The sequence below is a fragment of the Danio rerio genome, chromosome 8 (assembly GCF_049306965.1).
Source record: "Danio rerio strain Tuebingen ecotype United States chromosome 8, GRCz12tu, whole genome shotgun sequence".
Taxonomy (NCBI): domain Eukaryota; kingdom Metazoa; phylum Chordata; class Actinopteri; order Cypriniformes; family Danionidae; genus Danio; species Danio rerio.
In genome coordinates, this window is record NC_133183.1 from 47,900,361 (window position 1) to 48,022,256 (window position 121,896).

General features: G+C 37.4%; 2 protein-coding genes across 4 annotated transcripts; one reads left to right on the forward strand and one right to left on the reverse strand.

Annotated features, from left to right (window-relative positions):
• The first annotated feature begins 42,318 nt into the window (after positions 1-42,318).
• Positions 42,319-108,599, forward strand: lzts1 (leucine zipper, putative tumor suppressor 1). 3 transcript variants are annotated; one of them, XM_009304165.4, is made up of 6 exons: positions 42,319-42,467; positions 99,133-99,591; positions 100,310-101,155; positions 101,257-101,445; positions 105,199-105,393; positions 105,473-108,599. In XM_009304165.4, exons 2-6 carry the CDS (start codon positions 99,271-99,273, stop codon positions 106,058-106,060), a joined length of 2,139 nt encoding a protein of 712 aa, XP_009302440.1. In that variant the 5' UTR covers positions 42,319-42,467; positions 99,133-99,270; the 3' UTR covers positions 106,061-108,599. The 3 variants fall into 3 exon arrangements, with proteins under 3 accessions (XP_009302440.1, XP_073767074.1, XP_697750.3); XM_692658.11 differs by lacking the exon at positions 42,319-42,467 and adding an exon at positions 89,383-89,502; XM_073910973.1 differs by lacking the exon at positions 99,133-99,591.
• LOC137496377 (uncharacterized) lies at positions 53,124-76,034 on the reverse strand. Its single transcript, XM_073910985.1, has 3 exons — positions 75,850-76,034; positions 57,691-57,758; positions 53,124-57,559 (listed from the first exon to the last, which is right to left on the reverse strand). Exon 3 carries the CDS (start codon positions 57,517-57,519, stop codon positions 56,881-56,883), a length of 639 nt encoding a protein of 212 aa, XP_073767086.1. The 5' UTR covers positions 57,520-57,559; positions 57,691-57,758; positions 75,850-76,034; the 3' UTR covers positions 53,124-56,880.
• Positions 108,600-121,896: the final 13,297 nt, after the last annotated feature.

Sequence of the window (121,896 nt, forward strand, 5' to 3'; positions counted from 1 at the left end):
TAAAGATACTATAAACACTTTTAAAACTGTGTAAACAGCATTAATTATAGATTATAATTATAGAGCACCTATAGAGGAAACCCACGCCAACATGGGGAGAACATGCAAACTCCACACAGAAACACCAACTGACTCAGCCAGGGCTTGAACCAACAAACTTCTTGCTTTGAGGCGATAGCAATACCCACTGCGCACCATGATTATTTTACAAAAACAATGTTTTGCTATTTTGAGTATAAAGATAACAGAAATATGCACAAATGCACAACTTTTTATCATTTCAAATGATGCCTTTCTATCTGTACGATCAATAGATGATTTAATAAATTTAAAAAAACACTTGCAAATTATGGAGAAACTTTGTTAATTACCTAATTCTCGAACTGAACCGTCAGAAACCACAGAACAACACTGCCTAGTACCTAAACATATTATTAATAAATTAAATATCACACAAATTAAGTTGTCTTCCTACCATAATGTTTTTTTTTTCAGATTATAGACTGAAGTCTTGTAAAAAAAAAAAGAGTTTCTGCAGATATCATAATGTCAAATGTAAGACTTTTTAAGACTACGTCATATCTTTAATATTGTTCAAGATTTTAAAAATAATTATTTTTCATTATTTTATAATTTATTATGATTACAAAGTTGGGTAACGGGTGGGGCAGTGGGTAGCGCTCTCGACTCAAGACAAAAAGGTTGCTGGTTCAAGCCTTGGCAGGGTCAGTTGGCATTTCTGTGTGGAGTTTGCATGTTCTCCCTGTGTTGCGTGGGTTTGCTCAAGATGCTCCGGTTTTCCCCACAGTCTAAACACATGCATTTTAGGTGAATTAGGTAAGCTAAATTGTCTGTTGTTGTAAATGAGAACGGGTTGCAGCTGGAAGGGCATCCGCTGTGTAAAACAATTGCTGGATAAATTGGCGGTTCATTCCGCTGTGGCGACCCCAGCTTAATAAAGGAACTAAGCCAAAAAGAAAATTAATGATTATAAAGTTTTTTAACTATTTATGATTTTTTAAATCAAAGTTTGATGCATCACTCACTTTTGTTTATATCTCGGACAGTTTTACCTATTAAAGTTAAATTTCAATGACAACAGAACATGGGTTACTCTACAATTATTTTTTTTATTCTGGCAAGAATAATAGCAAAAAAAAAAAAAAAACATTTTTTGCCCACTCAACAATTGACACATTATTGTCTGGCTAGTTTCTGTCCTCTACTAATGAGCTGAAAAGGCAATAATGGTCCAACAATCCTGTCCATCATCACCAATAAAGCCTAGAAATTGGGCATCAGTTTACTGTAAGTCGATGGGTTCATATATTATTGTCCAGTTATTAAATACCTAATTTGTTACTTAATTTTTGTTACATTGTTTTAACTTCAAAATGATACATCAGTGTAAAACCTATAAATGGTGGAAAAACATATTCTGTAATCTTAAAACCACCTGGGTCTCCACTTTTGCCATGGCCTCTTTTTTGTTGTAACAAACTTATCCCCCAGGTTTTTCCAAACTTTAACAAAACACTTCCTTTCCATTGCTGTTGCAATTTTTAGCCAAGAATTATTGGTCATCTGGTCATCTCTATGCTGATCACGCATGGTCGGATAGTTAAGATGTCTGTACAGTCGTACTGTTACAGACAAAATCTCTTCAAAGCGATTCAAATTCAACTCAAATCAAGCGCGGCGCCGCGCGAACTGTTCACCCGAAATCATGTCGCGCGCATCCAAAGTGAACCTCCGCAAACACGGCGATTACGTCACATTCGCCGCGCGCACTGAGCTATTGCATGCTGGTATTATTTGTAGTTTTAATACTGCAAATCACAATAGGACTAGTGAAATAAAGAACTACACCACCACGAAACCAAGCAACAACAACAAAATAATTTAAATGAGCATTAGGAGTAGCGATACATGTACATTGGAAAAATAAGACCTGTGCAAACATATTTCAGACCTAGAACAGCGAATTTAAGACTTTTTAAGGCCTAAAATTTAGATGTTTATATTTTAGACATTTTAAGACCCCACGGAAACCCTGTGTAACCCGGATGGCACAGCAGAGGGCAGGTTTCATCCACTTGTTTTTTGCGCTTTTTGGATATGCACATAAAAACGGTTGATGGAAACGCTATAATACGCATATATTTTGAAAATGTGTGTGAATGGACAAACCAGCAGGCTAAGCACATTGTAAAACATCTTAAGTGTTGTTTTGGTCATTCTAAACCGCCTTAACCGTTTCAGTATTATATTATATTAATAATGACCTCCAGAATTGTCAAGAGTTTCTGCACTCCGTGTCTCGCGCCTTCAAACGCCAGCGCGCGTTCACTGCGTGCAGGATTGCCTTCTGATGCGCAAGTCACTTATTAAATGAAGATAATTTATTAACGGAGCTGCTCCTACTGATGCAAATTCTGTTTTTGCTTTTGATATTTGTCGCCAGTTAATCAGAAGATGGCAATTTTGTTCTCTTTGACTTGATGGACAGAAAAGCTGCTTTATTTGCTGTCTTTTATACGATATTCCAGTTTTGAGCATATATTTAATTAGCATTTTAGATGGTAACATAGCTATTCACATCAGCGCATCTATCCCCTTTCTTCCCTATATACCTGTAACTTAAGGTGAACAGCTCCTCCGGGTGTGGCCATGCATTCATCCTCTGCTATTTCTTCCTCATTTCTTCTGTCTTTAATCTCCATATGTCAATTGATAACTTTGTGACTGTATGATGACGGTCACGTAAATCTGCAGTAGCCTGAACTTGTTTTTCGGTTCAAATAATGTACCAGGCTTTTCATTGGTCCGTTAAGATCAGCTTTTTTTATTGGCTACCGAAATGCTGGTCAGTGCGTGGCTGAAATATTAATTTATTTACAGTACTCTGTAACGAATTGTGATTTTAAAAGTAACGAAGTAGATTGCTCAGCTTAATTTGTACTCAAGTACAAGTAAAATTACAGGCTTAAAATTCTACTCATGAAAGTACAATTACACCAAAAATGTACTTAATTACAGTAACGTGAGTAGTTGTAATTCGTTACTCCCACCACTGAATATAAGTAACTTTCTGTAGTAGTAGTTGGTGTAGCACTTGTGATTTATTATTATTGTTGTCAGTTATTACTGTTGTCCTTTCTTTCTTTTTACTCTCATTTTTACTATCATACATTAATAAGCATTGTTGTTACTCCCTACCTCTGACTGGTTTCTTTCTATATGTTTTATCTATATCTGTGACACTTGCTTCATTTATTGACTGTTATTGTTCCTTATGTATGTACTCTGACCTGTCCACCAAGTTACCTTTACATGCATACACACACACACTCACACGCACACACTCACGCACATACCAGTACATGACTATATTGTTGTTGTTTTGTTTTTGTTTCGTTGCTTTGTATTTGTTGACGTTTTCTTGTATTTGTATGATTTTTGCATATTCTAATAAAAAATTCAAAAAAAAAAAAAAACTGGGAGGGATCTTACTGCGGTCAAGCCAGCCGCGGTTCGGAAAAACACAGTCAAGCCAGCCGCGCTTTATATTTCGGTGCGCGCGTATTATTATCATTACGGTAATGTCAGCAGCCACACAGAGAGCGCTCCACAGAGCACCCATTTCGCCCAGAACAGAGAGATAACAACGAAATATAAGTTTATCCCCCTTTCCTCCCACGTATGCTTTATTAAACAATTTATTAGCTTTTTTTTGACTGTTGTTATTTTAAGAAATTGGTTTCTGGGCTTACCTTTAATTTCCTCAAGTTTATCTTTTTGCTTCAAATGATTTTATAGCAGATCAAACGGACAGAATAAATATACGATTTCTAAATACACAGAATGCGTTTCTACTTCTCCTAGCCAACTACAGTACATTGCAAATAAGGTTAAATGCAATTTTATACAACGTGGCTAACCTCAGAAAGTGAAAACAATCAAAGTAGTCCAACAAAACATTATTTGAATTACAAATTTATGTTTATTTCATTTAAAGGGGATTTAAAAGGTTATGCTTCTTTCAGTATATGGGATATGGGGCGTTATTACACTTTAGATGACTGTAAAGACCTTATTTGTTATAAGTAGAATAGAACAACAATAAGATCTGATGCAGGAAGTCAAATACTAAGCATACATGATATGAAGCCTGTTTAACTGCAGCATTTTGGAGAAATGTACCATTAACACACTTTAAAGTGCTATAAAGAAATAAGTAGAAAAAAAACAAAGTTTGGTTCTGATACAGGATGTACATGAATACCTCATGTAAAAGACCTCATTTAGGTGAGCAGAAGAAAACAATGGACAGGACATCCAATATTATATGCATACCTCATAATAACTTACTGCAGCATTTTGGAGAAATGTGCTATTATTGAGCTATAAAGTCTTTAAAGTGCTATAAATACATTGTTTGACATAAGTTAAATAAAAGACTGATCTGGTTTGATTCTGGATGTCCCATGCTATATGCATATATACTACATCTGAATACTTTTTACTTCAGCAATTTGGAAAAAAAATTGCTCATTTAAAATATGTAGAAAAAAACAATAGTCAGGTCTGATACAGGACATCACATTCTAAACTTCAAATAAAGACTTGTTACTGCAGTGTTTTGGAGAAATTGGGTATTAACATTACTCAGTGTTATAAAGACCCAATTTCCAATAAGTAGACAAAAACAATGATCAGTTCCTGTACAGAACATCCCATGCTATATGTGTACTTCATATGAAATCTTTTTACTGCACTGTTTTGGAGAAACGGGCTAATAACCTAATAAAAAGTGCTATAAAGACTACATTTCAATTAAGTAGGAAAAAACAATGGTCAGTTCTTATACAGGACATACCATACTATATCTGTACTACACAAAAAAACTTTTAACTACAGTGTTTTGGAGGAACAGGGTATTAACATATTTTAAAGTGCTATAAAAAACCCAATTCAAATAAGTAGAAATAAACAATGGTCAGTTCTTATACAGGACATCCCATACTATATGTGTACTTCACATTAAATCTTCTTACTGCACTGTTTTAGAGAAATTGTATATTAATATGATTTAAAGTGTTATAAGGACCCTATTTCTAATAAGTAGAAAAATAACAATGGTCAGTTCTTATACAGCACATCCCATACTATGTGTGAACTTCACATGAAAACCTTATTACTGCAGTGTTTTGGAGAAATTGTATATTATTATATTTCAAAGTGTTATAAAGACCCCAATTTAAATAAGTAGAAAAAACAATGGTCAGTTCTTATACAGGACATCCCATACTATATATGTACTTTACATGAAACCTTTTTACTGCAGCATTTTAAAGAGACTGGGTATTAACATAATATAAAATACTATAAAGAACGCATTTTAAATAAGTAGAAAAAAACAATGGTCAGTTCTTACACAGGACATCCCATACTATATATGTACTTCACATGAAACCTTTTTACTGCAGCATTTTAAAGAGATGGGGTATTAACATAATATAAAATACTATAAAGACCGCAATTTAAATAAGTAGAAAAAAACAATGATCAGTTCTTATACAGGACATCCCATACTATATATGTACTTCACATGAAACCTTTTTACTGCAGCATTTTAAAGAGACGGGGTATTAACATAATATAAAATACTATAAAGACCGCATTTTAAATAAGTAGAAAAAAATCTTAAATCTTTAAGATTAAATCTTCTTACTGCACTGTTTTAGAGAAATTGTATATTAATATGATTTAAAGTGTTATAAGGACCCTATTTCTAATAAGTAGAAAAATAACAATGGTCAGTTCTTACACAGGACATCCCATACTATGTGTGGACTTCACATGAAACCTTATTACTGCAGTGTTTTGGAGAAATTGTATAATATTATATTTCAAAGTGTTATAAAGACCCCAATTTAAATAAGTAGAAAAAAACAATGGTCAGTTATTATACACGACATCCCATACTATATCTGTACTTCACATGAAACCTATTTACTGCAGCATTTTAGAGAAATGGGGTATTAACATAATATAAAGTGCTATAAAGACCCCATTTCAAATAAGTATAAAAAAACAATGGTCAGTTTTTGTACAAGACATTCCATATTTTGTGTGTACATCACATGAAACATTCTTACTGCACTGTTTTGGAGAAATGAGGTATTAACATAACATAAAGTTGTATAAAAACCCTATTTCAAATAAGTAGAAAAAAACAATGGTCAGATCTTATACAGGACATGGTAATCTATGTGTGTACTTCACATGAAACCTTTTTACTGCAGCATTTTAAAGAAACGGGATATTAACATAATATAAAGTACTATAAAGACCGCATTTTAAATAAGAAGGAAAAAAAAAAACAATTGTCAGTTGTTATACAGGACATCCCATACTATATGTGTACTTCACATGAAAACTTCTTACTGCAGCATTTTGGAGAAGAGGGGTATTAACATCATAATATAAAGTGATATAAAACCCCCATTTCAAATAAGTAGAAAAAAGAATTGTCAGTTGTTATACAGGACATCCCATACTATATGTGTACTTCACATGAAAACTTCTTACAGCACTGTTTTGGAGAAGCGGGGTATTAACATGATAATATAAAGTGATATAAAAACCCCATTTCAAATGAGTAGAAAAAACAATGGTCAGTTCTTACACAGGACATCCCATACTATGTGTGTACTTCACATGAAACCTTTTTACTGCAGCATTTTGGAGAAACGGGGTATTACATAGAAAAAGTACTATAAATATCCCCTTTCAAATAAGTAGAAAAAAACAATGGTCAGATCTTATACAGGAAATCCTAATCTATGTGTTTACTTCACATAAAAGCTTTTTACTGCAGCATTTTAAAGAAACAGGGTATTAACATAATATAAAGTACTATAAAGAGTTTATTTTAAATAGGTAGAAAAAAACAATGGTCAGTTCTTATACAGGACATTTCATACTATGTGTGTACCTCACATTAAACCTTCTTACTGCACTGTTTTGGAGAAATGGGGTATTAATATGATTTAAAGTGTTATAAGGACCCTATTTCTAATAAGTAGAAAAAAACAATGGTCAGTTCTTATATAGGACATCCCATACTCTATGTGTACTTCACATGAAACCTTTTTACTGCAGAATTTTTCAGACATGGGGTATTAACATAATATAAAGTGCTATAAAGACCCCATTTTTAATAAGTAGAAAAAAATAATGGTCAGTTCTTATACAGGACATCCCATACTATGTGTGAACTTCACATGAAACCTTATTACTGCAGTGTTTTGGAGAAATTGTATATTATTATATTTCAAAGTGTTATAAAGACCCCAATTTAAATAAGTAGAAAAAAACAATGGTCAGTTCTTATACAGGACATCCAATACTATATATGTACTTCACATGAAAGCTTTTTACTGCAGCATTTTAAAGAGACGGGGTATTAACATAATATAAAATACTATAAAGACCGCATTTTAAAAAAAGTAGAAAAAAACAATGGTCAGTTCTTACACAGGACATCCCATACTATATATGTACTTCACATGAAACCTTTTTACTGCAGCATTTTAAAGAGACGGGGTATTAACATAATATAAAATACTATAAAGACCGCATTTTAAATAAGTAGAAAAAAACAATGGTCAGTTCTTACACAGGACATCCCATACTATGTGTGGACTTCACATGAAACCTTATTACTGCAGTGTTTTGGAGAAATTGTTTAATATTATATTTCAAAGTGTTATAAAGACCCCAATTTAAATAAGTAGAAAAAAACAATGGTCAGTTATTATACAGGACATCCCATACTATATCTCTACTTTACATGAAACCTATTTACTGCAGCATTTTAGAGAAATGGGGTATTAACATAAAATAAAGTGCTATAAAGACCCCATTTCAAATAAGTAGAAAAAAACAATGGTCAATTCTTATACAGGACATCCCATACTATATATGTACTTCACATGAAACCTTTTTACTGCAGCATTTTAAAGAGACGGGGTATTAACAAAATATAAAATACTATAAAGACCGCATTTTAAATAAGTAGAAAAAAACAATGGTCAGTTCTTACACAGGACATCCCATACTATGTGTGGACTTCACATGAAACCTTATTACTGCAATGTTTTGGAGAAATTGTATAATATTATATTTCAAAGTGTTATAAAGACCCCAATTTAAATAAGTAGAAAAAAACAATAGTCAGTTAATATACATGACATCCCATACTATATCTGTACTTCACATGAAACCTATTTACTGCAGCATTTTAGAGAAATGGGGTATTAAGATAATATAAAGTGCTATAAAGACCCCATTTCAAATAAGTAGAAAAAAACTATGGTCAGTTTTTGTACAAGACATTCCATATTTTGTGTGTACATCACATGAAACATTCTTACTGCACTGTTTTGGAGAAATGAGGTATTAACATAACATAAAGTTGTATAAAAACCCCATTTCAAATAAGTAGAAAAAAAACAATGGTCAGATCTTATACAGGACATGCTAGTCTATGTGTGTACTTCACATGAAATCTTTTTGCTGCAGCATTTTAAAGAAACAGGATATTAACATGATATAAAGTACTATAAAGACCGCATTTTAAATAAGAAGGAAAAAACATTTGTCAGTTGTTATACAGGACATCCCATACTATATGTGTACCTCACATGAAAACTTCTTACTGCACTGTTTTGGAGAAGCGGGGTATTAACATCATAATATAAAGTGATATAAAAACCCAATTTCAAATAAGTAGAAAAAACAATTGTCAGTTTTTATACAGGACATCCCATACTATATGTGTACTTCACATGAAACCTTTTTACTGCAGCATTTTGGAGAAACAGGGTATTACATAGAAAAAGTACTATAAATACCCCCTTTCAAATAAGTAGAAAAAAACAATGGTCAGATCTTATACAGGACATCCTAATTTATGTGTGTACTTCACATAAAAGCTTTTTACTGCAGCATTTTAAAGAAACAGGGTATTAACATAATATAAAGTACTATAAAGAGTTTATTTTAAATAAGTAGAAAAAAACAATGGTCAGTTCTTATACAGGACATTTCATACTATATGTGCACTTCACATGAAACATTTTTACTGCAGCGTTTTTGGGAAACAGGGTATTAACATATGATAAAGTGCTATAAAGAGCCCATTTTAAATAAGTAGAAAAAAACAATGGTCAGTTCTTATACAGGACATACCATACTATATGTGTACTTCACATGAAACCTTTTTACTGCAGCATTTTGGAGAAAGGGGGTATTAACATGATATAAAGTGCTTTAAAGACCCCATTTCAAATAAGTAGAAAAAGACAATGGTCAGTTCTTATACATGACATACCATACTATATCTGTACTTCACATGAAACCTATTTACTGCAGCGTTTTGGAGAAAGGGGGTATTGACATAATATAAAGTGCTATAAAGACTGCATTTCAAATAAGTAGAAAAAAACAATGGTCAGTTCATATACAGGACATACCATACTATATGTGTACTTCACATGAAACCTTTTTACTGCAGCATTTTGGAGAAAGGGGGTATTAACATAATATTAAGTGCTTTAAAGACCCCATTTCAAATAAGTAGAAAAAGACAATGGTCAGATCTTATACATGACATACCATACTATATATGTACTTCACATGAAACCTTTTTACTGCAGCATTTTGGAGAAACTGGGTATTAAGCCAATATAAAGTGCTATAAAGACCCTATTTCAAATAAGTAGAAAAAAACAATGGTCAGTTCTTATACAGGACATATCATACTATATGTGTACTTTACATGAAACCTTTTTACTGCAGCATTTTGGAGAAAGGGGGTATTAACATGATATAAAGTGCTATAAAGACCCCATTTCTAATAAGAAGAAAAAAACAATAGTCAGTTCTTATACAGGACATCCCATGCTATATATGTACTTCACATGAAACCTTTTTACTGCAACATTTTAAAGAGACAGGGTATTAACAAAATATAAAATACTATAAAGACCGCATTTTAAATAAGTAGAAAAATAACAATGGTCAGTTCTTATACAGCACATCCCATACTATGTGTGAACTTCACATGAAACCTTATTACTGCAGTGTTTTGGAGAAATTGTATATTATTATATTTCAAAGTGTTATAAAGACCCCAATTTAAATAAGTAGAAAAAAACAATGGTCAATTCTTATACAGGACATCCCATACTATATCTGTACTTCACATGAAACTTATTTACTGCAGCATTTTGGAGAATTGGGGTATTAACATAATATAAAGTGCTATAAAGACCCCATTTCAAATAAGTAGAAAAAACAATGGTCAGTTCTTGTACAGGACATTCCATACTATGTGTTTACATCACATTAAACATTCTTACAGCACTGCTTTGGAGAAATGAGGTATTAACATAATATAAAGTGGTATAAAAACCCCATTTCAAATAAGTAGAAAAAAACAATGGTCAGTTCTTATACAGGACATCCCATACTATATATGCACTTCACATGAAACCTTTTTACTGCAGCGTTTTGGAGAAACAGGGTAATAATATATTATAAAGTGCTATAAGGAGCCCATTTCTAATAAGTAGAAAAAAACAATGGTCAGATCTTATACAGGACATTCTAATCTATGTGTGTCACACCTGTTGCAGTGCCCTAGTTTGGACACTTGAGGGCACTAGTTTGTTTTGTAGTTTCACTTCATTTTCCATAATCCTTTGTATTACTGATTGTGTTATGTTACAGCTGTTTTGTGTTTGGTAATTTAGTCCTGTCTTTATAAACCCTCTTGTCCTCTGTTTTAGTTGCCTTAGGATTTTGTTAGCTCCTCACATTTGGTATGTTTGTCTGGTCATCTAGTTTTTGTATTTTGATAATTCTTGGATTCCTGTTTTGTGTTTTTTTTTTTCGTTAGCACTCTTTAGCACTCCTACCCTGTTTTTGTATTTACTCGTTTTTGGATTTTTGCCTGTTCTCTTGTTTGGACTAGATTTTCATCCTGCTTTAGTTCTGTTCAAGTTTGGAAACCTTTGTCTTTTGGAAACCTTAGTCTTTGTTATAATAAATTGCTGCACTTGGATTTTTTGCATTTTGTGATCATTCCCCATTTCGTGACAATGTGTGTACTTCAAATAAAAGCTTTTTACTGCAGCATTTTAAAGAAATGAGGTATTAACATAATATAAAGTACTATAAAGACTTTATTTTAAATAAGTAGAAAAAAACAATGGTCAGGTCTTATACAGGACATTTCATACTATATGTGTACTTCACATTAAACCTTCTTACTGCACTGTTTTGGAGAAATTGTATATTAATATGATTTAAAGTGTTATAAGGACCCTATTTCTAATAAGTAGAAAAAACAATGGTCAGTTCTTATACAGGACATCCTATACTATATCTGTACTTCACATGAAACCTTTTTACTGCACTGTTTTGGAGTAACGGGGTATTAACATAATATAAAGTGATATAAAAACCTAATTTCAAATAAGTAGAAAAAACAATGGTCAGTTCTTTTACATGATATCCTATACCATATGTGTACTTCACAATAAACCATCTTACTGCACTGCTTTGGAGAAATGGGGTATTAATCTAATATAAAGTACTATAAAGACTGCATTTCAAATAAGTAGAAAAAACAGTGGTCAGTTCTTATACAGGACATCCCATGCTATTTATGTACTTCACATGAAACCTTTTTACTGCAGCATTTTAAAGAAACAGGGTATTAACATAATATAAAGTACTATAAAGACCTTATTTCAAATAAATAGAAAAAAAAACAATGGTCAGTTCTTAAACAGGACATCCTAATCTATACGTGTACTTTACATGAAAACTTTTAACTGCAGCATTTTAAAGAAACAGGGGAATTAACATAGTATAAAGTACTATAAGGACCCCATTTTAATTAAGTAGAAAAAAGAATGGTCAATTCTTACATATGACATCCCATACTATATGTGTACTTCACATGAAACCTTTTTACTGCAGCATTTTTCAGAGATGGGGTATTAATATAATTTAAAATACTATAAAGACTGCATTTTAAAAAAGTAGAAAAAAACAATGGTCAGATCTAATACAGGACATCCCGTACTATATGTGTACTTCACATGAAACCTTTTTACTGTACTGTTTTGGGGAAACGGGGTAATAACCTAATATAAAGTGCTATAAAGACCACATTTAAAATAAGTAGAAAAAAACAATGGTCAGTTCTTGTACAGGACATCCCATACTATACCTGTACTTCACATAAAACCTATTTACTGCAGCACTTTGGAGAAATGGGGAATTAACATAATATAAAGTGCTATAAGGACCCCATTTCAAATAAGTAGAAAAAAACAATGGTCAGTTCTTATACAGGACATCTCATACTATACGTGTACTTCACATTAAACCTTCTTACGGCACTGTTTTGGAGTAATGGGGTATTAACATACTATAAAGTGATATAAAAACCTCATTTCAAATAAGTAGAAAAAACAATGGTCAGTTCTTTTACAGGACATCCTATACTTTGTGTACTTAACATGAAACCTTTTTACTGCAGCATTTAAAAAAAATCGGGTATTAACATATTATAAAGTGCTATAAGAACCGCATTTCAAATAAGTAGAAAAAAACATTGGTCAGTTCTAAAACAGGACATGCCATACTATATGCGTCTTCGACATAAAAACTTCTCACTGCACTGTTTAGAAGAAATGGGATATTTGCATAATATAAGGTGATATAAAAACCCAATTTTAAATAAGTAAAAAAGAAAACATTGGTCAGTTCTTATTCAGGACATCCTATACTATATATGTACTTCACATGAAACCTTTTTACTGCAGCATTTTAAAGAAACGGGGTATTAACCTAATATAAAGTGCTATAAAGACCACATTTCAAATAAGTAGAAAAAAATAATGGTTAGTTCTTATACAGGACATCCTATACTTTCTGCACTTGACATGAAACCTTTTTACTGCAGCGTTTTGGAGAAATTGGGTATTAAAATATTATAAAGTGCTATAAAGACCGCATTTCAAATAATTAGAAAAAAAACAGTGGTCAGTTCTTATTCAGGACATCTCATACTATGTGTGTACTTGACCTGAAACCTTTTTACTCCAGTGTTTTGGAAAAATTAGGTATTAACATATTATAAAGTGTTATAAAGACCCCAATTCAAATAAGTTGAAAAAAAAAACAATGTCAGTTCTTATACATGACATCCCATACTATATCTGTACTTAACATGGAACCTTTTTACTGAACAATTGGGTATTATTATAATTCAAAATGTTATAAAGACCCCATTTCTAAAAAGTATAAAAAAAACAATGATTAGTTATTGTATACAGGACTTCCCATACTAAATGTGTACTTCAAATAAAAACCTTATTACAGCAGGGTTTTTGAGAAATGAGGTTTAACATAATTTAAAGTGTTTCAAAGACCCAATTTCTTGTAAGTAGAAGAAAACAATGGTCAGCTCTTATGCAGGACATCCTATATTATAAGCATACTTCACATGAACACTTGTTACTTCAGTTTTTTGGAGAATTGGGACATTATTACTTTTCAGATGGATATAAACACCCAATTTCTAATAAGTACATAAAATCATCAGTTCTTGTACATATGAAGACTTCTTACTGCAGCAAGTTCTATAATGACCCAATTTCTACTAAGTAGAAGAAAACATTGATCAGTCGTACAGGACATGCAATGCTATATGCATATCTCAGACGAAGACTTGTTACTGCATCGTTTTGGAGAATTGGGACATTGTTACCTTTTAGATTGCTACAAACACCTCATTTCTAATAAGTAGAAAAAGAACAGTCATTTCTTTTACAGGACATCACATACTATATGCATACCTCATAGGAAGACTTGTTACTGCAGTGATCTGGATTAATGGGGCGTTATTACTCTTCAGATGACTATAAAGTGTCCATTTCGAATGAGTAGAATAAAATAATGGTCAGTTTTGATACAGGACGAATGTGTCAAGGACAGACAGCACATCACAGTTTTCCACAACTCCAAATGAGTCAGGGATACACAAAATTGCAGTTCCCTTCCTGCTGTGGAACTATATTTATTGACCTCCATAGTAATTGTTTTTTTTTTCTAAAATGGAAGTCAATGGTTACCAGTTTTCAAGTTCATTCTAAATATCTTTTGTGTTCAACCAAAAGAAGGAACTAATAAATGTTTGTAACCATTTGATTGCCAGTGCATAGTGCGTTCATTTTCACTTTTGGGTAAACTATCTCTATGAAATTAACCAAACATATTTGTTTTGTCTTTGTCTTTGTACCCTACATTTGGAGCAGCACCACTCATCATCCCCAATAATATCATTTTGTTGTAATAGTACAATAATAGCTTGAGACAGTTGGGATGATGCCATCAACCTAACTGACCACTGAATTGTCCATTGAAGAACTGACCGTTTTTTTTTTTTTTTTTACTTATTAGAAATGGGATCTTGATAGCCATCTAAAAGGTTATTATGTCCCTTTTCTCTAAAACGCTGCCGTAAGAAGTCTTCATATGAGGTACGCCTTTAGTATAGGACGTCCTTTTTAAGAACAGACCATTGTTTTCTTCTACTTATTAGACATTGGGTCTTTATGACACTTTGAATGTTATTATTCCTCCATTTCTCCAAAATGCTGCAGTGACAAGGTTTCATGTAAAGTATGCATATATTATGGAATGTCATGAATGTGAACTGCCCATTGTTTCTACTTATTAGACATTGGGTATTTAAAGCACTTTATATAATGTTTATGTCCAAATTCTCCAAAACACTGCAGTAACAGGTCTTCATCTGATAAATACATGTAGTATGGGATGTCCTGTACAAGAACTGACCGTTGTTTTTTTCTACTTATTAGAAATTAGGTCTTTATAGTACTTTAAGTTGATACCTATTTCACCAAAATGCCGCAGTAGGATGGTTTCATGTAAATTATGCATACAGTGAGGGACGTCCTGTACAAAAACATAAAGCACTTTATATTATGTTAATGGCCCAATTCTCCAAAAAGTGGCAGTAAGAAGGTTTCATATTAGGTATGCATACAGTATGGGATGTCCTCTACGAGTATTCAGCAATAGGAAGAGCTGAGCATTGTTATTTTTTTCTACTTTTTAGAAAAGGGGTCTTTAAAGCAATTTATAAGTTTAATACCCAATTTCTCGAAAATGGTGCAGTAATAAGTTTTCACATGAAGTATGCATAAAGTATAGGACATCCTGTATGACAACTGACTATTGTTTTTTCTACTTATTAGTAATGAGGTCTTTATAGTACTTCATATTATGTTAATACCCCATTTCTTCAAAATGCTGCAATAAAAAGGTTTCATGTGAAGTACACACATAGTATGGGATGTCCTATATATGAACTGACCATTGTTTTTTCTACTTATTTGAAATGGGGTCTTTATAGCACTTTGTAATATGTTAATACCCTGTTTCTCCAAAACACTGAAGTAAAAAGGCTTTATGTGAAGTACCCATATAGTATGGAATATCCTGTATAAGAACTGACTATTGTTGTCTTCTACTTATTTAAACTGTGGTCTTTATAGCACTTTATAATGGGTTAATACCCCATTTCTCCAAAATGCTGCAGTAAAAAGGTTTCATGTAAAGTATATATATAGTTACATATATAGTATTGGATGTCCTATATAAGAATCAACCATTATTTTTTTCTACTTCTTTAAAATGCGGTCTTTATAGTACTTTATATTATGTTAATACCCCGTTTCTTTAAAATGCTGCAGTAAAATGATTGTATGTGAAGTACACACATAGTATGGGATGTCCTGTATGAGAACTGACAATTGTTTTTTTCTACTTGAAATGCGGTCTTTATAGCACTTTATATTAGATCTATACCCCATTTCCCCAAAGCAGTGCAGTTAGGAGGTTTAGTGTGAAGTACACATATAGTATAGGATGTCCTGTATAAGAATTGACCATTGTTTTTTCTACTTATATGAATAGAGGTTTTTATAGCACTTTATAATAGGTTAATACCCCCGTTTCTTTAAAATGCTGCAGTAAAAAGTTTTCATGTAAAGTACACACATAGATTAGGATGTCCTGTATAAGAACTGACCATTGTTTTTTTCTACTTATTAGAAATGGGCTCCTTATAGCACTTTATAATATATTATTACCCTGTTTCTCCAAAACGCTGCAGTAAAAAGGTTTCATGTGAAGTGCACATAGTATGGGACGTCCTGTTTAAGAACTGACCATTGTTTTTTTCTACTTATTGGAAATGGGCTCTTTATAGCACTATAAAATATGTTAATACCCAGTTTCTTTAAAATGCTGTAGTAAAAAGGTTTTATGTGAAGTAGATATATAGTATGGGATGTCCTGTATAAGAACTGACCATTGTTTTTTTTACTTATTTGAAATGGTTTTTTTTATATCATTTTATATTATTATGTTAATACCCCGCTTCTCCAAAACAGTGCAGTAAGAAGTTTTCATATTAAGTACACATATAGTATGGGATGTCATGTATAAGAACTGACCATTGTTTTTTTCTACTTATTTGAAATGGGGTCTTTATAGCACTTGATATTAGCTTAATACCCCGTTTCTCCAAAACGCTGCAGTAAAAAGGTTTCATGTGAAGTGCACATATAGTATGGGATGTCCAGTTTAAGAACTGACCATTGTTTTTTTCTACTTATTGGAAATGGGCTCTTTATAGCACTTTATAATATGTTAATACCCCGTTTCTCCAAAACGCTGCAGTAAAAAAGATTTCATGTGAAGTGTACATATAGTATGGGATGTCCTGTATAAGAACTGACCATTGTTTTTTTCTACTTATTAGAAATGGGGTTTTGATGTCACTTTATAATAGGTTAATACCCAGTTTCTCCAAAACGCTGCAGTAAAAAGGTTTCATGTGAAGTGCACATAGTATGGGACGTCCTGTTTAAGAACTGACCATTGTTTTTTTCTACTTATTGGAAATGGGCTCTTTATAGCACTATAAAATATGTTAATACCCAGTTTCTTTAAAATGCTGCAGTAAAAAGGTTTTATGTGAAGAGCACATATAGTATGGGATGTCCTGTATAAGAACTGACCATTGTTTTTTTCTACTTATTTGAAAAGGGGTCTTTATAGCACTTGATATTAGCTTATTACCCCGTTTCTTCAAAATGCTGCAGTAAAAAGGTTTCATGTGAAGTACATATGTAGTATGGGATGTCATGTATAAGAACTGACCATTGTCTTTTTCTACTTATTTGAAATGGGGTCTTTATAGCACTTTATATTATGTTAATACCCCCTTTCTCAAAAATGCTGCAGTAAAAAGGTTTCATGTGAAGTACAGATATAGTATGGGACGTCCTGTATAAGAACTGACCATTGTTTTTTTCTACTTATTTGATATGGGGTCTTTATAATGTTTTGAATTACATTAGTAACCTAATACTCCAAAATGCTGCAGTAAAAAAGATTTAATGTGAAGTGCACATATAGTTTGGGATGTCCTGTATAAGAACTGACCATTGTTTTTTTCTACTTATTGGAAATGGGCTCTTTATAGCACTTTATCATATGTTAATACCCTGTTTCCAAAAAACGCTTCAGTAAAAATGTTTCATGTGAAGTGCACATATAGTATGGGATGTCCTGTATAAGAACTGACCATTGTTTTTTTCTACTTATTTGAAATGGGGTCTTTATAGCACTTTATATTATGTTAATACCCCCTTTCTCCAAAATGCTGCTGTAAAAAGTTTTCATGTGAAGTACACATATAGTATAGTATGTCCTGTATAAGAACTGACCATTGTTTTTTTCTACTTATTTGAAATAGGGTCTTTATAGCACTTTATATTGGCTTATTACCCCGTTTCTCCAAAATGCTGCAGTAAAAAGGTTTCATGTGAAGTACATATATAGTATGGTATGGCATGTATAAGAACTGACCATTGTCTTTTTCTACTTAATTGAAATGGGGTCTTTAAAGCACTTTATATTATGTTAATAGCCCCTTTCTCCAAAATGCTGCAGTAAAAAGGTTTCATGTGAAGTACAGATATAGTATGGGACGTCCTGTATAAGAACTGACCATTGTTTTTTTCTACTTATTTGAAATGCGGTCTTTATAGCACTTTATATTATGTTAATACCCCCTTTCTCCAAAACGCTGCAGTAAATAGGTTTCATGTGAAGTAGATATATAGTATGGGATGTCCTGTATAAGAACTGACCATTGTCTTTTTCTACCTATTTGAAATGGGGTCTTTATAGCACTTTATATTATGTTAATACCCCCTTTCTCCAAAATGCTGCAGTAAAAAGGTTTCATGTGAAGTACACATATAGTATGGTATGTCCTGTATAAGAACTGACTATTGTTTTTTTCTACTTATTTGAAATGCGGTCTTTATAGCACTTTATATCAGGTTATTACCCCGTTTCTCCAAAACAGTGCAGTAAAAAGTTTTTATGTGAAGTACACATATAGTATGGGATGTCCTGAATAAGAACTGACCATTGTTTCTTTCTACTTATTGGAAATGGGGTCTTTATAGTACTTTATATTATGTTAATACCCCATTTCTCCAAAACAGTGCAGTAAGAAAGTTTCATGTCAAGTACATAGTATGGGATGTCCTATGTAAGAACTGACCATTGTCTTTTTCTACTTATTAAAAATGGGGTCTTTGTAACACTTTAAATCATATTAATATACAATTTCTCCAAAACAGTGCAGTAAGAAGGTTTAATGTGAAGTACACATATAGTACGGGATGTCCTGTATAAGAACTGTCCATTGTTTATTTCTACTTATTTAAAACGGGGTCCTTATATTACTTTATACTATGTTAATTCCCCCGTGTCTTTAAAATGCTGCAGTAAAAAGCTTTCATGTGAAGTACACACAGAGATAAGGGTGTCGTGTATAAGATCTGACCATTGTTTTTCTCTACTTATTTGAAAGGGGGACTTTATAGTACTTTTTTTCTATGTTAACACCCCGTTTCTCTAAAATGCTGCAGTAAAAAGGTTTCATGTGAAGTACATATTTAGTATGGGATGTCCTGTATAAGAACCGACCATTGTTTTTTTCTACTTATTTGAAGTGGGGTTTTTATATCACTTTGTTGTGTTAATACCTCATTTCTCCAAAACAGTGCAGTAAGAAGGTTTCATGTAATGTACACACATAGTATGGGATGTCCTGTACTAGAACTGACCATTGTTTTTTTCTACTTATTTGAAATGAGGTCTTTATAGCACTTTATATTATTTTAATACCCCATTTCTCCAAAATGCGGCAGTAAAAAAGTTTTATGTGAAGTACAGATATAGTATGGATGTCCTGTATAGGAACTGACCATTGTTTTTTTCTACTTATTTGAATTGGGGTCTTTAGAACACTTTGAAATATATTATATACAATTTCTCCAAAACACTGCAGTAAAAAGGTTTCATGTAAAGTACAGATATAGTATGGGATGTCCTGTATAAGAACTGTCCATTGTTTTTTTCTACCTATTTAAAATGTGGTCTTTATAGTATTTTATATTATGTTAATACCCCGTTTTTTTTTTAAATGCTGCAGTAAAAACGCTTCATGTGAAGTACATATATAGTATGGTATGTCCTGTATAAGAACTGTCCATTGTTTTTTTCTACTTATTAGAAATGGGGTTTTTATATGACTTTATAATAGGTTAATACCCAGTTTCTCCAAAACGCTGCAGTAAAAAAGATTTCATGTGAAGTACACATATAGTATGGGATGTCCTGAATAAGAACTGACCATTGTTTCTTTCTACTTAATCGAAATGGGGTCTTTATAACACTTTATATTATATTAATGTCCCACTTCTCCAGATTGCTGGAGTAAGAAGTGTTTATATGTAGTATGCATATTGTATGTGATGTTCTGTACAGGAACTGATCATTGTTTTTTGTCTATTTATTGAAAATTGGGTCTTCATAACACTTTGAGTAATGTTAATGCCCAATTTCTCCAAAACGCTGCAGTAACAAGTCTTTATATGAGGTTTAGTATGGGATGACCTGTATAAGACCTGACTATTGTTTTTTTTTCTACATCTTTTAAATGAGCAATTTTTTTTCCAAATTGCTGCAGTAAAAAGGATTCATATGTTGTATATATGCATATAGCATGGGACATCTAGTATCAGACCTGATCACTCTTTTATTTAACTTATTCCAAACAATGTATTTATAACACTTTAAAGACTTTATAGCTCATTAATAGCCCATTTCTCCAAAATGCTGCAGTAAGTTATTATGAGGTATGCATATAATATTGGATGTCCTGTCCATAGTTTTCTTCTGTTAACTTAAATGAGGTCTTTCACATGAGGTATTCATGTACATCCTGTATCAGAACCAAACTTTGTTTTTTTTCTACTTATTTCTTTATAGCACTTTAAAGTGTGTTAATGGTACATTTCTCCAAAATGCTGCAGTAAAACAGGCTTCATATGATGTATGCTTAGTATTTGACTTCCTGCATCAGATCTTATTGTTGTTCTATTCTACTTATAACAAATAATAAGGTCTTTACAGTCATCTAAAGTGTAATAATGCCCCATATCCCATATACTGAAAGAAGCATACATTTTTAAATCCCCTTTAAATAAAACCAACATATATTTGTAACTTAAACAATGCTATGTTGGACTACTTCATGATTATTTTCACTTTCTGAGGTTAGGCACGTTGTATAAAATTGCATTCAACCTTATTTGCAATGTACTGTAGTTGGCTAGGAGAAATAAAAACGCATTCTGGGTGTTTAGAAATCGTATATTTATTCTGTCCGTTTGATCTGCTATAAAATCATTTGAAGCAAAAAGATAGACTTGAGGAAATTAAAGGTAAGCCCAGAAACCAATTTCTTAAAATAACAACAGTCAAAAAAAGCTAATAAATTGTTTAATAAAGCATACGTGGGAGGAAAGGGGGATAAACTTATATTTCGTTGTTATCTCTCTGTTCTGGGCGAAATGGGTGCTCTGTGGAGCGCTCTCTGTGTGGCTGCTGACATTACCGTAATGATAATAATACGCGCGCACCAAAATATAAAGCGCGGCTGGCTTGACTGTGTTTTTCCGAACCGCGGCTGGCTTGACCGCAGTGGGATACTATGTAATATATGGAGAACAAAGGAAAACAACGGATGTAAAAGGGTATTTAAGTAAGGCCAGCTCATTAGTGAGACAGAATTTTTCAGACAGAGACGCTACTGGGGGTCTCCTGAAAGTTCTCCTTTGTTGTCGACAATAAAGTATATTCTTCTGATATTCATAACCTCCAGACTGAGTGTGATTGAGCAAGAGAAAAACCAAGAAAACCACTACATGGGGTCAGAAGATGCAATGAGAAGAGTTTGTGTGGGAAGATGTGGAGTGTGCAGTTTCTTGTGAGACCCTCTCTGTTGTAACCGAGTGTCCAGCGGTATGTAAATGTAATGTAGCGTGATGTAAAGTGAACATTTAGCTATGAATGACCAGCACAATTCTGGTTTGCCGGCGTAACATGCTGGTGGAGGGAGTCGCAGTTAAGTGGATCTGGGGGTCTCTTCTTGTGCATGACTTGCTGGTGGATTAGTGGGAGAAGCTTGCTGGACGGCTTCAGTACGGAGCTCAGAACCCAGTCTCTGAACCTGAGTCGTGAGCTCAGAAACTTGCGTGACCAGCGCCTGAATGGCCTGGCTGGTCACCACCATTTGTTTGTCCTGTTGATCCAGTCGGGCTGAATTGTGAGCGAGGAAGTCTTGGATCTTAGAAACACTTGCTGGGTCCATATTGCTCAGTTCGTTCTGTCACGAATTTCAGGGAGACCCAATTGCAAGTAAAAAGAGATTTATTGGACTCAGACAGAAAACAACAGAGAAGGATGATCGCTGGCAGATGACCGGGGAGTGGAGCGAGCAGCAGGAAGATGTCTAATGAAACGAACAGGGAAGCACAGTAGAACAAGTTCAGGGAGCCGTCAACAGATAAGTACAAGAGTCCAAACACAGAGCTCTCCCAGCGACACACCACCAGTAACTCAGCGACAGGAGTCTGACAGGACACAGACAACAGAGGTGAAGACAACGAACTGACAATGTGAGACAGAAATGCTAAACATATATTGGCGCAGTAATGCGCTGCACATGTGGTCCGCTGATTACAGCTGAGCGGTGCTACGCACGGCAAGTGCTGGTGACAGCGTACACGTGACCACCCAGCTGATATGTAAACACAACTGACAGCCACGCGACTCCCTCAAAGACACAGAGACACCCAAACACACACACACGCAGACACATCATAGAAGAACAGACAGATCCACAATCGTGACACCCTGCCCTGCATTTTTTAGAGTGATGAATGAATAACAGCAGGAGGCGTTTGGTTCTTTAAATGTGGTAAAAAAAAACTATATTCTCTCTCTGCTAGCAGTGAATCAGCTGCATCGTAACCCCAGCAGCAGGACATGAACTGAATTTAGCATTGCAAAAGGGCTTTAAATTAGTGGTAGGGAGTATTTCACAGGCTCTAGATCAGCATTTATTTGACCTGATGTGGCCTTCAGCTCAGTTCGTGTCCCCAGAGGTTGGTCAGTATGCGGATGTGGTCAGGAGCAGGGATGTTTTTGTAGAGTATTGAGTAGAGGTGGGCAGGGGTCATATCACTCTCTCTTTCTCTCTCTTCTTTAGAGAGAGAACAGATGGGGAGGAGATGAGACAGTTTGGGTCACTGCCAAATAGCTAATAAAGGAATAATAAAAAAATAAGATATAAATTTACATGAACTTCTTGAAGGTGAACATATGCCTTGATCTAGGTCGTATTGAGCTTTTATATTATAGTATTCGAGATATTACCTTGTGCATGCTGACAAATACAAACCTTTAAACATAAGGACGTGTGCTGCAGATGCAGTGCTCGGCCACTCACAGAAAGGTGACCATTCATTCATTCATTCATTCATTCATTCTTTTTCAGCTTAGTCCCTCTATTAATCAGGGGTCACCACAGCGGAATGAACGACCAACTTATCCAGCATATGTTTTATGCAGTGGATGCGCTTCCAGCTGCCACCCATCACTGGGAAACACCATTCACTCATTCACGCTCATACACTATGGCCAATTTAGCTTATTCAATTCACCTTTCCTACATGTCTTTGGACTGAGGGGGAAACCAGAAAACCGGAGGACACATGCGAACACAGGGAGAACATAAACTCCACATAGAAATGACAGCTGACCCAGCTGGGGCTCAAAACCAGCGACCTTCTTGCTGTAAGGCGATTGTGCTGCCCAATGTGCCACCGTGATGCCAAAAGGTGACCATAGTAAGTCTATTTTCATCTTTTGCATTTTCAACATCAAAATATATATAAAATAAAGGAATTAAGGGTTTTATTATTAAAGAAAACAAATTTCCAAACTACACTCACTGGCCAGTTTATTAGGTACACCTTACTAGTACCAGGTTGGACCCTCTTTTGCCTGATTTTGGTCCATATTGACATGATACGCAGCTGCTGCAGATTTGTTGACTGCAAATCCAAGATGCAAATTTCCTGTTCCACCACATCCCAAAGGTGATCTATTGGATTGAGATTTTTTTGACTGTAGAGGGCATTTGAGTACAGTGAACTCATTGTGTTGAGGTGGAACCTCTGGAATGTTCTGATAGTCCTTGGAGACTCCGGTAAGAGAGTAAAGGGCTCGGAGAGTTTCATCCAAAAATATCTTTGATGAGTCGGTATATTGGTACAGATTAACCGTTGTTGGTATAGGTACAGAGGGGATGTGAGGGTTTACGTATGTGGGTGTGTGTGTGGTCTGGAACATAAAATAGGACAAATTAAGTATCAATAAAATATTACAGGTTTAGCAATTAACTAACAACAGTCAAACATTTACATTCAAATTACAACAGAAAACAATCTTTAAAGAGCCCATATTATGGGTTTTTGAAAATTCCCCTCCATGTAGTGTGTAACACAGCTCTAAGTGAAGTGAAGTATCCAGCTAAGGCTTAAATCTGTAAGAATACAGTGTTTAAAACTGTTGATTCATCTATAAAAGAGTCGAATCATAGTGCTTCAAACGAGTCGCCTTGATACCGACTCATTAGGTGTTTCGCCATGACGTACGAACGAAACAAAGTTTTTCACGTGCACGCGCAAACCCGGGAGATTTCAAACCTGAGGCCCCGCCCTCTGACGCAGTAACCCAGACACACACACACACACACACACCCACAAACACACGCACACCCACAAACACACGCACACAAACATGCCGGTCGATTGAAGTCACACTGCAGATGGATATTATATTGAGTCTCTACCCAAAGATGAAACATCAGCATTATAGCCAAGCAGTTGGAAACTTCTGGAAGCTACATGCTACAAAGAATACTTCATCTGAGTTTGTTAAAGGAAGGATCAGTAAAGAGTAACTGATGGACGTCAGGATGGGTTTCTTCCTACATTTCTCAAGTGTAAGTACGTGCGGTTAAAGTTGTTGCCTCGTTTACTCTAGCTTGCAAATGTATTTAGTTGTGATTTGTTACTTGTAACCGCGAGTACTGTATCAGGTTAACTGGATATATTATCTTATCGCGTGCAAAGTCACGTTAAAAACGCGACGCGTGCTGTTTGTTTATGGAGCTCCGTGCTAGAGTTCTGCTCCCGCGATTTATTCGGAAATGTATTCCCGCGCCGCAGAAATCTGGCGCGGGGAGAGAGAGAGAGAGAGAGAGCGAGAGAGAGAGCGAACGAACGAACGAGCTTTGTGTACTTTGTGCTGTGTGTGTGTTTTGATACAGACAGCTTGGCTGTCTGGACTGTATACTGGGTGATTTTTGGTTGTGTTCTCCGCTCTAGCGGGACCGGGCGCGGCGGGCAGAAAACGGAGCGGGTTCTCAGGCTAAAACCTGGCGGGTGCGGGCTGAAGCGGGAGCGTTGTCATCCGGAGGTGTGTGTGTGTTTTTGTGTGTGTGTGGTATGGCGAGTACACGACTGTCTCCTTCGTTCGGTTATCCGTGGCACTATCCACTCGCCATAGTGTGGCAGCTAAAGTCCACTTCTACACTATCGAGCGTGTATGAACTGTGATTACTTTTTAAATTGCTGATTAGCTATTGGCCATTTCCCTCTCTGACTGAAGGCAGTCGACCAATCGCGACAGACTGTCATCGGTCCAATCAGCGCAGATTAGCTTCGCGCTAAGGAGGGGTTTGGGAACAAATGAATCACTGGACGATTCATACAGGAGTCGCTGGGATAATTAGATAAAAATAAATGCAGATTATAAGACCATGAAAGTGTTTTTTGACCTTGCATGCATATTAGACTGTTGTTGGAGACCCTTACAACCAAGATATGACCTTATTTCATGTATAATATGGGCTCTTTAAATATAGAAATAAATTCACTGTCAAACTGTAGTGTTTAGAAATGACTCAAAATTACACCATGTGTCAAAATATATACATTAATCCAACAAAGAAACATACTATGGCATAAATAGTTTGGACTAGCATATTAGCTTCCCAACACAGATTGACATATAACATAAGATTATGCAAATATATGCATTAAAGGAGAAATATAACATTACAAATATTGTTGCAACATAAGTATTACACATATTTTTGGTGGAAATCAGTAAATAAACTCACTTTCTTGGCATGAACACACACAGGATAGATGGTTGCCTTCTCACCGTGCCTCACAAGTGATTTTTGCCATGTGCTTGCTCTTAAAAGTGAAAGTAGTGAATGTCGGTCAAATTAGAGAGGTGCGTCATCTAGTGTATACTCATAAAAACTGCAACCCCGTTATAGGACTTTCCTACACATTGTCATGTTCAAGAAACCAGTCTGAGATGATTTGCGCTTTATGACATGGCACGGTATCCTGCTTGAAGTAGCCAGCAGAAGATGAGTACACTGTGGTCATAAAGGGATGGACATGGTCAGCAACAATACTCAGGTAGGTTGTGGCATTTACACGATCCAAAGTTAGTACTAATGGGCCCAAAGTGCGCCAATAAAATATCCCCCACATCATTACACTAACACTAGCCTGAACCAGTGATACAAGGCAGGATGGATGCATGCTTTCATGTTGTTGACACCAAATTCTGACCCTACCATCCGAATGTCACAGCAGAAACTGAGACTCAGACCAGGCAATGTTTTTCCAATCATGTATTGTCCAATTTTGGTGAGCGTGTGTAGTCTCAGTTTCTTGTTCTTAGCTTACTGGAGTGGCACCAGCTGTGGTCTTTTGCTGTTGTAGCTCATCCATCTCTAGGTTGGACGTGTTGTGCATTCAGAGATGCTCTTCTGCATACCTCAGTTGTAATGAGTGGTTATTTGAGTTACTGTTGCCTTTCTATCAACTCAAACCAGTCTGGCCATTTTCCTCTGACAAGGCATTTGTGCCTACAGAACTGCCGCTCACTTGTTTTTATTTTATTTTTATTTTTGGACCATTACCTGTAGAGCCTGACCATAGAGATGGTTGAGAGTGAAAATCCCAGTAGATCAGCAGATTCTGAAATACTCAGACCAAACCATCTGGCACCAACAACTATGTCATATTTAAAGTCACTTAAATAAACTTTTTCCCCTTTCTGATGCAGATCATGTTGACCATGTCTACAAACCTAAATGCAAATAGTTGCTTCCATGTGATTGGCTAATTAGAAATATGCGTAACTAGCAGATGGACAGGTGTACCTTATAAAGTGGCTGTTGAATGTACAAAGCCCTGTGTGAAAAAGTGTTTATTACACCCAAGTTTAATTTCTTTAGAAACAACCAGGCCTGAATAATGCCATACACGTTTGCAATCAAGAAACTACTTAAACAGGGCCTGTCTGACAAAGCAAAGTAGACCAAAAGATCCTCAAAAACTAGAAATAGACATACATTCATTTATTTATTTTCTTTTCAGCTTAGTCCCTTTATCTGGGGTCACCACAGTGGAATGAACCACAACTTATCCAGCATATGTTTTACGGAGAGGATGCTGTGGTGTTCTTACAGTAATAAATCAGACGAGACAGGAATCGCGGCGTTCAACATTTCTTTACTTCACTTACTGCTCGCTTCACTTCCATTTCCCCAACAGTTACATAAAAGTTTCTTATTTCAACATAAAAATCACAGTACTGAACTACATGTGAACGCAACATTTTCCCCCTATTTAAAACAGCTTGTGGGGTATCTAAGCAATAAGATTAGGTGCTCAGTATCAGTTACTAATTTAAACACAATAACCTTAAGTCATTTAACCAACTTTAAGTCTGTAGTGTAAAACACAGTTGTTGTTTTTTTGTTTTTTTTTCATAACAGCAAAAATACAGATTTTAACAGTTCTGTAATATTAGGAACTTAAGTAGTCAAGTTAACACAGTTTGGTAACATAAGCAGCAGAAACTCAGTACAACAACAACCTAAATCTAAGCAACATAGTCCTTTAACTAGCGAGGCTTTTGAACTGTGTGATTAGGTCAGTGAGTCAGAGAGGTTGTACTGTGATCAGTGTTGTCAAGAGGAGTTGCTGTTTTGCATGGAAATGCAGTGAGATTAGACGCATTCCAAGTTTTCCCATCACTAAGCACATATGTACCCACCCCCAGTTTTTTGTTAACTGTGAGGGGATCAGTGTATCTCTTGTGTCCCTTTGGAACATGCAGATGATTTTGAACTCTTACTTTATCTCCCTTCTGAAAGCAAGGAATTTGTGCACCACGCTTAGCATCAGTGTACAGTTTCATTTTGTTTTGCATCTTTGTAACTTTTTGACGCACCGATACATCATTGCTCAAGCATGCAGAAGGAGATTGCAGAATAGACAACCTTGTGCGCATTTGCCTGCTGAAAAGTAGCTGAAATGGTGAGGTGCCAGTAGCAGCGTGAGGAGTCACAACAGTTTCCATGGTTGATGCTGTTGGATGGCCTTTTGTATAATGTGTTTGAGAACGCGGTTGAACCTCTCTACAGCACCATTAGCTGCTGGGTAGTAGAGAGAACAATGGTGATGGCGTATATTCCGTTTTTCCAGAAAAGCAGCAAAGGAAGCAGACACAAACTGTACACCATTATCAGTAACTATGCTCATTGGATTGCCATGGCGACTAAATATGGATGACAGAAAGGAAATCACAGCATCTGTCGTGATGGTGCGAGTGAACGATACTTCAGGCCAGTTGCTGTAATAATCAGTCCATGTAATAGCATTTCTGCAATCAGGTGCAGCGGTTTCAAACGGCCCGACTATATCCACAGCCACCTTCTGTCTTGGTTCATCTGGAAGCGGTATAGGCTGAAGAGGTGCATGCTGTGACTTCACAGTTTTGTCATTGAGTTGGCAAAGATGGCAAAAACGCACAGCATCATGAACCTGAGCATCCATCCCTGGCCACTAATAAAGATCACGGAGACGCTGCTTGGTTCTTGTCTCCCCCTGGTGACCTTCATGTGCTATGGAGACAAGTATAGTGCGGAGAGCAACAGGTGCAATTAGCTGTGACCCCCGGAAAACAAAGTTGTTCTTGACAGACAGTTCTGATCGCAGCTGATAGTACAGCAACAGCTCAGTATTTAGTCCCATGCTTGAAGGATGCCAGCCCTTCGAAATCTATAATCGCAGTTTGGTCAGTGTAGGACATCTAGCACATGCATCATCAATATCTGCAGCAGATATAGAGTTAGAGGGGGTAGATAGAAAAGCAACCAAGTCCTCGTCTAAATCATCCTCATTATCCAAGGAAACAGCATTGTCTGTAGATGGAGCAGGCATAGGCACACGTGACAGATAGTCAGCTGGAGCATTTTGTGAACCTGGGCGGTATATAACATCATAGTTAAATGACATCAGATGTGCAGACCAACTTGCTACATGAAGTCCAGCTCGGCCAACACCTTTAGTTGTAAGCAGCGTTGTCAGAGCCTGGTGATCTGTCCGTAAAGTAAAGCGGCGACCCCTATAGATAAGTATGACACTTCTCAACGACCCACACACATGCTAGTGCTTCTTTTTCAACAGTAGCATACTTCCGCTCAGCAGCAGACAGAGTGCGCAATGCGAATGCTACAGTACATTCAATCCCATCTGAACTGACTTGAGATAGAATAGCACCCAGGCCGTAATCAGAAGCATCTGTGGAGACAATGGTGTGCAAACTGGGGTCAAATAATGCCAATGAAGGGCTATTTGCCAGCAGCTGATTAACCTTGGTCAAGCTTAGTTCAGCTTCATCTGACCAGCTGAATATTGGAGCTACAACAGTGGCAAAATCGGGTATAAATTTACTGTACCATGACATAAGTCCCAGTAAAGAGTGCAAAGTAGAAGCATCTTAGGGTTGAGGTGCATTGAGTATTGCCTGCACTCGTGACTCATCAGGACGGAAGCCCTCAGCTGATACTGTATGCCCTAGAAACAGTAGGCTGGTTTGTCAGAAACAACATTTGTCTTTATTTAGTTGCAGGCCAGCAGCCTCTAGGCGTTGTAGGTCTGCTTGTAGTGTTTTATCGTGAGAAGGCATGTCACGTCCATGTATAATAATGTCATCCAGATAACTTTCGACCCCTGATAAGCCAGCCAGAATGTTTGTCATAATTTTTTGGAACGCTGCAGGTGCTGCTGCTAATCCATACGGAACACGGCAAAATATGTACAGTACATCATGACTAATGAAGGCAGTGAGATCGCGACTCTCTTCATGCAGCGGTACTTGATAGTAAGCATTAGTCAAGTCAATGGTAGTAAAAATAGCAGAACCCTTAAGAGCAGTGAGCAATTCCTCCATATGTGGCAATGGAAATGGTCAACAATTACTGCCTTGTTTGGTCCTCTGAGATCCACACACATCCTGATTTTTCCAGATTTTTTCTGTGTAACAACGATTGGTGAGACCCATGCAGATGCATAAATACGTTCAATCACTCCAACTGCTTGTAAGCAATTTAACTCCTCTGTCACAGCACTGCGCACAGAGAGTGGCAACCGACAAAGCTTGTAACGCACAGGTGTGACAGTTTCATCCAGCTTTACGCGGTGTACAAAATTTCTAGCACATCCGAAATCTGTTAAATCCACAACGGTGCATTGAAACACTGGCAGTGGAGGTGTAATGTCAGGAATGACAGTAAAAGGCAGTACTTGATTATTTTCAATACTCACATTCAGTGCAGACATGAGGTCCCTTCCCATCAATGGTGTGCCTTTATCCACAATGTAAAAAATAGCTGAAACTGTATGGTCTTATAACGAAACATTTGCTGACAAACACCCAATGACTGGAATGTGAGCTTTTGAGTAAGTTACAAGCTTAGCTGTTAGCTGTGACAGTGGCACATGACTGAAATAGCATGCATAAGAGCTGTGGGGCAAGATGGATAGAGAAGACCCGGTGTCAACTACCAAGTTCACCAAACAGGTATGAACAGTAGAAGTGGATATAGTTACTGTACTCATAATGCTTGGTGAATGATCTGAATTTTCAGTGTACAAGACTGTGACTTCTGGTAATTCAATTTCTTGAACCCCTCGTGTATTTGTCTGAATGGATCTGCACACTTTAGCATAATGTCCAGTCTTTTTGCACTTTCAGCATGTTGCAGCTGCAGCAGGGCAGTTTGCAGCATTAGCTAAATGGGTCTCTGAGCCACAGCGAAAACAGGACCTTTTTGTTCCTTGCATAATTAGAACGTGCATGTGACGATCTTCCTGTCTTGCGCTTTATTAAAGGCTGCACTGCTTGTATGAGGGCGGTAACTTGACAGGGATTTGAAATGGATTTAGCCTGATCAGCCACAGTTTCAATCTGACTCGCTATTGTGACAGCTTTGTCCAATGTAAGATCAGTTTCAAGTAAAAGTCTCTCGCGTCTCATGAGGTGCCTGGCAATGTTTACGGAAGGCGTGACGTTCCACTACTATGTTGGTTTTTGGCACAAAAAAAGCTGTTAGTGCACTCTCTGCATCTTTGTATGTAGTACCTATGTTAGGCAATGAGTAGAAAACTTGCTATCCTTCTGTGCCGAGGCAATGGAGCAGTACGGCTCTCCGTCTGTCATCCGGCCACGCGTCCCCCGTCGCATCGATGACCCGTAGGTAATTCTCAAATATTTGCAGCCATGTAGTGAACGGCATAGCAGGCTCAGCGGGACAAGGTAGAAAAAACTCGGAAAAGGCACATTGTTAACAGCCATCTTCGACCAAAATCACGGAAAAATTAAGCGTAATCCTCGTCGCCAATTTGTGGTGTTCTTACAGTAATAAATCAGACGAGACAGGAATCGCGGCGTTCAACATTTCTTTACTTCACTTACTGCTCGCTTCACTTCCGTTTCCCCAACAGTTACACAAAAGTTTCTTATTTCAACATAAAAATCACAGTACTGAATTACATGTGAACACAACAGATGCCCTTCCAGCTGCAACCCATCACTGGAAAACACCTATACACGTTCACTAAGAACAATTTAGCTTACCCAATTCACTTTTACCACGTGTCTTTGGAACATGGAAGAATCCGGAGCAACCGAACGAAACCCACGCACACACCGGGAGAACATGCAATCTCCACACAGAAATACTAACTGGTCCAGCTGAGGCTCGAACCAGCGACCATCTTGCTGTGATGCAATCTTTTAACCCACTGCGCTATATTATATTATATTATATTATATTATATTATATTATATTATATTATATTATATTATATTATTAATTAATTTTCCAACTGACCCAGCCGAGGATCGAACCAGTGACCTTCTTGCTGTAAGGCGAACGTGCTACCCTTTGCACTACTGCGTCGACTATTGTATTATATTATATTATATTATATTATATCATATTATAATATATATTATATTATATTATATTATTATCACTGTTAGACATTTATTTGCACTTTTGCTGTAACTTACTGGCAGCACTGTTGTAAAATTGGTAAATGTATTTTACAGTAGCAGGGCTCTACTGCACTTTCATTTTAAAGTAAAATAGCCTTACCGCAAATTTTTTTATGCTAAAATTCCCTTTACCACATTTAAATTTTACAGTATGACAACTAACAGTAACATAATGTATTTACATTTTTAACAAATGTAATTTATTTACATTTTACACTAGCAGTACAAAACGTTTAAGGCTTAAGGTCTTTATAATTGAGTTTAATATTTTTTTAATAATTGACGAGATCATGTACAACAGCATTTTATAATGCATTGTTATTATATCTATTTTAAATGGTTTACAAAATTTTTCATTCATCAATGTATTTGTGATACAAGATGTAATTAATACTACTTTATTTGTATTTTTTTGTCTTCAGCTACAGTAGCATTACTTGATTACTTTGATTACAATAGAATACCACAAACTCCTAATATGCAGTAAGTTTCTGTAAAAGTTTTAAAATTACTCATATAGTAGTGCATATTACAGTAGTAAACTTAAAGCAATTTTATTGTAATATTTTTAGTTTATGTTAATTTTATTTTACAGAGCATTATTGCAGTAAATAGCTGTAAAATTGCAGCAAAGTCTAACAAAGAAATATTATATTATATTATATTATATTATATTATATTATATTATATTATATTATATTATATTATATTATATTAGTGGGACTGGTAAAATGCATATCAAAGCCACATTTCAATATAATAAAAACAGCAATATTATGAACCTTTAACAGATTTTCTTGAATTGAATATTGTTTCAAATGTAATTTATTCCTATGATCAAATCTGAATTTTCAGCATCATTGCTTCAATTGTTTTTGGTGTCCGTAATAATATACTGATTTGATGGAACATTTGTTTTATTATCCTGAATGATATTCATAGTTGAAATGCTTAAAGTGCACATAGTTTACCCCTTTTCTCAGATTTAAGATAAGTCTATTGTGTCCCCAGAGTGTGTCTTTAAAGTTTCAGCTCAAAACACTCATGAGATTATGCATTACAGCTTTCATTAGTTTGTATTTGTTAGCTCTAAACAGCTTGTTGCTGCTTTTATGTACTGGGTCTGTAATGGTAGTCCACCCCCTCAAAGTTCCCAAACGTGCCTCAGTCTCCGCCCTTGGCTGCCTCAGACAACAGACAGACATGAAGGAAGCAGATCTCATGTAACATTTGTGAGAAATACTACAGTAAAATCTTTACCAATGAGTATTTGATGCATTTGTTGTGGAGTTGCAACGATGAGTCACACACAATGTCGTTATAAAGTTCACGCACACACAGATACACACACATACACACACACACACACAGAGAGAGAGACAGCGCACACGTTTAGCTTTGCACTGTTTTTGCACGCAAATGTGACAGGATACATGTTAATATTCACTGCTGTATGGATATCTGTTATGTTAGTGTACAAAATAAACCTGATTTAATGTCCACAAACTGGGATTGAAGGGTATTCTTTTATAGTGACACGCAGCTATGCTGATGAAGTAAAGACGGTAAAATTGCTGTAATTCATTACAAACATGCACTCTTTTAAACCATTTTAAACCTGTAAAACTCACTCTTGATCACGTTTGATGATGATTGATGATTCTAGCAAACTGAACAGGGGTCCAATCTTCGTACGTGGATTACTCAGTTAGCTGGATTTGGATATTGACGATTTGACACGATCCAGGATCGTTTCGTTCTTCAAACCTGATCCGAGAGTTGTGGTCATAGCAACAGTTCTGCTAGCTCAAACCTGATCGGAAGCAGGTTCAAATCATATAAACAGGATTAGATCGGCTCATTTCACGCAAAGATAATAGAGAAAGTATGAACCGAATTCTGATATTTTCTTACAGTAGTAGTTATACACTTGGGAAAATAGTAAATATTTTTTATATATATATATATATATATATATATATATATATATATATATATATATATATATATATATACATATACATATATATATATATATATATATATATATATATATATAAATATATATATATATATATATATATATATATATATATATATATATATATATATATATATATATATATATATATAAAGTTATAGCTATTAATAAAATAAATAAAGTTATATATATATATTAATAAAACTCATGCAATCTGCACCCCCGAAATAAAAGTACAAAGACTGGTGGTGCATAGAGAAAATTTATTGGTATGAACTTTTTAGATCGCTTTAGTACAATTTTTGTATGATAATAGAAATGCAGAATATGTGACTTTTAAAAAAAGAAATAATACATTAATGCAGTCATAAACATGTTTTGGCAGTTAATATGCCAGTGATTATGCTTCACAAAAGTTGCAGACACCTTTAACAAAATCAAAATGCTTTTGTAAACATCCAGTTATTCCATACATTGATTATTAAACCGGCTACAATAATAAAGAAAATCTTTTTTTAAATGGAGAACTAAGTACATTGATATGCATTGAAATACATGATGAATACTCTTGACACAAGTGTAAAGCCTGCAGCTCACAACAAATGTGGAAAGTTATTGCGTGTCATATTTAACAAATCGTTTACTGCTAATTTGATGTAATTTTGCTCACATGGATAATTGAATATTAATCAGATGATGTCATTACGCTGCTGTGCCGTCAGCCAATCATGGCTTTGCTGATCATGATTTCGAGGATCGATAGATCTGTCCTTCACAACACACGCAGCACTCTCAGATCTGTTCATCCAGACATTTTAATCTGATTCGCGAACTTGTTTGAAGAACCAAATTAGCGAGAGATCAGTTATCAAGATTAAAAGATCCCGGATCTGCCAAATCATCTTAGATCTTTTAAGCGAGGTACGAAGAACGGACCCCAGATCTTTTATTCCCGGTTGCGCACGTCCTGTCTTGTTGATATAATTATACACGTTACTATGGAGACATGTTAATATGCAGCTGTCAATGAATTTGGTGGGCAGGGAAACCGCATTCCTACGTCAAACTACGGTCGGTCAATAGACGAATTACAATGTTTGTAAACATTCAGGATGTGCACGCAGGGAGGTGGCAGAAAAAAGCCGGGAGCACTAGCATTTACAGTGAGGGAATGACATCCAATGCGGTACAGAGTTTGTTGTTGTCTTAGAAATAAGATGTATTGATTACATATTATATATATTATTTACATAATGCTTTCAGCATATTATAATAGCTTGTCACCCAGTGACAAGCACATTGAATCAGCAAAACTAATGTTAAAAAGTTAGCAGCGTTCATCTGACAGGTCCATTTGCGATAGCACCCTCCCAATGAATATTGGATAAGACGAAATGACCAAGCATCCAGCCCCACATATACAGTCTCATTGAAGCTCCAAGTGATTCACAAGAGAGAAGTTAAAGGCCTACAAGTCTTTGGATGCCAACAATATTGTTCTTTGTGGTCATGTGCAAGAAATAATGTTCCATAATTACCAGATTCAATTTAGTGCTAAAAACCGAGGTTCTGAAAAGCCGAAGACAAGGAAAGAAGACAGAACTGTACAAGGCCTTGCAAAACAACTGCATTCTAACAGCGAACTATATGGCAGGGTATGTGAACTTTCACATAAAGGTAAAGTCGGTTTTATATTCACACATTAGGACTTTCTACTTAATATAATTTCACAAAAGTATTATTTGCAAATTCTAAATAGCGAAATCATATTAGCAGCCAATGACTATCAAAGTACAACATTGTTCACTATCAAATAAACAGTGTTAATGTTGTTTCTGAAATGAAATAACACTTGCAGGTTATTTCAGACCGAACAATATTAAGTGCCGTGGTAAACAATATAGGGATTGTGTTTGTGATTGTGAAGTTGTCACTGAATGAATGTGTGAAAATAAAACCTACTTTACCTTAACTTACACTTACATAGTTTAATTAACCATATGTAACAGTTTTTGCTGTAATCATTGCTGCAATCAAAAACGAGTAATGTGTATGATTCAGCATAGCATGAACTTACCTGATATAACATGAAAACTGCAGAGTCCAGCATTTCTAGTTAGGTTGTCACTACATTCAGCTCCCTTTTAGCCAAATATGTCTGCAGTTAGCATTAAAGCAGTGTGGCGTACAGTAAAAGTTATGTTTTCTATTTTTGGACTTTCAAGTTTGGCATCCTACAGCACAACATGACATGTTTGCTATTGCAGCCGGTCTTTTTTTTTGCAACCGGGGACCCATGTGATGTCATGTATGATGTAGGTTGGTAATTCGTCTATTGGTCGATGGTAATATTTCACTAGATAATTTTTAAGACACTTCTATACAGCTTAAAGTGACATTTAAAGGCTTAACTAGGTTAATTAGGTTAACTAGGCAGGTTAGAGTAATTAGGCAAGTTGTTGGATGATAATTGTTTGTTCTGTAAACAGTCAAACAAAAAAAATTATTAAAGGGGCTAATAATTTTGATCTTAAAATTGTTCATAAATTAAAAACTGCTTTTATTCTAGACATAATAAAATAAAGACTTTCTTCAGAAGAAAAAATATCAGACATACTGTGAAAATGTCCTTGCTCTGTCAAACATCATTTGGGAAATATTTAAAAAAGAAAAAAAAAATTCAAAGGGGGGTCAATAATTCTGACTTCAAGTATATGTCTGACTAAACAGCTTGATAAGTAGATTTTTCACCATAGGTGCCCTTTAAATTTCAGAAATTCTAATAGAAATGAGCAGATGTCAACCTAGCAATGAAAAAAAGTAAGTTGCCTATAAAATTTGGAAACCATTTCTGGGTTTTTTATGTAAGCAAGTGTTTCACAGTACTTTAGAAATACGCAAAAATGCATCTGTCAATGTTTTCAATCTATTTTATTTAATTTACCAAAGTCACACAAGTGGCAATTTCACATCCGTCACATCCATAACTGAGAGATGTCACATCCATAACAACAGTTTTTACCTCATAAATATGAAAATATTAAATTGAATAAAACCAATCATTTTTGTTTTATAGAGAGCCAACTTATATCCTTTTGATTATCATTATGTCTTTTGGGTTGTGCAGTTTAATTCACAGAATTTCTACAGAGTATGTTGTATACTGTAAACCCGCAGACTTTTTTTGTCACATCCATATGTTTATTTTCCACATTTAAAGTACAAAACATGTTTACAGATTGATGTTTTTCTGGTCCCATAACTCTGTAATTAGTTGTTCTGGAAAATATAAACAGATGGTTCAATTTAATGTTAACATACTTTCTATACGGATTTATGTGTTGAGTTTTTACTGCAAATGTCACATCCATAATGCTGGAATTGGTCAAATACATTTATAATCATTTATGTATAAAATCAAACAAAATAGGTCACAGAATGCATTAAAATGACAACCCTGGACAATATTACGTCTTATGTATCAAGTCAGCATATGACAACATACAGTATGTTCGGTATGAAACTTTTTAAAATATGTGAAATATTACATAACGTAAATGTTATTAATTACCAAATAATTTAAATAAAGTGAGTGTCAGATGACAGCATACTCTCTAAAAATGCTTGTCTGATTCAAGACAGATGTGGATAAAATATGGACAAACCCAAATACTCACTTAAAAAACAATATTAAAAAATTAACCCCCAGGTTTAATTTGACTAGAAACAAACCAGCATTTTATAAGTATTCAAACAGGTTAAAATGAGAAATTAATATGAACAGCATAGGGAATAACTGTTTTAAATCCATTTGAGTTTCTTTATTCTTTTAAACAAAAAAAGAAGATGTTTTGAAAAACGTTGGGATCCTGAAACTATTGACTTCCATAGAATTAGTTTTTCCTAGAATGGAAGTTAATGTTTATAGGTTTTCATCTTTCTTCCGAATATTGTCTTTTGTGATTAACAGAAAAAAAAAACTTTGGAATAATAATAATAATAATAATAATAATAAAAAAGGTTTGGAAGTACTTTAATAGTAAATAGTTAGTAAATACCTGAACTATCCCTTTAAATATATATTATTGACTAATACAGCATGATATTAAAAAAAAACTCATTTCAAAACTTATTTGACTTTCTTTCTTTGGTTAAACACAAAATACGTTATTCTGAAGAAAATTGTAACCTGCAACCTTTGACTTCCATAGTAGAAAAAAATAATTCTATAGAAGTCAATGGTTACAGGTTTTTGGCTTTCTTCAAAATATTTCATTTCTATATTCAACAGAATAAAGAAACTCAAAAGTTTGTAAGCACTGACGGGTGAATAAATACAAAATAAATGTTCAGTTCTTTTAACCATTATACATTTTTCTGCAAAAAAATGTGTTTAAGAAAGATGTTTTTTTAACAAACCTTTAACACAATATATCTGGGGCTTCTGAAAAAAAGCATTAAGGGCCAGAGCCCCAGAAGCAACTTCCCCTGTTAAGCCCCTGAATGAGTAAACAATGACAGCATTTTTCATTTTTTGGTGTTCCATACCAGCTGATTATCCTTTTTGGTTAAACCAGTGGGTCTCAAACTTTTTTCATCAAGTACCACCTCAGAAAAAAATAGTCTCTCCAAGTACCACCAAAATGAACAATATTGAAATACAGTAGCGTAGTAGGCCCAGTAAAGCAGCTACAACCCTGCACAGTTAAAAAAACGTGGCAGATTACCTCAAAAATATAGGCTATATGCCATATGGCATATTATATACATCATTTTTAATAAATTTTGAAATATGTGTAGCATGTACATGACATATTTCATTCCTTCACGTACCACTAGAAGGAAGCCTGCGTACCACTAGTGGTACACGTACCACAGTTTGAGAACCACTGGGTTAAACTATCTCTTTAAAGAAGCAAACCTCCTTGAAGGACACAGATGTTTTGGAAAGAGTCTCCTCTCAAGCACTCGCATCCTTCAGAGGTCACAGCTGTAATAGATGGCGCTGGACTCAAGAGCCGGAACAGCTCCATCAAACGGCCCTCGGGACGCCTAGAGGATCATTTCCCTCTTAACTGTCACTGCATTTATACAGAGCGGATGTGATCCCAAATAACCTGAGTCATGCTGGCAGTCCTGAGCTTCACGATAACATGCTTTATTGTTTTAAATATAATCACCATATACAGTAGCAGAGCCATAAACATTGCATGCCGTAAAATATTATTAATCGCAGATGAGTACACTTCTAGTAAAAATTGGGATTACTAAGACTTTGTTCTCAAAAAGCCTATTTTTTATTTTTTAATAATAATAATAACAATAATAATAATAATAATAATAATAATAATAAATATTGATATTATTATTATTATTATTATTCATATTTTCATTTTTGTTTTATTATTATTAATATTGCTGTTCTTATAATTACTATTATTATTATTATTATTATTATTATTATTATTATTATTAATATTAATATTATTATTATTATTATAACAACATTTTTATTATTATTACATAATATTAATATTATTTTTAGTATTATATTCTAATATTATTATTATTATAGTCCTCCTTTAGATATTTTTCACTTAAATGACAAATTTAGATTACAAAATGAAAACAGACTGAATTCTTTAATAACAGGAATAGGCTGTTTTTTCCAATCATGTTTTTTTTTTTTTTTTTGTCAAAACAATAAATATATGATGCTACCTCAAATGTATTATTATTATTATTATTATTATTATTATTATTATTATTATTATTATTATTATTATTATTGTTGTTATTATTATTATTTATTTATTATTATTAATAATATTATTATTACTACTACTATTATTATTATTCTTAGTAGTAGTAGTAGTAGTATTTAATTATTCTTTATTATTATTAATATTATTATTTTTACTATTATTATTATTATTATTATTGTTGTTGTATTATTATTTTATTATATAGTATATTTATTATTATTATTATTATTAATAATAATAATAATAATATTTTATTATTATTAATCTTATGGCGACATTATTGTTAATATTATTATTATTATTATTATTATTATTATTATTATTATTATTATTATTATTATTATTGTTATTGTTGTTATTATCAATAATAATGTATTAATGTATAAATGTATGATCAATAATAATGTCAAATGTATAAATAAATAAATAAATAAATAAATAAATAAATAAATAAATAAATAAATAAATAAATAAATAAATCGGCCCTGGCATTTTGGGACAGAGCGGCCCACTACATTCAATCAAATTGCTCCTCATCTGTGCACGACCTTAAATAGGTTTACCAACTCCTATTCTATAAAAGCACAAAACCCATAAATAGGAAATTATGAGAATTGACTAATTAAAAACTTTTAAAATATAACTTATTATTATTATATAATAATATTATTATTATTATACAATTATAAACCACACTTGAACTCCATCTTATGTGTGCCTGTGTGTTTTGAGGAAGCCTATATTAAATAATGAACATAACAAAAACGGCTTGCAGATGCGCACAAATAATGTTAATTAACAAAATAAAATTAAAGTTGTATCACAGAACCTTAAAAAATGTTTGACTCAACAATGAAACATAAAACATAGCTTAAAGATTGTAAATAGTCAATTAAATGAACTTAAACAATTATTTGCAAAAAATGCAACAAATATTTGTTTGGGCCTGAACTACAAAACTATATGTTAAAAAAGTATTAGTTTTGCATAAGTTGCACACTAGTTTGGTCATGTATAAATATCATTATAACCATATTGTATAAATATTATTGTAACTTTATAGGCCTACATCATGCTGACAAACAAAAACAAAATGTCATGATATTTCATGCAATTGTCTTCTGACCGAATGCATCTTAAAATATATGAATGACACTCCTCAGCTTGAGAAGCATACATTCTTTATGATATATATATATAATTTGTAAAATAGAGACTGACAGGTTATAGAAACAGCATAGGAGGAAGTTGCCGCGGGCCTTGGTGCAGATAAAAAGTAAAAAAAAATAGTAAATTTTCATTGACGGATAGGTAACTATATAGAATAGACAGGAATATATAATGTTCTGTGGAATAGTTGTCGATCCACTGCGCACTACAGACGCAATTGCCTATTTGCCGCTTCTGCTCTCCTTATGCGTGTGTGGGGTGAGAAGCAGGGGTAACTCTCGACTATTTTGACAAATACACAGACGTTGCATGCTTACACAGAGCCCAAAATGGAAGTTTGGGATTGGGTCAGCCCAATGTCAATAAAGAAAAGAACCAAATTATGTCACATGGGCCTGTCTGTTCGAAAATGAATCACCTTCAGAGCATCAAAGATCACAGCTTTCGTCAATTAATTAGGCAAAATAACACGACAGTCTGCTAAGTGTTTTAATGGGTCGATCAGATCAGATCAGAAGAAGATGATCAGCTGGTCCAAAAAGTATGTAAATTATAATTTTATGTGAGAAGCTATACATGCCATACAGATTATTGAAAGTTTAAAGCAATGCGCTTGCTGCTTTTGTACAGTTTGTCTTAAGTAAAACCACTGTCCATTGAGACAATCCCTTTTTCCTTTTCTTTGATGCGTTCAGATTAATAAATATCTACTCTCATTGACTGCATGACTTATTGTGACTACTTAAATTTTAATTCAGCAATTTATTTTTTTTAAAGCTAATTGATTAAACTAAACAGTAACTCATGATATTTCAAAAAAAGCAATTCAAATATTAATATTTATTTCTTAAAAGTAATGCGTTACTTTACTTGTTACTTAAAAAAGTGATATTATTATGTAACTTGCTTTGCTTCAATGTGTTACCCCAACACTGATAATAATTGATCATAACAGAACAGCAAATCAGCATAACCATTGCTGAAGGATCACATGAAAATGAAGTCTGGGGTAAATTCAACTTTTATTTTTTTTTCTATTGTATTTCTAATCAAATAAATGCATGTGTGGTGAGAAAAAAAACGTAATAAACTTGACTTACAAAAAAAAAAGAAAAGAAAAGAAAAAAATAAATAAATACCAATTCCAAACTTTTTGACCAGTTGTGACCAGTTTGAATTCATGAATAAAGCATTTCAGCAAATGTATAAAAGATTCATTGCAGATATCAAAGGAACTCTTGCACACAGGAACTTGAGGAACTTAAAGAGATAAGCCGAAGAGGGAGGGAAAAACCAAAATAGAGGAAGCAGGGAGGGGGAGGGTTTGTGCAGGTTGGAGACTCAACCCACAGTGTAGAATAAGAGGAGATCGAGAGAGGAGAGACCGACCAGAGAGACAGAGCGTTTATATTCTCCCACTCTCAACACAAGAAGACAGCATTTAGACTATACTATACTTATCCAGAGATAAACACAGACTTCAAAGAACATGAAACCTGGTGAGTCACTGTTCATTTTACAGTTTGGGCATGATTTGTTTGCGATTGAAATTATGCCGTTTTCATAGTTTTTTCTGTAGTAGGAGCAATAACAACAAAATAATAATAATACTAATTAAAAAATATTATTATTATAATTATTATTATTATTAATATTATTATAATTATTATGTTTTTTAGAATTATTTAAAAATAATTTGATGTTTTGTCAGGATTTATTATTCAATAAGTGGTATTAATAATATTTCTCCAGATTTTTCCTAATTTTACAGTAGTCATTACAATGTCCTTCATAAGAGAGATACCTGAAATAAAACTATAAACACAAACACACACACACAAAAGTTAAGTGTTGTCAAGGAAAAAATTAGCTTATTTAAAAAAAAAATTAAAAAAAAAAAAAAAATATATATATATATATATATATATATATATATATATATATATATATATATATATATATATATATATATATATATATATATAACAATCCTAATACGTTCAATTATCAAATATCAAATGTTCTTTGCTATAAACAAAACTTGAATCTAACTAGCAAAACCCTAGAAGACAAAACAATGATAACCACTGCTGGAAATGAATATAATCACAGACCACAGAGACTGCAATGAATTATTCTAGAAACGTATACTTGCATAACATACTTAGTTTTGTCCCAGTTAACCATATTATGTCTGCCATTGTTATCTCTTTATACTGCATACTGTTCTTCTGTAAAATAATAATAATATCACAATACAAACTTGCATAATAAAACATGGGTAAGGACACCCTAAACTAAACGTCAAGATCATTTAACTTCGGTAAATATTAATTAGAAGGTTACATCTCAGCGATGATGCTGATAGCATGACATAAAAGAACCAAATGAGCAGGTCTCATCATGCCCCTGGTGTTTCAGAGAAACTGCAGAGAAAAAACGATTTGAACACAACAGCCTCTTGCATGCTAAGACAAGTTCAGATAATGCAGAAGTATACTGAAGATATGTGGGAACACAGGAACTAATACTTCAGGAACTTATTTTCACTTTGACAATGGCTTTGAGCTCTGGAAAGGCAGGAAAACAGACACACAGATTTGGTGTCATTTAATAGGATTTCTGCAAAAACAATTTTTCAGACATTGCAAAGATATGGTGTAACTGTAAAACTGTTCACTGTACTTAACAGAAAAAAAGTTATGTAAACTCAAAATTTGATTACTGTATATTAAACTGAAATATGGATATCCGCAGCGCTTCGGTTCTCAGAATCAAACACAGAATGAATAAATCATTAACTACAGCTTTTCCAAGCACAGTTTATTCAGTTATTTAGGTCAGTGAAATGACTGTTCAGATATATAAATGTATGTAAGTGTAAGCTTCAATTGTAAATAAAGGGGACCTGCTGTACAAGATGCTCCTTTTTACAAGATGTAAAATAAGTCTCCTATGTTCCTAGAGTGTGTACTTGAAGTTTCAGCTCAAAATATCCTACAAACTATATTTTATAACTCTTGAAATCTACCCCTTTTAGACTTTGATCCTAATGTGCAGTTTTGGTGACTGTCACTTTAATTTAAAAATAGCTTGAAAAGTTCCCATGGTGACCTGTCAAGTTTATCACGTGACCCACCAGCCCCGATGATCTATGTATATATTGTATTTTGTTTCTTCATGAGGAATGTATATTTTGTCTTTTTAACAGCTTAATAATGAGAGTATTATTTGTTATATGATGGATAACCGTCACCACTGCTGTAGCTAAAGGGCATATAGCTGCGATCTGATGTTAACAAGTGGCATTTTTATTATGCGATTATTAGATATAGCTGAGAATACACTAATTAATATTGCATAATCTGATCAAATTTTATTTTATTAGATTATGCTTTAGTTACGCGAGTATCCATAGCTGTATTCCATCTAGACCTCACCCTCTTCTGCAGCGCGATGAAGTCTAGATGGGCTACAGCTAAGGATACTCACATCAATGTAGCATTCCTTTTTTGTGACACAGCACAACAAATAACATTTTAACCGTGAGGTCGGGTTTAGGGTTGAGGTAGGGGTAGACGCTAATAAAATATAATAATGCGTAATTTAATAAATAATATCAATACTTCACGGTAACTTCTAATTGCAGCTGTATCCCTATCAAAGCTGTTGGATTGATATCATGCTTATTCATAATTTTACAAACCTTAAATGTGTTGCAAAAACACATTGATCTGCTTCATAAGACACACATTAACACCCTGGCAGCTAATGGGTTGGTTATACAACCCATTTATGCGCTTTTGGAAGCTTCAAAATAAAAGCCACTATCCAACACATCATAAAAAAGCTAGGTTAAATGTTTTAAGTTGTAGTTTTCAAGCATGTTCTTGTAGTATCAAAATGTAAAAATTGTAAAAGTTCTGTAAAAATATGCATTATACAAAAATTTGTAAACTATTAGGTTTTACAGTGTAAAAAAAGAGTGGTCAGAATCCAGAAATATTGATGGCCCTCCATGCCTTATGACTACAGTATGTGTGACATTTTATGACAATATTTGCTTGTTTCACTTAGGCTAATGTAGCTACAACAAGACACTGTACAGTTAAGTTGTAAATTTCGCATAGCAGATGCAGTAATATGTATCTCCAGCACTTTAGTTCTCAGCATTAAGCATGCAGAATGAATAAATCATACTCTACTGCTTTAGTGATCACAATTTATACTTTTATTTTGGTCAGTGATATGACAGTTCATATATATTATTTTGTTATTATACAAAAAAATGAACACAACGTTTTAAAATAAATGCATTATTATTTAAAAAAAGAAAAGAAAATATATATATATATATATATATATATATATATGAAATGATCTATACATTTCTTGCAATTTTTTGTGAGATTCAGCATAAGTTGAAAACTGTTCTTAAACGTTGTTCTCACTGTAAAAATATTTAGTTTCCAAATAAACATTAAATAAAACCAATCATTAATTAAACATTAAATTGAAAAAAAATAATTAAATGTAACTCAAAAAACAACCTAATTAAGTGTTATACTGTCGATTAACAGAGGTTGAAAAACTACTATGAATAGTTAAAAATTTATTAAAAAATACATGAATTCACTTAAAACTAAATTAAATATATAGATTTTAATAAGCTAATTTAAAACCATTATAGTAAAATGTAAGTATTAAATTGTATTTTACAGTAACTGTAAGCAAATGGCAATGTAATTATCTTGATATTAATAAAAAGCAAATAAATACTACAGAAGAAAGTTCATTCTTGAAAAGAAAATCTTAAATAGTTCAACTGGATCCTGTTTTCTAAATAAAAAAAAAATACTTTATTATACTTAAATAATAAATGTCAGATAAAATCTTATTAGGGATGCTCATTTCGGTAAAATTTTGCCAACCAACAACCGCCACTTGTAAATCGAATATTAACTGTTAACTAGTCAGATTGTAACAACTACTTTTTTTTTAAGCTAAATTAAAGAAATTGAGAGACCACAAAAACAACTTTCAGAGATTCATGTGTATTTAGAATAAATGTATATGACAACAGGTATGAATAATTATTGTTACACACTGGGGATATGCAATGATCAGCAGTCAACTCATTAATGATCACTTTTCGACAGAAATAAGCATTTGATAAGTGTCTTTCTCATTGAATCCAGTATTTATAGCAAGCAAAAAAGATACCATCAGTCCTTAAGTGAATCACATGAAAGATCAATTTCAGCAAACAGTTCATCAATGGTTGGCCACGGAATCAGTAGGAAAGTGGATGGGAAAAGTCTGCGGATATGAGGATGGATTGTCCAGGTCCTGTTTTGATGACTTAAAGTGTATACCAAAAACCCTATCTGAGGTATAAGAACAAAAATGTTCTCAAATAAGGGCATCAACAAACAACAGCGCAGTGAAGAAGCCTTTCCATGTGCTAGGCACCATACTTCCTCCCTACTGCTTCTACTCTACCTCCTTTTAAGCAGATTGGAGACTTACTACCTAGATCCCCCCCTAATGGGAGAGATAGCTACTACAGGTAGAATTTTCAAATAGTAACAGGAAAACTGTTACAAGATTAATATTAAAATATTATTTAATTCTATAAATGTTAGACTAGAGCTCATACAATTTAAAGTGATGCATAGATTACACTATACTAAAGCTAAACTTAACAAGCTGTATCCTTCTATCTCTCCTCTGTGTGATAAATGCAATGGCGCAGTCGGGACTTATGGTCATATATTCTGGTGCTGTCCAGAAGTATCTGAGTTTTGGAAAAGTATCTTCAGACTTTATTCCCAGGCTGTTGAAATGGACTTTAAAACTGATGCGGAATTAGCACTATTTGGATATTCAGACCAGGCTCTAATTTCGCCTAAGCATAAACAACTCTCCCTTATGTTTGGTATGATATGGTGATGACCAATAGAGTGATTCTGATGGAGTGAAATCAACGACACCTCCAAAATGTTTTAAATGGTTAGTTTAAATGGTTTCTGTCCTCAAGCTGGAAAGGTTTTGTTTCTCTAGATTTGGCAAACAGAAGTTGTATGACAAAATATGGGGCCCCTTCCTTAGATGTATAGGTTAATAATGCTTCTGTAATTATTTTTTGTTGGTAACCTTTTTCGGTAACACTTTATAATAACTACACACTATAAATCATTTATTAAGCATTGGCATCAAGTGAGTTCATTATCTGTTAAGCATTAACTCTACATTAATAAACGTTAGTAAGCAGTTTACAACTGCAGCTACAAATGCTCTATTATTGACTTATAAGCACCAATATATTGTGTTTAATAATTGTACTTTCATACTTTGTTAATGATTTTATTTTTCATTACTAAATTAAGTATCGCATTATTTACAAATTATTTGTATTTAAGAGTAGCTGAGAGTTTTAAGGAACATTCAGAATGAGTGAGTAAATGATTAATAAACTATTGAAATCAACCTTCATATACTGTATCTTATTAATCAGGCATACATTAATAAGTACTATATATGTTAATAAATGCTTTATTAACTCAACTTCATCTAGTTTTGTGACCTAATCTAAAGTAAGGACTATTTCTGCTTTATAAATCCCTTATAAATGACAAATAAAGGCTCAATTAAATTTTAAACAGGAAAAATGACGTTATTCATTCCTATTCATTTAAAGATACACACATGAAACTGTTTTATTTAAAAATAAATCTTTGCAACCTTACCTGAAATAAAATCACTGTTGAGTTTAAACATTGCATCTTACTATATTGTTATATTATTATAGTGTCGTTGATGTTTTATCCAGTTTTATGTTGTATTTTGACACTCCTATTATTCAGCAATGTTTAAACTTTACAGTAATTTTACTTTTTAAATAAGATTGCAAGGATTGATGTTCATTTGATTCTGAGCCTTTATTGGTCATTTATAAGGGATTTGTAAAGCAGAAATAGTCCTCACTTTAGATTAGGTCACAAAACTGCATGAAGTTGAGTTAATAAAGCATTTTTAACGTATTAGTTAACTATTAGTATATGCCTAAATAATAAGATATATAAATGTTGATTTCAATAGTTTATTAATCATTTACTAACTCATTCTGAATGATCCTAAAACCCCTCAACTACTCTTAAATACAACTGGTTTGTAAATGATGCAATTCTTAATTTATAGAAATTAAAAATAAATCATTAACAAAGAATGAAAGTACAATTATTAAGCACATTATAAATGTTTTTGTAAGACAAGAATAAAGCATTTGTAGCTACAGTCATAAACTGTTTATTAACGTTTATTAATGTAGAGTTAATGCTTAACAGATAATGAACTCACTAGATGCTAATGCTTAGTAAATGATTAATAGTGTGTAGTTATTATAAAGTGTTACCCATTTTTCTTGCTTTCCTTATTATTCCATTAGTCTGTTTTTTTTATTTATTTTTTTATTTTTTATGGTGATGTATAATTGCTGTATTGTCTGCTAGTGTTTTGGTGCATGTTCTAGTTAATATCAATTAATAACACCAAGATAATTTTCTTAACATATATACATGATGTACACTATATACTGTTATATTTTTATAAAAACTTCTATAAATGAAGTATATATATATAATTTTGGCTATTCAAAATGTAAAAAAAACAAAAAAAAAAACAAGGCTATTCAAAATGTAAAATTAATGTAAACGTTAGACAAAAACTATTTAAATTCAAAATTTAATTGTTTATGAGAATTTTTGTTTAACTTGTAACACTGCAGATTTCTTCATGTAAACAACATAAACCATCAAGATCCTGGCTTGACAGTTTCTTTCTGTGTTTCTTTATTACAGAAATAAAAACACAGGCATGTTAATGCCATTTGAATTTTGAAACAATCATTGCCAATAAAGACAAAATTGATTTGCAAGTTGGATTCCAAGTGGACTGCAAATAAATCCCAACATACAGGCATTGCAAATATGGAAAATGGAAAATAATAATAACAATAAAGTACTGAATGCAAACAATTGCACTGTGAATTTTGTAAAGTTTTTGTAAAGTTGCATTGCTGTGAGTTGAGAACATTAATTATAAAGCAGAAACAATTTTGCTTAGTCCTTCTTTTCATTGAGCCAGTTGCTAAAACAGTCCAGTCTGGATGTATCTATTTTGTGTTACAATAAATATTGCAATTTAAAATACTGATTTATTTTAATAGTAGAACAACAGCGTACAGAACAGAACATCTTTTTACGAACCTGTAAAGTTTCCAACAGCATAGAAAAAAGAATAGAATAAAGTCCTCCTTTAGATATTTTTCACTTAAATGACAAATTTAGATTACAAAATGAAAACAGACTGAATTCTTTAATAACAGGAATAGGCTGTTTTTTCCAATCATGTTTTTTTTTGGTCAAAAAAATAAATATATAATGCTACCTCAAATGTATTATTATTATTATTATTACTATTATTTATTATTATTATTATTATTATTATTATTATTATTATTATTATATCACAAAACATCTGTCAACATTTTTGTATAGAAATTATAAGTATGTCTTATGGTTATGACTTATTTCCATCTCACTCACGGTTAATGTGTGCATGGTGCGTGTGATGAAAGACAATGACAAACTGTCAATTCACCTTAAGGCTCATACTGTATGTTGACTTTTAGTAAAGTATAGACTACTATCACATATGTTTTGTTGTTTACGTATAATATTGCATTAATTTGTATACATGTTTTAGAAGCCATAAAATAAAGACCTTAGTTTGGTGCGGAGTAAAATATTATGCAAAAATCAAGACATTCTTTGTACTTGTTTGATTTATAGATTATGTAGGATTTATTATTTTTTTAAATGGATTGTTGTACACTGAATCATCAACAGCCTATTTGTTGAGTTTATGATGCGGATCTAGGACCGAAGCGATCAGCATCAGTGCTGGTTTGTGTTAACTCGTCTGTGTCTAACTGTGACAAGAAATAACCTTCTTTCTTTTTGCGTCTTTGACAAAATATGTCTAGTCATGAGTGGTTGCACATGTCACCGTCCCACGAGTTTACAAATATGTGTTCCAGTTGCACATTTACCATCCATTCACACGGGTCAACAGCATCAACGCTTCCCATTCACTTTGAATGGGTGATGTCAGGCGTTGCCGAACTGCATTGTGGATCAGTCGGCGCTGCTTCAGTGATATTGTTCTCTGCAGAAGTTAGAACTCTCAACTTTAAGTGCAAACGGAAGTGTCAGCCAATCAGATCGCTGTATACAACTACACCAGCTCAGACAGTAGCCGATTGCTGACTAATTTCATAAGCTGACGCTGCTATGACGATCGCGTCAGCCCCAACTTCAGACACACCCTCTGTCAAGAGATGACACGGAAGCGCTGTGTGAATCGGGCGTTAGGGGCACCACACCACCTTTTATGTTGACGAAAAAAAAAAAAGAGCGGTGCTCTTTTTATGTTCCTAGGAAATAACTAAATCAGCTGACCCGTATTGTGTGTGAGTGTTGCTGTCCATGTTGTTATAATAGTAATATTTAATAATATTGTGATATTCAAGATTTGTAAAGTCATACAGCTCTGGATAACTTGAAACAGCGACCACAAGTCTCTCCACCATCTTCAAAAGTTATCCGTAGTTGTCTTGACAACACAAACACTGCTGTCAACTCAATGCCTCTGTTTTCATTTGATCGAAGAATGAAAAAGATGCGACTGACGTAATGCTCCTTTACCGCTCGGCTGACTTTTATTTTAACTGCAAGCACATAGCACACAAGGCCAAAATGCAAGGCGCACAAACACTCGGGCTGTTAGTAAACCATTCAAATGGTGCGCCTCTCTAAAAAAATTATAAAATAGAATTTTTAAATCTTTTAACTGATACCATTAACCGGTTACAAATGCATCATTTCGGTTAAACATCCTCTAAATTTCGATGAACATCCTTAAATCTTATAATTTAATCATGATAATGATTGTTTTCCAAATCAAAGTCATGTATTGTGAGCAACATGCAGGGTGGAAAAAAACATTTGCGTCAATAAGTCAACTTCAACAGCAGATAAGTTGACCTTGTGAAAGGCCAGGGTTAGTTCAGATTGTGAAATATCTTTTGTGCAACTCCACAAAAATGTGATATTTATGACTGAACAATTCATGATATTTATGGCCCTTATTATATCAAGTGCACACAAACATTATAGACTTTATCCTGACCTTTTTTTTACTCTCTTTCTCAGTCCCTCACTCTCTCTCTTACATACACATATACACACAGTCTCTGCATGTGGGAGGAACAGTTGGTGTTCAACTTCACCCTGAACAGACAAGTTTATCATCCCGTCTGAACACAGAGTCAGTTATTTTCCATTTAAGTCCAAGACGTTTCACTCCCCGACCCTCATGCCAGACATCTTCAGCAAAAAGCTCTTGAAAACACCTGTTTCCCTCCCAAAAAAAAAAAGATCAATAACTCAAGATGGCACCCAGGACAGTTTTGTGTCTAGTAAACAGACGGTTTATGATCTCATAAAAGACTCTGTTCCAGTTTGGCACCATTGAATATTGCAAACATTCAGAGGCATTAGAGCTGCCCTTTTATGTCTTTACAGTTAATCCTGCGAGGAGAGAACGAGAGACATGTTTTTTCCTGCCTGCAGAAATTACTCATGTATGCTTATGAAATGCTGTGTGGGTTGAGAGATATGCTCGGGTGTGGAATATTGGTGCTTTATGGGATGTCATGCAGTCACATTGTTTCAAGAGGAGAATTAAAAGGTGTTTTGGGATGTTAACGCCAATGCATGTTTTGTCACCAGCAGAGTTTTTAAAGGTGCCATTTTTACAAGATTAGGTCTCTTATGTCCGTAGAGCAGTGCTTTTCTATAAGTTTGTTATGGGGGCCAGTTCATAAAAAGCATAAGCGGAGAGATATGACTTGCAATATAAGTGATGACACAACAGCATATACGTTTTTCGACTGAACTAAATTTATTTTTGATGTCTTGGTCACACTATTTGGAGGGCTGGAACGAGTTGCCCTAGAGTGTGTGTGTGTGAAGTTTCCGCTCAATATACCACTCAAATAGTGTTTAATAACTTAATTTGAAACTGACCCTTTTAGGCTTTGATCATAACTGTGCCATTTTTGCTTTAAATTTCAAATGAGATTATGCTATTTTCAAAAGAGGACAGAGCTTGGGCTGTGGTTCGATTTTTTTGTTGGTCAATTTTTTGACAGATACTGAGATTTCGATTCGATTTGTGATTTAATGATTTGATTTTTGTCGTAGCTTCTTACTGCTAAAATGCAGTGAGTGTTAGTTAAAAAAAGGAACTGAAACGATATTAAGTTAAACATTTAATGAAATTTGTTAACTTCAAATTTAAGCTAAACATATATTCTCAATTTTCTCTTGGAGCAAACAGTAAACACAAATAGAAATTACTTTTCTGTAAACATGTTGAACTCAAATTAGAGAGATAGTGTAACTTTTTATAAAAACTAAATAAATAATAATAAAGTAAATAATATACATTTTAATAATATAAAATAATTATAATAAAAATGTAGAACACTCAGCCAACTAACATGGCTAAATCAACTCTGAAATTGTACTTTGCTGCTGCTTGCTACAAGATTGAGTGTCACTGGCAATACTTTCAATTGACTTTTAAGCAAGACACTCCTCATACTTTTAGATGCTGGTTGCTGTTTTTCCTCATGCTATGGCAACATATCTTACAAATGACCTGTTTTTGTTCAGTGTCTGTGACTCTGAAACAAAAATATTCCCATATTACCGATGTCCTGTTTTTCTTTGATATTAATACGTCTATTAATGCTTCTGAAGCAGCAGAATTTGGTTGTGCAATTCTGATTGGGTAGCACGAAAGTGTGCTCACTCAATTGGCTATCACACACAAATGGCAGTGCATTTGCTCTGGGTGGGGAAATGAAATAATAATTATAATATATATTTCATATCGCAGCCTCTTGCGATTAGCTAATCGTAACGTTTCAAATCACAATTGCGATTCATTTTTGAATAATCCCACAGCCCTAGGCAGAGCTACAATTGCTTATAAATACAAGTAACGTTACATTTGTGAAAAACTGAAAATGTTCAATTCAGCTTTATTTGTATAGCGCTTTTACAATGTAGATTGTGTCAAAGCAGCTTCACATAAATGGTCATAGTAACTGGAACAGTGTGGTTCAGGTTTTAGTGTTTAAGTTCAGTTCAGTTTAGTTTAGCTCAGTTCAGTGTTGTTTTAATCATTACTGAGAGTTCAAACACTGAAGAGCCAATTCATCGATGCGTAGCTCTACCAATCCTGAACCATGCGAGGCAGTGGCCACAGCGGAGAGGGAAAAAAAACTTCACCTGATGGGAGTGAAGAAAAAAAACCTTGAGGGAACCAGACTCAGTTGGGCACGACCATTTTAATTTCTCCGCTGGCCAAAAGTCTTGTGCAGAGCTTCATTTGCCGTGGTTTAGGCAGGAAGATGGCCTCAGCGAAGACTCGTCTGTCCCTGGAACGTCGCTGGAATCAGACTCATGATCTCCACTCCCCACGACCATCAGCGCAGCAGCAGCTCAGGATATGGCCTGGTCCCGGATATGGAAACCTTGGGATCATCACGTCGCTGGTCTTGGATCCAATCAGTGACTCCGCATAATCTGAGGACCTCGGGATGAGTATCCCCAGGTGAAAATAGAGAATAAAGAGAATAATTAGCGTAGCTGCTGTTCATCGTGTATATAAGCAAGATGCAGAAGCCTGTGTGGAACCCGCTAGGTGATGCATTGAGTGTATGCTTTATTAAACAGATAGGTCTTTAATCTAGTTTTGAACTGGGAGAGTGTGTCTGAGCCTCGGACATTATCAGGAAGGCTATTCCAGAGTGTAGGAGCCATGAAAGAGAAGGCTCGACCTCCTTTACTTGATTTTGCTATTCTAGGTACTACCAGAAGCCCTGAATTTTGAGATCTTAAAGAGCGAGTTGGTTTGTAGCGAGACAGAAGGTTGGTTAGATAAACAGGAGCTAGATTATTTAGAGCTTTATAGGTGAGAAGTAATATTTTAAATTCAATACGAAACTTAACAGGCAGCCAGGGTAAGGAGGATAAAATTGGGGTTATATGATCATATTTTCTAGACCTGGTCAGAACTCTGGCTGCTGCATTTTGTACTAATTGAAGTTTGTTAATAGAGGATGCTGGGCAGCCAGCAAATAGAGCATTACAGTAATCCAGTCTCGAAGTCATAAAAGCATGGACTAGCTTTTCTGCATCTGAGATGGATAGCATATTTCGTAATTTAGCGATATTTCTCAGATGAAAGAAGGCAGTTTTTGTGACATGGGATATATGGTTTTTAAAAGTTAGATTGCTGTCTAATATGACACCCAGATCTTTTATAGTAGAGCTAAAACTAACTTTGTATCCCTCTAATTGTAAATTGAGTTGCGAGATCAGCTGTGTGCGAGATTTAGGCCCAATAAGTAATAATTCTGTTTTGTCTGAGTTTAAGAGAAGAAAATTGTTGGTCATCCAGTCTTTGATGTCTTTGATACACTCAGTTAGTTTAGAAAGTTCAGACGTCTCGTCAGGTTTAGTTGAAATATATAATTGAGTATCATCTGCATAGCAGTGAAAGCTGATCCCATGTCTTCTAATAATGTCTCCCAGAGGTAGCATGTAAATTGTAAATAGTAAAGGGCCTAAAACTGATTCTTGAAGCACCCCATACTTTACTGGGCTGACTTGTGAAGGCTCTCCATTAATATTCACAAACTGGTAGCGGTCAGTTAAGTATGACTTAAACCATTGTAGAGCCTGTCCCTGGACACCTGTAGACTTTAAGCGATTTATGAGGATATTGTGGTCAATGGTAATAAATGCCGCACTAAGATCGAGTAAAACTAATAGCGAGACGCACCCTTGGTCAGCAGCTAAGAGTAAATCATTGGTTATTTTCACTAAGGCGGTTTTTGTACTGTGGTGAGCCCTGAAACCTGACTGAAACACTTCAAAAATATTGTTCGTCTGCAGAAAAGAGCATAATTGAGTGGAAACAACTTTTTCTAGTATTTTAGACATAAATGGAAGATTTGAAATAGGCCTATAGTTAGCTAAGTTGTTGGTGTCAAGTTGCGGTTTCTTAATAATAGGCTTAATAACAGCTAGCTTGTAAGAGTTTGGAACATGGCCTATAGATAAAGAAGAGTTGATAATGTTAAGAAGAGGTTCTCCTATAGCAGGTAGCAACTCTTTCAGTAATTTTGTTGGAATTGAGTCCAGTATACACGTAGCTGGTTTAGAGCTATTTATAATTTTCACTAACTCTTCATGTTTTATGATTTTGAAGCAGTGTAGGTTATTATTGTGATTCAATGAAATATTTACAGGATTTGGAGTATAAGCCGGTGCAGAAAGTTTGGCATCTCCTATTTTCTGTCTAAAGCCTTCTATTTTATTACTGAAAAAATTCATGAAGTCATCACTACTAATTTGCGGTGGAGTAGTTTGTTCCAAGGATGACCGATTATTTGCTAATTTAGAGATGGTGTTAAATAAAAATCTAGGATTGTTATGATTATTTTCTATCAGTTTGCGCAGGTGCTCGGTCCTGGCAGATTTTAGAGCCCTCCTATAGCTGGACATACTGTCTTTGTACGCAATTCTAAAGACCTCTAAATTAGTTTTTTTCCATTTACGTTCCAGGGCACGGGTTGCTGTTTTGAGCGCACGAGTATGACTATTATACCATGGTATAGTTTTAATCTCTCTGGCCTTTTTAATTTGATGGGTGCCACAGTATTTAGTGTGCTAGTAAAGATGGCATCCATACTGCTGGTTACTACATCAAGATCATTTGAGTTTGCGGGTGCATTACGAAATAGAGAGAGATCAGGTAAATTATTTATAAATTCATCTTTAGTTGACGGAACAATAGTTCTACTAGGGCGGAGTATTGGAGCGGGTTTGCTGATTTCAGGTAAACACAGCTTATATAGTAAGAGGTAGTGATCTGTAATATCATCACTTTGTGGTATAATGTCTACGTCAATAACCTCGATTCCATAAGATAGAATTAGATCTAATGTATGCTTTAAGCGATGGGTTGGACCCACAACGTTTTGCTTTATCCCAAGTGAGTGTATTAAATCCATAAACACGAGCCCTAATGTATCATTAGCGTCATCTATGTGGATGTTAAAGTCACCTACAATTAGCATTTTATCAGTTTGACTAGTAAGTCAGAAATAAAATTAGAAAATTCTTTTAGAAATTTGACATAGGGTCCTGGGGGTCTATATATGGTGATTAAAGCGAGAGATAACATAGGTTTTTGCATAGTATCTGGAAGCTGAACATTAAGCGATAATACTTCAAAGGAGCTAAACATAAGTCCGTTTCTCTGTTTAATATTAAGGAAATCACTAAAGATTGATGCAACTCCACCACCACGACCAGTTTGACGAGCCTCATGTTTATATAAGAATCCTGAAGGAGTTGCTTCATTTAAGCTAATATAGTCATTTTGTTTCAGCCAGGTTTCAGTGAGACAGAGTGCATTAAGATTGTTTTCTGTTATTATTTCATTAATGATAAGTGCTTTAGGTGCAAGTGACCTGATGTTTAGGAGACCAAGTTTTACGAAATTTGTATTTTCACTTTCAACTGGTTTTTCTGGTTTGATTCTTACTAGATTTTTTCTGGAGCACACAGTACGTTTATTTCTTAATCTATAATTACGAGGAACAGACACAATCTCTATAGGATTTGCCAGATATGCGTTACTGATGAAGTGGGGTGAACAAGAGTCTAGGTGGCTATAATGGGAATTTTGTGAATTTTTACCTGCTAGTCAGATGGTGCGAAGTAATCTGGAGATGTTGTCCGACAGGAGTTCAGCTCCAGCTCGACTGGGGTGCAGGCCGTCAGGACGGAAGAGCCTAGGACGCTCCCAGAAAAGATTCCAGTTATTAGCAAAGAGCAATTTCTGTTCTTTACACCATGTTATTAGCCATTCATTCAGAGCTAAAAGTCTACTGAACCTTTCATTTCCTCGGCGGTAGGTAGGAAGCGGCCCAGAAACGAGGATCTGCGTGGCGGGTGAGGTGCGTCGAACCGTCTCGATCAGGCTCCTGAAGTCCTTCTTCAGGATCTCCGACTGCCGGAGCCCGGTGCCGTTTGTCCCCACATGGAGGACAACGGCACCAGGGCTCTCGGCAGCGCCCAGGATGGTTGGAATCTGTGTAGAAATATTTCTCACACGGGCACCAGGAAAGCAGAAAGTACGTACTTTATTACCTTTTGAGGAAGCGGCACGGACGTGACGAACGATCGAGTCACCGATGATGGCCACATCGGGACCCGACTCGCGGAGAGGGGAGAAGCGGTTCTCCGTGGAGATCTCGAACACGGGAGGAGACGTTCTGCCCCGAAATCTGGGAAGCACCTTGCGCCGCTGCACCCAGGCGCCGTGGTAGCCGGGTGTCGGCATGAACGACGCCTGGCTGAGCCGCGCCCCGGGTGCGCTGGGCCTGGACAGAGAAGGACGCGGGGTTGAGGTAGAGGGAATGATGTGGTTGTAATTTCCACGTACCTTAGGTGATGAGACGGCCTTAGCATTAGGTACAACAAGCAGTTGTTCCCATAGCCGCGACCGTCTCACCATAAGCGACTGAATCTGGGACTCCACTTCTTCCAGCTCCAGCTCCAACGCCTCCATCGATGCTTCTCCTGCACACAAGGACAGAGACGGAAGCGACATTTTACGGGGTAAAGAGCAAAGCCAGTAAGTCAAAAGTGTATGGTAAAAGAGGTCGGTAGCTTTAGCTGACCAGCGGCGCTAGCAGGCTAAAGCTACAAACAACAGGCGGATGCTCGAGGGACAGACCGTTTTTAAAGCAGTTTTGTTTGTATAAATGTATTAAGGGTTTGGTCACCCTAAGTAGGAGAGAGCGAATGAGGAAGAATTTTATGATTAAGATTTAAATTGCGAGTAAATAGCAAGTCCAAACTTCAAGCACACGCAGTATGTGACCGAACGGAGACAGTGACGCCAGTGACGTCACTCGAGCATGCGCCTCACCTTTTAATTGATTTAAATTTTTTTTTGATAAAATGTCAAAAAAAAAGGTAGCTCAGAAGGAGGAAGACTTTATCTTCAGTAGATTTGGTGTGAAAACTCTAATGGTGGACAGCTGCATCTCACTCAGGGCTGTTTATGCTAATGAGGAAGAGATCACCATTATTGGACTAGACTATGGTTTACAAAGGGAAAATGTCAATCAAAGTTTTTCTGCAAACTGTTTTTATTAAGTGTGATTATAAAAAGTAAATTAATTATTGGCTATATTCCCACACTGTTGCCAGACAAGCGTGTTTAAACCCCTTATAAAACTGATTTTTGCATAATAGGTGCATCTAGTGGTGGACAATCGGTTCATTTTATTTATTAGAGAAAGTGGCAATTTTTAAGGTTGTTTGTTCCTCTGTCTGGGATTGCATGATGTTGGTGTGTGATGTAGCACATTATAGTCCTATTTTGTGACATGTCTGTGATATTCAGGAGACTGCATGTTTTTATCTTATGCGAAGATGTTCTGCTTAATAATTCATGACAGCATGTATTACTCTCCTAAAAGACACTTCAGTCTTCAGTGAGATTGCAAGCAGGAAGGAATTAGCATGCTCATGGATCAAAAGTAGGCGTTTCTAAAGTTTCTAAAATTGCTTAAACTTTCAATAGACCCCAGGTTTTGACACAAATGGGATTGAGCTTTCTTTACACTAGCATATTTTTATTTTAAAATTGTGTTTTAGAATGAATATGCTCCTCATTTATACTGGCATTTTTACTGTATTTCAGAAAGACGATCTCCATCCACACTGTACAGCCTAAACGTACGATACATAATTACTCACACACATACACACACAGACAATGGCCATGCGCATATCTTGCTGTTACCAATACTTGTTTTCCATTGGTAATGGTCAAATAAGTGGGGCTTGACAAATCAGAAAATTATACACAATCAAATGTGTATAGCTGCAAGTTCAGTTTTCAAAAGTGTTTTGGTCAGTCCACACTGTAATGCACGGGTTCTCAACCTTTTTCATTTCGAGGCCCACCTCTTTCTGTCCTTTATAAAATACTCACAGAACATTAATTTTGATAACTATGTGGATATTTTAACGTGTTCACACAAAGAGAGCACACATACAGTTTGTGAATCAACAGACTCTGAGATTGAGTGTGATTCTGAAACAGTTGCAGACCTGAGGCACTCGAGAGCTTGTTAATACATCTATAATTATCCCTTTACATTTGCGTGACAGTTTGCTTTATACAACTGAAAATGTAGTCCTAGTTGTCGTGCAGCTGTTGGAAGTTTAAGCTACAGTTATGTCTGTATTTAACTGTTTTTGCACCAAGTCCGAAGTGATCAATCTCAGAAAAGGGCAAATGCCATTACTTCGATCATTTTAATATGACATATTTAATAATGGAATCAAATAATTAAAGCATAATTATCAAGTTAACTTTAAGCTTGAGGCCAACCTGCAGGGTCTCTAAGGCCCACTTGTGAGAATCCAGGCTGTGACGGAACACCCGCATTTCCAGTCTAAAACAGGCCTTTAGCATTTCCAAAATGTTCCATTTTCATGGGCCAAAAATTCTGGAGTAGGGTAAATGCTAGATGTAGCTGTAACAAAACTTAAGTGTATTAAAAGCAAAAATACACTAGTGTAAATGCCACCTGTGAATGGTAGTGTAATCAGAATTTAACATTTCTTTATATTGCTAATCAAAAATAAATTTAATATTGGGTGCATTTGGTTTGGTTTGCTTGCCTGCTTCGAACCCAAATTTTTAATGATATACTGTATTAAGAATTGCCATGAGTTTTAGAATATATTAACACTGCAGGCAAATGAGGCCTAAATTAGATTTACATATATATATATATATATATATATATATATATATATATATATATATATATATATATATATATATATATATATATATATTTATTTATTTATTTATTATTATTATTATTTTTTATTTTTTTTGCTTTAATACACCTTTTTTAAGAAGGGGCGACGGTTCATCTTCCAGCAGGGAAGCAGAGTTTGAGAGGTACTGCAAAGAGAAAACGGGCAAAAATTTCCAAAGGCAGGTGAGCCAAGCTTGTGGCATCATATTCAAAAAGATTTGAGGCTGTAATTGCTGCCAAAGGTGCATCAACAAAGTATTGAGCAAAGGCCATGAATACTTATGTACATGTGATTTTTCAGTTTTTTTATTTTTAATAAATTTGCAACAATTTGAAAAAAATCTTCTCCACATTGTCATTATGGGGTATTATGGTGTGTAGAAAAAGTGAAGCTGTGTGAATACTTTCCGGATGCACTGTATATGCCACTTTTCATAAATTAAATCAGATTCAAATCTATGTAGAAATGTGACTTTTACATGAATTTGACACTCAAACGGTTGGCAAAATTACAGTTTCACTTTAGTGAGTTTTGACTGGATAAAGTTTATGTTGTTTATGACAAATTCATATTAATTAATTAACAGTAGGCTATCAGACTGTGCAAACAATACAATTTTTAAGCACCGTAGTTTTCAGTCCATTAAAGAACCACCAGACTTGTATCCTTGTGTTCTTGAGAGTATGTTTAGAGTCAAACTTGGCAATTCTGAACCTCCAAAGACACAAGTCCAAACTTTGCATATTGGTATTGGAAAATGGCCTCCGGATGAGTCTTCTTGTGTCTTCGCATGTCTGTGTTTGGCGTATCTTGATTATTGTTCAGTCTGATATTTAAATGACATCTGAGATCTTACGGTGTGACATAAGAATTATTTGCATGGAGTTTTACAAGCTACAGTTGTACAGGATTATTAAAAACCGTCCAGTGTGAGTTGGCCTTAGGACAAATTTTACTATAATCATAGGTTAAAATCTGTGGTCTTTGATCATTGATTTGACATGTTCATTAATAGTCATTGCAATCAAATTTACCCTCCAATGAAATTCTGGCATTGTCAAAAGATTTCAGACACTGTCTTGCAGGTTGGCTTTTCTTACAACAAGTTTCAAACCAAAAAACAATCAATCAATTACATCTTCCAACATGGTAAATCTCTCAGATCGATCAATGCGATCCGCTGCCTGTTCTGCTCACTCTATGTTGTGTGGGTTAACAACTGAATCCAAAGAGCACAACTATTGTATTTCGCTGTCTCTATCTATAAAGGCATATTCAAAGATGAGAGCATATCTGTTAATATTTCATGGAAATGACAGGGAGCATACATTTTCCAGATATGCTGGACTCTAAAACTTCTTTTGGAAGAATTCCAGAAGCTTCTAAGCTTTCAGGGAATCTTTGACGCTAGCAGGAGCCAGACAACAGAGATCAATCAGAGACAAGAGTCTTGATGCTTCATGACATTCGATCACTTTATTTCCAAAGGGAATGAGAGGCTAGGAATGCAGAAATATGATATTAGAAAAAATAATGGCTGCCTTAGCATTCTTTAGATCAAATAAAGCTACTTTCCTCATCATCTTTCTTTAGTCTTATAATTATAAGTATACTTTACTTATGCCAGGGTAAAATCTGCAAAAAAAAAAAAAAAAAAAAGGTCAAAACAGAAGAGATTAGTTATCAGCTGGTGTTTGAATGAAACCAGTGAATCAGCAGGTTTATGGGACTGGAAAGATCATTCCACCAGTGAGGAACAGTGACAGAAAAGGTTCTAGAAAGTGATTTTTAAACCTTTCTTTGATGCTACTATGACATCGGCTCACTTTCCGACTTGGAACGATTGGGGTGGGTTCCTTTTACAAGCTTTAAGAGGTGACCAGTGCAGAAAGTTAAAGAGAGTACAGTATGCCATGAGCTTTCTTGGGAAGGTGGGAGACCAGCTAAAAAAAAAAAAAAAAAAAACATTGCATTAGTTCAGCCTAAATGACAAGAGCTTGGACTAGAAGTCAAGCAGCACGATTAGTCAGGAAGAGTCTAATCTTTTTGATGCTGAAAAGTTGTGTCTGCAATGTGCTCTTTGAAGGACTGCTGATTAGGGCTGCCTATTGGAAAAATCTAACAAATCACAATATGTTGTTATTTTTGCAGTTTATATTGCGATATGAATATAATTTTACCAGATTACTTGTATAATTCTAGTTGGAAAAAATTGCATCTGCATAAAATCAATTTGAAAATCTATAAATACAATAAAGAATACAATACAATTAAAATATCATGTTCCGAGTCTAACAGCATTCAAGTACACTAAATAAATAATAAAAATAAAAATAAATACAATTATACAAACTTAACTTTACAGCTTACCACCTGTTTGAGAAAAGTAGTAATAAATAAAATGAAGTAACAAAGAAAATGATCCTATACTAGAAAGCACTGGATGAGGTTAGAAATTAATTCACATAGTTAAATGTTTTTTTTTTTTTTTTGTCTTTTTTATATTACCAGTTAGTTTTAAGTTTATAAATATTAACCACATATTAACTTTGGTTTGCCTTAAATACATAAACTAAAATAAATATTAAATTAAAATAAACTGTGTCCATAAAACAACTGCAGCTGAACTAAAGCTATACTGTACACTGTAAAAACGTTGAAATATATAAATACATATATTTAAAGTGTCTTTAATTGACTGCTTTTTTCCCCCTTCAATTATTCATTTTCAAATTATTACTTGAATAGTTATAATTGTGATTATTATGATTACTATTATAACTATTATTATTACAAAAATTAAATATAGTCTGGGTTGTTGTTTATTAGTCCAGCCACCATATTCTTAATGTTGAATTCCAATATTCTGAATGTTATTGTGATTTGGAGTAACCCTTCAGTTTTTCTTAGGTAGCCACATCTTCCTCACTAACCCAAGCAAGAATATTGGTTTAACTTATTCTTTCTTTCCCATCATTTCATTGATCCTTATTTTTACAGTGTAAACAGAGTGAAAGAGAACTCAAATCTAGTATGCAGTAAACTCCAATTATTTATGATGGTTTGAGTTATCTAAACAGATAATAATAATATCCAAGTCAGAGATATCAAAGACTAAAAGCACTTTCTAAGAGGCAATGGTAGTGATTTATTCCTCCTCTGCCCAATTATATCTAAAACCTAACTTTGAAAGGAAGGCGTATCACTTAAGTGCTTGATGCGGTCGGCATGCATAAGTGACTGTTAGAGAGGCTCTGAGTGATGCTAGAGGAGGAAATGTCCTTCCTTTTCAATTATTCACTCCATTGCCATAATGCATCTCCCATCACATCCTTATTTCAAGAGTGCATTTATTCTCCACTGCTCCAGATGTGCCTGAAAGCTGGACCTTGACAATGTGACCAATGGGATGCTAGTGTGTGTGTGTGTATACGCGCTATGGAGTAAATTTAAAAAGTAATATGATTGCTATTTTTTTCTTTAGTCTGACATACTTTGTGTACAATTCAATTACTTCTGTCAGATCTCAGTTTATGTGGCATAATATAAGTGCACTGCGAGGTGAATATTAAAAGCCAGAATCTGAAAACATCAATAATGGCTTTATTAACTGCTGTCATGCCTACTTGTGTTGGATATTAAATGAATAATATTAGCATATTGGTATAAAATAATAGTATAGTACTAATACTAATTGAATCGGGCATTTAAACAAATCAATTGAATTACTGATTCAGAAAATAACTCATTAAAACAGACTTGTCACTACCTACTTTCGGTTTTAGTGTTAAACATACTAGTCTATTATATCTTTGCATCTCTACCTCAGAAACCAATCAAATCAGAAACACAGAGAACCAAATAATTCAGAGATTCAGCCTCTCTACTTTGAAACACTAAACAATACAAACAAAAACTCAGAATCAAAAAGGCACAATACACCTCAAAAAAAAAAAAAAAAAAAAACTGACAACAATAGAGAACTCCATTAACTCAAATCAATTCTTGGACAACTGGAAAAACTTGATCAAAAATGATCACGAAGAACGTTTGAGGTTACAGAAGTAACCCTTCGTTCCCGAGAATGGGGAACGGAAGTGCTATACAGTGGATTTGATCTTTGGGAAAATCCACAAATGGAAGGTTTCGGTTCAGAAGCCGCTTGAGTATTGAACGGGCCAATGAATAAATGGATTGGCAGCGTAAGCTTGCACAGGTGTGCTTCATTGCCAATTATCCCAGCATATAAGCACACATGGAGCGAGCAAACGCCATCCTTTTAAGCTGAAGAGACTTTCAAACAGCTAAGGGACAGTCATTATGGTGACGGAGTATAGCACTTCCGTTCCCCTCCTCGGGGAACGAAGGGTTACTTCTGTAACCTTGAACGTTCCCCTTTGTTTGGGGAACTTCAGTGCTATACAGTGGATTTGATCTTTGGGAAAATCCACTATGGGAGAACTATGGAAACCGCCATAATGACTGCACCTTACCAACGCCCCCGATGAGGGGATAATCAAGCAAGCGTGATGCACCCACATCATGGGAGGCGAGGTCCTCCAACGTGTCCCTGGCCCTAATTTATCCTACTTCAACAGAAGTTTTACAGATTTAGATATATTTTTTGGGAGTCGTGAGCATCTAGATAATTCTAGGAAAATACACAGTACGTTGGGAAGCGTGCAATCCCGATATGGAGGACGCTGTGGAGGCCATCCGTTACCCAAAGGGGGATAGATTGCAGAATTTACATATGGACTAGCCCTAAAAAGGAGGAGTACGCATAGCAAAAAAGTGGTTAGCGAAGAGGGAAGACACGGGTCCACCCAGGCGGGGACTTAACCGTGGTGGAATAAGCATATGGGATCGCTTAGTGGGGATCACGCATAGCAGGCACCTATACCCAAAACGCGGGCTGACCAGCGGGCAGACCTACAAAGTAGTGGGCCAGCAAGTGACTCCTCCGCTGAGTCAGTGAAGGGGGCCACAGAGGAATCTGCAGGGCTCACCTGACGGGGAACTTTACTGACAGATAAAAAGGCGCACGTATCTCCGTGTTAGGGAGAATGGTGCAGCAAGCGTGTCTCAACACCCTACCGAGTTGTTTCCTCAATCACCAAAGGGTTACCTAATACCCTTGAGGAAACCGGCTCCACTCGCAGATTGTAAAACCTTGCAAATGTGTTGGGTGTCGCCCAGCCCGCAGCTCTACAAATGTCTGTTAGAGAGCAATGATGCAATGAGTGCAATGAGTGGAGTGTGCATGCACTCCCGAGGGACACGCACCTCTGCTCAAATAAGCGAGTGAAATGGCATCCACAAACCAGTGGGAAAATCTTTGTTTCGATGGGGCACTTCCCTGCTGCCAACCGCCGTATCAGACAAAGAGCTGCTCAGAGATCTAAGTTCTGAGTACGGACCACATAAATGCGCAGGGCGCGAACTGGACAAGTAAGGAAAGGGCTGGGTCTGCCTCCTCCGGGGGCAGCGCTTGCAGGTTCACTACCTGATCTCTAAGGGGGTGGTAGGAATCTTGGGCACATAACCCGGGCGGGGTCTCAGGATAACGTGAGAGTAGTCCGGCCCAAATACCAGGTACGAGTCACTGACCGTAAATGCCTCCGGGTCCCTGACCCTCTTGATGGAGGCCAACGCGACCAGCAGAGCTGTCTTCAGGGACAGATATCTTAGAGATACTGAATCGAGTGGCTCAAAGGGATCTGGGCGTAAACTTGTGAGAACGAGGACGAGATCCCAAGAGGGCATGAGAGGGGGGTGGGATGGATTAATTCGCCTAGCACCCCTGAGGAACCGGATGATGAGGTTGTGCTTTCCCACGGTGCCGCCAGCTACCGCGTTATGATAAGCGGAGATGGCAGCCATGTAAACCTTGAGAGTGGAGGGCAACAGCCTGCTGTCCAACTTCTCTTGGAGGAAAGAGCACAATACTGATCTAGCAATTTTGTGGGTCTTCTCTGCGAGAGACGCACCACTCCAGACTCCACTTCAGGGCGTAGGCGCGCCTCGTGGCGGGGGCTCTAGCCTGAGTGATGGTATTAACCACCGCACTCGGTAGGTTACCTAAGTCTTCCTCACGTCTAGGGACCACACGTGGAGGTTCCAAAGATCTGGGCGAGGGTGCCAGATGGTGCCCTGTCCCTGAGAAAGTAGGTCCTCTCTCAAAGGGATCTGCCAGGGGAGGGCCGTCGCGAGGAGGGAGAGCTTTGATATCCAGGTCCGGTTGGGCCAGAGGGGCGCAACTAGCAGAACCTGTTCCTTGTCCTCTCTGACCTTGCACAGAAACTGCGCGAGCAGTTTTGGGGGAAACGCATATTTGCGCATGCCCCGAGGCCAACTGTGGGCCAGTGCATCCGTGCAGAGGGAAAAAAACAACTGGCAATGAGCGTTCTTGGGGAAGCAAAAGATCGATCTGGGCCTCCCCGAATCGCGCCCATATCAGCTGGACAGACTTGGGGTGGAGTCTCCATTCTCCAGGGCATAACAGCTGCCGTGAGAGCGCATCAGCTGCACGGTTTAGCGTGTTTGGAACGTGAATGGCGCGCAGCAATTTCAGCCGCTGGTGACTCCAGAGGAGCAGACGGCGGGCGAGCTGAGACATGCGGCGAGAGCGCATACCCCCCATGCGGTTGATATATGCCGCCGCCGCCGCCGTACTGTCCGTTCTGACCAGCACGTGTTGCAGCTCCAGCACCGGTAAAAAGTGGTGGAGAGTGAGAAACACTGCCAACAGCTCTAGGCGATAGATATGCCAATGCAACTGGACACCCTTTCACAGGCCCGCAGCTGCAAGCCCGTGACACACGGCCCCCCAACCCGTGTTGGAAGCATCTGTTGAACAACAACATGGCTGGACGCCTGTCCTAGAGGCACACAGGCCTGTAGGAACGAGGGGTCGTTCGGTGACACAGCGCAGTAACAGAGACTTGGTGTGTGCCCGCGTGCCATGCGCGTCTTGGGACCCGATCGTGAAGCCAGGGCTGGAGTGGTCTCATATGGAGCAATCCGAGCGGCGTGATGCCAGCTGCGGATGCCATATGCCCCAGGAGCCTCTGAAAGAACTTCAGTGGGACCACTAGTTTGCTGTCGAGCTCTCTCAGACAGCCCAGCAACAGGCGAGCGCGTTCCTCGGAGAGGTGGGCTACCATGGTGACCGAGTCCAGCTCCATCCCGAGGAAAGAGATCCTCCGCGAGATGCGGAAGCACCTTGTCCCTGTGCATAATCAATTGCCCCCGCAAGTGGGCTAAAATCAGCCAGTAGTTAAGATAATTGAGTATGCCAATGCCCGCGAGCCGAAGGGGCACTGAGGCACTCTCCGCGAGTTTGGTGAAGACCCGCGGAGACAGGAAGAGCCTGAAGGGGAGGACCTTGTATTGCCACGCTCGACCTTCGAATGCAAACCGCAGAAAATGGCGGTGGCGTGGAATAATGGAGACATGGAAATATGCGTCCTTCAGGTCTATGGCTGCAAACCAATCCCGAGGACGAACGCATTGGAGAATGCACCTCTGCGTGAGTATTCTGAACGGCAGCCTGTGCAGACAGCGGTTCAAAACGCGCAGAAGGATTGGTCGTGACCCACCGCTCTTTCTGGGTACGATCAAGTATGGGCTGAAAAACCCACTCTCCATCTCGGCTGGAGGAACTGGCTCGATTGCACCCTTCGCCAGGAGGGCAGCAATCTCCTCTCGCAAGACAGGGGCGGACAGGGGGTTGACCCTGGTGAAATACACGGCCGTGAACTTGGGGGGCCGCGAACTGAATCGCGTAACCCGTGGCTGGGGCTGGCCCGTGCTAATCAGGCAGGCAGAGCCCTCACTAATGGAGTCATCGCTACAAACGCTGACGTACCAGCGGTGGGGCAGCGCGGAGTGGGTGTGCTGATCCGGGAAGCGCGAGGGTCCCGCGGAAGAGCTGGAGGAGAGTGATTCCCTCTGGCTCTGCACCCTGACTCCGGAGAGGGGGCTAGAGGGCTGAGGGAAGGGAGACCGTCCCTCCAGTGCTCGTGAGCCACTGGCGAAGCACGTAGAACCTGCGAGCCGGAAGGCACCGTGTCCCGGACTGGCAAGGTTTGTGCTGTCACATCCGGGGAAGGGAAAGAGTGCTCTTTCAATGATGTTTTCATGGCAGTAAAAAGTACCGTTGGAAATGGGGCCCCGCCCTCCAGCGGGGAAAGAGCAAGTTCCCTCTTCTCCAGATGGCCTGTCCCAGGGACGCTTCGCGGTTCGTTGCCGGACTTAGCGGCGTTCTGGGCAGGGGGGGCTGCCTGCTTCCGAGGTGCTCGATGCGCTCGCTTCGCCAGAGGCCTGTGCGGGGGTGGGGCAGCTCTCGTAAGCGGACGCCTTCGGCGAGTAGCAGGTATGAATGGCACGGCGTGCGGAGCGGGCTACGGACCGCCGATAAGACATCACCCATCAACTGCTCTCTCACCGCCTTGAATTCCTGGGTGAATTCACAGGTGGTGTCGCCGAACATGGCTTGGGATATGGGAAAGTCAAGAAAGCGGACTTTGTCGACTTCGCGCATATGAGCCTGGGGTGGCGCTCCTGGATCACTAATGTGGACATCGTCCTCCCCAACGCACACGTAGCGGACTCAGTAGTCCGAAGAGCTAAGTCAGCGGTGGTGCGAAGCTCGTAAGCCTGGGTTGGACCCACCCTCGTGCAGCTCGGCCAGCGCCTGCGCTTGGTAGCGCTGGTAGGTGGCTATCGCAAGCAAGGCGGAAGCAGCCTGGCCCGCATCCTTGTAAGCTCTAGCTCCGAGGGAGGCAGATAACTTACAGGCTTTGGATAGGAGACGAGGCGAACCCCGTCAAGAAGAGGCGCCGTGCGGATTGACCGCCATCGTGCACTCAACCTGAGGAATCGCCACATACCCCCTGGTTGTTCCACCGTCAAGAGTGTTGAGGGTGGAGGGACACGCAGCACGAGCAGAAAAAAGTGCCCTTCAAGACCGCGTGAGCCTACTGTGCACCTCCGGGAAGAAGGGAACGCCCCTCAAGTCGGTCCAGCCGTGGAGCTGGGGGATAAACCATTTCCAACCCACAGTCGAAGCAGCCCGGGAAAGCACTGCTAACATGTCCGTTTCAGGATCCGTTGTGACAGCGCTCACCTGCCCGGAGGGGGCGAGCGGGTCTGGATCATCATCGGACAATGAAAGCCTACCCTCCGATGCCGCGGTGGACGTCTGGTCCCCAGTGTCATCGGGCGTAAGGGCTACCATCTGTTAGACGGATCGCTTCCCCCACCCGAAGCTTGGATGAAGCGCTTAGAGGAGCGGGAGGTCCGCGGGCCCGTGGGCGACAGATTATCTCTCGCTGAAACCCTCAGATCTGCCCGAGTGCCCGCTGCAGAGCAGGGGACAACAGGGGTGGTTTGCCCTTTTGCAAAGGCTAGCCGCGATCTTTACTGCGCAACAGTCATGGCATCGCAATGACGTCATGAACTGACCCCCCAGGCATGCAACACAGTGCCCGTGCCCATCATCCGAGGACAGGAAACCACCGCATCCAGAAACGCACAGTCAGAGCGCCGTCCTGAAAAATCCACTGAATAGCATTGAAGTTCCCCAACCGAAGGGGAACTACCGATCCAAAATTCAGAAATATGGGAAACCCGTTTCCAAACTCTATTTAATAAAGTACAAACAGACACAAACTGTAGACAAAGTCAAAAACTGGCAATACTGGAATTGACTATCAAAGATAATCAAAACCCATTAGACTTCCCCATCACTATAATGGAACTTAAAAACAAAATTAAATCTTTTAATCCTAGAAAAACTATCTGGACCTGACGAAATATTAAATGAAATGATAAAACAAACCAGCCCTAAATTTCAATCAGCCATATTAAAATTATTTAATATAGTCCTGAGTGTTGGTCACTTCCCTGATATCTGGAATCAAGGATTGATAACACCCACCTTCAAAAATAGAGATAAATTTGACCCCAATAATTACAGAGGTATCTGTGTGGGCAGTAACCTGGGAAAGGTATTCTGTAGTTTAATAAATGCCAGACTACTGGACTTCATGACGACACATAATCACTTAAGCAGAAGTCAAACTGGATTTTTACCAAAATACCACACATCTGACCACATTTATACACTGCATTCGCTAATTGAAAAGCACACTGTCCAAAATAAAGGTAAAATATATGCATACTTCTTTGACTTTAAAAAAGCATTCGACTCAATTTGGCACCAAGAGTTACTTTATGAGCTGATTGAAAGTGGTTTAGGTGGTAAAACCTGCGACCTTATTAAATCAATGTACACCGAAAGCAAATGTGGCATCAAAATTAGCAAAAAAAGAACAAAATATCTTTCCCAGGAGCGTGGAGTGAGACAAGGCTGCTGCCTGAGCCAAAACTATTCAACATCTACATAAACGAGCTGGCGCTCAGCCTGGAGCAATCCACCATTACGGGTCTCGATCTCCACGACTCTCGGATCAAATGCCTCCTGTACGCAGATGTCCTGCTGCTGCTATCTCAAACCGAACATGACCTTCAGCAGAGCCTGCAGCTGCTGGACCAGTACTGCCAGACCTGGGCCCTGACGTCAACCTAAACAAAAGCTAAATTATCACCTTCCAAAAACGAGCCAGACCCCAGGGAACACAACACACATTCACACTATGCACCAATCGGATAACACACACATCACAGTTAAATTTTTTTGGCCTTAACATTACCTCCACTGGAAACTTTAATCCTGCAATGAATGAGCTGAGAGATAAAGCCTGCAGAGCCTTCTACGCCATAAAACGCCAATGTCCCATAGACATCTCTGTTCAGATCTGGCTAAAGATTCTAGAGTCAGTCATCGAGCCCATCGCCATCTATGGCAGTGAAGTGTGGGGTCCACTGACAAACCCTGAACAAGATCTGGCCAAATGGGACATAACCCAATAGGAACCCTGCACACAGAGCTGTGTAAGAACATTCTACACGTCCACCGACACACAGCAAACAATGCATGCAGGGCATAATTAAGCAAATTACAAAAATACAGAAAAGAGCTGTCAAATTCTGGAAGCACTTAAAACTCAGCGACCCTGACTCATACCACTATAAAGCCCTGCTGGACAGAGAGCTGAGTAGAAGAGCAGACCCACTCTCCAAGCTGGCCCAGAGCTTCAGGGTCTCTGAGACATCTCCTGAGAAGCTGAACACACTCCTGCCACTGACTCACATCACACACCAAATCAAGAACAGCTACACACACCACTGGGAAACTCAAAGACAACTGCAAAGCAAAATGCAGTGTTTTCTGGCCCTGAAGAGACAATATACTCTGGCAGACTATCTTCACACAGTGACAGATAAAGGTCTGAGTAACACCCTGAGCAGATACAGACTCAGCGGACTAGCTGACCATAGAGATGGGCCGGCACAGACAAACATGGCTGCCGGTGGAGGAGCAGTGCCCACACTACACTCAGCAGCTGATTGAGACGGAGTTGCATTTCCTCACTGAGTGCACAAAATACTCCGCGATCTGGGAGAAATTCTACCCGAAACTCACACACATACACAAAAACTTTGAGTCCCTGTCGAACAGTGAGAAACTGCCCATCTTACTGTGGGAGTGTGTGTGCTACTGTGTGTTAGCAGGTCAGATGTGCACTCCTGCCACCGTCTGAGGAACCCACAATACTGGAACTCTTTATTTGTGGACTTACTTTTGACAAAACTGTCATTATCTTTATCCTGTTTAATATATTACCATTCATCTGTTTTTATTTTTATTAATCTTTTTATCTTTATTAACCTATTTTTATTTTATTAATCTATTTTTATTTTCTATTTTCTTTTCTTTATTTCTGTATTATATTTTATATCTTGTTTGTACGCAGCGACGCTGCACTGCTTTGGCAATACGAATGTACAGTTATTTGTCATGCCAATAAAGCACCTAAAATGTAAAATGTGAAATGTGAGAGAAAGACAATCATACTGGTAAACAGTACAGATACAAAAAAGAAACTGCATAATGGTCCAAAACAACAACCATCAGTGTGTAAAACTGACCAAGAACAACAATTCATTTTTTTGTTATAACCTTTTTCCGATTACACATAAATTGCTAGCTAATGAGTGAAAATGAACAGGGGCACATTATTCCATGTGTACAAAGCTCTGGACACTGTGACAGGCTCAGCTCCAGATTGTCATTGTGTCCAGAACTGTTTTTATTCTTGATTAGCAATGATAAGATCACATCCGCTGGTAGACACCGAGAAATACAAGGCTAATTTCCCCCATGGAACCTGAGCAGCTGCACACACACCAATTATACCACCAATTAAACCTCTCCGAATGAATGATGGATGAATCTATATAGAGCGGGCCACACACTCGAAGATTGTAAGGCTGATTCCAGGCACAAATTTCAGGACCAAGAGTAATCTCACTTCCCTCCACCTCTTCACTGTGTTTCATGTTGCAACTAAACAAAGGTGATTGAAACAACGTGAGGGAGAATTTTAAATTTTGGGTGAACTAACCCTTTAAAAATCAAGTGAAGGTCTAAACTTTCAAAAAAATATATACATATTAAAAAATTAGCAGCAAATAAAAAATGGTATAGGAGGCTTTAAAATTCCCAAATCACCATCTTTACAGACATTTAAAATGAAATAAAGGAATGCCATGGTGTGGACTTTTTTTTACACAGGTAAATAAACTTGTAACAACACTGGTATTATAAATAGCATGAGGCTTATTGTCACCTTAGAATTATAATGTTCTATCTGACATTTTTGCCAAAATTGAGTTATTGGCATATTCTTAATAAATTGAAACTTATTTACATTATGTGATGTTTTTTTAAAGTTGTTAACATTTAAGACTTTTTTGTTTAAAAAACAAATGTTACACACGTACTGTTTACTATGAATTGCAAAAACTTTGGAGCTCAATATTCCAAAATCATTCAGAACATATAAGATAGAACCTTATAATTCCAAGGCGGCATTATTTCCGTGTATGTAGATACTGTATATAATTAGCATGCATCATATTAATTAATCTATCTTTTAATAATATATGTTTGTGCATAAAATCACTGTATTCAAATATTTACTATGCCTCATTGTGCATGTAACAGATAGAATTCAAAATTGTGCAATGAAGTGAATGGATTTGTCAGTTCAGCTAATTAGCAAATGTACTCCTAGAGAGTGCTGGGGGAAAACAGTATTGTGACTGAGAAACATTATTCCCACAGGGCGACTCTCCAGTGCATACAAAACAGCAAGCCACATCTTTATAGACAGGTCGGATTGGTCTCCCATCACAAAAGCATCACTGTTTTTATGATTAGTTAATGACAACCCAGCAGGCACACAACATCATAAGACCTTAATATTAGATGCCACTTAACCTGCCACTTAACCTAATCTTAATTCATGCTAGTTTTCTAATATGATTATTTAAATTAAATACAGCATCAATTATCGTAAACAAAAGTGTTGGGTAACATTTGCATATGACATCAATTTTCTGATTTATTAAAAAAAATTGTTATTTAAATAAATGTTGTGTCTGTCTTTACATTCTGGTCAGCTTTGATACATCATTATAAAAAAGCATTATCATTTGTAAAGCACTGACTTACACCAAGTGATGTCACTTCCTCTGGAAGGCATTGAGCCATGTTCTTTTTCTACTCTCATTGATTTGTTAAAATTTTTTTGGATACACCAAAAGTAATATTTCAGTTAATTTGTCATTTGAGTTTTAAAAACAATAATACAATGCAAATACATCAAATTCTACCTTAAATATGGCATGTGGTGTCTGATTTAAGGTTACCATCTTGAGAAAAATTCCAGATGGGTGAAAAATGTTCATTCTTGGTTTTGGCTTAAAAAAAGACAATTAAAACAACAATTAGTAACATATATATATATATATATATATATATATATATATATATATATATATATATATATATATATATATTTACATAAATAATTTAAATACGTTGGCAACGTGGACACCTTCAAATTGTGTTAAAAGTGTCACATTTTGTATTTATGAGTCAGCCAAAAATGTCATTTCTGTCATAATGCAAGGACATATTCACCGCCACGAAATCACACATAAGCTGATGCACTGATGTTTGTTTACTACCAAGAGGATGTGCACATGCCTGCCAATCATGACTACTTCAGGCTGCATAGGCTGTGAATAATTGGTAATAAAGTTGTAAATAACGTTCAGTTTGTTGCAACTAAACTCAAAGTGATGGTAGCTATGAAATAAGTGCACTCAGCAGTGTAAAGTAAAACCAAAAGTATCTACATCATTTAAATAATCAGATCGCATTTTAGAGATATGATTACAACATGCATTTGATATGTTTTTTCTATCATAGCGAACCCAAAGTGTTGTGCATAAAAATAAATGTTTGCTGGGTCAGTATAACTACTCTAGCATTTGTACAATATTGTTGTAAGGAATCTGATAATGATCAAATATTTCATTTTACCAGTGACAAAAAGGTCCAATGTTGTCAATAAAAAATGACAAGCATATTTCTTAAACATAATAATTCAACTTTAGAATTATGAATAGTTGTATTCTTAATATTCTTGTATCCTAATATTATTATTGTTATTTTAACATATGTTTGATAATTAACAATAATATAATATGTATTTATATATTATTATTATTATTATTATTATTATATAATACATATGCGTTTTCCCAATCATGGGTTGCAGCTGGAAGGGCCACATCGTAAAGCATATGCTGGATAAATTGCCGGTTCATTGTACTTTGGTGACCCTAGGTTAATAAAGGGACTAAGGCGAAAAGAAAATGAATGAATATTTATTTATTTATACATATATTAAAGCTGCACAATTAATCGTAAAAAGATTCGACCCCCTACACGATCTTAATCCAGCATTTCTATGATTCCGTCAATCATATTGCATGAGTTTTTTCATTGTTTCACACACGTTGCTCAGCGACATGGACTTAATAAGGTATAATTCACCTAAAAATGTCATTTTTGTGTAATAATCTTGCCCAGCGTTCTCCAACCATTAAATCTGTAATAAATTACATTTGCTCAGCGTTCCACACCAATATATCTGTAATAAATTACATTTGCATGCTTTGTTCATTCTCCACAAATAAACAGGTAGCACATCATAATAATAATATAGATTAACTTGCACGCATATCCACATTAATAATCTGTGATAAATTATACTGTAGATTAAAGTGCTCGCATATCTACACCATAAAATTAGTAAATTAGCTCAAGGTTTTCTTCCCGCGCCTTTCAGACATTATAATGTTGTGAGTTATGATTTAGATTTCAAGGCTCGTGTACCTTCTGGAACATTATATAGCGGATTAGCTTAACGGGAGGAAGATTTATTTGAACGGGGCTTCAAATGAATCGACTCTTTTGATCCAAACAAACGAATGGTTCAGCGATGCTATCAACATAAAATTTGAGCAGGGTAGCAAGATCAAAGTTCAAGACATTAGATTCATGAATATACACAGGCACTTTTCTTTATACAAAAGTAGACTTTATTGACTAATCTAACAGAAACTAACACTAACACAAACACACATTCATACAAGCATAGGGAAGAGTAGCAAACGTGAGGTAAGAGGTTGAGAAGATGTACTGATGGGAAAACCTTGTGCTTTGTAAGCACAGACCAAGCAAACCAAACGTTATCAAATTCAATATAACCCTTCTATTGTCTCTTTAGGGTAAGTTAGTTCACACCAGTTTAGATGTTGGGAGAAAGGTGATACTTGCGGTCTGTTCGTGATGTCCGAGCTCCCGTTGTTGAGCACGTGGTTGGTTGGCTGATCCTTTGTTGGTCAACGCCGCAAAAGTTCTGAACAGAGAAATTTCAGAGCGTGGTGCGATTAACCCTTTCTGTCTGGGTTTCTGTCTGCTTTCTTGGAGGTTTCTCAGTCTGAGGAAGTTGCTATAGAGTTGAAGAAGGTTTCAAAACAGAGGCCTTTGGAGCAGAGATGGGGGGGTTGCTTGGAGTTGGGAGAGCTCCCAGGCAGCGTGTTTGAAGAGGAGAGCGTGTGTGCGAAGAAGAGAGAGGGTTCCAAGAGCGAAGAAGAGAGTTTAGCTAGGTCCTAAACTTTATATAGGGCGGGTTCGGATCCACCCTTAATGGAAAGTTGATTAATTAGAAGCTAACTTCCTGGAATATTAAATTTACAGCTCTTTGTCTGAGGCAGAAGAATTTGCATAGGTAAATTTTATGCAAATCGTGACAGAAATGTTAAAGTCTCTTAAAACATTAATATGTTGCACTCATAATAAAATAAAATGTCAACGATCAATTTGTACAGCGAGTAAGCTTTTCAAAAAGTCCAAACTTGAACAGTATAAGAGGATGCTTAGCCTAGGTACAGTTAAACATTATATGCAAAAATATTAATACAAGAGAAAGGGAAACTTTGCAAAACATATGATTAAACATAAAGAGTAAAGTTTATATGAAAACAGTGTTAAACAGCAAATAGTCCTTTGTAAGTAATTCCTGTGCTTAGAGCCACATGGCACATTCCTCTGGGTCGTAAATACCTTGGAATCAGATTTCGAGCCTTCTCTGGGCAAAGTTGGCTGTTTGTGGAATAAAATGAAAAATGTTTATGTGTCTGGTCGGCCATATTTGTTACATTTGTTTTCATATAATGCTGTATTCGCAGCCGGAAAATCACACGTTCTGTGAGCTGCTGAATGTGCAGGCGCGCACCCTAATTATAGACACGTGAACAGAACCAGCATGTTCTGTGAGTAACAGGTAATAAAGTTGTAAATAATATTCAGTTAGTGGCTTAGAGTGATCGCTTGAGAGCCGTGCGCAAAGTATGAATAGCACTTAGCAGTGAAAATGAAACCGAAAGCGTGCACATCATTTAAATAATCATATTGCATTTTAGAGTTATGATTGCGTCAAGCATTTGGTATGTTTTTTTCTTTCATAGCGAACACACAGTCGTGCATCTAAAACATAATTCAACATCAGAATAATTATAAGTAGAATTATTTATAGAAACCAGTAGACCTACACATAATAATATTATTGTTGTTTAAACCCCTCTTGAAGAAGAGCAACCTGGGGTCCGTTCTTCGTACCTCGCTTAAATGATCTAAGATGATTTGACAGATCCTGGATCTTTTAATCTTGATAACTGATCTCTCGCTAATTTGGTTCTTCAAACAAGTTCCGAATCAGATTAGAATGTCTGGATGAACTGATCTGAGATCGCTGCGTGTGTTGTGAAGGACAGATCTATCGATCCTCGAAATCATGATCAGCAATGCAACGATTGGCTGACGGCACAGCTGCGTAATGACATCATCTGATTAATATTCAATTATCCATGTGAGCAAAATTATGTTAAATTAGCAGAAACGGTTTGTTAAATATAACACGCAATAACCTTCCACATTTGTTGTGAGCTGCAGGCTTTACACTTTCATGTGTCAAGAGTATTCATCATGTATTTCAGTGCATATCAGTGTATTTAGTTCCACATTTAGAAAAATATTTTCTTTATTATAATAGCCGTTTTTTTAATCGGTGTAAAGAATAACTGGTTGTTTACAAAAGCATTTTGATATTGGTAAAGGCGTCTGCAACTTTTGTGAAGCTTCAAATCACTATTAACTATCAAAACATGTTTATGACTGCATAAATGTATTATTGCTTTTTTTAAAAAGTCACATATTGTGCATTTCTATCAAACACAATTTGTACTAAAGCGATCTAAAAAGTTCATATCAATAAGTTTTCTCTTTGCACCACCAGGTGGCAGTCTTTGTACTTTCATTTCGATGGTACAGATTGCATAAGTTTTATTAATATGTATAACTTTATTTATTTTATTAATGACTATAACTTTATATATACATAGTTAAAAAAATATGTACCATTTTCCCGTGTATATAACCACTACTGTAACAAAATATCAGAATTCAGAACATACTTTCTGTATTATCTTTGCTTGAACTGAGCCGATCTAATCCTGTTTATATGAATTGAACCTGCTCCCGATCAGGTTTGACCTAGCAGAACTGTTGCTATGACAACCACTCTCAGATCATCTTTGAAGAACGAAACGATCCTGGATCGTGTCAAATCGTCAATATCCAAATCCAACTAATTGAGTAATCCACGTACGAAGAACGGACCCCTGGATAACACCTTATTGAGCAATTACAGACCAATCTCAAATCTCCCTTTCATTGGCAAAATCATTAAAAAAAAGTTGTTTTTAACCAGGTTAACAAGTTCTTAAACTTCAGGGGGTGTTTAGACAATTTTCAATCTGGTTTCAGAGCACATCACAGTACAGAGAGCGCTCTTATAAAGATAATCAATGATATACGCCTAAATACAGATTCAGGTAAAAAAACAGTGCTGGTATTGTTGGATCTCAGTGCTGCATTAAACACTGTCGATCACAGCATACTTCTGGATAGGCTGGGAAACTGGGCTGGGCTATCTGGCACAATCCTCAAATTGTTTAGATCTTACCTTGAAAGTAGAGGTTACCATGTCAGTATAGATGACCATAGGTCGAGGTTGTAGGTTGTACATAATTACAAATGTCCATATGCAGTGGGTATGTACAGTTCAATAAGTAAACAGTTCAATGTGGTGCAGTAAATATGTGCAAATCTTAAATGTGCAAATGTTAAACAGTGCAGTTATTGCGAGGAGTTTAAGTTAGAGGAGAGTGGGGGGTGTATTGGGGGGGGGGGGGGGGGGGGGGGGGGGGGCAAAAGAGTCAGTGTGGGGCAGAGTTCAGGAGGGAGACAGCTCTGGGGAAAAAGCTGTTCCTCAGTCTGCTGGTTTTTGTCCGGGGGAGCCTGAAGCACCTGCAGGAGGGCAGGAGAGAAAACAGTCTGTGAGCGGGGTGAAAGGTGTCCTTCAGAATACTGCGTGCTCGGCGCAAACAGTGTTTCTTCTGGATGTCCTTTATGGCTGGCAGTGTGGTCCCTTTGATGCGTTGGGTAGTTTTCACCACCCGCTGCAGTGCCTTACGCTCAGCAACAGAGCGGCTTCCATACCAGACTGTGACACAGCTTGTTAGGATGTTCTCTATTGTGCAGCGGTAGAAGTTCACCAAGACGGCTGATGAAAGCTGTTCTTCTTCAGTTGCCTTAAGAAGAATAGGCGCTGGTGAGCCTTCTTGATCAGGCTGGAGGTGTTGGTGGTTCAGGAAAGGTCCTTTGAGATGTGGGTCCCCAGGAACTTAAAGGATGAGATAGGCTCAACAGCCATCCCATTGATGTGGATGGGATCATGTGAGCCTGTTCGTCCCTTTCTGAAGTCCACAATGAGCTCCTTGGTCTTGTTGGTGTTAAGGAGCAGATTATTGTCAGTGCACCAAGTGGCCAGATGCTGTATCTCCCCCCTGTAGGCCGTCTCATCATTGTTGCTGATTAGACCAATCACTGTGGTGTCATCTGCAAATTTGATGATGGTGTTAGATCTATTAACAGGCTTACAGTCAACGGTAAAAAAGGAGTAGAGGAAGGGGCTCAGCACACAGCCCTGTGGTACACCAGTGTTGAGTGTGACGGTGGTGGAGCAGATGTGACCTGATCTAACATTCTGAGGTCCGTTAGTCAGAAAGTCCATAATCCAGTTGCAGAGTGATGTGTCGATATCCAGGTCTCTGAGTTTGATCAGTAACTTGGAGGTTATGACAGTGTTGAATGCTGAGATGTAGTCCACAAACAGCATTCGTGCATAAGTTTTTTTATTGTCCAGGTGTGTAAGTACAGAGTGCAGTGCTATAGAGACTGCATCATCTGTGCTCCTGTTCCCACGGTAGGCAAACTTATGTGGGTCCAGTGTGGATGGCAGAGAGTCTTTTAGATGTCCCAGGACCAACCGCTCGAAACACTTCATGATGATGGGTGTGAGTGCTACAGGCCGGTAGTCATTCAGGCATGTTGGGCTGGAGTGTTTGGGCACTGGCACAATAGAGGTGGTTTTAAAGCATGTTGGCACAGCTGCTAGGTTGAGCAACAGGTTGAAAATGTCTGTGAATACCCCAGCGAGCTGTTCCGCACATGCTTTGAGGACACGCCCAGGAATACCGTCTGGTCCAGCAGCCTTACACACATTGATACGACTCAGTGCCGTGTGTACTTCTGAGGAGGTGAGTGTGATAGGTGAGTGGTCGGTGGAGGAAGTGATCCTGGTGTAGGGTTCTTTATTGTCTCTATCAAAGTGGGAGTAAAAGTCATTTAGCTCGTTCAGGAAGGAGACGTCTGTGGCTGTGGGTGTGGACTGGCTGGGTTTGTAGTTGGTGATGGCCTGGACGCCCTGCCACATGCGCTGAGGATCAGAGTTGGAAAAGTGCTCCTCTAGCTTTAGCTTGTAGCAGTGCTTGGCCTTTTTGATGCCCCTCTTCAGATTAGCCCTGGAAGGGCTGTAGGCCTGTGCATCCCCTGATCTGAAGGCAGTGTTGCGTGCCTTCAGCAAGAGGCGAACCTCCTTGTTCATCCATGGCTTCTGATTCGGGTATGTGGTGATTTGTTTCTGGGTTGTAACACTGTCTATGGTGGTGTTGATATATTCCAGAACAGAGGAAGTGTAACTGTCAATGTCTGTGTGAGAGCCATGTGTGGCCTGGGAAGCAAACATACCCCAGTCTGTGTGTTGAAACCTGTCCTGGAGTGTGGAGTCTGCCCCTGCTATCCACACTTTGATGGTCCTCACTAATGGCTTCACACGGTCGATGAGGGGTGAGTATTTGGGGGTAAGGCACAAAGAAAGGTGATCTGACTGACCCAGGTGGGGGAGGGGGGTCACAGCATAGGCTTCAGCTATGGTCCAATGTTTTGTTTCCCCTTGTGTGGCAGAGAATGTTTTGATGGAATTTAGGGAGCACTGTCTTTAAGTTTGAGTGATTAAAATCCCCCGCAACAATAAAAGCAGCCTCCGGGTGAGCAGTCTGTTGTTTGCTGATGGCTGCATGAAGTTCGTTCATAGCCAGCTTTGCATCAGCGTTGGGAGGAATATAAGCAGCAGATATTATGGTGGATGTGAACTCCCGTGGTAGGTAAAAAGGTCTACATTTAACCATTAGGAATTCCAGGTTAGCAGAGCAATGTCTCCCAACGACAACAGAGTTTGTGCACCAAGCTATGTTAATATAAATGCATAATCCTTCGCCTCTGGTCTTACCGGAGTCATCCGCCGTTCTGTCCGCTCAGAATGTGTGGTGCTCCATTATCGATACAGCGTTGTCTGGTATCCCGCTGTTTAGCCATGTTTCTGTGAAAATCATGACGTTACAGTTCCATAATCTTTTGCTGTGGTTGATGCCCAGTCGAATCTCATCCATTTTGTTCACCAGTGACCGTACATTGGCGAGAAAGATGCTGGGTAAAGAGAGCCGATGTGGTGTTAGCTTTAGCTTAGCTCTTAGCCCGCCGCGCTTTCCCTGTCTTTGTTTACGTTCTCTGCGCGGTCTGCGAGCACTTCTGCCCGGCCGGGCAGAGCGCCCAGCCCGGGGTGTTCTGACGATCTCATGGATGAGTCGAAGATTGCTAATAAAACTGTCCGGAATACACAAACCAATATCCAAAAGCTCCTGTCGGGTGTACGATGTAAAGGCACCACTGTTCTGCACGAACAGACCCGAAATGAGCAGGAATAATACTGCAAAAATGCAGAAACTGGAGAGACCATGAGCCTCGCGTTGTACAACCGCCGCCATCTTGGATCGATAGTGAACAATTGGATGTGCCAAAACTTTCTTCAGTTAAACAAAGAGAAAACTGAAGTCATTGCGTTTGGGAACAGAGATGAGGTTCTCAAGGTAAATGCGTACCTTGGCACTAAAGGTCAAACAACAAAAAATAAGGTCAAGAATCTTGGTGTGACTCTGGAGTCAGATCTGAGTTTCAATAGTCATGTCAAAGCAGTTAGTAAATCAGCATACTATCATCTCAAAAACATAGCAAGAATCAGATGCTTTGTTTCTAGTGAAGATTTAGAAAAACTTGTTCATGCTTTTATCAGCAGCAGGGTGGATAACTGTAATGGGCTCCTCACTGGTCTTCCTAAAAAGACAGTCAGACAGTTACAGCTCATCTAGAATGCTGAATTCTGACCAGAACCAGAAAATCAGAGCACATCACACCTGTCCTCTAGTCTTTACACTGGCCGCCAGTTACATTCAGAATAGATTTTAAAGTATTATTACTGGTCTATAAATCACTAAATGGCCTAGGACCTAAATACATTACAGATATGCTCACTGAATAATACAAACCCAACAGATCACTCAGATCTTTAGGATCATATAGACTAGAAGTTTCAAGAGTTCAGCCAAGCAGGGTGAATCAGCTTTTAGCCACTATGCCCCTCGCTGCTGGAATCAGCTTCCAGAAATGATCAGATGTGCTCCAACATTAGGCACATTCAAATCAAGACTAAAAACACATCTGTTTAGCTGTGCCTTTACTGAATGAGCACTGAGACAGATTGCACTATCATGTTTTTTTCTTCTTCTTCTTCATTCTTTTATATCACATTTTACCAGTTTTTATGTTTTTTTTACGCATTTTTTTAAATTATTTTTAAATTTTTATTTTACTTGTTTCTTTTATTCTTGTTTATGTAAAGTACTTTGAATTGCCAGTGTATGAAATGTGCTGTATAAATAAACTTGCCTTGCCTTGCCTTGCCTTACCATGTTAGAAAAAAACAATAATAATTGCAGACTCATATTAAGCTTTATTTTATTGTGATCTTAGAAAATTGTGATCTTTATTTTCTTTATTTTAAGCAAAAATAAATAAAAAATCAAGATTCTCATTTTAGAATTTTTAGAATCATGTAGCTCTTATATATATATATATATATATATATATATATATATATRTGTGTGTGTGTGTGTGTGTGTGTGTGTTTGTGTGTGTGTGTGTGTGTGTGTGTGTGTGTGTGTGTGTGTGTGTGTGTGTGTGTGTGTGTGTGTGTGTGTGTGTGTGTGTTTAATAATATAATATTAACCTTTTTTTTACATCTTCATAATCATGAGAAAATTGCAATCTTGATTTCAAGCAAAATAAATTATGATTCTCTTTTTAGCCAGAATCGTGCAGCCCTAATAGGAACAGGCAAGTATTTTATTATAGAACAAGATCAGAGTCTTAACAGTGCAGATGCAGATCTCAAGGTGCCATCTGGCCATCCCAGGTGTGGTAAAGTGCAGCAGTGTACGCTTTGTTTAGACTGCAGTAAATCTTCTACAGTACAACAGCCTAAACTAAACTGGGTCTCTATGCATGCGGTAATGGATTGGCCATGCATTGGATAACGTCTCCTGGCCACACTTCTTATAGGACGCTTTTGTCCCTCATAGGATGACAAACAAGTGGATTGTGTGAGGGGGGACTAAACTGCACACACATGGAGTCTCAAAAGAGGCCCCTTTGCCTGTGGTAAAGGTCTTTCATAGCTAATTTAAGCAGCCCGACTTTCCACCTCAATAACATCTAAGCATCTATTAGCAACAAAACCCCTCTGTCATGGCTCCTGCTGAGCTCGACTCATTGACTGTATGATTAGGTCATATCGCTCTCATCTGTCTCTGCGAACAATAAAACAACAGCTGAGAGCATGAAGAGCCAAAAACCGGTCATCTGAAGTCTCATTACTGACTCCCAAAAAAATCATGTGTCCTATTGCTGGGTGATTACAATTTGAATCTCTGAATGAGAACAAGGGTTACAGAGGCCCAAATCCTAAAATTAAGCTCAAAAGATCTTCTCTAGAATCCAAACTGAAAATGATTTGCTCACTCAATTTAATTAATCTTTATTTCTAAAGACATTTTTTACAATGTAGATTGTGTCAAAGCAGCTTAACATAAATCACGTCGAGCTTTGTCATGCTGCACACCGTATGTGGACATACAGAGGAACGAGATGTCGTGTCTCGCAGGACAGCAGTGCTACATAAGTGAATCATAAATACAAACACAACACTGGACATAAGAGCTATTTTAAAACCCCCATGCATAATTAACATTTAATATTAGATACATCAACTTATACACATAAGACAGGCCATACAAGTACTTTTACATGAATTTGAACGCAGTATATTGTGTAGTATACTGTGCATAAGGTGAATATTGTGCAAAAGAGGTAATTTAGGTTTTACATTTTGCAAAAGAGTTATTTAAGGTTGAAGCAAGCAGTGCAACATGATTGTGGTACATTTATAGTAAACTTCGTTTTCCTTATTGAGTTCTTGTAAGATGGTGTAAATAAAGTGTCAGGTGCATAAGAGAGAAGAGTGTCTCTACAGTGTTTCTGTGGTTTGTCAAGCCCGCTCACCTGTATAAAGCATAATTTGAATTGAGATTAGATTTTTATCCCATGAACAATTAGGAAAATTGTGCAGGTAAACTCAAGGAGATTATAACACACCAAGAAATTTGTGCAGGTAAACTCAGGGAGGTCATGACAATAAGTTTGGTTTTATTATGGTAAAGCATTAAATAGATTTATACACATCAGGCTTTAGTAAAAATTCAGATGATTGGAAGACGTGTCCATGCACACGTCATGAGGAAGTTTGTGAAAATCGTTCAGAAGACACACACACACACACACACAAATATTATTAAGAGTTTAGATGTAAATACATTTAAATGCTGTCTGAAATTGTCTCCTAAAATCAGTATTTTTCTCAGCCTCCTGTGTTTATGTTCAGTTATTTCACTTTAAAATAGCAGATATGCCTTGTTACTGCGAGCTGAATGAATGTAGAAAAGTAGGCATTTCATTTAGAAAGATCTGTAAAAGGGTTTGGGGAGAGTTATTACAACCTTACAGACACCTCCTCCTCACCATTTCTGTTTGTTGTCAAAACTGACAGTTGGAGCAGTGCAGTTTAATATGTTAGCCAATTCCTTAGATATGCGTAATCTTAACTGAAAAAAAAAAAAAAAACGGAAGTGCATTTTCAGATTTTAATTAATAATTCGAAAGTTTTTTTTTTTCAATGACATGCACAGATGAATTGTTTACCACAAAACTAGCAATGTGAGCTATGAAAATCATATGGTTAGTTTAGATTTTTTGGGGTCTTTAAAGGCTGAACTTTTTTAAGTAGGAATCGAAATTGTCTTAAGCCAATGATCCAGTGAAGGGGAAAAGTCAGCCCTTTCAGTTTAGAATGCATTAGCATAAACATGAATGCAACTTCAGACAGCTGGGCGTGTAAAACATCCAAAACCATAAACCAAAATTGGTATATGTGTGCCAAATATTACAACCTTTTCCCATATATTGCTTGAGGCTACCACAGAATTCAAAACCTGAAAAAAACAGCGATTAATGACTAACACTGAATGGCCCATAACAGAATAAATTATTAGTCAGTTAAAGCTCATTTATTAGTCCAAAAACTGTCATCTGGCACATGGCCACATATGACACCAGTCATCACCCAATTGAGACTCTAGATCTATATCTAACTAAAAACGTCATAAATCAAAATAGATCCTACACAGAGGTGACCAGCTAGTGCCTTTGACTTTATGCATATGAGTGTATCTTATTATTACACTGCTGCCCTCTCACTTTCATTGCAAGACACCATATTAAACAACAACTCCTCTGGGAACTCCTAGACACTTAAATCCACATTCATAATTTAAAGAAGTGCATTCAACGTGCTGTCTGTGGCCCCTGTCCCAAAGGGCCACAGCCGTAGACTGGGCGACCTTTGATTCCTCGCACTCTTGCAAATGTGCCAGTCTATTGTCCACAACTAAGACCCATTTTTACATATTGATTACATTGATCCCTTCACTAAGCACTTACAAAGAGCATCTGAAGGATCAATACCATGCCTTCTGCTGTAGTCTTGCCAAATCAAACTTCACCCCAAAACAGCATCTTGTTAGGGTGCAATGAAATTAATACTTGCGATGAGATGTAGTTTGACAAAGCCATGCTAATGCTTGGAAAACGCCTGAAGATTAGCATTTAAAAGGTTATGCTAAAATTTCCTGCTAACAACACAACTCTTCCAACCTTGGTGTTTTGGACAAAGGGGTGCATCCGCAGAGTTGGGATAGAGTTTCATGGCCAGATTGATTATCTGAAAGTCTGCCTTCTTTGTTCTAGTCCCCGCGGTGCTGAATTTGCGCTTCACATAAAAGTACACAGATGCAGAAACTTGGGTGCAGGAGCAATCGCTGTGTAGTGCTTTTTATGACATTTTGAGTTTACTGTTAGATATTTTTATCATTTTTAGATCCAGTTTATGACGACTTTAAAATAAGAGTTTAAAACAATTGTTTGGGGGAAAGTGAAAAGTCAAGAAAGAGCTGAATTTAAGTTACAATGTGCCAAAAGCATAAAAAAACAACAACTTGAATCTGCATAAAATGACAGTTTTTATCAAGTTCTGTCTTGATTTTAAAAATAAATGCACTTAAGGGGGATGACTGCATTTATTTAGATAAAGCCAGATAATAAATAAAAGGCAGGTGGATCAGTATCGTTGATCAACTTTCAACTTAGGACTAGAGCTTCACAATATTGGAAAAAACATCAACATTGTAATATTTTGCTATTCTGCTATATTTATTACGATATGATTACAATTTTACCAAATTAGTTCAATGCCTCTATTTGTAAAGAATTTATCATTTTAGATTGATGTAAAAAAAAAAAAGGTAAAATAATTTTGCAAAGTCTTAATCGTAAATAAAGTTACAAACAGAAAAATTTCTTAGGCCTGATTGCTTTTAACAGTAACAGGCCTCAAAAAAAAAAAAAAAAAAACACATGCAAATGATCAATATAACTCAGACTCATGTCCTATGATGTGACTATTACAAATAATCACATTGTGATATCGATGTTAAGAAGACAATATATTGTGGAACCCTAGTGGACGTCTTTGGAGGGACTTTTTTTTTTTTTTTTTTTTTTTGCCAAAGACTAGGAGACACCAATTAAATTTTATTTTTGCAAAAGTTATGAAACATTAGACATGATTTATTGTTTTCATGTATAAAAAATCCTTTTGTAACTTTTATTTGACACAAATTTGACAACACAAAACAAAATTATGAATGTAATTTCTTTGTAATTGTATAATTTACAATAAATTGACCGAAAATATTATCTACAATATAAATATTTTTTAATAAATATAACTTTTATATTAAGGTTGTTCTTTATAAATATTCTCTAACTATTTAAATTGTTTTTTTAGACAATGTGCAGTTTTCTAGATACTTATTGACCTTATTCTTCATGTACAAGCGGGTGCTGACATTGTATCTTTTTGACTCGAGACCTCCAGTCCCTTTTCACTTCCATTGATTTTTAGACATTAAAAATGGCTCATTACACTGCTTGATGTTGCAAACTGATATTTTCTTGTTATATTATTCTACTTTTCATGTATGGTCATGCAAACACTTGTTTTCAGAGCAAGCAGTTTCAACATTTTCTGCTGTTTATTTTTCATGGTAATTTCTCCCATAGGCAAACTGAATCGGAAATTCGAAAACAAAGCACACTTCTGCATTAAAGAATAAGGTCAAAAGACTATGCTAAGTTCTTAATTTGAACAACTTGTGATTTTCTCAATATTTAGGTTTTTTAATCATTAGATTCCAAATGTCAAGTAATTGTATTTTTGCCAAAAAAATATGTGTTCTAATAAACATTACACTAATGGAAATATTATTCATTAAATTTATATATATATATTTACTAACTCTACTAACTGTCAAACACCACTTGTATTTTACTATTCCAAGAAGCATCAACTGGCTAATTTAAACATATGTTAATCGGTTTTTGAGAGCTACTAAAATGTGCACTTGCCTTGGCGATTTAATGTCATTTTTACAAACACCTGCACAAAAAAGCACACCTTTTCATTACACCAACACTCTCATTCTTGAGAGCTAGTTATGGAGTCATTAATTTTATGGTGTAAATGTAGCACTCAGCCTAAATAAATGTTCGAGCTCACTGAACCTCACACAAAACAAGCACACTTCAGTGGACAAAGACACAGACGGAGGGAGGGAGAATCCAGCTCTTCTTTCTTTTCCTGGAGGGGTGTTTGTTCAGAGTGGGTGCAGGGTTAAAAAAAAGAGGATGGAGGATGGCAAACAGAGCCAACTGGGAGAAGTGTGTGTGTGTGTGTGTGTGTGTGTGTGTGTGTGTGTGTGTGTGTGTGTGTTTTGTATTATTTACTTTGTGGACCAAATGTGCCCATAAGATCAAAATTCTGTAAATTTTATGAACAGTTTTTCATGGAAACCAAATACATAAATAAATTAATTCATAAATTCATTCATTAATTCATAAATAAGTTCAAAATTTACTGGTATTGCTATACTTGTAGGGACCCAATGTTTGTTATATTACTTGTAGTGTCTGGTATTGCTGGTAAATGAAAAAAATTACTGGTATTGGTATACTTGTGGGGACCAAAGGTTTGGTATATTACTTGTAATGTCTGGTATTCCTGGTAGTTCAAAAATTTACTGGTATGTCTATATACTTGTGGGGAACAAATGTCTAGTACATTACCTGTAATGTCTGGTATTCATGGTAAATCAAAAATGTCAAAAAAACAAAAATGTCCCCACAAGTAAAGCAATAACAGTAAATGTTGACCTTGTGAGGACATTTATGTATGTATTTGGTCCCCATCATGAAAATAGCTCATAAATTACACCAAATAAAGTATTTTAAAAATGGGTTCAGGGGTATAGTGATGGTAGAGGAATATAATATAGATTGTACAGCTTAAAAATCAATACATCAATGAAAAGTCCCCATAAAGATAGCAGCACAAGTGTGATTGAGGACGGATGTGTGTATGTGCCTGTATAAAAAATATGGTAAAAGATAGCTAACACAAATATGAATCAGTCTTAAAAAGCTACTCAATGTTGTGCTTTTTTCTGTCTATTCTGATTCTGGTGGTGTTTAGCCGATTGGTTTGTTGGGGGTTAGAGAAAGAGCGGGAGAGAAAGTGAGTGACAGAGCGGGGGTTGGAGCTCATTGTGAGCAGCAGTGAGTTAATCTCTTTAGCGGCACACGTCTTATGTAAAGAGGTGTAATGGTCTCTGCCTCTTCTTGCCCCCAAGGGTCTTTGGGGGGACACCAGGGTTCAGTATCCCAGCAACATTTACATGACGGTTATTCCAAAAAAAAAAAAGATATGGAGGGGGAAAAAAACTCTGAATGGTAATAAGATCCGCCCCCTTTGCATGGTAGACTCTTGTCTACATCGCAGTCTACAGAGTATTCAGTGGTTCAGTCAAGGACAAACACATTCTGACTCCTCGCAAAGAGGAAATACCAAGGAGATTTGATTCCAATTTGACAAATGCTGCTCATGTGGATTTATTTGTTCCAAGAGTAAGTGTCACTTTGGTTATTCTGGGTTGCTTTTCAACTTAAATATAAAAGATGTGATTTTGGGGCGCTAGATAAATATTAATAGAGAGTCAAACTGAGATTGTTTACCTGCAGCACATGGTAAGAAGTAATTAATGCGCCTGTCAAAGCATTTGATTTTCATGAATTGTTTTAATAAACAAATAATCCTATAAAACCACAACAGTATTAGCTAATGTTCATTTTAACTATTTAATTAAAAAAAGTGCAAACTCATCATAAAAACGTTCTCCATCTGTGGATTGTCAACAACAATGTGCTAGCTTCAGTGATTTATAGGAGTTGAATTAAATGGGTTTAATTTATGACAGTGTCGTGATAGAACATGTTAAATGATAATGATGTCAAGCAGCGTGATTTACTTGCAGCGCTATTGAAGTGTATAAGCATTACATCATTGGTTGGCATGCGTTGAGCACAAAATATGTGAGACTCTTATAAACAAAGATGCTGATGGGGTCGCTTTTCATTGGGCTGCCTGAAGCCATTAAGTCTTTCTGCTGAAAGAGATATGTTTACGAGAATACAAAAGTAGTTTTAATAACCTTATTTTCATCCCTGCGTGTGAAAAATATAGCCACATGAATGATAATTGAGATGTTTGGAGTATCATCTTTCTGGCAGTGCTAACAGAACACAGATATTTAAATGACAACTTATGGAGCTATTAGAAGATGGCAGAGCATTTGTGGTCTTCTTAAAAAATAATAAAAGCAGCTGTGGGGTGGTAAAGTTAAAACAATAGCAAATAAAAAGACACACTTTCTTTGGATTGCATAAATTCATAATGTAATATCAACAATTAAGAAACAGCTGGTATATTTGGTTATTATGTTCATTCTAGCTAATAAGCCTTTAGAATATTAGCCATAACAATTAGGCTAGTTATACAAAGCCACTATGTGTGACAATTGTGGCAGGTCTTTTGTTCATAAAGCCCCCTTCTAGCTGCTCTAAAGACAGATGGAAGGCATGATGTGTTGATTATAGATGTGTAATATATGCTTTAGGCACATGTAAATCATAAAAGGTTGATTAGCTGGTGACAGAGTGGTGGTACAGTTGAACTGCCGTCAGGTCAGAGTGGCAGGAACCATCTCCCTACTGAAACTCCATGACAAGAATATTAGGGCCAGTTTATTACAATTCTGGGTTATTTCAATACAAATTTAGGCAAAATAGACACAATTTAAATTAAAGCTTAAACTATTGCCAGAATTTGGATTGAACCCCAGCATTTTAACACTACAAAATGTCTTTTGAATGAATTTTTGTCTTATTTCTAGTCCCAATATTTATACAATCTTAAATCAAGCAGCAGTTTCTATTAAAATAAGCAACATAATCTAGAAATATGATTATTTTACATATCTCATTGGCTGATTATTTTGCTTTTATTAAGGAAAACTCAAATAATTTAAACATTTTTAAAAGCAAGAAAATTTTATAGTCAAGAAAAACCTGTAGTGCTTTATAATAGACTTCAATTATTTTAAATTAATTGGTTTGATTCTTAATGCTTGTTTGATATTATGAATGATTGAGATAAAGTAAAAACATAAATTATGTTAGCATGCACAATTATGACTCTAATGACATTGTAAGTATAGGTTTTCAATCACATGGTTTTTCAGATGGAGGGCAGGAAGTAAAAAACCGAAAGGGGGACATATAGGAAATTCCTTACTTTTAACATTTATACCATATTTTAAAGGAGATGTAAATAAAAAATAACCACATATGTTGGGCATGATCCTCCTGAAGAGGGCTGTGTTTTCTACTGAACTAAAGTTCCCCTTCGGTTGGGGAACTTCAGTGCCATGAATGGGAGGATTCGGATCAGAAGCCGCTTATCTGGAGAGTATTGAACGGGCCAATGAATGAAATTAATTGGCAGCGTAAGCTTGCGCAGGTGTGCGACATCTGCAATTATCTCAGCATATAAGCACACCTGAAGCCAGCAGACGCCATCCTTTTCGCTTCAGATCCTTTCTGAGTGAGTCGATGAGGGTTCCTCTTGCTGATCAGCACTTCAGAGCGAACGAGTGTGTCTCCCGGTCCAGAGTGGGTCTTCGCGGTGGCAGACGGTCGAGCTGGGTTACTCCCTTGCCTGCGGTTCTTTGGGTCCGGTCCTCCAGAGCGGTGCGTATAGTTGCAACTTTCCTAAAAGAGCAACACAGTCGTGCAGCACGTCCTTTTCAGGATGGCGCTCCGACTGTGCGTTTCTGGATGCGGGGGTTTCCTGTCTCCGGATGATGGACACGATCACTGCATTGCATGTTTGGGGGTCCAGCATGTTAATGCGGTGCTCGCGGGCGGTTCATGTCGTCATTGCGATGCCATGACCGTTGCACAGCTAAGATCGCAGCTAACTTTCGCAAGAGAGCGAGCCACCCCAGTTGCCTCCTGCTCTAAAAAAGCAGCGGGCGCTCGGGCAGATCTGAGGGTTTCAGCGGGAGCTAATCCGCCGCCCACGGGCTCGCGGACCTCTCGCTCCTCACGGCGCTCCATCCAAGCTTCGGGTGGTGAGAGTGATCCGTCTAACCAGATGGTAGCTCTCACACTCGCTGACACCGGAGATCAGATGTCCTCCGCGGCATCGGAGGGTGGGCTTTCACTGTCCGACGAAGATCCGGACCCGCTCGCCCCCTCCGGGCAGGTGAGCGCTGTCAAATCGGATCCTGAAGCGGACATGTTAGCCGTGCTTTCCCGGGCTGCTTCGGCCGTGGGGTTGGAGATGGTTTATCCCCCAGCTCCGCGGCCGGACCGACTAGATGGGTGCTACGTAGAGGACCAGAAGGCGAAGCCTTCGAAGCCTCTCGTCCCCTTCTTCCCGGAAGTGCACAGTAGGCTCACGCAGTCCTGGAGGGCACCTTTCTCTGCCCGTGCTGCGAGTGCCTCCGCCCTCACCGCCCTTGACGGCGGAGCTGCCAGGGGGTATGAGGCGATCCCGTCAGTGGAGCGCGCTATCGCGGTCAATCTTTGTCCGCGCGGCGCCTCTACGTGGCGGGGTTTGCCCCGCCTCCCGTCCAAAGCCTGTAGGTTGTCTGCCTCCCTCGGAGCCAGAGCTTATAAGGCTGCGGGCCAGGCTGCTTCTGCTTTGCACGCGATGGCCACCTACCAGCGCTACCAAGCGCAGGCGCTGGCCGAGCTGCACGAGGGCGGGTCCAACCCAAGCTTATTACATGAGCTGCGCACCGCGACCGACTATGCTCTTCGGACTACTAAGTCCGCCGCGTGTGCGCTGGGGAGGACGATGTCCACACTTGTGGTTCAGGAACGCCACCTCTGGCTAAACCTGGCCGATATGCGCGACGTTGACAAAGTTCGCTTTCTTGACTCGCCCATATCCCAGGCTGGCCTGTTCGGCGACACCGTCGGTGAATTCACCCAGGAATTCAAGGCGGTGAAAGAGCAGTCGGATGCGATGGGCAATGTCATCTATCGGCGTGGCCGTAAGCCCGCTCCGCCCGCCGAGCCATCCACCTCCGCTGTTCCTCGCCGAGGGCGCCCGCCAACGAGTGCTGCCCCGCCCCCGCCTGCGCCTCCGGCCAAGCGGGCGCGGCGTTCACCTCGAAAGCAGGCAGCCCCTCCTGCCCAGGGCGCCGTTAAGTCCGGTAAACGGACCGCGAAGCGTCCCTGAGACAGGCCATCCGGAGAAGAGGAAACTTGCTCTTTCCCCGCTGGAGGGCGGGGCCCCGATAACAACGGTACTTTTCAGTGCCACCAAAACATCAGTAAAAGAGCACTTTTTCCCTTCCCCGGATGTGACTGCACGAGTTCTGCCAGTCCGGGACGCGCTGCCTTCCGGCTCGCAGACTCTACGTGCTTCGCCAGTGGCTCACGAGCGCTGGGGGGACGGTCTCCCTTTCCTCAGCCCTCCAGCCCCCTCTCCGGAGTCAGGGTGCGGAGCCAGAGCGAATCGCTCTCCTCCAGCTCTTCCGCGGGACCCTCGTGCTTCCCGGATCAGCACACCCACTCCGCGCTGCCCCACCGCTGGTACGTCAGCGATTGTAGCGATGACTCCATTAGCGAGGGCTCTGCCTGCCTGGTTAGCGCGGGCCAGCCCCTCGCGGTGGCTCATACGCACAATCAGACTCGGTTACGCGATTCAGTTCGCGAAACGGCCCCCCAAGTTTACGGGCGTGTATTTCTCCAGGGTCAACCCCCTGTCCGCCCCTGTCTTGCGAGAGGAGATTGCTGCCCTCCTGGCGAAGGGTGCAATCGAGCCGGTTCCTCCAGCCGAGATGGAGAGTGGGTTTTACAGCCCATACTTCATCGTACCCAAAAAGAGCGGTGGGTCACGGCCAATCCTAGATCTGCGCGTTTTGAACCGCTGTCTGCACAAGCTGCCGTTCAGAATGCTCACGCAGAGGCGCATTCTCCAATGCGTTCGTCCTCGTGATTGGTTTGCAGCCATACACCTGAAGGACGCGTATTTCCATGTCACCATTCTTCCACGCCACCGCCAATTTCTGCGGTTTGCGTTCGAGGGTCGAGCGTGGCAGTACAAGGTCCTCCCCTTCGGGCTCTCTCTGTCTCCGCGGGTCTTCACCAAACTCGCGGAGGGTGCCCTGGCGCCCCTTCGGCTCGCGGGCATTCGCATGCTCAATTGTCTCGACGACTGGCTGATTTTAGCCCACTCGCGGGAGCAATTGATTATGCACAGGGACAAGGTGCTTCGGCATCTCCGCCTACTGGGGCTTCAGGTCAACCGAGAAAAGAGCAAACTCGCCCCCATGCAGAGGATTTCTTTTCTCGGGATGGAGCTGGACTCGATCACCATGGTAGCGCACCTCTCCGAGGAACGCGCTCGCCTGTTGCTGAACTGTCTGAGGGAGCTCGACAGCAAACTAGTGGTCCCACTGAAGTTCTTTCAGAGGCTCCTGGGGCATATGGCATCCGCAGCCGCCGTCACGCCGCTCGGGTTGCTCCATATGAGACCACTTCAGCACTGGCTTCACGATCGGGTCCCCAGACGCGCATGGCACGCGGGCACACACCGGGTCTCGGTTACTGCGCTGTGTCGCCGCGCCCTCAGCCCTTGGAACGACCCCTCGTTCCTACAGGCCGGCGTGCCTCTAGGACAGGCGTCCAGCCATGTTGTTGTTTCAACAGACGCTTCCAACACGGGTTGGGGGGCCGTGTGTCGCGGGCATGCGGCTGCGAGCCTCTGGAAGGGTGCCCAGCTGCATTGGCATATCAATCGCCTAGAGCTGTTGGCAGTGTTCCTCGCTCTCCACCGCTTTTTACCGGTGCTGGAGCGGCAACACGTGCTGGTCAGGACGGACAGTATGGCGGCGGCGGCGTATATCAACCGCATGGGGGGTATGCGCTCTCGCCGCATGTCTCAGCTCGCCCGCCGTCTGCTCCTCTGGAGTCACCCGCGGCTGAAATCGCTGCGCGCCATTCACGTCCCAGGCACGCTCAATCGTGCAGCCGATGCGCTCTCACGACAGCTGTTACGCCCTGGAGAATGGAGACTCCACCCCGAGTCTGTTCAGCTGATATGGGCGCGATTCGGGGAGGCCCAGATCGATCTGTTTGCTTCCCCCGAGAACGCTCACTGCCAGTTGTTTTTTTCCCTGACCGAGGGCTCTCTCGGCACGGATGCACTGGCCCACAGCTGGCCTCGTGGCATGCGCAAGTATGCGTTTCCCCCAGTGAGCCTGCTCGCGCAGTTTCTGTGCAAGGTCAGGGAGGACGAGGAACAGGTTCTGCTAGTTGCGCCCCTTTGGCCCAACCGGACCTGGATATCAGAGCTCTCACTCCTCGCGACGGCCCTCCCCTGGCGGATCCCTTTGAGAGAGGACCTACTCTCTCAGGGACAGGGCACCATCTGGCACCCTCGCCCCGATCTTTGGAACCTCCACGTGTGGTCCCTAGACGCGAGGAAGACTTAGGTAACCTACCGACTGCGGTGGTTAATACCATCACTCAGGCTAGAGCCCCCTCCACGAGGCGCGCCTACGCCCTGAAGTGGAGTCTATTCACTGAATGGTGCGTCTCTCGCAGAGAAGACCCCCGAAATTGCCAGATTAGTGTTGTGCTCTCTTTCCTTCAAGAGAAGTTGGAGTCGCCCTCCACTCTCAAGGTTTACGTGGCCGCCATCTCCGCTTATCATAGCGCGGTAGCTGGCGGCACCGTGGGAAAGCATAACCTGGTCATCCAGTTCCTTAGGGGTGCTAGGCGAATTAATCCATCTCGCCCCCCTCTCATGCCCTCTTGGGATCTCGCCCTCGTTCTCACGAGTCTGCGATCCGATCCCTTTGAGCCACTCGAATCAGTATCTCTAAGATTTCTGTCCCTGAAGACAGCTCTGCTGGTTGCGTTGGCCTCCATCAAGAGGGTCGGGGACCTGGAGGCATTTTCGGTCAGTGACTCGTGCCTGGAATTCGGGCCGGATTACTCTCACGTCATCCTGAGACCCCGCCCCGGTTATGTGCCCAAGGTTCCTACCACCCCCTTTAGAGATCAGGTAGTGAACCTGCAAGCGCTGCCCCCGGAGGAGGCAGACCCAGCCCTTTCTTTAATTTGTCCAGTTCGCGCTCTGCGCATTTATGTGGACCGTACTCAGAATTTTAGATCATCTGAGCAGCTCTTTGTCTGTTATGGCGGTCGGCAGCAGGGAAGTGCCGTATCAAAACAAAGATTATCCCACTGGATTGTGGATGCCATTTCACTCGCTTATTCGAGTCGAGGTCAGCCGTGTCCCCCGGGAGTTCGTGCACACTCCACTCGGAGCGTTGCATCCTCTTGGGCGCGTGCACGCGGCGCCTCTCTAACAGACATCTGTAGAGCTGCGGGCTGGGCGACACCCAACACATTTGCAAGGTTTTACAATCTGCGAGTGGAGCCGGTTTCCTCAAGGGTATTAGGTAACCCTTTGGTGATTGAGGAGACAACTCGGTAGGGTGTTGAAACACGCTTGCGGCGCCATTCTCCCTAACACGGAGGTACGTGCGCCTTTTTTATCTGTCAGTAAAGTTCCCCGTCAGGTGAGCCCTGCAGATTCCTCCGTGGCCCCCAGCACTGACTCAGCGGAGGAGTCACTTGCTGGCCCACTACGTTGTAGGTCTGCCCGCTGGTCAGCCCGCGTTTTGGGTATAGGTGCCTGCTATGCGTGATCCCCACTAGGCGATCCCATATGCTTATTCCGCCACGGTTAAGTCCCCCCCCTGGGCGGACCCGTGTCTTCCCTCTCCGCTAACCACTCTTTTGCTATGCGTACTCCCCCTTTTTAGGGCTAGTCCATAGGTAAATTCTGCCATCTATCCCCCCCTTGGGTAACGGATGGCCTCCGCAGCGTCCTCCCTATCGGGATTGCACGCTTCCCAACGTACTGTCGTATTTCCTAGAATTATCTAGATGCTCACGACTTCCCAAAAAATATATCTAAATCCGTAAAACTTCTGTTGAAGTAGGATAAATTAGGGCCAGGGACACGTTGGAGGACCGCGCCCCCTATGATGTGGGTGCGTCACGCTTGCTTGACTATCTCCTCATCGGGGGTGTTGGTAAGGTGCAGTCATTATGGCGCTTTCCATATTCTCCCATTCATGGCACTGAAGTTCCCCAACCGAAGGGGAACGTTCGAGGTTACAGAAGTAACCCTTCGTTCCCCGAGGAGGGGAACGGAAGTGCCATATTCCGTCGCCATAATGACTGTCCCTTAGCTGTTTGAAAGTCTCTTCAGCTTAAAAGGATGGCGTCTGCTGGCTTCAGGTGTGCTTATATGCTGAGATAATTGCAGATGTCGCACACCTGCGCAAGCTTACGCTGCCAATTAATTTCATTCATTGGCCCGTTCAATACTCTCCAGATAAGCGGCTTCTGATCCGAATCCCCCCATTCATGGCACTTCCGTTCCCCTCCTCGGGGAACGAAGGGTTACTTCTGTAACCTCGAACGTTTATTTGTGTCAGAAGCGGTAGATATTACGTTTGATAAAAAAACTACTAAATTAAATACTATGGTGTTTGGAGGCATATAGATAATTGCTTAAATTAAACTGTCGTAGTAATTATATCGTGTCTGTGGTACAGCACAACTGTGGTAATAAACAAATTATTCAGTAGGCTTCAGTTTTCTAGGCTATAATTATACACAATCACGATGCACCACAGTTTACACTAGCGTTACAGTATTTCTTACAGTTTATCAGTATGCTACAGTTTTCGGTAGCATTCATTAAAGAGTTGTACACATTATATATTTTACTGTGTGGTTCAAAAACATGTTTCTCAAATTACTATGGTATTTTTACCCATGTAAATATCATACATTTATTTTTTGTAAGGGGGAAGAAGTGCTCCACAATAATAATCATCTAGTTTTGTCACAAGGGTTGCATTTCAATTTTATTCCGTCAATGAACTTACCATCAGCAAATTTTCACCGCTGCTGCGCATAAAGACATTGACATTATGGTTGTTTATTCTGCTGAAAAGCCAGTAAAGACATGTATTATTGCAAAACGAGACAGAGATTTTGTTGCAGTGATTACTTGGCAGCAGGCTGTGTTATTTATGTTATCCTGGATTTTGTGGTGTTTGTTTCAGATTTTTATATAACACATTAACATATTTATACATATAGCTAGGCCTGTATATATTCTTTATTGCTGCTGTCAAACAAATTATCACCTTCCAATAAAACACATGGATGTATTGAAAAAAAAATTTTTACATGCCGCCCTTTTCCTGTATTTCAGGCATTTCTTGAACTTTCCCCCTTTATGAGAAAAAAGCTTTTGGAAGTCTATAAAAGCTGTTCGGCATTTTTTATTTTGGCCGATTTAAACAATTATAAGCAACATAAAACAGAAACATTTTGATGTTCTGATAGCAATCCCTATGTGGAAGAATCACTTCCTGCCCTCCATCTGACTTTGTGAAAACAACCTATACACTACATAAAATGCACAGTAAAATATTAATAAAAAAAAGAATAAGATTTAAATGAACAAGCAACCACACAACACCAAGGCTAACAGTTTTTTTCATTAACATGTTGGAGAAAGCCAAGCTGAAAATCACATCTAGGTCATTTTCAAACAAAAATATCCAACTTAAGTTGACAAGATTTAAATATGTACACATTAAAAAAAGAGAGACAGACATTTTAGTCTAATCAAAATAAAACTCAGAATACATGCAAGCATAACATTTGTTCATAGTCTGACAAGCAGAATAATTGGCAGGTCTTTTGACCTACTGACCAAGAACCATGAATAGACTTGTGACCTATTAACACTAGATTCAAACTAATTCTCAAATGAATTTGCCTTTGTTTGTCACAGAGGGGGCTGTTCTTGTTATTTGCTCAATGCATGCATTTGGTCTCAATTTTGGGAATCAGGATTTGCAGGATAACTGCCGTTTTAGCTCTACCCCCACTGAATCCACTGTTGGCAAACAGCCATCAAGATGTACTGTAGTTCCTGTTATTGCATTACCTGTTTGCTGAGCTGGTGGACGTTAGGTAAAGTAAACATTAAGGAAAATTCTGCACTGTGGACTATGGGGCTATATTGCTTTAACGACAACAGGACATCTCACTACATTTTATTTAAAATCCATGTTTTACCAGGTTTCCCAGTTGGGAATAAGAAGGATCTCCACACAAGGCTATGAATACATCAGACCTTCCTCCATCATTAAAATTCTGTAATTACACACCTGCCACTACCAAGACCACCACCTGCTTTCTCCAGATGTCCCAGGCAACATGGGTAGTGTGAGCAGTTTGATATCAGGCCATAGCCTCCACAGCAAACACTGCAAAGCTTCTGAAAACAAACTCAAAAAGGGGCTTCAGTCTAAGAAAACAGGCCATAGTTTGGATGGGCTTCTGAAGTATGGCTTCGCTCAGGACCATTGCAACACCAACAACAACTCAAAAGTCAGCTATGACTCAGGCAAAAACGATGACTTCTATTACATCAAGGTCAGCAACAAGCCCCGAGCTGTTCAACTAAACATAAATACAACTGAAGACAGTCGAGGAAGAGCAGCTGAGCAGCTTCCGCTGTCTGGAAAACTAGAAAAGGTAACAGTAAGCTAGCCAGAAAGTAAATCTTGGACTGCATGTTTTTAAATCACCAAAATAGCAAATCATCCTTTCTGTCTTTATTTGTTCTATTTTTATTCTATAAAAACTTGTTACAACAAGCATAAGAGTAAACAAAGCAGAACGTCTCCTTAGGAAGCATAATCAGCTCACAATAAAGCAGCCAAATTAACAAGATTGCCCATCCTGAGTCAGTTATCATACAAAAATCAAACAACAGTCAAGTATAGTTTATCTTAAGTAATCCCCACCAGCCTCTGACACTTTCACTAAGAGCTTAGCGGTGTCTGCTCTGTTTAATTAAACCTCCAGATTGACGAGGTAAGAATGCCTTGATCTCTCCAGAGATTCAATCCAATGGCGGTGTGGCACTTGCAAGCACCTCTTTCCCTGAATAGCCTCATTTATGAAGGGTCTAGCTTGGAAAATGAACGCATTAGGTGGGAATTTAATGCTAAACCAGCAGGGTAAACATACTACCAAAACGAAAATTACATATAAATATATATATATGTGTGAGGGAAATAAGGGTTAACGGGATTCTTTCTTGAGTAACAGGGAGACCATTTGTTTAATATGTTTAAACATGGATGGTGCCATTATAACTTGATCTTCATCAATAATCAATTGCATGTAGTGCACTTAAAATGGCAAAAAGTACTCATTTGTCTTTTCTTTTTTGTCTTCTCTTGATTAGAGTATAGAGACTGCTTTGATCAGACCCACTGCCTTCAAACCTGTTCTTCCACGAAGCAGCAGCTCCTCTGTGGAAACTCATAACAACTTGAGCACAATCCTGGGAAGGAGAATTAGTCCCATAGATAGACTCAAAGATCTTCAGGACCCTAAGCTGGAGACAAATTCAGGAACATTCTCTGACTCTGGAAGGAACTCTATGTCCAGCCTGCCCACCCACAGTACCAGTGGCAGCAGCCAGATGGACAACCTAGGCACTTCAACTAACCACATGGCACGCCATGGAGGCCTTGCTCAAAACACAGACACATCTCAAAACCCACAGGGGGGAATAGCAGGGATGAATGGCAATTCTGGATTCAGTTGGATGAGTAGTGGGACAAATGGAAACATGTGGTCCAATGGATTTAGCGAAACAAACAGAAATTGTGAGTCCACAAATGGCAACACAAGATCCATCGGCGTCCTCAGTGAAAGTGTGGCAGCTGCGATAAGTTTAAACAGAGAAATAACTGCTGCAGCACTGACAGTTTTATCTACAGAGCCAAAGACCGATTTCACTGGAAATCAAGAGCAGCTTCTGGAACACAGGTTTACCTTTTCAGAACAAAGCTCAAAAAAACCCTCACCTTCTGAGGGCTGTGTTCGATCACCAATTTCAATGGATGAATCGCTCATACAGCAACTCGAGCAGAAACTTCTGGAACGTGAATCTGAGTTGGCAGAGTTACAGACAAGTCTTGAGGAAAAAGAGACAGACACATGCCAGCTATTTGAGGAGAAGCAACGCTACTGTGCAGAGGAGATGGAGGGGCTAAAACAACGCTGTTCTACAAAACTTCGTCAAGTGAGTTTCTAAAAATTTAGACTTTAAATCAGTGTGAAAATTAAATCTTAGAATAAAAATACAGAATTCACCTTTGTTACGCTTATTTGTGTAACCTGCAGGTGTCCCAAAGGGCTGTGAAAGCCCAACAGTTATTGCAGCTTCAGGTGATACAACTTCAGCAGGACAAGGATCGTCTGCAGGAGGAGGTGGACCAGCTTAATCGTGACAGGGACACTGCAGAAAGCAGAATCCGAATCTATGAAAGCCAGAAAAATCTTGTACCCACATTAGAGGAGACGCAGTGGGAGGTCAGTCGCTAAAAACTTGCTGTGGTATGATGACAAATGTGAATGCACTGGAAATCAAATGTGTCATGTTTGATAAACTCACTTTAAAACAGTTGAGCTTTTAGGGAAAAAAAAACAACTCGATTTAGATGGTCTGCTTTATGCTGGGTTGACATTCAGTTTAGTTTACTTGCAGGATGTTCTTCACTTAACGCTAATTTTCAGCTTAAGTTGAATTATTTGAACTTGAATTCCGCATTTTCACTGCAAATGCTTCTCGGGTTAGTTACTAATTAAGGATGCACCGATCCCGATACTTGTATCAGATATCGGTTCGATACCGCATATTTTTGCTGGATCGGGTATCGGCCTGCTGGTACCTATCCAAATTCAATCTTGCGTGTGCACAATATTCTGTGTTTCCTCTATAAGCCAACTAAGCCATGAACTTAGCTTATTATAATGCACTAGAACATTGTCACGTAGGCTTGATATATGCCAAATGTTTTGAAGCCATTTTATAGTTTAATGTGAAGTACAGATGGATATTCAAGTTAACTTAAATTCATGTTCACCTCAGCGCTTCCTGTCTCTGTGCCTGTCAATCATTCTCCGTTTATTCACAATTCAAACTGTTTGTTGCATTTACGACAACACAAAAAACTCTCCAAGGCTATATATTCCTATAGATTAAATGATCAGTGGACAAATGCATTTAGTTTAGTATTAAAATTTCATTTTGATGTACAACATGAAGTTCATTGCTGTTTTTAAATGTTTTAGATCAGCAGATCACATTCACAACTCTGCAGTAGAGAGGGTTATTACCTGCTCTTCACACACAAAGTAGGCCTACCTGAAATGTTTAATTAAAAAAGCTTCAATAATATATTGGACAGATCCTTAACCCACTGATTTCTTCCATTTGAGCTGCTGTTTTGGAAATATCTGCAGATACCGGAGGGCTGCACGCTCTGATGCATCAAGGGCTTACATTCACGTGCTGGCTGCATGCGCCGAAAAATTATTCTCACAATGAGTTTGTTCTTCTTCAGACTGAGTTTATTTTTCTGATGGGGAAACTTTTAAGTGCTGCTAATGGTTTGTAAAGGGTTTGCCTGGCCCATTGTGGTCAAAGTAGTTGATTATATTAATAAAAGTGAAACTAACGGGTGCAATATTATTGTACTTAGGCTAATATAGGCTACTCTGAAACTGAATATTTCAATGTAATTTTATTCATAATAGTTCAAACCAGTTTGTGTTTTGGCGCTGAAGTATAAGTAGACCTTGTTTTGAACTTTCTCCGTCTCACTTATGGCAAGATTTGGTGAGGGATTATTAAGTAAAACTGACGGTTTTGTTTAGTCTGCATCAAAGCAGCAGGAAAATATCAGGCTTTGCTAAAAGGCTGATTATTTTACCAATGATGTCAATAGTGGTAGCCTATTGCAGATTTCAAAGAAAATCTTAATATTAAAAAAGGAAACATATGCTGGATCACAACAGATCAATGTCACAACAAATGCTCAAATAACGTGGCCTACAGCAAACATGTTTTTAGTTAGATTGTGCCATCAGTCATGTGTAGGGCTGGCCTCTTATTTTTTTACTAAAGCAGATATAATATTTGAGTTTAGCACTAGAGCTATAGAAACTGTATTATGCTTGGGAATAGGGATGCTCATTTCGGTTAACTTGGTCGACTGACAACCGCCGCTCGTTTACCGAATGTTAACTGTTAACCGTTAACAGATTCATTTAAAAATATTTTTTATTTTTATTTTTTTTAAATAATTGACGTCTATTTTATGTGGCAGATTAAATAGACTATTGCGTTTTAAAATACTGATTTATTTTAACATGCGAACAGCATACAGAACAGCATCTTCATGTACCTGCAGTGTTTTCAACAGCATAGAAAAACAGAATAAACAACAAAAAAAATCCTGCTCTAGATATTTTTCACTTAAAATGATACATTTAGATTACAAAGCGAAAACATTGGAATACTTTTTAAGAACAGACATAGGCTGTTTGTCCAATCATGTATTTTTCTTCCGTCAAATAAAAATAATAGGCTATAATAGGCTAAATAGATTGCTCTACAGGAAATATGCATTTAATTAATGCTCTGCTGTTATTGTTATATCCCAAAACCCCTTTCAACATTTTTAATAGAAGTCATTAGTTTAAAGATTATGTCTTAATTATGATTATGATTCATTTCCTCTTTCTCACTCACACTTCATGTGTGCATGGGCTGCTATAATTAAAGACAAGTGAAAATGAACCTCAATGCACACATATGTTGACTTTTTGTAAAGTATAGGCTATTATATAGCATATAATAATTTTTTTTGTTTACATATGATATTGCATTAATTTGCCTACATGTTTTATAAGCTGTAAAATGAAAGAATCAGTTTGGTACCAAGTTATAATCATGCAAACATTAAGAAAAACTTTGGATTTGTTTGACTGGTATTAGGCTATGTAGGCTATTTAAAATGTTATATTACATAAGAACTATTAAAAACTAATTTTCCAAATGGAAAAAGGTTGGTTTGTTGGTTGTAAAGTAAATCATCAATAGCCTATTTATTAAGTTTATGACACGGCTCCAGGCAGCACAGAGGCGATCAGCATCAGTGCTCTTTTGTCAACTCATCTGTGTAAAACTGTGACCCGAAATATGTTCTTTCATTTTGCTTCTTTGGCAAAATACATCTGTAGGCACGTGTTAAAATATGTGTTGCACATCAGGGGCCAATCACAGCAAACACGCCATTCCATTCCAAAAATTTGAGGCGCATTGCCTTTTATGTTGACAAGAAAAAAGAAGCGTGGTGCTCTTTTTTTACGTCACTAGAAAACAACTGAGTCAGCTGACCCATATTGTGCACGATTGTAGCTGTCAATGTTGTTATATTTGTTATTTTTAATAACATTATGATATTTAGGATTTGTGAAGTCATACAGCTCTTGATGACTTGAAACAGCAAACACTAGTTTCTCCTTCATCGTTAAAAATTAAAACACTGCTGTCACCTCAACAGAAACCCCGTGCACATAGCGCACACAGCAAAACACGAGGTGCACAGGGCACATAAGCAGCCCGTAAAACACTCGTGGCCATTTGCAAACCATTCAACAGAAGCCTCTCGCAACGCAAAAAGCCCGTTCGCTGTGATCAGTCTTTCATGCAGCCAAACTTTAAAAATATATTAAAAATTTTTTTTTTAATTGATATCATTAATTGGTTACACACTGTTTTGGTTTATGGTTAATCGGTTATTTTGCGCATCCCATATAAGGAAATAAATTTTAAAAAGCACAGTATAGGGATCGGATCTGTATTAATCAATACTCAGAATTTTGGTATCGAGATTGGACCGTTTTTTGTTTTTTTTTATAGTATCGGTGCAGCCTAGTCCCCATTAATGCTGTAAAAAAAAAAAAAAGAATCACTTACATTTATGCGTTTGAATTGACTTTGTATGTAATCTACATGGATACTTAATTTCCCTTTTGGCGTGAACCCTGTATTAGACTTTCTGTTGATTAAGCTTATTTGCAATTGTTGATTTATTATACAAACATTACCAGCCAACTAATAATCTAATTAGATTTAGTTGATATGGACTTGCAAAGTTACTGTCAACAGTATTTCTAAATGGACCAAAAATAAAGTTAAACAAAAACCAAACATTCATTATTTATGTTATATATATTCATTAATTATTTATTTTTCACCCAATGTTAATTTCTTAGGTGTGCCAGAAGTCAGGTGAGATTTCTCTGCTAAAGCAACAACTCAGGGACTCTCAGACTGATGCTGGGAATAAACTCAGTGAGATTGTCACTCTCAAAGCTTCTCTGAAGGAGTCCAGATGCAAAATGGAAGAACTGGAACAGAAAATCAAAGAGTGTGAGGAAACTCTTCATCAACGGAGTGCCGAGGTTGAGGTAAGTTGACTAACTTGCATTTTGATACTGCTTACTGTTCTGTTACTTTTAGCTGACTATGAAATACATTTCTATGAAGGTGTCTAAGAACGAGTTTCAAAGAAAGAAGAATGAGGCTGATCTCCTCAGGGAGAAGGTGAACAAGCTGGAAACAGACATCAAGGGCATGAAACAGGACCTTCACATGGCCAAAGAGGAGCAACAGCAGCTAATGGCCATGAGGGCCAAGGTTGAGGAGCAACAGCTGCAGCTGCAGATAAGCCAAGCACGGATGGAGGCCTTTGGGTCTGGTCATGCCAAATCGATTGCCCAGGAGGGAACAGGTGCCTGTAAAACACTGAACCATAATGGAGCAACCATAAACCTGGATAACTTGCAGAAGGAGGTTGAAAAGCTAAGAGGAGAACTGAAGGAAGAGAAGCAAAAGAAGCACAAGATGATGAATAGCTTTCAGCAGGAGAGACAAACATGGAATAAAGAAAAGGACAAAGTAATCAGATACCAAAAACAGTTGCAATACAATTACCTGCAGATGTACAGAAAGAACAGAGACCTGGAGAAGATTCTGAAGGAGTTGACTGCTGAGATGGACAAAAGGACAGAGTTGGATATGGACAGCCATAGTGCTGACCTGAACTTTGATAAAATTGTAGCTACAGAGATATGATGTCATAGAGGATGAGTGTTTTCACAAATTGTCTTCAAAGACTGAATACACAAAGCAAGATTTGAGAGGCCAAGAAGTCAGGAGATGCTTGAAACTAAAAATTATAATATTCTTTGTACAGACCATGAAAAGCTTTTCTTCTTTTAGATCTATCACGTCATTTGGATAGAGGTCTTCACAGGTCCAATTGTATCCGAAAACCCAAGGTCCCACCTGAGACCCACATTTGCTCAGGTCCAAAACTTTGTAGAGTGCCTTGGCCATGGGTTGTTTTCAGTATTTTCATTAAAAAATATAAATGGTTCTATACGGACCCAATAAAACCCAAAATGTTATTAGATGCAATGACATACCAGGGTGTAATTTGCACGTTCCTGTGGACGCATTTTTGAGAACAGTAAGAAACATTTGGGACGTCAAACACAAAAATCCATCTTAAGAAATGATATTGATCAAGAAATCACACTCGCTTCATTATGCAAGGTCATACAAGGTATTTATTTATTGGCAGAGTTGAGTTAAATAGTATTTACAGATGACACTGGCAAATCCTTGATTCAGCAGAGCTGTTGAAAAAATAACTGTCAACTGGTCAACAATTGCAAGTAGTTGAAGAAAAAATGTGTATCTTTGAGACTGGAAATAATAAGTAACCTTGGCTATAAGGCCGCAGACTGTACACATCTCAATGCTGTTTATGTTAAGGTCCAATTGGGTTCTAAAAAAATGGCATCAGATCTGTATGAACTTTGAGGGAAAAATTGCTTGTTCTTTTAAAAGATAATTTCACCCATTTGGTTTCAGGTAAGACATCATTCTGGTTGAATACTTATTTTAGAAGACCTCTACAGTGTGATATCAACCATTTGCATTTCTTTAGAAGTTCCTTGGTTAAGGTACATTAAACAATTGAATGATGTTCAGTAAATATTGTTTACTATTTAACAGATCTCACTGACTTGGTGCTTACTATAATATCACATCTATGACTGTTGTCACAAAAAATCGTTAATTCTGCATTGACCACAGTTTTCTGTCTGTCAGCCATTTTATGCATTTGCATAAGGACAGCCCATATATAGTTAACAAGTGTCTAAGAGAGTTACAGCAAATAATTCAAGTCAAGAACCATGTTCAGTTTTATAAGCAGTTGACAACTGTCAGTTTGTAATGCAAGGCAAACATGATGCTAGCGTTTAGCGCTTTGATCTCTGATTTCATTGGTCTCAACATTACAACTAGGGGCGTTAATATTTAAAAGAGGGCGTGTTCAATTTAATGATTAAATTTGTAAAAGTTGTTTACAGCACCTTTATTACTCAACCAAATGCTTTACCTCTACATAATCTCAAATATCCAGCTTTTCTTGCCTGAACAGTATGAATTGTATGGCCTCACTGCTGGGTTGGCGGAGTGATGTGAATGTTTTCTTTGCTGTAATTGCTAATTTTGCACTGTCTCTTTCTTATAAATGACAATAATCCTTATCACTGATGTCACAGCAGACAGGCTCATAGAAACACGTTTTGTATACAAGGATATGGTAGCTTGTAGAATAAAATGTTACAATTGTAAATGCACTGTTCACAAATTGTTTATTTAAAGTATTTCATACATCATTGGCAGCTTATAAACTGGGCACTGTACCATTGCTGTACTTTCAACTTTGAAACCTAGATATTGTACAATTTGGTTGGTAGTCTGGTAGATGGTATGATTGTGAATGAAAATGGCAATACTACTATCCACGGACACAATATTTTAAATAAAAAACAAATATGTTTCACATATTTAAAACAGCACATTTGTAATAGAGTAACAGCATTTTGAAAACTGTACAATTATCAACTAGGCACAAAAATAAAAACACTAAACTATATGAATGTCATATATCTTTTGCATTAAAATTAGATGTGAAACACATGCTTAATCATGCCTTTAGCTGAACATTTTCTTCTAATAAGCATAAATAAAATTTAAGACTACAACCGCATGATTTTAAAAGTAAAGAAACTAGGGTTTAAGTTACTGGACAACAGTGATCTGCTATATTTTACTTTTACAGTAAAAAGAACTCTTGAATTTTTTATTTCTTCAAAATGCTCCACAAAACAGTATAAAAATACACTGTACACATGTTTTTCAGTAGAAAAATATGATAACAGATTCCTCTGCCCTAATTTATAGCACTTAATCCCTAAAGACACATATGTAATACTATACAATACTATACTTAACGCTTCACAGGGCAGTTTTTCCCTAAAATTGCTTTTGGAAAGGCTGAGGTGAGACAGCAGTGAGACTGTTTCTGTTTATCATTGTTCTATCATGTGAAATTGTCCAAAATTCTGCCTTGTAAACTGTCTTCCTAAGAGCTTCCGGAAGTCTTAATTCCATGAGAAGAGTTTGATAATCATATTATTGATGGGCAGGGTGGCTGTGTGGCGTAAGGCTGTCTGTAGGTACATCTGAATGCTTGTATATTTGTTATTTATTGTCTTATTTTTTATTAAATAAATTAAGGTTTGTTTCTGAATAATGTATCAGTTGATTTTTCTGTGAGATCTAAAGAGTAATAAAAAATCTTGGTTGCTAAAAGACAATTTCGGCTGCCAGAGCAGATAATGATGACATCGGTCTGCAACACAGGTCAGACCAGACAAATTTAGTTCTTGGTTTTCATTTTCTGCATTTGATTCCATTTTTTAGCACTTTAATGCAACCTGAGAGAATAAAGGGAAGTGTAATTATTTTAAATCATCTTCAAACGCAGCAAAATATAGTAGAATCTTAACTAAGATTAGTGATTCATATTGCGTGTTGCATAAAATGCCAATCTCTAATCTCAATGTTTTCTATGGGGTTGATTCTTTTAGATACCTTATGTGAGAAATGAACAAAGGATTAAGCCAGGTACAGTAAAATTCTGGCTACTGCAATATACATAAACTTCAACAGGCTTGAAGCTGATAACAAAACAATAAAAGTGATACAGCTTTATTATTATTATTATTATTATTATTATTATTATTATTATTATTATTATTAATACTAACAACTGTATTGTTTTCCCAAGCAGATATTTTTCCCCTTAATTTATAGATGACACCCACTAAAATGTCATCAATGTCAAAAATCTTGTCAGGGAGATGCGCATGCGCAACTGACGGTGATGGCTGCTTAGTGAAACGCGCTCTGCTTCAGATGTCCTTTTCTTTTATACATATTCCTACTGAGCTTTAAACTGAGGTTTTAAGTATTCGCTTTTGTTAAGAGACGTCAGAGATGGCATCCAAACGAGAATTGCTACACTCGCCCTCCAAAAAACGACCTAAAGATGACGAACGCCTTCACGACGCCATTGCCGAGATGCTCGAATAACAACTGAGCGCTATAAAGCTAAGTATGTCTGCGATCGTTCGGGAGGAAATTTCAAAGATTTCTACACGTCTTAACCCCCTGGAAAATGATGTCAAAGCGGTCGGCGACAGACTGGATTATATGCAATCCACAGTGCGCGATATTAAAAAGGATTCGATTGCCAGCACGTCGCGTGTGGAGGAGCTACAGGAGAAGCTTTGGCTTTACGAAGACAAGGCCAGACAAAATAATCTAAGATTGGTGGGTTTACCTGAAGGCGCGGAAAGCAGCAATGCAATTCAGTTCCTGCAGACCCAGATTCCTAAGTGGCTGCCGGCCTTGCAAGGGAAGGTGATCGAGATTGAACGCGCACATCGCCTGTACGCGAACGAAGATTCCTCCAGAAAGAAAGCGCGCACTTTGATTTTCAAACTTTTCCGGTACAATGACAGGCAAGCGATTCTTAAGGAAGCCAGAAATTCTTCATCCCTAAATTACGAAGGAACCAAACTATGGTTCTTCCCCGATTACAGCAAGGGCATGTCTCAAAAAAGGAAAGTCATGTCAGAAAAAAGGAAACGTCTCCAACAGTTGGGCATTGAGTCTTTCTTGTTATACCCAGCAGTGGTGAAAGTGTTAAACGGCCGTGAGCAAATTCTCTTCAAAACACCCAAAGATCTGGAGAAGTTCGTCTCATCGCTAAATGCTGACACTCCGATGGGAGAAAACCTGACGGCGCGATCAACTGACTAAATTTTGCCTCATATAAAGGGTGCTTACTACATATTTCAAGTAGGAATTTAAGTTGTATTACTGATATGGACATTTGATTAGGCAAGACACGGCTCCCTGGGTATAGCCGCGCAGCTCGAGCGCATGGCCTCGAATTTGTTTATTTTCCAGGCAGGTAAGAGAGACTGTATTCTCTCTCTACAGGCTGCCATTTATATTTTGTTTATTCTGTTTTTATTTAATTTAATCATTTCGTTGTTGTTAACAGGGTTAGCTTTTTCTTATTATATATTCAATTTGATGGTTCTCTGGGGTGACATTCTTGATTACATGTGTGCTATTTATGGGTTTAAAATGATCACTTTATCTTTTAAGTGTTTAATCTATGCGTTCTGTTATGAATGATATCAACGTGATATCGTGGAATGTCAATGGCTTGAATTCACCGGTAAAGAGAACAAAATGCCTGGATTATTTACATCGCAAAAGAGCCGATATAGCTCTCATACAAGAATCCCACTTCAGGGCCTCAGATGTTACTCGTTGTCAAAATAGACATTTTAAAATTATAGCCGCTTCATCTTACACTAGCGCTTCAAGAGGAGTGCTAATACTTCAAAATAGAAGATTCCCATTTATATTAGAGAAATCAGGGAGTGATGATCATGGGGGGATCACATATGTTTTGGGATCGTGGAATAGTTTAAAAATAGCTTTTGTTTCAGTCTATGCCCCAAATAAATTTGACACAGTTTTTTTCCTTCGCTTACCAAGCTACTTCTTAGCTTTGGTGACTACAATCTGGTAGTGGGTATGGATGCTAATGCAGTTGTCAATCCCTCTATTGATAAGTCTCTCTCCGCACCGTCCGCTGTACACAGTGACCAGTCTTCCCGGGCATTGAATGAGCTTATTTTGGATAAGGACTTGTGTGATATCTGGAGGCTGCAGAATGAAAAATGTAGAGACTATACCTTTTATTCTTCCCGACACAAGACATTTACAAGAATAGATTATATTCTTATATCAAAATATTTAATTCAGAGTGTAAATAACATAGGTATTCTCCCCATGCTCATTTCAGACCATTCGGCAGTAATTTGTAATTTATCACCCCCTACAGGATTTCAAAGGACAAAAAGGTGGCGCTTTAACACAACTCTGCTACTGAAAGATGATTTTATTAAACAGTTACGAGATAATCTGACCATGTTTCTTTCAGAAAACTCCAGTTCAGCAGTTAATCCGCAGATTTTATGGGAAACAACCAAGTGTTTTCTGAGAGGGAACTGTATATCATTTGCCGCCTATGAACATAGATCTAAAACTAAAGAATTAAATCATTTAGAAAAACAAATTAAAATAATAGAGAGAGACTTAAAGGAAACTTTTTCAGAACAGAAGAGCAGGATTTTAGGAAATTTAAAATCTGATTGCAAGGCAATTTTATTAAGAAAGGCAGAATTTTTGATTCATCGCACCAAACAAAATTATTATTTTAATGCAGAACGACCCACTAAATTATTAGCTTTAAGGCTGAAACATAATGAGGCAATATCATCAATAACAGCTATTAAGGATAGTATGGGCACCCTGCATACTGCTCCGGACAAGGTGAATGCTACATTCAAGAACTTCTATGAGCATCTTTACAGTTCCGAGGTGGGGGTAGAGGATCAACAAACAATTGAATTTATATCAAAACTAAATCTCCCTTGCCTAAGTGATGAGCAACAGAAATTTTTAGACTCTCCAATTACATTAAGTGAAGTAAAAGAAGCTCTAGAGTCAATGAATAAAGGAAAGGCCCCGGGCCTAGATGGTCTACCCCCAGAGTTGTATTTGGTGATATGGGACTTGCTAGGACCACTCCTTCTAAATTCTTTAAATTTTGCAATAGATACAGGTTGTTTTCACAGAGATCAGAATACTGCCCTTATCTCACTGATTTTAAAAAAAGGGAAGGACCCCTTTAGCTGCTCTAGTTACAGGCCGATTTCACTAATCTGTACAGACACTAAGGTTTACGCAAAAGTTCTAGCCCGCCGTTTAGATCAAATTGCCGGTTCTATAATTTCCCATGACCAGACAGGCTTTCTTAAGGGTCGCTCTGCTATGGATAATGTCAGACGACTTTTAAATATCATGGACAAGTCCAAACTTACTGAGGATCAAAGTGCTATTCTCTCACTAGATGCAGAGAAAGCCTTTGACCGGGTCGAATGGACATATCTCTGGTCAGTTTTGAAGTGTCTGGGCTTTGGTCCAAATTTTATACATATGGTACAAACTCTGTATCGTAATTCAGCTGCAAGGGTGTCAACAGGGTTGAGCTGCTCAAGTGCTTTTCTGCTGGGCAGAGGCACAAGACAGGGCTGCCCATTGTCACCATTGTTGATTGCCCTTTCGTTAGAGCCTTTGGCCCAGGCAATTCGTCAGGATCATGTAATCGCCCCTATCATTATAGATAATTCTAAACATCACATCTCTCTGTTCGCTGATGATATTCTACTATATATGTCAGATACTTCTACCTCTATTATTCAATGTCTTAAAATATTTAATGATTTTAGAAAAGTGAGTGGGTATAAGATTAACTGGGAGAAATCTGTACTAATGCCACTGTCGGGGAGAAGTGATATCACGTCAGTGCCCGCTTCAATTCCAGTTAATAGCGCATTTACATATTTAGGAATTCAGATTCTTCCTTCACTTCAGGTGATGGTCAAACAAAACTATAGTTCCTTATTCAACAATATCAGACAGGACCTAGAGAGATGGGGCACACTATTACTCTCTCTGCAAGGTAGGATTGCGATTATCAAAATGAATGTTCTACCTAGACTTCTATTTTTTTTTACCATGATTCCTCTTTCTCCACATAAGACGTTTTTTAAAGAAATAAATTCCATTATAACTAAATTTATTTGGAACAACAAACGTCCTCGAATTAAACTTAAAACATTACAGAAAACACCTGCTAAAGGGGGGTTGGCAGTTCCTAACATTCAACTATATTTCTGGGCATGTCGACTGCGCAGTCTTAAGACTTGGTTGGAAGTAGATTCTGATATTGCTTGGCGTAACATTGAATCATCTGCTGTGCATCCACACCGACTACAAGATTTGTTATTTACGGGATTACCTAAGAAAGTAAAAAAATTGATAATAGAATAGTGGTTGACTCCCTTAAAATATGGTATGATGTTTGCAAATTTACTGGATGCACCAACAAATTTACAAAAGAATCTCCGATTTGGAACAATTATCATTTACAATCTGGGGGTAAGCCCTTTATATATAAGCTGTGGTCAGATCAAGGTATTTCTGTGTTGGGTGATATCTTCGACAACCAGGGCTTGAGGTCTTTCCAGGATTTGAAAGAAGGTTACAATCTCCCCGGACATTCCTACTTTCTGTATTTAAGGCTGAGAAGTGCAATGCGCGCTTATGGAGTTCCGTGGAACTGTAATTTGGACAATCATCCATTGCGGGACTGTGTGAATTTCTCTCAGTCACGTGGATGAATCTCATGCATTTACAACAAACTGCTTAATTATGACTCTGTTGCACTCCCCATCATCACAATATGGGAAAAGGAACTGTCCTCTTACCAACTGAACTGGGACTGTATATGGGAAAGTATCCAGGTGATGTCTAAGAATCCTGCCCATCAACTCATACACTATAAACTGATCCACAAGGCTTATGCAACTCCATATGTGCTTCACCGCATGAAACGGTTACCTACCCCTTTTTGTACACTGTGTAATTCAAACTCTGTGGGGACATATATGCATATGTTTTTTGAATGTCCACTTATCAGTACATTTTGGGATAAGGTATTTCAAACTACTTCAGAATTGTGTGAGATGTTCATTCCCAAATACCCTAATATCTGTTTATTGAATGATGATTATGATCTAAACCTAAACAATTCCCAACGCAGGATATTTCATACTGCACTAACTGCAGCCAAGAAAGTTATATTTAAAATATGGCATGAACCCTCATTTCCAGCGGATAAAATGTGGCTTATTGAACTAAAAAATATTGCACTGTTAGAACGTTCCACTGCAAGAATTAACAGAGCTAAACCCCATACAATCAAAGCATGGTCCGATTTTATTGAGAAAATTTCTTATATAATAACTAGTTAATTCTCACCCCAGAGTTTTTTTTATTTTTTTTTTCTGTGTATTGTTATTCATTTATTATTGTAATGTCTTTATTTTATTATTATTATTATTATTTGTAATTTCTTTATGTATTTTTATTTAATGCAAACCCTGGCTTGTATATGGTTGTTGCTAGCTATATATGCTGGCTTTGTTCTGCAATAAATAAATAATAAAAAATAAAAAAATCTTGTCAGGCATTTTTATAACAATTGTAGTCTCATTCTCTGATTCTAATTCTGCTAGATTTTTTTTATTGTTGTTGTTGACCATTTCAATGTGGTCATGTCATTGGCCTGAGCATTTACTGCTTCATATCAAACTATTTCACTGTAACAAGAGACAATTCCATCATAACTTAATGTTAAAACCACTATCATGACATTATTTTTAAAAAATGTGGTTTGTTTTGGATTCTCAGAAGCTGTAGAAAATAAAAAATGTAAAACAGGAAATGAGTTGGGAACATTGTTTTTGATAACATCCCACAAAATGGTCTATTTATTCTATATTTTCTTTTTCTATAAAAAAGATTAAAGTTGAAAAAAATTAGTCTATAAATATTGTAAAAAAAATAGTATAATTATTATTATAGATAATATTTAGGCTACTTATTAACCAAAATACACGTAATATATTGTAATGTAATGTCATTCATTCATTTTCTTTTCGGCTTAGTTCCTTTATTAATTTGGGGTCGCCATAGCGGAATGAACTACCAAATTATCCAGCATATGTTTTGCGCAGCGGATACCCTTCCAGCTGCAACCCATCACTGGGAAACAACCATACACACTCATTCACACACATACACCACGGACAATTTAGCTTACCCAATTCACCTGTATCGCATATCTTTGAACTTGTGGGGAAAACCAGAGCACCCGGAGGAAACCCACGCCAACAAGTGAGAACATGCAAAATTCACACAGAAATACCAACTGACCCAGCCAAGGTTCAAACAAGCAACCTTCTTGCTGTGAGTCGACAGCACTACCTACTGTGCCACTGCAACGGTTCAAATGTATTTTTATTGAATGCAATTCTATAAAGTTGCCAGTTAAACTGAAAACCTTTTTTTTTAGGCCAAACTCAATTCCAACATTACCTTTCCCAAACTGAGACATGTCAAATATACAATGAATCAAATATAAAGCCATAAAATTACACAAAACAAACAAAAAACAAAACAAACATTATAAAATAACTTGCAGACATCAAACAGAAACTCTGTAAGGGGTTAAATAAAACCATATTCTTGATACAAATCATACAATTTTTTTGTTTTCTCACCCTTCATTATTTTTAAAGCATCTAGATAGGTGGCAAACTCCTTTTTAAAGACAACCAAATAACAAGCTGTTTTTAAAATTTTGCATTAATGAATGAAGAATTTAGATAAACGAAGTAAACAATTTGCAGTTAAGTCATCATCTTTGTTGTTCAAATGTACTTCACAATATACCATCAAATGGAAGGAAACATTAAAATATATTGTTTTATCCAGTTGCCCAAATCAGACCAGAAAGGAATGATCAAATTGCAATGAAGGAATGTTCAACAGTTTCAAACTATTTTTCATTCAAAACTATTTTTGACAAAATAAAAATTCAGATTTATTAAATTACATTTGTCAATAATTCAAATTAACACAATTCAAATTCATATTGTTTTGGCATATTATTAGCTCCATATTAACAGTGGAATAAAATAGGATCTCTTTTAACATATTATTTAATGGTAAGGGAATATATCTAATTACTTTTAAATATATATTTTAACAAAATTAAATTTAAAGAAAGTACCAAGCTCATTGCAACTAACAAAACAACCATTCTAATCCAAATATGCAGTACTGACCTAAAACTGACAACCAAAAAAAAAAAAAAACATCTTTGGTGCTGTAGAGTCGCCCTCTTGTGACAACATGTTGTATTAAAATATTTGATATGTTTTTAAATCTCAAATGTTTCTCAAACTCCTCCAAAGTGATGTTCAAGATAAAGTGTAGTTTATTCCAAATTGAGTCTAACATCAGATGCAATAAGCAGACGGTTTTTAAATACAATTAGGCTAACTCGCTGTGTAAATCAACCCCTAGGCTACTACATACATACTTGAAAAAAACAGAAGGCCAAGGTGAGTGTGAGCCACAAATGTTTTAACTCATTTCCTGTTTTGTCTTCATCTGATGTTAAATAAACATAAGCGGCAATGAAATGACTGCTGACCTTGTATCATGGTCTTCCTGTCCACCACATTTCTTTTCGTGAGTTTTCCAGAAAGCAGTTTGTGTTTCAAACCAGGGCTGCACAAATCTGACTAAAATGTGAATCATGATTCTTTCTCACGATTCTTTAGATGTAAAATAAAGGTTAATATGAGTAGGCTATTATTATTTTTAATGCTCAAACATATCATCACCATGGAATTATAAGGTTCTATCTGCGTTCTGAATGATTTTGAGACATTAAGCTTCATAGTTTTTGCAAATACATATAGCAAACAGTATGTGTGCAACATTTTTTTAAAAGTCTTGAAATGTAAACAATAAGTTGTCATTTAATAAGAATATGTCAATAACTAAATTTTGACAAAAATGTCAAATAAAACCTTATAATTCTAAAATGATGATATGATAAAACAACACTAATAATATTAGGCCTATGTGTAGCTCTACTGTTGCTTAAAATGCTAAATTTTGTACAGTCATTATGGAGGAATTCACTGTTTGTTAATTCACAGTAAAATGATGACATCAGAATATAATTATAAAGTTGAATTATTATGTTTCAGACATGTGCTTGTTATTTGTCATTGTCAGCATTATTAGACCATTTGTTTTCACATGTAAAATCAGACATTTTTGCATTATATTCATTAACATTAACATTATATAAGCTAGATTAGCTATACTGACACTGTAAAACATTTATTTTCATGCACAACACTGTGTCAAATTAGCTGTGAAAGACAAAAAAACATCAAATGCTTGTCATATTTATAATTGTAAAATGCATTATGATTATTTAAATGATGTTTGCACAGGTTTCACTTTCACTTCCCAGTGCGGCTCATGGCTGCCGTCACTGTGATAAAACACACACACATGCAAATTCTTTCAGCGCGGCTCTCAAACGATCACCTTGTGCTACAAACTGAACGTTATTTACAAATTTAAAACTTGTTATTCACAGCATAAGCAGGCTCTGTTCACTGTAGCTACGTGGACGCGCGCGCGTTCTCCGTAGCTCGTGGTCATCTCACAAGTGATTTTGCGGCCTTAAATAAATTATTACATGAGACAGAAATGACATTTCTGGGTGAATTATACCTTATAAATCAGAGGTGTAAAGAGTACCTGAAAACCATACTTAAGTAATAGTACAGATACTGTAAAAAAATACTCCATTACAAGTTACAAGTCACCAATTCCAATAAGACTTAATAAGAGTATTAATGTATCCAATTTTAAAAGAACTTATTTTACTCATACTGAATGTAGGTTCAAAGAACACCAAGAAATGTTTTATATCCTAATATAGAAATTACATTGAACAAAGTGTTTTAAAATGGCAAAAAAAAACAAACAAAAAAAACAAGAACAAAATCTCAAACTCAAATGTTCAAAAAAGGCACAACCAATTAAAAAAAAAGTACAGTAGTAAAACGTAGTAAAAAAATTCAGAGCTGATTTTCATGTGATTCACTTCTCAGTCTCAAAGGGGGGCAATACTTTAATTTTGAGTAGTTTTATTTAATTGATTGGGATGTTTTCTCTGTATTAAAATTAAACAAATAGAAGCAGTGTTATTTTTCAACTTAGTAATCAACATATAAATTCAATTAAAAAATACATCACAAATAGTCATGTCGCACTGGTTTTTGCCATATCAGTAACTGTATTAAATACACAAAATTCACATTAAATGAACATTAAATAAACTCTTACTTCAATGTGTTTTCTCAAATTTGACGATAAATTCTTAAAAACACATTTGCATGGTTCGTAGCAAACAAAATAGACATCCTGTGAAAGCCATACTTCATATCGGCAAATGAAAATTTTTCTTTCTGATAAGGCCATGAATGGTCATCAGTGCTGGCACTGCTTGATCTGTGGACTTCGGCTTCATCATTTGCTGCAGCCATGTCGCTAATTACAGTTTTTCTTGTTTGCTTTGACCTGGTTAACTAAACTAGGTTCCACTTCATTTTCATTATCACTATTCCAGCAGAGCAGAAGACCGGTCTTGCAAATGTGTAAACCCTTTCTCATTGGGTTGACACATTTTCCCCACCATTTTTCCAAACAGTTAACATAGATGTCATTCAAGCAGTCCAATCTTCATTGTTTTAGCTATGGTAACCAAACAGAAACTGTCTATTCCTAACCATTAGAAACTACCAAGATCAGTATGAATTCACTGAAGCAACGGTTTGACACTCCTTCACACAAATCTTCAATTAGCAATCAGTCTGCAAACATTAAAAATGGTGGAAGGTCTGTGTTGTTCTGTGCCAGCATGGTTGGAGGAGGTCAATAGTGGCTATGTCCTATACTCCCAATAGATTTGACTGTATATTGGTTGACATGTGTTTTCTCTAATATTTACATTATTTTATTTTATTACTTTTTTCATTTTTCTGCAAGAAAAAAAAAAAAAAAATATATATATATATATATATATATATATATATATATATATATATATATATATATATATATATATATATTTTTTTTTTTTTTTTTTTTTTTTTTTTTAACGTTATTTCAGTTTTCAGCCACAGTTTGAAAAATGTCATGAATTTAATATAAGTTTAATCAAAGCATTTCTTATTCTGGATCCAATTCTTTGCAAAAAGGCAAATTTGACAGCCCAAATAGAATTCACACTGAGTTTTGTGTTTTGTTTTTTGTTGTCCATTGTCTAATAATTAATTGAAAGAGCTCATATACTTGTTTGCAAGTTGTGTTGTTTAAAGGTAAAACTAGCTTTTGTTGCATATTTTGAATGTTTTGACACGGTATGTGCATTTTGCAAGCATAATGTTTCATTTTGACCATGAGGCCGCTGTTTAGGCCTGTGTGTTAACTGTTTTGAAAATGTGGAATTTCAGTTGACGGCTGCATCAAGGCAAACAAGAAAAACTGTAAACACCTGGTATTAGGCAAGCTGCTAATTCACGGTCACGTGATTTAGCTCATAAATAGAATCCTTTCAGCACCCTGCAGATGGCGATATCACCTCGTCGCCCAACAAATTAGTCGTGGTAGATAAAGATGCCGACTTGTCGAGTAACAATAAGCGTCCGTTCAAATGTAGTGGAGTATGTTCAATCAAAAATGTAATGAAGTACAGGGTAAAAGTTGCGTATATTTTTAATACTCAGTACAAGTACAAAGTAGCCAAAAAATACTTAAGTAAAGTAAAGAAGTCCATTTACTTAAGTACTTTACACCACTGTTATAAATACAATATGTGATACTTTTAACACCATTTGAAGGTGTTCATGTTACTGTGAGGACCGCCTTCAAGCTTCTCTCCTGACCTTGAAAATATAATTGTCTGAATCGTAGAAAAGCTGAATTAAGATCCTGTGTAGGGTCGAATCGAGATTGTGATCTTTTTTCGATTAATGGTGCAGCCCTATTTCAAACCCAGGTGACTTTTTGAATAAATTAACAGATAGCTTAAAATTAAGCTTCGAAAAACATATAGCAGCCTATCAGCTGGGCTTTACAATAAATAGAAAAATAATCGTTATATAGTATGGATATCAGTGGCGCAGTAGGTAGTGCTGTCGTCTCACAGCAATAAGGTCGCTGGGTTGCTGGTTCGAACCTCTGCTCAGTTGGCGTTTCTGTGTGGAGTTTGCATGTTCTCCCTGCCTTCACGTTGGTTTCCTCCGGGTGCTCCGGTTTCCCCCAAAGTCCAAAGACATGCAGTACAGGTGAATTGGGTAGGATAAATTGTCCGTAGTGTATAAGTGTGTGTGTGAATGTGTGTGTGGATGTTTCCCAGAGATGGGCTGCAGCTGGAAGAACTTGCTGGATAAGTTGCCGGTCCATTCCGCTGTGGCGACTCTGGATTAATAAAGGGACTAAGCCGAGAAGAAAATAAATGAATGAATGAATAGTATGGATATGCACCCTTATCGCAGAAAAGGTGAGATAAATAAAACTGATTAAACGTGAACAGCATTTCTGTGATGCAAATTTAAGTTGATTATCTGAATATGACCAATTAGATAGTGGAGTTAGTATTTTAAACCCGCCTCCAGTAGGTGCTGTTCTGCTATTGGCAAGTGGGGCCAAATTCTAATGGCGGGATTCGAGAAGAGTCACTCATTTATAGTGTTTAAATGTCTAAATGCTGACATTTTTGATATTGTTGTTTGTTTGTTTGTTATTTAGCTTGGATTAGATTTTGTTGAATTAAATTATTTAATTATTTTAGTTAATAAAAGAAGGATTACTACTGGAAAATCTTAAATCACAAGAAATATCTTTATTTCAATACTCAACAATAATATGCCATATCACATTTTTTTTCCCCAGTACCCAGTACTCAAGGGCAGTGTTGGCAACTCATGCACTACTCTTCTACATTAGTATTAACTTTTGTTTCTCTTTCATTTTAGTATAAATTACTAAAGAAAGTTATGTCTTAAAGATATTCTCTTTAATCATTGTAATGCAGATGAGTTGGAATATATCTCTTCATTGTCTTTCCATCCATTGCGTGGCCAGTAAAATTGCACAACATAAAAAACGACATCTCAAAAAATGGAGTTATCAGTTTTTTCAAAGTCTGGAGTTTAGGACCAGCCTGTATTGGGTATTATTATATATTTGTGTCTAATATACTGGATTGTGCCACTTTGACATCTTTAGACAAGCATCTTTCCTCTTCATTAACTATACCTGTAAATCATCTCCTGGCATTTGAAACAGCCAATGAAGTAAATATATCACCATTGTAGGACTTATTTTTATGATGTTTGTCTTATTTTCTTGGCATCTACATTAGCAATCCATCCAAAACTACTATTATTTGAGCAGTGTACTTATTCTCCCAAGAGCTTTTCAGTTCTTCTTTACTGGAGGAGTCTCAGTTAAACTCCTTAGTGAACACCAGTACACTATGTTTAGGTGTTTTTGTCTGTTCTGATCTTAAGCCTAGGCAAATAACTGAGATAGCATCAATCTGAGGCTGCGTTTTTTGCATGTTATCATGTAAACTTATTACAAAGTATTTTAAAACACAAAAATTCAAGACGCTAAAGTATTTTAATACAAAATATTAACCCATTTCCATAAACCCTATAAAATACAAATTACAAAATACTATTTTCATATTTAAAATACGTGTTTGAAATACATATCATAAATCGTGCCCATCCCTGCTCAAGGGTATATGATGTTTCAGGGTTAGTTTAGTCCAGGTATCAGCATAAGCTTGTTTTATGTGCCAAAATCCCTCATTGCAATTGTATTACTGAAATACAGCTTATAATACGCATTAAAAAAAACTCATTTAAAAATTTTTGAAAAACACCCAA

Bases quoted from the DNA above. Each gene is read 5' to 3' on its own strand.
- LOC137496377 (XM_073910985.1), bottom strand. From the start codon at position 57,519: ATGCCGACACCCGGCTACCACGGCGCCTGGGTGCAGCGGCGCAAGGTG.
- lzts1 (XM_009304165.4), top strand. From the start codon at position 99,271: ATGGGTAGTGTGAGCAGTTTGATATCAGGCCATAGCCTCCACAGCAAA. The intron at 101,156-101,256 runs GTGAGTTTCTAA...TGTAACCTGCAG, and splicing joins GTTCTACAAAACTTCGTCAA to GTGTCCCAAAGGGCTGTGAA. The intron at 101,446-105,198 runs GTCAGTCGCTAA...TTAATTTCTTAG, and splicing joins TAGAGGAGACGCAGTGGGAG to GTGTGCCAGAAGTCAGGTGA.